Source organism: Pseudorasbora parva, chromosome 3 (assembly GCF_024679245.1).
Source record: "Pseudorasbora parva isolate DD20220531a chromosome 3, ASM2467924v1, whole genome shotgun sequence".
NCBI lineage: Eukaryota > Metazoa > Chordata > Actinopteri > Cypriniformes > Gobionidae > Pseudorasbora > Pseudorasbora parva.
This window is the reverse complement of record NC_090174.1, coordinates 5,682,609-5,826,787: the sequence shown is the minus strand read 5'-3', so window position 1 is coordinate 5,826,787 and position 144,179 is coordinate 5,682,609. Positions and strand designations below refer to the sequence as shown.

General features: G+C 37.8%; 3 protein-coding genes across 7 annotated transcripts in view; 1 reads left to right on the top strand and 2 right to left on the bottom strand.

The window, feature by feature from the left end:
- Window positions 1-14,829: 14,829 nt before the first annotated feature.
- h1m (linker histone H1M) lies at window positions 14,830-16,798 on the top strand. Its single transcript, XM_067439892.1, has 5 exons — window positions 14,830-14,988; window positions 15,077-15,357; window positions 15,450-15,567; window positions 16,286-16,332; window positions 16,434-16,798. Exons 1-5 carry the CDS (start codon window positions 14,907-14,909, stop codon window positions 16,695-16,697), a joined length of 792 nt encoding a protein of 263 aa, XP_067295993.1. The 5' UTR covers window positions 14,830-14,906; the 3' UTR covers window positions 16,698-16,798.
- Window positions 16,799-33,433: 16,635 nt separating this feature from the next.
- On the bottom strand, window positions 33,434-99,770 carry ephb4a (eph receptor B4a). 2 transcript variants are annotated; one of them, XM_067437659.1, is made up of 17 exons: window positions 98,856-99,770; window positions 64,059-64,129; window positions 62,970-63,251; window positions 60,697-61,087; window positions 53,913-54,068; window positions 52,525-52,860; window positions 51,919-52,043; window positions 48,220-48,388; window positions 47,235-47,334; window positions 42,279-42,343; window positions 42,081-42,194; window positions 40,675-40,922; window positions 40,381-40,596; window positions 39,307-39,456; window positions 37,150-37,343; window positions 35,542-35,700; window positions 33,434-34,627 (listed from the first exon to the last, which is right to left on the bottom strand). In XM_067437659.1, exons 1-17 carry the CDS (start codon window positions 98,932-98,934, stop codon window positions 34,519-34,521), a joined length of 2,964 nt encoding a protein of 987 aa, XP_067293760.1. In that variant the 5' UTR covers window positions 98,935-99,770; the 3' UTR covers window positions 33,434-34,518. The 2 variants fall into 2 exon arrangements, with proteins under 2 accessions (XP_067293760.1, XP_067293761.1); XM_067437660.1 differs by having other exon boundaries at window positions 47,235-47,331.
- Window positions 99,771-114,645: 14,875 nt separating this feature from the next.
- Window positions 114,646-144,179, bottom strand: part of LOC137070479 (disks large homolog 4) — a 255,651-nt gene continuing 226,117 nt past the window's right edge. For all 4 annotated transcript variants that reach the window (XM_067437665.1, XM_067437664.1, XM_067437662.1 and 1 more), the window contains 12 exons: window positions 143,018-143,174; window positions 141,665-141,767; window positions 139,418-139,532; window positions 136,397-136,573; window positions 133,289-133,331; window positions 129,719-129,749; window positions 129,542-129,589; window positions 126,933-127,034; window positions 125,666-125,838; window positions 124,016-124,128; window positions 123,802-123,893; window positions 114,646-121,011 (listed from right to left, as the gene is read on the bottom strand). In XM_067437665.1, coding sequence (XP_067293766.1) covers window positions 120,905-121,011; window positions 123,802-123,893; window positions 124,016-124,128; window positions 125,666-125,838; window positions 126,933-127,034; window positions 129,542-129,589; window positions 129,719-129,749; window positions 133,289-133,331; window positions 136,397-136,573; window positions 139,418-139,532; window positions 141,665-141,767; window positions 143,018-143,174 — 1,261 coding nt within the window. In that variant the 3' untranslated portion in view covers window positions 114,646-120,904. The remainder of the gene's footprint in view (window positions 121,012-123,801; window positions 123,894-124,015; window positions 124,129-125,665; window positions 125,839-126,932; window positions 127,035-129,541; window positions 129,590-129,718; window positions 129,750-133,288; window positions 133,332-136,396; window positions 136,574-139,417; window positions 139,533-141,664; window positions 141,768-143,017; window positions 143,175-144,179) is intronic.

Sequence of the window (144,179 nt, the reverse complement as noted above, 5' to 3'; positions counted from 1 at the left end):
AAATGTGATATTACATTTAAAGTTATAACATTTAAAATGTACTTCATCATTACTAATGTGTGACTGCAAACATAAATATACACATGTTATATACAGTCCCTGACAAAAGTCTTGTCGCTTGTGTACAAATTGACCTTAAGTGCCGCTGAAATATATTTCTAATCAAGATTTTTTTTACAAGAAATGGCTCATTTTAATCCCTCCAGCTTTTGTGATAATGTTTCAGTGAAAAACTAAACTTTCAAAAAGTATTCTAATATTCACAGCTTGGTAAAGCCCATTGAGTCAATTTTTGCAAAGACATAAGTGTTGTCACCTTGTCATATGAGCTTCACCTGTGACTAATAATGGATCAATTAGGTCTCAAGTGTGTATAAAAAACACGCCAGTACACTAGACCTTCACATCAACTGCAACTAGACCTCTGCAAACATGCCTAAGATTCACCCAGAGACTAAAGTTTTGATTATCAAGAGGCTGAAGACCAGATCCACTGCTGATGTGGCAGACACCTTCAATGTGTCTCAGCGTCAAGTACAGAGGATAAAAAAAAGATTTGAAGAGACTGGAGATGTTTTTGACAAAACCTTTCTGCCCAGGTCAGGCAGACCCTGCAAGACAACTGCTCGAGAGGACCGTTTGTTGGCTCGAAAATCCAAGGCCAGCCCATTTTCCACTGCAGCAGAGCTCCACGAGACCTGGTCACCTGAAGTCCCTGTGTCAACCAGAACAGTTTGTCGGATTCTGTCTCAAAATGGCCTCCATGGTTGAATCAGTGCCCAGAAGCCAGCACTTAACAAAAGACAATTGAAAAACCGTGTGGCATTTGCCAAGGCCCACAGCCTGCTAAAAGGATGGACGCAGGAAAAGTGGCAGAAGGTGGATTTTTCAGATGAATCTTCTGTTGAATTACACCACAGTCGCCGCAAATATTGCAGGAGACCTACTGGTGCCCGAATGGATCCGAGATTCACCCAGAAAACAGTGAAGTTTGGCGGCGGAAAAATCATGGTCTGGGGTTACATCCAGTATGGGGGTGTGCGAGAGATCTGCAGGGTGGAAGGCAACATCAATAGTCTAAAATACCAAGAAATCTTATCTCTTATATTCCCAACCATAAAAGAGGCCAAATTCTGCAGCAGGACGGTGCTCCATTGCATACTTCCATCTCCACATCAAAGTTCCTCAAGGCGAAGAAGATCAAGATGCTCCAGGATTGGCCAGCCCAGTCACCAGACATGAACATCATTGAGCATATGTGGGTTAGGATGAAAGAGGACGCATGGAAGACGAAACCAAAGAATATTGATGAACTCTGGGGGTATGCAAGACTGCTTTCTTAGCTATTCCTGATGACTTCATCAATAAATTGTATGTATCCTTGCCAAACCGCATGGATGCAGTCCTTCAAGCTCATGGAAGTCATACAAGATATTAAATTTGGATCACACAGCACCACAACTTAATTTGCTGACATATTTTTGTATTTGCAGTAAATTTGTTCAATTTCTGTATAGGCGACAAAACTTTTGTCTTGCCAAAATTTGACCTTTCTGTCTTGATTAAATGATAAATATTTTTTCTGTGAAAATTATTTATTTCAGTGCATTAAACATCATTTGGGAGGGTTTTAGCTTTTCATATGAGCTATTTCTAACACCAATTAATTAATTAAAAGTCAGGTTAATATCAGGTATTTCTAGAAAATAGATAAGCGACAAGACTTTTGTCAGGGACTGTGTTTACAAACTTTTATGGTAGATGTGTTTGACAGCACTAACTGAAATACTGAAAAGGTTTGATAGTAATTACATGGTTTTTTTTTTTTTTTTTTAACCATTATTATATTTTTTATTTAACCAAACGTCAGCATTAGCAGTACACTTTAACCATATAAGTGTATTAAAACCTTACATTCATTTTAAACTTACTGTAAGTATAATCTTTATATAAGTATATTATTTTTGTAATAAGTACTCTTTATAAAAGTAAAAATATATATATATTTTTCACAAGGGAGAATATAATAAATTGACTGCCCGGGTGCTAATCATCAACGTAAATCTAAAGTTTGCCATGACATAAGTTTATAGATAACTTGACATTATAGTGTTTATAGTACAATCACATGAAACTCAGAGTCATATAAACTCAGACTGCAATGTAAATTCTGAACGCTGCCCTGTGATCTTTTAATATCCGTTTATTGCAAACTATGCAAGTAATTTTGTTTTATCTGCAGACTTCACAGGAAGAATGTGTCTGGTCCACTAGCTTGTTGGCAGTAATGTACCTCTTTTAAAACAGACGTATTAGAACTCGATTTTAATATTTCATACTTAAAAAATGTGGCTTCTGCTGTATAGTCCAATGTTTATAAAAGGGAGAATAAATGGTATAGTAGGTATATAAAGGTATAAATGTTACTCTACACATAAATATCCAAGTGAAGGACAGATTGGGAGATTCGAAGTCCAGAAAGGGCTGAGGAAGAAAAGAAAGAAAGAAAGAAAGAAAGAAAGAAAGAAAGAAAGAAAGAAAGAAAGAAAGAAAGAAAGAAAGAAAGAAAGAAAGAAAGAAAGAAAGAAAGAAAGAAAGAAAGAAAGAAAGAAAGAAAGAAAGAAAGAAAGAAAGAAAGAAAGAAAGAAAGAAAGAAAGAAAGAAAGAACTCCAGTCTCATTGGACTATACGGTTTCAGTCTCCCAACAAACGGCTGAGAAAATGTTTTTACTAGCAAAGAAAAATACCTCCAACAGTAATAATGTCTGCATTAAACTCAGAAGTTATTTTTGACTGGAGCTAAACAGCAACGGTCGTTTTTCAGTGTGTGTGTGTGTGTGTGTGTGTGTGTGTGTGTTGGCCATGAACCGAATGAGCTGACATTGAGGAGTATTAAATGGCTTCATTCATTAATCTGATATTAGAGAAACACCAGTTGTTTTGTTTCCTAACCCGTGCGGTTTTGAACCAGCGGCTCACTCAGTGCTGTGAAATGTTCAAGAAAAGAGAAAGAGAACAAAATTAATTAGGAGAAACAAAACAGGCAGGAGAAGACACAAGGAGAAAAGAAACAAACGTCAAAAATTAATGAGTCGAAGGAGTAAATAGAGACTTCTGCTAAAGTTTTCCAAGACACAAGTAATCTCCGCAGATCTCAAGAATGTCTCGAGCTGTGCTCAGATTTGTTTTGATACTTTGATTCCAGTGTGAGCATTTTTCATCAAATTCTTCCAAAAGCAAATGATCTCAGCTGCCATCCATCCTGTTTAATGATATTATATATTCCATAAATGCAGGGACGTACTGGGGCTAAAAACAGCCCTGGACTTTCTCCCAAATAGGCCCAGCATCCGGCCATTCGCCCCTAGCCGTGCACAACAGACACGAGATGTATGCCACAATACTGTCAGAATATCAGACAAGGTATTCACAACAAGTAACATCTCAAAACCAATGAAGTTGTGATTATTTTAAATGTTTTTTTGCACGTAGCAGTATATAAGTGATCGTATTAGTGCCCCTTGCTCTTGGCTATTAGCCCTGTCACGATAACAAATGTTGCTGGCGATAAATTTCCCAAGAAATTATTGTGATGAAGGATAATATTGTCGTTCTGAGACCATTTTCATTTTAAATAATGATAATGGCATAATAATGCAGGTACGCCTTTTCAAAGATCAATAAACTTTCATTTCAAAAGACTATTTAAAACTGAAAATGGAAAGCATTTTAAATATCCACAATAAATGAACAAAAAAAAGCAATGGACTCTCAGTCTGTTAACAAAAAATGCATGAAAATGGATGAAAACTGCAACGGATGATTGTGATTTAGGTACATATTAGGGATGGTATGGTTCACAAAACCCACGGTTCGGTTCGTATAGGGTCACGGTCACGGTTTTCGGTTCTGTACGGTTCTTGATTTTTCTTTTAATCGTTAACACTCCAGAAATGTACATCAGCATATGATATATAGCTTAATTATCCACAATTTAGGATTATTTAAAAAATAATAATAATATAATCATGCACAAACAGAACGTGACCATCTCTGAGGAAAGCTTGGTGAGATTTCGATACAGGAGAAGACATTGGTGACATGCTTCTCATTTATTTGGCAAAGAAAGGAGATTGTGTATTGCCATCTACAGGAATTAATGTGGCTTTTTAGCACACAAAGATTGAACTGAAGAATTAACTTGCGTTTATCAAACTGGCAAATTTCAGTCTACTCAATACGTCCATAAGAGCGCAAGGGTGCGCGCGGCAAAAAATGACGGGGAGTGCACGAGACCCCATTTCACCATGCGTGCTGCTCCGCAACCGAAGAAGCACGAGTTCCAGGCGAATCTGGCCGAGCATGATGTCTCATCACACCGGCATCCAGTTTAATTGATTTATTGACTATCACAACAGGCCTATGGTCATTTAGCGTTATTCGTTATTTTTTTTCGTTTTTTTTTTTTTCGACGGCCTTTGGTTGGACAGTCGTTCTGGACTTTTCCACAATGCACAGATTGTCAATCTGTCCCTGCATTTTTACTTGGATATTTTTTCTTATGGAAGTCTGAGGAGGATCTTTGTGTTTTGAATAGTTCTAAATGCAACAGAAATTATGCAAAATGTGTAAAATGTCGACATTTTTCAGCCCCACATAAGAGTATACAATCAGCTTTCACCAATTTATGATGTGTCCTTTGCAAGCAACATTTTCTCCAAAAAATGCAACTACTGCAATTCAACAATTCTCTCTCTTAAGAAATTTAAGGAAAAGTGTCTGAGAAAATGTTAGAGCTCTCAGTTATGCAGTATGTGCAAAATGTATCATCTGCATTATAAACACAGCAAATGCTTGCACGCACACACACTCGTTCACCATCTTTGTGGGTACTCTCCATAGACATAATGATTTTATACTGAACAAACTGTATATTCTCTCCCCTTACACTAACTCTAAATCTACCCTTCACACAAAATGTTCCATATTTTTTATATATTTAAAAACATCACTTAATACGATTTATAAGCTGCTTTCCTCAGAGGAACCAAAAAAAAATTCCCCACAAGTCAAGGATTTTGGACATAGCAGTCTTTGTGAGGACATTTTGTCCTCATAACGCAGGGTTTGGACCACACGCGCACACACACAAATCCCAACGGGGATTTGGGTTTACTGATATGAGGGGCCTCAATTAGATAAACAAAGATGAAGTCATTGCAGTCAATTACTGTAATCATCTACTGTAGCGCTCCAAAGGGAACACATGAGGAGAGAGAGAGAGAGAGAGAGAGAGAGAGAGAGAGAGAGAGAGAGAGAGAGAGAGAGAGAGAGAGAGAGAGAGAGAGAGAGAGAGAGAGAGAGAGAGAGAGAGAGAGAGAGAGAGAGGCAGAAACAGAGGAAAACAGGAAGAGGGAAATCTGCAAGAACAACAACAGTCATATTTTTACAGAGCAAATTTTAGATTAAATGCTGACAGCTGTACAGTCCCATTCATAAGTTTGGGAATTTGTTTTGAAAGAAATTAATCCTTTTATTCTGCAAAGACACATTAAATTAATCAAAAGTGACAGTAAAAACATTTATAATGTTATAACAGATTCCATTTCAAATAAATACTGTTGTTTTGAACTTTCTATCCTGCTTTAAAAAAATAATCACAGTTCATGCAAGAATATTAAGCAACATTGATAATAATAATAAACGTTTCTTGAGCAGCAGATCAGCATATCAGACACTGAAGACTGGAGTAATGATGCTGACAATCAGCTTTGATCACAGGAATAAATTACATTACGATTACATTAAATTACAATATATTGACATAGAAAGTTATTTTAAAAGCGCAATATTTCCCAGTATTGCTGTTTTTACTGTATTTTTTATTTTAAAAAAAATGCAGCTTTGGTGAGCAGAAAATACTATAAAAAAACAATAAAAGATCTTACCAACCCTAAACTTTTGAAGTGTACTTCCTAAAACACTAAACTTACAACATTTTCTCTTAGGAACCATGTCGGGGAAAAACAACTCCAGCTTAAATGATAGTTCTCTCTATTTACTCACCATCCTGCCCTTCCAAACTTGTATGTGGTTGTAATTTCTTTGGAACACGAAAAAAAAAAAAAATGCAGCTTTTTCCAATACAGTGGCCATTGAACAGTGAATTCAACACATCTGTCAAAGTCAAAAAACAGCACAGAAGTGGGTCATACGAAAGGGGCTGTGCAACCGATAGCAGTTGATCCGTGATCCGTACGGACCAGAGTGGGAGTTTATCATTTGGATGTTGTTTTTGTCTTGCAAATTTACACAATAAAGTGATTTTAAAACATGAAAATTACCCCATGATTTACTGTATATGACTTTCTTCTTTTAGACAAACACATTCAGAGTTATATTAAAAAATGTCCTGGCTCTTCCAAGCTTTATAATGGCAGCCCAAAATTTAAAGCACAAAAAAGTGCATCCATCCATCATAAAAGTAAACATACTCCACAGTGACGGGTTTGTGTCAGACTGTCTTCAGTATTCAACTTACACAGCAAGTGTAACACCTCTCGCAGTTCAAAACACTTACGGCGTATGTCCCGCCAGTTACGCTTTTTTCGTATGTTGAATATGGAAGGTGGTCTGGCAAAAGTTAGATATTTTACTTTATAAGAGGATATTTTTCTTACACAGATGCATCACTTCACTTCAGAAGGGCTTTATTAACCCCCTGGAGCCATGTGGAGCACTTTTATAATAGATTCAAATTTTGGGCTCCCATTCACTGCCATTATAAAGCTTGAAAGTAGCCTGGGTGCCAGCCGAACTTAGCCCCGCCCACACATTTTTTAGGTCGGGCGGTTCGGTCTGGACTTGATCCATAGAGGAGTAATTATCTCAGAACAGAAACTGTTCGGACCAATGATGAACCCTTGGACATAGAAAACAACCCGCAGAAAAAAACGCGGACTTGGCAACACAGTGCAGTTGAGCTCTGTTGACATTTGACAATGCGTCGCTTCGTTGCTCTGATTGGTTGTAGCTCTATCCAATTGGGGTCTTTCCTGGTTCGGTTGAAACACGCCCCATAATCACAGCCCAATGGAGCAGATCAGACTCATATTCTGACTAGAGTTGAGTATGACCACGTCAGGCTAGCTTGGAAGAGCCAGGACATTTTTTTAATATAACTCTGATTGTATTCGTCTGAAACAAGAAAGTCATATACACCTATAGGATGAGTAAATCATGGGGTAATTTTCATTTGAACTATCCCTTTAAGTGGCGAAAGAGAACTCGATTTGGTACAGCTCTTTTACGGACACAAAATTGTGTCAAAATACCCATCTTAGCATCATAAACACAGTCTGTTATTTCTTAAGTGAATGTAAAGAGTTGAGAAAGAAATCGGATGTGTATCATTATTTTGGATCACGTTTTAAAGTCACAGCAGTCTATAAAAACCTTCTGCTGTCTATATCATTAATGTTAATCAAACAACAAAACACATATTTAACAAAGATTAACCATATTTAATTTATGCAGTGAACATTAACGATTACATTTCTATACCTAAAAAATACTGTTAGACATTACTTTATTTGGGGGTGGTATCCAAAATAAAAGCACAGGCAATTGAGGAAGTCATCCTCGAAGCTAACATAATGATGGCGATTTTGCCAGCCCAGAATGTGTGAATGTAAGTATCCATAAAGGAAATGATTCCTAATGTGAGTTGAATGCAGAATGAAGAGTATCAGAAGGCTCAACTGAAATGAACACACACACACACACACACACACACACACACACACACACACACACACACACACACACACACAGAGGGAAAAGCTTATAAAATCTCTAGGAGTGAACCAAGCCTCGTACATAAATAACTGCACAATGTTTATCTTGGTTTATTATTCATGAGAAAACCTGACTGAAGTGAAACCATTAACACAGTCTCACACACTCTCTCTTAAACACAAACACACACACACATACAAACTAAACAATATCTGTATCGCTGTGCTGTATGGGCGTACATGTGCATGAAGCACATTTCCACATTATACCACCACACTGAGATCTACATTTATGTATTTACAGAGAAAATAAATATTTTTATAGATAAATTATCCAACTTTGAAGTCGGCATGAAACAGAAGTTGCGATGGTCTTTTCTTCCCTTCTGTATATCTAAGTAAAAATCATTTCTCGAACAATGAGAAATGTAGGGCGGGGCTTGATATGACAATGGGGAATTAATTGGTTTGCTATTGGTGGATCTCATGTGAGTGACAGGTTGCCCCGCCCTCACGCCAGTAAACGTCATCACAGAAGAGACAAGCTACAAGAGAAAGGGGAAGATATTCTGAATAAAGATTAGGGCACATGAATTTCAAAAAATAAAATAATGACGTGCACAGATATGTCATTTATAACAAAAACTGCAATGATCCATAAAACAATTGTCAAGTTTGATTTCATGGTGACTTTAATGTGAAATTTAGAGAGCGGAAACAGTCAAAGAAAACAACATTGAAGGCCTAGTAAGGATTCGAACCCCCTTAGTGAGAGAGGGAAAGGTCAACTATGTGCCCTGATACTGATTTAAGGGTGAATGAGATTGTTAAGCGAATGAGTGTGTTGGGGGAGATAGCCTGAATCCAGTGACATATTAACATTTGGAGATGAAAGAGGGAAAGGCCCTCAGAGGGAGCTGCTGAGCGGAGAAAGAGAGAAATTCTTCCTCATTCTCCGTCTCGACCGGGGAAGAATGCAATTACTGCGGTGTAACCATGCCCACTGTGGGCCAGTGTCCTCTGGGACACACACACACACACACACACACACACACACACACACACACACAAAACAACTGATACTGAAGCATTCCAGGAATGCAGGTGTTCAAAACAGGCAGCTAAAGCATTCGCCGCTCTTTCCAAATCCTTTAGACCCTGGACCTCTCTGCTGGAAAGGCCACTACAGATGGACACCAGGATATGTTGTGTTGGGGATGTTATTGATATTGGAGGATAGCAGAGAGATGAAAGAAAATGATAAATGATCTACACTCTTATAAGTTCTACAAGGTTCTTTATTTGGCATTGATGGTTTAAAGGAGGGTCATGCCTTCTGACTTATTTACACAGTTAAAGAGCTCGATTCTCATGCTAAACATGGCCAAAATAAAAGAGTTGACTAAACAACGTCGTCACTAAAGAAATGTGTTTCTAGTGAGAGAAAGATTCCCAAATAGCCCAGCATTAAACAGTGGATGCAGTTTGTTTTTCCAGAGCTGTAACGGAGTTCTGCAAGTGTGTGTGTGTGTGTGTTCCCAGGCATGAGCCGAAACCACAGGCAGTAAGTGAAACTGCATTAAATGTGTGTGTTTTGTTTGCAAACGGTGTGTAAGTGCATCAGATGTGTGTATACTGTCATCAACACGAACATATAGTGAATCAGAAGTTATCCAGGGATAATGCCATGATGTATTGTGCGTGTGTGTGTGTGTGTGTGTGTGTGTGTGTTTGTGATTATTTAGCTCCGCCCACTGCACGCCTCCACAAGCTCGGCTGTTTTACGAAAGAATCGGTACATTGTATATGTCTTTTATAAATAAGATAAAACTAAAGACTCTATGAAGGATGTAATACTACTCTATAGGACTCAAAATTAACATGAGACTGGCAGAAGCTGTGTGTGTGTGTGTGTGTGTGTGTGTGTGTTATGCACCCTTTAACATCCATGGATCCTTTCCATTGCGCAACAGGTTCTTTATATTTTTCTTTACACTAAGAAAAAAAAGGTTTCCGACTGTAATATTTATTGAATACATTTAATATTCAGCAATATTATTGATTTGACTGCACTGACACTATTGGATGAGGACTGAACTGAGCTGGACGATGACATCATGTTTTTCTGCAGAAGGCTTTATAGATGAAATTAACTAATTTAATAATTGATGATCATTACAACGGGACTGAATCTCTGATGATGCTTTTCTTTCAGAGCTGCTGCAGCCCAAATGAACTCCGCATCATTGAGTCCTGTTATCTTATCACTGTAAAGCTGTTTTGAAACAATCTGTACTGTATAAAGCACTATATTATATCTGAGAACAGCTAAAAGTAAAAAAAATATAAAATTCTAATTAAAAAGTTTGAATACATTTTTAAATAAACTTAATCAGTATTTGGGTTGCAGATTTTGCCTAAATTAAGCTGTCGCTCCTAATTTGGCATCAAAAGTTTTATATTGATAAACTTTTTTGTTTCCAAAAAAAAAAAAAAATACATTTTATAATTGTCTTACTATAATTTTGCAGTGTTGAATGGTTGAGCTTGTAATAGACACTTAATTGTACCTTACTGTACATTTATATTTTTTTTAGCAGATGTGTTCTTTCCAAAACAACGTATAATAGCGTGCACAAATCACTATCTCGGCCAAAACAAGGACAGGCAGCTGAGTCAACACAACGTCCATTAGAAGGACGTTCATCACAGAGAAGCAGCTCAGATCAACTGCACATGCAACTTCAAAGAAGAACTTCAATCAAATTCATTTGAAATGTGTATACCTATACCAAATGTACATAAATCAAGCAACTTAGCCACTTAGAAACTGGATGTCTTAAACAAAAAATGTGCATTTTTTTAGACATCTTTTACATTGTGTTGTGTTTTAGGATCATAGAAAATGTCTGTAAAATGATTGGAAAATGTCCTGGCAGAAAACTTCCTGTATCTTTTCCTTTTTTTCATTACAATGTATTATGGAATCAAGTCATATGGATTGTAAGTTTACGCTTTAAAAGAATTATTACTTTCTGGGCAGTGAGCTGGTTTTGTGAGTTAAGATAAACCTGGTATTTATTACTCTGGAAAAAAAGACCAGGGTAAAGGAGAGGACAATTACACACACACGAACGCGCGCACACACACACACACACGCTCGTGTGTGCGTGCGTGCGTGCGTGTGTTGTGTGTGTGTGTGTGTGCGCGCGTTCGTGTGTGTGTAATTGTCCTCTCCTTTACCCTCGTCTTTTTTTCACACACACACACACACACACACACACACACACACACACACACACACACACACACACACACACACACAAACACACAAATTGTGTATTGGAGGGCCCCAATAAGCCTACAAAGGTCAAAATATCCATAACTCACTTTTTGCAATGCACACATGTGAGAAAATGGTGAGATTGTGTCCTCCCCAGGCATCACTGATCAACACCAGTCATTTATAGACTGGTCTGGATAACGCCTGGCCAAACATCAGAGCTGGAACACTTCTACAAAATGTCTTTCCCAACACAACAGACTCCCACTAGAAATGAAAACAAATTAGGGAGAAAGATATCTGTACAGTATGTGTGTGTGTGTGTTTACAGCTAAGACAAATTTGTCCCCTGAAATCAGTGAAATAATACACACAAAAAAGCTCAAATTGGGGACTTTTGCATTTTGAAAAACAATTCAGAAGTGAAATAATGTTGGTGATTTATTTATTTATTTTAAAAGCAGATTTTCTATTCGGGGCCAAATCAAGCTGTGGTTAGGCCGCTGCTCTGTGAAATCTAGTCCATAAATGACAGACCTTTGTATGTCTAACACTTAACAAAATCATAAAGGAACATTCAACACTTTATATCTTCACGCTGCCGCTTAGCCAGAGAGAGCACTTGGCATGTAGAGATATGAAAGAGCTTCAAAAACTCTTTTTCAACCAACACTTATTTCTGTGTTGCAAATATTCATATCATCACAGACGTACTGAGATAAAAGTCTATGGTTCAAAACACTGATGCCTACGGAAGGGATCCAAATAGTCAACAGAGCAAAATTACCTTTCAAAAGTAATGTAGCGCGTTAAATAATGATTTAATTGATTACATCGTTACGCCACTAGGTGGCAACAAAAGACTGTTGAAGAATGTGTTTGTCATTGAATCATTCATTCAAGAGATCCATTCAAAAACGCTGATTCATCCAGTAATGAAACGAGTGACGTATTTATGAGTGAGTCATTTAATCATTCATAAACATATTCATTTAAAAATGCTGATTCATCCAGTAATGAAACAAGTGAAGTATTTATGAGTGAGTAATTTAATCATTCATACAAGATTCGTTCGAAAATGCTGTTTAATTAAATAATGAAACTAGTCGATTATTTATGATTGTCATTGAATCATTCATTCAACAGATTCATTCAAAAACGCTGATTCATCCAGTAATGAAACGAGTGACGTATTTATGAATTATTGAATCATTCAACAGATTCATTCAAAAACGCTGATTCATCCAGTAATGAAATGAGTGATCATCTTTGTTATCATCCTTGGTGTGAACGCCCCTTAAAGGGGCAGTGTGTCAATTTTCTCACAGCGTCAGGGTGTATGGAAATAGAAAAGACTCAATCAAAGGCAACAAAAACATTACGGTACATTATGTAAGGTCTTTATACTCCATTGAAAACAAAGGTATGTATATTATATTGCATTTATGTCAAGATCATAATGTTTATGATCAAATTATGTGTCGATCTTCACAAACACACTGCACCATTTTGTGTGTTTATATATTTGAAGTTTGACTGTTCAAAACATTACTGTGGAGATGTGTGGATTGAGAGCGAGAGAGAGAGAGAGAGAGAGAGAGAGAGAGAGAGAGAGAGAGAGAGAGAGAGAGAGAGAGAGAGAGAGAGAGAGAGAGAGAGAGAGAGAGAGAGAGAGAGAGAGAGAGAGAGAGAGAGAGAGAGAGAGAGAGAGAATGGAGTGTGGTTAAGCCATGCTATGGATAACAGTAATCTCATCTCATGGGGAGTGTGACATGGCTCTCGTATAAATGGGTTAAAAAAAAAGCTACACACACATATATGCAAGCTCACAATCCCTGTGATCTGCACAACACGTGTATACACACTCAACTCAAATCACACTCATTGCACAAACACACACACAAACTGAAGGACAAACAGTCATATTGTATCCAGATGTTGGGAAAAATCCAAACCAAATGATCGCCCTTGAACGTGTGTGTGCACAAACTTATGGAAACTCACAGCTCTACATGTCCTCAGTTATGAGTTAGCATGTGTTACCACTGAACAGAAACTGAATAATAAACAGACAGACAGATCACAAGTGATCAATTTAACTTATGAGACTAAGGCCGGTATATTTCAGCTCATTATAATATTAATCAGCATTTCTCTGATTACTCCTCTATCACTAAATCCAATTCAATGTTTGTAATTGCATTAGAATGACTACATATTAAGTTATGGTTAATTTCCAAAGAAAACAAACTGTACTCTTCTTTCTTTCTTTCTTTCTTTCTTTCTTTCTTTCTTTCTTTCTTTCTTTCTTTCTTTCTTTCTTTCTTTCCATGGCATTTGGCAAAATCAATTTGTCTTTGCTGAAGTCAATTTAAAGGACCAAAACAAGGTAGTAAATCAACTTTAATAAGACGTTCTGGATGTATGGCAGCTATTTGCACAAGGGTTGGGTTTCAAAGAGAAGTTTAGGCGTTTGGTCAACTTGCGGTCAGTGATGAGGAGGTTTAAGAATTATGGTAAACTACTTTCTGACAAGAATCATTGTAAACGAAGAACAGAAAAGATGAGGTGTTACAGAAAAAAGAGAGATCAGAAGGTAGCAGTGACTTTTTTTTTCAGCAGCCTCGATCGGTTCCAGAAATATTTTCTTTTTCCATTTTCTCCAGAGATTGAAAACAATTCTTCAACAAAAGAGCCGTGAAATAAATTAGCCAGCTCCAGTGTGAATCGTAACATTACAAGCTTTATTTTTGAATCGTAACATTACAAGTAACATTTTTGAGGGAAAAAAAAGTGAAAATCTAGATGTAGGAACTTTTTAGGCTAAGTTAGGCCTATATAAAAATATATATATTTAAGGGGGGAGTGCAAAATACACGTTTCAAACAAACCATGGCTTTACCGAAATACACTTTGATAAAGTATCTAGGCTTTAGCCTAATAGCGATTTATGTTTTAGAGCTGTCCAGGACGGATTTTGCGGGAAATTGCATACATACGTCATTCACACGTGCGTGTCACGTCATATCTGCAGACAGAGAAAACTCGCTCTGGCTGTGGAGAGTGAACGTTTGTTGTCACAATGAACAAGAAAAATTGTCCATGGACCATTTAAATTGCAAAACCTACCAGTTGTAAAAACACTGAAACAGTTATTTATGTGTCCACTCGCTCTGATAAAGTCCTGTTTCCATCGTTGCCTCGAACATCATTCATCCCACAGAGGAGACCCGAAGCACAACCAAAACAACGTTCTTCCGCAAGACAAATGCCGTTTTATTTTTCAACAGCCAGAGGCAATAGTATCCTACCGCAGCACCGCAGTTTCAGAACGCCACAGAACCGGAAGTGAGGGGCGGGGCTTAAACAGTAGTTGCGCAACCATTTTCTTTAGTCAAATATAAGCTGTTTTTTTATTTTATTTTATTTTTAATGCAAAGAGCATACATAAGTGTAATTACAGGTTAGACAAACAGAATATGACACAGTGAGACAGTTTTAAGTTACCTAATATTCACATCCCAGAGAAAAATAGTCTCATTAGAATATTGAATCTGCTTCAGATAATACAAGGTATGCAAACAAAACACTTAGAAAGGAAAGATAGACATATTCACATAAGTTTTGAGCTAATTATTTCTCTGGCAACTTGGCCAATCACGTTAACTCGGCTAATTAATTGGGGACAAATGACTTGATGATGATCAGGTGACAGATGACAGCAAAGCATGCTTTCTGTGGATAAAACAGACACACAAGCTGCATGGGTTTATGTTGCAGTGATTTCTGTGGGTTTTAACTTCGTTGACTGTTCAGTTGATTTTGAAATGCCTCCCAAAAAAGCTTCTGCAGAGCCAACTGCCACAATCCCAAAGGATTCTGAGAATGAAACTACTGACAAAAAAACAGGTTTGATAGCAGTTTTGTGATGTGTCAAATTCTGGACTAACTTTATCAGGATTTGTTTTAATATGACTTGTTTAAATGTCACTTTAAGACTCTTCTGAAAGCTCAAGCAGTAAGACGACTGTACGGAAGGTTTCTCCACACCCATCCGCCATGGACATGGTGAAAGAAGCTCTAAAAGAGCTGGACTCCAGAAAGGGTGTTTCAGCTCAGGCAATCCGTGGCTACGTCAAGGAGAAGTACAAGACCGTGGATGAGAATCGGCTGAAGCTAATGGTGCGGCGAGCCCTGAACAAAGGCATCGAGACTGGTGTGTTTGTGAGACCTGCAAATTCTGGGACGACGACGACCGGTGCTCAAGGGCGCTTTCGGGTAGCTTCTGTGTTTCTTGCTCCGTTCTGGGAATCATTGTTCAGAATTTCAATATAATGAAACGCCTGAATGATCACCATGTCCTCTTTCAGATTGCTGCCAAGACCAAAGCGAAGGAGCCCAAGGTGCAGTCAAAGGAAAATGCTGATCCCAATGTACAGAAAGCATCCAAACCTAAGAAGGCCAAGACGACTAAAGCCAAGGGTGAAGGTAATGTTTAAGTAGGCTATTAAAGTTAAGCTTTTCTTTCAAGGCATGTTTACTCAAGTTAAGAATTATTCTAGTGTTAAGAGAATAGCAGCATCCACAACTGGGACACCGGTGACGTAAAGATGTTCTTGGGTTCACTTGCAAAACAAGTGGCTATATACACCAAATGAAACTGCCAACTAGATTCTTTTTGCACCAACTGAAAATCGTATTTTATTTGCGCTCATTGCTGTGTAACATGGCAACATTTTTCTTAAGTCTCTATTTGCACAATGAAACTGTCAATAGACTCTTTGCAGTAAGTGTAAATGGTGGTTAGACTAAATAGTGACGGATACTATTTGTTTAGTGTTGTGCGGTTTGCAATAAGCATGACTTATTTATTCAACGGATGCTGCCTAATTACAGCCCTCCCTGACCCTAATTGAAATGCTACTAAATGCATATTTTTTTTTTTTTTTTTTTTTTTTCCTTCTTCTGTAATCTGCCTGGCCCAATCAGCTCTCTGTTGGTGTAACTGGCCTTTGCCTTTTTGCACTTGGTGTAAATAGCATATTTTTCCTCTCAGCTGATTGGGGTAAACTAATCGATCTGTGCTGCGGTTATGTTGCTGTCACTGCTGGTTGTGCTTGAAATTAAACCAATCATTGTGGTCCATTGGCGTAGCGGGTTATGATTATCTTTTTTATTTTTAAATGCCCCCCCCCCTCCATTCAAGGAGCAAGCAAAGAAAAGAAATCCACAAAGAAAAAGGAGGCCACAGATGTGAGTTGTCTTATTTTCACTTCCTACATGCACAGATACTCAGCGCTGTGACGTCTGAATGCACATCCACCCCCTTTCCATCTTTCCTCCCTTTCTCTTAGGATGCTAAGCCGAAGACTCCTGAGCGCGACGCCACCGCCTCAAAGGTGGCCCCTGCTAAGAAGCCAAAGGTGAAGAATGCTGCAGGGGAGGGTGGAACTGAGCCCAAACCGAGCAAAGCTAAAAAAGCCACTAAAGCCTCAAAAGAGGGAGTTGAGGAGCCAGCGGTTAAGAAAGGAGGAAAGAGAACTGCAGCAAAGGTAGAAGAGGGTGACTCGGGAGAGAAAGGAGCTGCAAAAGCCCCGGGGAAACGTGGAAAGAAGTGATTTTTGCAGGACCTTTTTACTGTTTTTACTCTATGTAGGCCTGGTGACTTTTATTCAAGCACTTGTATACCAAATAAAGCTTTTTACGTATGTTCAAGAAATGTGCCTTTGGCTCTCATTGGGCAGTTTGGTGACAGTTGTTTAAGGCGCTAATGGCTGATGGGCAACTACTCAGAATTTTTTTTTTTTTTTTTTTTTTTTTTTTTTTTTTTAAAGCTTAAAATGGTATCATTGATACTGGTGTTCCAATCATGACTGGGGCATAAATAAGGCTGCATTTTCACTTTCCCAGCTGTAACTTTTTGTTTTTAAAGCTAATGTTCAGCTCATGACATTTGTGTTTAAATGTGTACAAAATTTTGCGACCCTGGGTTCAGGGCTAATACTTCGATGTTTACACTATGCACGGTTAATTAGCTTGGTTCAGTTGCTTTGTGTAAAATGTACTGAAATTACAAAAGTTATGACAAATTATACATTGCTTTAACTACCAAAATATGTTTAACAATTTAAGCTGTAAAAGAGTCAAGTTCACTCTCTGTATTTGAAGTAGATTCCATATGACATTTCAGTGTACTTATTTTGCACAATTGTGACTCATTCTGTTGTCAGACTGTACTATATTCACCATGTGACCTGCCTGCATTAGTTAAGTCCCTTGACTGCATTCACAAACTCTCCTGTGGCCTTATGGGAAAGTGAAATGCCCATTGCATGTGCACTTCAATCTCACTGGACGCAGTAAGGTCATCTGGGTACTTTTTGCCTATGTTTTATGAGTGAATTCAGTTTTTTTTTTTTTTTCTGTACTGGAAGTATTCCATTTTGGCTGGAATGTTTAAAACCATTTGCTCTAAAACAGGCAGCTGTGGTTGCCTAAAGTTTAAAAAAAAAAAAAAATCCCTTAGAAACATCCACGTTTATTCAACTAGAATTTGCAGCATTTCATTATCTGAAATGGTATTTAACACAGAAAAATTATTCATACAAGATAAATATTAGCATTTAGCGAGTAGGCCTCATATTTTTCATTTAATCTATTACTCGAAGTGTCTCATAATTTTGGGTGTGACTCACAGAACTATAATACCATAGAACCATTGCTGCTCCAGGGCTCAGACTGATCTGGATTTGGAAATCAATCTTACTTTTGTGCCAGTTTTACAAAAAAAAAAAAAACTGGATTGGATTACCATGATCCAGATACACACCTTTTCAGATGGCCAAATCCAGATTACTAGTGCTTCTAATGGGATCTCATATCACAATGCAGCTACAGAATAAAATAATACATCCCCTTTACATTTTTTAATTTCCTTTAAACAGTCGGACCCTTACAGAGCCCTTAAAGGGACATGCCGATGAAAAAAAAAAAAAGGAGATGGGATGGGAGAAACAAATATTTCAGTGTTTTTGCGAACACTGAAATATTTGAAATATAAACACAAAAGCATTAAAAAGAATCTAAAAAACAAAACAAAATCCTCACCGTCATGTCCCTTTGGGGCTCCGTAGTAGTTTCATCTGACCCACAACAAATAAATTAAACACAAATACACATGCAATAAGGGATGCAATTGTTAGAAACTACTTTTAACTGGTTCGTCTTGTACTGGGGATTATTTAATGGCACTGAAATCTCTTTTTTACTTTACTGAATAGGCTACTGAAAAGCTTAATATGAAGCCTAATAACTTCTACTAAATGATTACTTTTAAACTAATTAAGAACAAAATAAAAAAAATGATGTGGGGGTATATATCAGAGGCCAGTTGTTCAAAAGTTATCTGATCGGATTTTGCCCATCGGATCGGGTCAAATCTTGTAATTTGGTTGTTCAAAAGGAAAAAAAGGGATTATGAAATCAGATTAGATCACAAAATCCAATCGTGGTTTTGATCTGGATCAAATCATCAGTTTGTGTTTTAAAAATATGAATAAGATTGGAATACCTTTGGATGTACTGATCCCAGCAGAAGGTTGGATTTCAGGATTATTTTTTTTATAAAACTTTAAAACTGGCCAAAAAAATACAACATTTGTATAAGTAAACATTAGGCTACGTATTAAGCCATTCCGTAGTCTACAGAAAAGCAAAAAAGAAATATAAAGTAATTCCTAAACAGCTGTAAATATAAACACAATAATAATAATAAATATATTACTTTTAATTTAGTGTTTTGATCACTGTTTGTAAAATGCATTGGCATGATCATTAGAGATGAGCCAGTCAAAAGATATTTGTGAGCAATGCAAGGTTTCTCTGGTCAATACCACGCAAAACTTTTCCCCATGTTTTTTCCCTCCATGTCCCTTTAGGGACTCCGCAGGGATCAGGCTGATCCTGGAGAGCAAAACATTGGATTTCCAAATCCAGATCATTCTGATCGAGATTAAACCTTTTGAACAACCGGCCCCTGAAATCCACACATAATCCAGAATATTTTTCCTTTTTTTGATTAAAGGTATCCCGATATTACTAAAAAATTAAACAACACAGACTGACTATTCGATCCAGATCAAAAGCAAGGTTGGATTTTGTGATCTAATTCAATTTCGGAATCTTTTTTTTCTTTTGAACAACCAATTTTCAAAATTTAATCCAATTCGCTCTGACAAAATTATTTCAAATAGAAAGCAAGCAATGAGCACGCTTTATGATCACATTTTAGCACTTCTAGTTCCAATCGTGTTATTTATGAATTGTTTCATTATTTATTTGTGAATTATGGTCTAAATGTATAAATATATTTAAGTTTTTTCTAAGACATAAAATCATCAGTAATACTCCATTGTGCTGTGTCTTGAAAAAGGCAGTTTCTAACAAGTGGCTAAATGGGACCAACAGGTAATCTCATCTACTCACTAGTCGCTTTCACAGCCTCATTGTTTAGGCTATAATCGTGCTGTTGTATAGTCAAACTTTCAGAGATTTGTTTTAAATACTGAAAGTTTTGACTGAAGTGTAATGGTGGTGATGCTGCCATGTGACCGTAATGCTCTTTGTTCATAGCCTTTTATCTCTGCCATGTGTGTGTTAGTCACAGAGCTTATTTTCTGCAATAATCCAGAAGTCAATGGAAAAATCCTATTGGTTTTTAAGAAAACCAGGGTGATGCTAACTTCTGGGGTTGGTCTACAAAATACGTCATCACTGCATCTATATTTTTAATTTAGTTAGTTTGAGAACACTGATTCCCTCCATGTGTGATGTAATTGACCTATTGGTAAGCCCTGCCCCCCTTAGTTACTGTTGCTAACTCAGACAAACAAACAGAGTTGATAACTGTCCTATATGACAGCTGTCAGTGTGAAAACCTGTGTGAAAAAGATGTTTTTGGACACAGAAGGACCATTTAGGAGCATTCAAGTGGGACTTAAAGGGGTGGCTGCATGCGATTTCACTTTTTAACTTTAGTTAGTGTGTAATGTCGCTGCTTGAGTATAAACAGTATCTGCAAAGTTACAGCGCTGAAAGTTCAATGCAAACGGAGATATTGTCTTTTAACGTTATGCCAGTTTATTGCCTACAAAAACGGCCGGTTTGGACTACAACGAGCTTCTTCCTGGGTTGGTGACATCATAAACCCTCGCTAGTCTCCGCAGACTTCTGCCCGTAATGGAAAGGGGCGTGGCGTTTCCAGGACAACCTGTGCTTGGCACTTCAGCCAATAAAAATACAGGAAACTACATTTGGCCATCTAACCAATCTAAGACCATTGCGTTTTTCGGAGGGATGGGCTTCATAGAAGCAGGAAGCAAACGAGCCGTTCAAAGGACAGTGGAGACAGCGGTGTGGAATAAAGGTCAAATATAAGAAAAATGCGGCGTAAAAAAAAAAAGAAGAAGTATTAAGACATGTTATACTGCGCCCCATAAACACTACCAAGCCTAGGAAAACAAAACACGGAACCACCCCTTTAAATATGATATGGAGAGATATATAAAAGATTTTAAAATAAATATAGTGGGTAACAAGATTATTTTGGATGCGAGAGTTTACAGATCACAATGCAAGCGGGAGAAGCCTCATGACGGTCGTCCCAATCACAGATGACAACATCCATGATCAATGTAGACCTTCGTTTATGTGTATTTGACCTACACCGTACATGACGTGAGAAGTTTGTAGCATGGACTCACTAAATTGAATTGTACTGAATGAGAGAATGACAACCACAATACCTGGAATCCGAGTTACAGTTACGCATTTTACCATTTTTGTAGCATAAACACCATCAAACCGATGCGCGCTTCGGATCTTCCAATGTTTCACGATGGTGTTTGAAACTAAAGATGTCTGAGTTCTGGTCCCTGCACTGTAAAAAAAAAAAAAAATGTAGGTCTCTAATTGAAAATTTTCAAGTGACTGATCACATCTAAATTTTTCAGTTGGCCAAATTGAATTTCTGTTAATTAAATTGCACCAATTCACAGAATTTCAAATCGGCAAACTGCAAATTTGAGATATTATCAGTCACTAGAAATTTTTCAATTGGAGGCATTTGTTTTGTTTTTTACAGTGTGTGCAACTGATACTCAACTGCCATTGGCTCATCATGCGTTCGAGGGGAGGGGCACACCGATCAAAGGTCAATTGGCAGTTCGCTATTCAGGTCGCACTTTTTGATACCTACAAACTCTGGATGAAATCCTGAGGTAGTTTAGAACAAGTGTTGTGAGGTACTGAACCCGATCTAAACCAGATTTGATTAATTTGCACTCAAAAAAATGCTGACAAGATAGCAAGAGATATCAACATACATCCCTGTTGAGTTAAAACCCAAACTAGTCATGCAGAAGTCTTACGAAGGAGTTATTGAGTTTACAAAACCACACTCTAAAAAATGCTGGGTTAAAAACAACCCAAGTTGGGTTGAAAATGGACAAACCCAGAAATTGGGTTGTTTTAATGGGTCCATTCACTGGGTTCAAACAACCCATTTTCTGGGTTTGTCCATATTCAACCCAACTTGGCTTGTTTTTAACTTGTTGTAAACTCAATAACTCCTTCGTAAGACTTCTGCATGACTAGTTTGGGTTTTAACTCAACAGGGATGTATGTGGATGTCTCTATGCTATCTTTACAAGGATAAAAAGTATTTAGGCCAGCTAAAGCTGATCCCATATCAGAGTTTAAAGCCAACCCCCCCACCCAGGTTGAGGGATGGCATGCCTGTGGGCCGAGCCTGAGCAGTCAAGACATTCACATTAAGACTTGCTGATCCGCAGGAAAGACGCCCGGATCAAAGGTCGGCTCACAATGGAATTCTTCACTTTGGGACTGAGACTGTTTGTGAACGTTTGACCCCTTGAGGGAAGTTTAATAAGACTCTGAATAATACTCTGCAGTTTCCACCACGCTCGGGTCCCCGAGGGCCTGCAAAAGCCCGGGGCCGATTCATACAGCAGGGCCCCCGAAATCCCTCTGATTACCCTCTCATTAGTGTACGGCTCCCAGCCAGGTAAAAGAGTGGGATGGTGGGGAAGTAGAGGAAAAACAGACTAAATGACCACAGGTGGACAGAGGGAGGACAGGAAAACAGATTGATGAGCTGGATGTGTGGACAAGGAAGACGGATTGAGGAAGTGAAAACAAATGGAGTGATATGAAAGAGGACAAATAGACTGGGCTTTAAAGTTAAGACAGACTGATTGAAAGAATGATAGAGGTGGGCAAACACTAAACCGTACAAAGACTGAGGAAGGCATGGACAGATTGATGGAGAGAAGGAGAGATAACCTCAGGCTTAGAGTGAAGCGAGTCTGCTGTTCTTGAAATGCACTCGATTTTGAAGGGGTTGTGTGTGTGTGTGTGTGTGTGTGTGTGTGTGTGTGTGTGTGTGTGAGAGATGGGCTACTGTGAGATGTGGCAGGGCCGTAACCACCATAGACACTGAGGGGGATAAGATCCCAACAATAATCCGATGGGAACAAACTCCTCCGCCCCCCATATGATGTTCTTGATACTGCTCTGCTGCGTTAAATATGCAAAAACCTGCTTGTTGTTAGGATGACAATTTTCTAGAGTGGTCTAACAGCACTTGTCAATGTCAAACTGACTGAGATAGCCAATTAAATCAAGGAAGGCGGGGCCCACTGTTCACAGAAGCTTACGTTGAATGCCAGCATGACATTTAAAAAACTTACACTTACCTTTGAAAGGTAAGATGCAAGTAGCTAAACATTTAGTATTACACAAAAAAACCTGTGCAAAAGAAAGTAATTTTTGCTTCGGTTTTTTTTTTTTATATGTAAATTTTACATATAGAATTAAGTACAATGTACATAACTAAGGTAAGTAAAATTAGCTAAGAAAATAAGTAATTTTAACTTGGAGAGTAAGAGTCTGAGTCTGATTTTCTACTTGGAGTTGAAGTTTTTTTACAGCACTGAATTAAACCACACTTTTTGAGTGTATACTTTGCTTAGAAACAACTTAGTACATAATAAAATAGATATTATCATATAATAATTACCAAGCAACTCAACCAATACTTGGTACATAATATACAATGATAGTAACATTTAGCGGATCATTATTTGAGTATCAATGTGTCATTTTGAGTAAACAATGACCTCCAGATGTCACAAAATGGCAAGTTACTAAACCTAACAACAAAAGCATTGATAAAACTGTGAACACAGCTGGAAAACAGCAACAACAACAAAAACTAAAAAAACTAACATGTATTATTCTTTCAAAAAATATATTTGTCACAGTTTCTGGTCACCAACGTCCACTGAGAAATGTTAAAAGAGACGCCATCATTTACACTAATCCTGTAATTCATAATTGAATGTGACGAGAAAATAAATATTCTGTTTTCTTCATGTAATGAGTAAAGGCTCCTTCATACTAAGGACAATAACTATAAAGATAACGATAAAGATATAGTTCTAAAAATCATTCTAAATATTGAAGACTATCAGTTCACACCAAAATTAATGATATAAGAAGAGAGAAACTAAATAGTTGGTTTCACTTTAAAGGCCCATGCACACCAAGAATGATAACTATAAAGATAACTATATTAGCATCCACACCAGCGGACAATATCCTTCTGTTTGTTCTAAGCAGAATAATTGTCTGTCACTTTAAATATGTACTAAAGGCACATCCAGAAACTTAAAGGGTTAGTCCACCCAAAAATGAAAATTCTCTCATTTTAAGGTACACTAATGTCGTTCGACACCCGTAAGATCTCTGTTCATCTTCGGGACACAAATGAAGATATTTTTGTTGATATCCGATGGCTCAGAAAGGCCTTCATTGACACCAATGTCATTTCCTCTCTCAAAAGACACTAAAGACGTCGTTACAAAGCCCATCTCACTACAGTGGCTCTACAATCATTTTATGAAGAAAAAACTAAATAACGACTTAGTGATGGCCGATTTCAAAACACCGATTTTTAGAACTATAGAAAGTTACCAGAGTCCATTCAGCTGTAACGAGTTCAACCAATTAAAGTGACAGACAATCATGCGCTTAGAATAAACAGAACGATATCATCTGCTGGTGTGGACGCTATATAGTTATCTTTATTTGTTCTTGTTTTAAATGGGCCTTAAGAGTGAACATGTGCAAATAAAAACGTGTTTTGGTCACCCCAATTTTCAAGGCATGCTTGCGGCTTTGATTTGTGAATGAGGAACACTCCCCTTTTTTTGAAAATAGTCTTATTTTCCAAGTTAAACAGTTGAGTTTTACCGTTTTTTTAATCCATTTATTTTCCAAGTTAAACTGTTGAGTTTTACCACTTTTTTAATCCATTCATTTTCCAAGTTAAACAGTTGAGTTTTACCGTTTTTTTAATCCATTCATTTTCAAAGTTAAACAGTTGAGTTTTACCGCTTTTTTAATCCATTCATTTTCAAAGTTAAACAGTTGAGTTTTACCGCTTTTTTAATCCATTCATTTTCCAAGTTAAACAGTTGAGTTTTACCGTTTTTTTAATCCATTCATTTTCAAAGTTAAACAGTTGAGTTTTACCGCTTTTTTAATCCATTCATTTTCCAAGTTAAACAGTTGAGTTTTACCGCTTTTTTAATCTATTCAGCCGAACTCCAGGTCTGGTGGTAGCACTTTATCATAGCTTAGTAGCCTATAATTCATTGATTTGATTAGACCGTTAGCATTTTGCTCAAAAATGACAAAAGACTTTTAATATTTATCCTATCTATCCTGTAAACTTGACTCTTCGTGTACTAAGAAATTAAAAATTGTGATTTTCTATGCCGATATGGCTAGGAACTATACTCTCATTCCTGTGTAATAATCAAGGAACTTTGCTGCCGTACCATGGGTGCAGCGGCGCAATGATATTACGCAGCGCCTGAAAATAGGCTAACTTCCGTCAACATAACCAACGTGACAACCTGCTGCGTAATATCATTGCACCGCTGCACCCATGGTACGGTCTAGAAAATCATAACTTTTCATTTTCCGTCGGTCTTAGTACACGATGTAACTACAGAAGAGTCTTGTTTTAAATAGGAAAAATATCAAAAGTCTGGTTATTTTTGAACAAGATGCTAATGGTCTGATCAGATTCAATGAATTATGCTAAACTATACTAAAAGTGCTATCCCCAGATCTGGAGATCGACTGAATGGATTCAAAAACAGCTAAACTCAGCTGTTTAACTCTAGGGGAGATGGAAAATGAGCATATTTTCATATTTTAAAAAAGTGTTTCTTAAATATAGAAAATAGAATAATTTCATCTCGACTTTCTGTTTGTGAAAACGAACTAAAGATTTCACAATAAAGCACCTTCAATGGATGACTATCAGGCAAGGTCACACGGGAGAGTTTAAAAGCTGAAATTTGTAGCTTGTACTTTAATAATGTGTACCAGATAATAATGAGAGCTATTGAAGCTGTCTTTGGAGGCCCAAGCAAGCCCATTTTTAGGACAGCTAACAAGCAAGAGTACCATCTCATGCTTTTCATGGTCAAGCCTTCCTACATGTTTTTCTTTACTTTCTCATCTATAGATCTTGTCAACTAGTATGCTGAAGCAGGACTACTCTTCTATAGATTAATTTGTGACTGCACATTAGCAACATCGTGGATTTTTCTCTGTAATAAACAGCAACATTTTGCACAAATCACAAGTCGTAATTTCTGAGTTAATCAGCATTGTCACAGGTGCTGTCCACAAATATCAACTTGTATTCAACCCAGAACATTATTTTAACCCTTATAATGACCAGCAAATACCCCTAAAGCATGGAATGTTAATAATACACACACACACACACACACACACACACACACACACACACACACACAACACACACACACACAGAGTGTCTGGTTTTATATCACTCTTATCTACTTCCCTCTCAGTCAGGTCTACCCATATGCTTCACTGCACACAAGAATGAACTAGACATAAAGAGCTGAGTGTACACACACACACACACACACACACACACACACACACACACACACACACACACACACACACACACACACACACACACACACACACACACACACACACACACAAACACACACACACACTCAGCTCTCTAATAGGACAGACCTCTGTCCTTATCTTCCCCGTCATTCTATAATGGATGGCCATTCGCACAAAGGTCACATACACACACTGTCAACACTCAGGCACCAGAGACGTCCCTCTGACAAGTGTGTCACACACAGAAGTATACACTAAACGCACGCTAAAGCACAAGAGAATGACCTCTATAAAACAGACCAGTAAAACAAAGAGACTTCAAAAACAAAATTACAGCCCTTCAGTTTGTTTGTCAACGAGAATGCTTTTTCAGCCACAAAATGATGTCATTACTTTCAACTCACTATGTTTGGAGTAACTATATAAAAGGCTTAAAACGGCAAGAAGACAGATATCTGTCATTACGTAAAGAACATAGAGTTTGTTGAATTTTGCGAAAAAACAATTTTGATGTTTTAAAAAAAAAACTATAATTTAGTATGTTATATAAAAAGAATCCTACTCAATTTACAAAAGCGTGCTTGACAAAGACTATGTTCAATTTGTTGTATTTGAACAAGGAATTCATGAATGATTTCAGTTCCACTGGCTTTCAAGTTTGAGCCACATTTCTCCTCTTAGGCCCTGTTTACAGCTGTTATTAGGTTGTGTTTTGGTCAATCGGATCATAAGTGGACAACACTAAGTACAGGTTTTGAAAAAGTTTGGAGCGACCACTTCCAGAGTTAGTCGAAAAAACACATTTGACCAGGACTGCTTTCATAATGTAAACACTCATGTGGTCGAAGGCGTCCAAACAGCCACAACAGACCGCCTACTCTTCGCCAACTCACCTAATGCGGAAACATTATGGTAAGTGTACTAGCCAGACTAAACTTTTTCGGCCGAAGACCTAAGTTTGGTTTGAAGAAGAAAAACGTACCAAGCACAGTGTCGTCTCATAGACCCTGCCCTTGAAGAAATCAGATCAGAAGTGGTTGAAAGTGGACAAAAGAGATTGATTAAAACAAAAGATGTAAACAGGAATGTGACTCCCACGTCTACTTGTGATCTGATTGACCAAAACGCGTCTTAATACCGTAAACAGGACCTTAAAGGTGTAAAAAGGACCTTAAAGACGCACCAAAAGTGCATTGCCCTGTAGCAGCCATTAGTTTTATAATTATCCTTCTTCCTCTGCCATGTGAGTCTGTGGCAGCTCTTACAACCATTCATAGGAAAATGATGAAATTTGGCACAAATAATCGAGTGGACATGAATAAACCTAATGCCAACTTTAATGACTCTAGAACCAACTCTATAGCATCACCATCACTTTAAATATTTACTTTTCTTTTGGTTATAACTCTTCAACCATTTGTCCTAAAATAAAAAAAAAAACGTATGCTTTATTAGAACCATGATTTGAGTGTACATGCCAAATTTGACGAGCCACCTACAGGTCATGAAATCTGAAAAATGGCTATTTTTGATTGTAACTTGGAAAATGTTTGCCAGAAAATATATAAAATATATAAATAACCCAATTCCCCCGGTCATGCTGAATCTGCCAATTTTGCCAGAATTGGTCAATCCGTCCACCATTCAAACATCTGATGTAAATATTGATTTCTTTTAAACGCTTTGAGAAACTGGCACGACATTTGGTAGGAAATCATCAACAGTACAACATGAAGGAATCTGAGAAGCTCAATGTCAGCGCCACCTAGAGTTCCAACGATATAGGGCTTTTTATCACAACGCTTCAAAATATTGTCTCAGTGCCTGTGTAGATTATTTTGGAGAACTCCAACTATGCCATTGTCATAGATCATAAAATGAATTTGTGAATAACAAAGTGCTCCCATCTACCAGTAAAGCCATATTCGGATGGGACTCGTTTAACATGGAGAGCTGGGGTAAAGAAATGACTACCAGAGCTTCTCAGTGATTTTAGTCCTGTCCCAATGTGCCATCTCAGTAATCATTATGGACAATGTCAGAATAAATTTTACGATGACATTTACCTTCTGTAAAAAGGTCCGGAAAAATTACCTCAGCCAATGCTAACCCCGTATGTACCCGCCATAAATATGTATGTAAATATTCCATAACTTCATATTTAAAAGTAGTTTGTGACAATGAATGGAGGTTAAAAAAAAAGCACTTGTCGGAGGAATAAAACTTATGTTCGTTTAGCTTTAGCTAAGTGCCTGTTTCCAACTGAATTTAATTAGGCTAACTAATTAATAAATTGTTCGACCGGACCTACCTGTTATAGTATATAGGTTATATATAGATTATATTTGTTTGTGAGAATGATATCAAGTTAATAAGCCAACTTAATAAGCACATGACGACAGGGAGGTGACGGCAGTGCAAAAATCGAGTTATTCTCCCACTTCTGCTAGTTTTACTGAGATTTCTTATCCTGTGCGAATTGGCCATTAATATTACAGACGTCCTGAGGTAAAATTACATTACTCCATCTACCCATGTAAAACGAATCCCATCCAAATAAAGCTTAAGACTGCAAACATACCTTTATGAACCTCGTTTTCATCATCTCAGTAAACATATTGACCTTATGAACACCTTTCACACCTAACTAATAAATGACTAAAGCTGCACACACACACACACACACACACACACAAAAAAACAGCTATGCTTGCTTCATGTTTTTTCCTAGGCTACAGTATCTGAACTGAAATTGTCAATGGATTGAAATTGTCCTTTTTTAAATGTAGTTTGGCACATAAAACACACTTAATTGCTTATTGCTTTAGCATGGGAGTTGAGAACACAACCCTACAGACACGTCCTCTCGGCTGCTTGTCAAAAATGGGATGTTTTGGCTGGAGTAATGACTGAGGAAGATGATAAGTCCATATGCGGAGGAAGAGAGGAGTGTGCTGACTTCTGTCTTTTGTCCTGCAGAGGGATGCATGGTAAGAGGAGAGAGGCTGGCAGGCATTGTTTAGAGACAAAGATTGGAGTAGGGGGTGGGGTGGGACACTTGAGGAATGTGCTTTGTGTTAAAAGATAAAGGCTCCTGGATCAAACAGACAAACAACTTAGACAGACCCCTAAAACTCAGCACGGCAACATGTGATTTACTGAGGCATTCAGAGGATCTTACCACAATAAGGACAATCATAATCTCTTAACCACTCTCCCGCCCTAATAATACGGAGCCAACATTAAAACAATTTGTATTTGACAATAGTTTCTAATGTAGGCTCCTCTTTTCAGTTTCTTACAGATGAACCACTAGGACCACATAGGTTTCAAATGTTTGCTATTTAATGTTAGAAATGCTGTCAGAAGTCATACAGTCTTGTTCAAAATAATAGCAGTACAATGTGACTAACCAGAATAATCAAGGTTTTTAGTATATTTTTTATTGCTACGTGGCAAACAAGTTACCAGTAGGTTCAGTAGATTGTCAGAAAACAAATGAGACCCAGCATTCATGATATGCACGCTCTTAAGGCTGTGCAATTGGGCAATTAGTTGAAAGGGGTGTGTTCAAAAAAATAGCAGTGTCTACCTTGACTGTACAAACTCAAAACTATTTTGTACAAACATTTTTTTTCTTCTGGGATTTAGCAATCCTGTGAATCACTAAACTAATATTTAGTTGTATGACCACAGTTTTTTAAAACTGCTTGACATCTGTGTGGCATGGAGTCAACCAACTTGTGGCACCTCTCAGCTGTTATTCCACTCCATGATTCTTTAACAACATTCCACAATTCATTCACATTTCTTGGTTTTGCTTCAGAAACAGCATTTTTGATATCACCCCACAAGTTCTCAATTGGATTAAGGTCTGGAGATTGGGCTGGCCACTACATAACATTAATTTTGTTGGTTTGGAACCAAGACTTTGCCCGTTTACTAGTGTGTTTTGGGTCATTGTCTTGTTGAAACAACCATTTCAAGGGCATGTCCTCTTCAGCATAGGGCAACATGACCTCTTCAAGTATTTTAACATATGCAAACTGATCCATGATCCCTGGTATGCGATAAATAGGCCCAACACCATAGTAGGAGAAACATGCCCATATCATGATGCTTGCACCTCCATGCTTCACTGTCTTCACTGTGTACTGTGGCTTGAATTCAGAGTTTGGGGGTCGTCTCACAAACTGCCTGTGGCCCTTGGACCCAAAAAGAACAATTTTACTCTCATCAGTCCACAAAATGTTCCTCCATTTCTCTTTAGGCCAGTTGATGTGTTCTTTGGCAAATTGTAACCTCTTCTGCACATGCCTTTTTTTTAACAGAGGGACTTTGCGGGGGATTCTTGAAAATAGATTAGCTTCACACAGACGTCTTCTAACTGTCACAGTACTTACAGGTAACTCCAGACTGTCTTTGATCATCCTGGAGGTGATCATTGGCTGAGCCTTTGCCATTCTGGTTATTCTTCTATCCATTTTGATGGTTGTCTTCCGTTTTCTTCCACGTCTCTCTGGTTTTGCTCTCCATTTTAAGGCATTGGAGATCATTTTAGCTGAACAGCCTATCATTTTTTGCACCTCTTTATAGGTTTTCCCCTCTCTAATCAACTTTTTAATCAAAGTACGCTGTTCTTCTGAACAATGTCTTGAACGACCCATTTTCCTCAGCTTTCAAATGCATGTTCAACAAGTGTTGGCTTCATCCTTAAATAGGGGCCACCTGATTCACACCTGTTTCTTCACAAAATTGATGACCTCAGTGATTGAATGCCACACTGCTATTTTTTTGAACACACCCCTTTCAACTAATTCAACTAATTGCCCAATTGCACAGCCTTAAGAGCGTGCATATCATGAATGCTGGGTCTCATTTGTTTTCTGAGAATCTACTGAACCTACTGGTAACTTGTTTGCCACGTAGCAATAAAAATATATACGAAAAACCTTGATTATTCTGGTTAGTCACATTGTACTGCTATTATTTTGAACAATACTGTATTTTATTCCAAAATCAAAAACAACTTCCCAACCCCCTTCTTATTACTGTAATGCAACTCTCATAATGCAGTTTTTGTTTTAATTCTAATAAACAATATGCATTATTGATATTTATTATTGTTATAATTATTTGTTATTTATATCTGTTCTGGGCTATGTTTACACATACTGCTTGTTTGTCAATTTTAAAGAAAATTATAACTGATTGATTAGAAAAGTCTAAATATCTTGTGGGGAAAAGAATAAATAGGTTCACTAATTATTGGTGTATCTTTAGTCAGGACACAATGATTTTCATTACTCCAGTAATGAGAGTCTGAGGATAATTATCTTTGAGAACGTAGATAATCACCTATGAAATAACATTTAAAAGTAAAAGATCAAGGTGCATTACATTAGAAGTCCTGGGGGAGTCGCTTATAATCGTCTTTAAAAGATCTCAACAATTATAACTGTTCTAAATGACTTTGCGTCTTTATGCCAAATATAATTGATTATCTTTTGATTCTAGGATTGAAAGTGTACCTGGACACATTTACCAAATAACACTGCGTCCCAGATGTGTTTGCAAAAATGGGATTGATAAATGTACAAACAGACACGCAAGGACACTGCAACATGGGAAAACAATGAGAGGAGGCGAAGTCAAAGAAGGTTTAAGTCAAGGACATTTTCAAGGAGTCTTGGGAAAGAACTGGCTCTTTCTTCTGAAGGGATTGGGGACAGAAGATCCATTGGTGAAGAGACACAGATGGGGGGAGGGGAGGGGGACTCTAAGCCCCATTCCCAAATCTCACTCGCACCTCTGCCGAGTAGAGAAGGTCATTGTATCTTCAGGGAGGAATGCTTAAAACAAGAATGTCCAAGAAATCGGATCACCCCGAAACAATTATGGAAATATGCATCCAACAGGTGTGTGTGTGTGTGTGTGCAGACAGAAACACACTCAGTCACAGATAAAAGGATGAAGGAGGAACCCAGGAGAACGGGAAGAGAGCAAGAATTAAAAGGGTCATATACATTTTGCATTCATTTAGATTTTTCTTCTAGGCCGGCTTGTAATGTTTGTGAGAGATTTAAGTGCCAAAAATATATTTAGTTTGTCATGACCATTTTCCACCTTCTCTCTGAACCTCAGAATTAAACAGGCTTCCTAATTCAGGACTATATTTCTGCTGTGCCTTGACTACATGCAGTATGTAAATGAGCTCTTCACCTTGAGTTTGCTGCCAGGTCCCAAATAATGTTTGCCCCATCCTTCATTAACATCCTCTTTGCAAATCTGCACCACATAGAGAAATGTTCACAAAACAATCCAAAATGGTTTTCTCAAGTGGTTGAGATCAAACCGAAATGAACAGGGATCTCAGTCTTAAAAATAAACAGCCATACTTCCTCCTTACCCTAACAGCGCTGTCACATTTACCATTGTTAGGCAAATTTTTGCTGACGAAATCCAGTCATATCAATAGGAAATCACACGATATTTTGCTCTCGCAAACATTCCCAATGCAGATTTCGGAGCAGGCTCATGTTGTACATATTGATCAATGAAAGCTGATTGGTTTGAAAGTGACTTCTGTGTGAGCTGAGCTTACACTATTCATATTGAACCGGTTTGAAATTACATTCATGTCACTTTAGTTTCAACAAATTCTCTTTTTGGACTAGGGAGGACATTACAGTATCTAAGGCCCTGTTTCCACCTGGTATTACGATGCATTTTGGTCGATCAGAGCACAAGACGAGGCGACGTTCCCATTTTACACCTGCTGTTTTAATCAACCGTCTCTTTTGTCCACTTTCAACCACTTGTTTCTGCTCTGACAAACGCAAGACCAGCCGAACGCTGTGAGTGTGTGTTACAAATCAGGAATGGAGAGAGAACATTGTGCTTGGTGCGTTTTTCTTCTTCAAACCAAACTTGAGTCTTCAGTCGGCACATTTGAAATTCCTTCTGGCTAGTGCGCTTCCCATAATGTTTACGCATTAGGTCGGTAGGCGGAAAGTGGGCGTCTTTTGTGGCTGCTCGAACACATTTGACCACATGAGCGAGCGTTTAAACTACAAAAGCAATCCGGTCGAATGCGTTTTTGACAACCTCTGGAAGAGGTCAAAAGTGAACAAGATCAAAACCCCATTTTAGACCCAGTTTACACCCGTCATCCAAATGGGATCCAATCACCCAAAACGCATCTTAAAACCAGGTGTAAACAGAGCCTTAATGAACTCGTTTAATAAAGCGCAATTCATTTCCTTGTTATTACAATAGAAGCAAGCGAGAAAGAAGTTTTTAAAACTAGACTAAATGTATACTTTTTATTGTAACAGAAACACAGATTACACTGACAAACAAAGTGAATCTTTTTACATAAATCAAGATATATTTATACAAAAAAAGAGGCATAAGAATAAAAGTCCCTGGTTTGTTCTTGTGGATCTCCAATGTGAAGACCAAATCCTCCTACCCATAAACCCATGCGTGGTACGAAAGGGTGGCTTTTCAATCATGTGGTTAGTTGATGATGAACACCAGCTTCAAGTTGGTGAGTCAAACCAGCACAACATTCCCGTAATAAACAAAACAGTATGGCACACGTTCAAAGGTTGTTTCGAGCCTTTCAGACACTCATAAAACAACAGACAGGCTTTATTTGGTCTCTTTTTAGTGCCAGTCAAGTGTTGCAGATCTCTACGTTTGTGTGTGTGTGTGTGTGTGTGTGTGTGTGTAAGAACGTATGTTTCGCATATTTTGGTCACCAATGGAACCTCTGCCTCGTGTCGTTCTCCTCTGAAAAAAGTGCTAAGACTTTTGTGCTAATTTTTCTTATTGCTGCTCACATACACACACAGAGTGCATCATTTAATAAAAAATACCATTTTCTTAGCACTTTAGCCACATAGTGTGTATCTGCGTATGTGACCGTTTGCGCACAACACGTCCTTAAAATGAAGGATGAAGAAATCTTGTGTCCACATTCATGTCATTTGCCTCGTCTTATCCTCCTTCAGTCTTTTCAGTATGAAAGTCTCCTTTAGAAAAATACTCTGCAAAAATGAAATAGTCTTTGCATTATGATGTCAGAGCAAGTCTTTCCTTTTGGATTACATCATGTAGCTCCCCGAAATGGTGAGGTAACATCCTGTATGAGACCCGTTTGATATCACAAATGAAGCTTTGTGATATTAGTGGTATTACAGTGACCGTTCCGACTGGTCCCCTTTAGGTAGTCTTTCTTGGAAGCAAGTAAGCAATCTTGATCCTTAAGTGACCCAATAAAAAGGCGTAGAAATGTTCCTGATTGTGAGTGGGTAGGTTACATGAAGGTTCTCCGGCAATCTCGACAAGCGTTTTTTTGTGTGTGTGTGAGTGTGTAAGGTTCACTCAGTAGAGCACATTTCCTGGAGTTTTGTTTTGAATCCCAAGAGCCTCAATGCTGGACAGAATCTTCTTCTGATGACCAGCCAGAGTTATCCCCAAACGCAGCAGATCCCTGAGAGAAAGAGAAATAAAAAACACAATTAGACTTTAGTTTTTAAAATAACAGCATTAACACAGAAAATATTATCGCCTGGTTTCACGGACAAAGCTTAAGACTAAAATGCATGTTTGAGCTGTTTTAACTGAAAGCAACTTGCATTTAAAAATATATGAAAATATGTCAGAGCCATCGTTTTGTCTCAAGACACACACCAGTAGTTTTTTTTTCTTTTTTCTAAGGCATGTTTATAAATCATCTTTAATGTCCTTATCTTATCTTAAATTGTAATTTAGTTTTACAATATTACTGCTTTTACTGTATTTTAATCAAATGCAGCCTCGATAAGCACATTGTACCGACTTTAAACTTTTGAACAATGTAATATAATAATATAATAATAGATTGTACGGAATTCAAACTTTTTAACAATATTATATAAAATAATAATTAATATAATATAATATAATATAATATAATATAATATAATATAATATAATTAGTATAATATGATATAAAAGATTGTACTGACTTCAAACTTTTAAACAGTATAATAATATAATATAATATAATATAATATAATTAATATAATATAATATAAAAGATTGTACTGACTTCAAACTTTTGAACAGTAATATAATATAATATAATATAATATAATATAATATAATATAATATAAAAACATTGTACCAATTTCAAACTTTTGAACAAAGTAATATAATATAATTGATATACTGTACTATAATAATTAGTCCTTTTTATGTAATTTCTTTGTTTCTATTTAATAACATTTATTATGTATTTGTTACCATTTATTTGATTGTGAATTCACTTATTTACTCTTTGTTTTATTCTAAGTTTTTATTCGTCCTTGTAATTCAGTTTTATTCTGCCTGGATTTCCGCATGATGTTGTTATCTGTACTCACTCTGTGTTGATGTGGACCAGTAGCTGCATGGACGTGTAACCGGCCTGTAGAAAACTCTCCTCGTAACGCTCCATCTTAATGGCCCTGAGCCAGTCACCCACTGTCCCACAGGATGAGGGCGTCAGAGGGGACCGCTGGTCCAACAGAGGGTGAGAGGGTCTGAGGAGGACGAGAGGCAGGTGTTAAAATGCACGTAATTGCCCATATTAAGACGACGTCTCCAGTCAGCCTGCAGCAACACAAATCAAGAAAGGCTGCCAAAGAGAGGAAGAATCTAACAGCTTTCCCTTGAGGGGAGGGGGAGGGGAGAGACCAAAATGTGATGGACAGATCTGCGCTCATACCGAGTCTTGATTGACAGACTGACAGGCCAACATGCCGAGAGGGGAGGGGCAAGACTAACATACAAGATGCCATACTGTGTGGATGAGAGCCAAGCTAATGAAATGATGGACGGAATGAGATGTGACTGAAGCTAAAACAGAAATGGCTATGTTCTTGATTGACAAGCATTGTTGGGGTAAATCCATTACTGTAATCACATTACTTCTCCTGTGACCACGTAATGTTTCAACTATTTTTCAGTAATCCTGTTACCGCACCACTTTAACTCTTTCCCGCCAGCGTATTTAAAAAAAAAAAAAGAGTTGCCAGCCACCGCCAGCATTTTTGACCAGTTTGATAAAATCTTTATGGCCCAGAGGATATTTTGTTGTGTGATTATCTGAATATGCAATATATTAAAAGAAAGAACAGACACTCTGCTTTAAAAAACAAACAAAAAAACTACATTTTAAAAAACAAACAAAAAAACTACATTTTATTCTAATACATGGAATAGAAAGCTTTCTTTTTGATCAACACATGAACACCATGTGGGTACGTTTCATCAAAAAGCAACATTTTGAGCAAAATCGCATTTTTGTCAAAGACTGCATCCAGAACAATGATCAAAACCCAGATGGAGTCGATCGAGTCCATCAACACTCCCCAAAGCTTCACAGTCCTATAGCACCAAAAATGATTCAGACACCAGATATCATTTTCTACTAGCGGGTGAAGGACACTATAGTTCATTTATGTAAGTGAGGATAGCAAAATAAAGTAAACTGTGACATATTATACCCAAAATTTCTTCATACAGTGACTACCAGTAAAATGTATACAAAATTTAGTGCCAAAATGATTCACACTTTGACCCCGATCATGTTTTGCTTCAGGGTTTTTTCTTTAATGGCTAACGCGACCTTTGACACCGCAGACTGAACAAAATGAAGCGTTTCTTGGTCATTGGTTGACCTAAATTGGTATTATCAGATTGTGTACTTAAACTGAACAGCTGATTGGTTGATTGTAATCCATTACACACCTTTCTATCAAAGTGATCTGATATTATGAAGATATATTTGTTCTGACATATTTTAAGATTTCTTGTCATATTTTATAACCATGACTATAGCGAATACACTGTGATAATGTGAGAATGTGGAAGGTGTCTGAATCAATTTTGGTTTGACTGTAGTGTTTAATGTTGAGGATCACGTTATTTTACATAAGCATCTGCTTACGCACGCTGCGATATGGAACTGTAATGGAGGTGAACCTTACCCTGCCCCCTCTTGGGCGGTGATTTTAAGCGAGGCAGGGTTGCGAATTAGCTTGTCGAGAGCTGAGACGATGTTGGCAAAGCGTGGCCGTGCCGTCCGCTCCTTCTGCCAGCAATCCAACATCAGCTGGTGCAGGTATGTGGGACAGTCGGGGGGAGGCGGCAGCCGGTAATCCTGCTCGATGGCATTGATCACCTGATTGGGGGAGACAGATTGTGTTAATGAGGGGAGGATGAAAGTCAGGAAGTGAATTGAAAATGCTGTAGGGTTGTAAGGATGCATTAGTGAAAATATGAACACTTTAGTTTAGGGTATAATTCTCACTAGTTGCTTTTTTAATGCATATTACTAGGACATTGGCTGTTTATTAGCACATTAATGCCTCATTCTGACCATAATCATAATAATAATAATACATTTTATTTGTAATGCACTTTATAATAAACAAAATCTCAATGTGCTTAAAACTGCTCAGACCATATTCTACATCCCTTAATCCACCCAATACCTAAACTTAACAACTGCCTTACTAACTATTAATAAATGGTAATTAGGAGTTCATTGATTCAAAAGTCATAGTTAATAGGGAGAATGTATGTATAAATGTAAACAAGTTCAATATTAGCACTTTTAAGATATTATTTTAAGTTTCAGATTAGGCTGATATTGGAATCATCTTTTGCAATGTACACTACCATTCACATGTTTGGGGTCAGTAAGATATGCTTACCAAGGCTGCATTTAGTCAATCAAAAATACAGTAAAAAGTGTACAATATTGAAATAGTAATACAATTTAAAATAACAGTTTTCTATGTTTTAAAATGTAATTTATTCCAGTGATCAAATTTTCAGCATCATTACTCCGGTCTTCAGTGTCACATGATCCTTCAGAAATTATTCTGAAATTATTGCTGCTCAAGAAACATTTCTGATTATTATCAATGTTGAAAACCGTTGCTTCTGTGATACATTTTTTTAGGGTTCTTTATTGAACAAAAAAGTTCAAAAGAACAGGATTTATTGGAAATATAAAACCTTTGTAACATTATTTTTAATAGTCTTTACTGTCACTTTTGATCAATTTAGAGCAGTGTTTCCCAACCACAATCCTGGAGGCACACCAACACGGCACATTTTGCATCTCCTTTGCTGCCATACCCATTTCAGGTATTTGAGTCTCCACTAATAATGTGATCATTTGAATCAGGTGTGTTTGATTAGGGACACATGCAAAATGTGCAGTGTTGGTGTGCCTCCAGGATCCTGGTTGGGAAACACTGGTTTAGAGGATCCTTGTTAAAGGGATAGTTTACCCAAAAATAAAAATGTTTCATTATTTACTTACCCTCATGTTGTTTTAAACCTGTATGAGGTTCGAAATAAAGTGTAACCGAGTTTCTTTGTTCTGCTGAACACAAAAGAAGATATTTGGAAGAATGTTTGTAACCAAGCAGATAGAGCAACCATTCACTGCCGTAGTATTTTCTCCCTACTATGGTGGTCAATGGTTGATCTATCTGCTTGGTTACAAACATTCTTCCAAATGTCTTCTTTTGTGTTCAGCAGAACAAAGAAACTCAGTTACACTTTATTTCGATAGTCCACTTTAAACATTCTACTAACTACAAGTAACTACATGTCAACTAACTCTCATTAGAGTATTAGTTGACTGTCAGTAGACCTGTAGGTTATGGTTAGGTTTTAGAGTTCAGGTTAGTAGAATGAGTTGAATTGTAGTTGTCAAGTTACTTATAGTCAGTAGAATGTCTGTTGGAGGACCAACAAAATAAAGTTTTAGTAAATATTAACCATGACAGTTAGTTGACATGTAGTTGCAAAGTTACTTATAGTTAGTAGAATGTCTAAAGTGAACTATCAAAATAAAGTTTTACAGAAAATACATACAAATTTCATTTTTGGGTGAACTATCCCTTTAAATAAAAGTACTGGTATTAATTTCTTTCATACATTTTTATTTTATTTTTGAACAGTAGTGTAACAAAGCAATATCTGCAAACATTCTGACTATTGGCATTACAAAAATAATTTTCATCCCTTGCTATTGGATACTCTTCTATATCAATGCATCTGCTTCAATCCAAAGTAAAATGTTAAAAAAAGTAATCATGTTAACCAATTAAAATTCAAACACTTACATCCTGGTTGCTCATGTCCCAGTATGGTCGCTCTCCAAACGACATCACTTCCCACATGACAATTCCGTAACTCCATACATCTGATGCGGAGGTGAATTTACGGAATGCGATCGCCTCGGGTGCCGTCCAACGGATTGGAATTTTACCACCCTGAAACAAGCACGATCAGTTATGGTTATGATGCACATGTTGCTAGTAATGATTGGCTGCATTTTCTTACCTAAAAATAGCAGAGGTGGACAGTAACTAAGTAGATTTACTTGAGTACTGTACTTAAGTACACTTTTTGAGTATCTGTACTTTACTGGAGTATTATTTTTTCTGGAAACTTATGACTTTTATTGACTTTTTTTTCATACTTTTTACTCCACTTCATTTCTATCAAGATCCTCAAAGTTGAAAGTCGTTTCTGTAGCAGTTTTGAAATGTGGATGATTTTTTTCTTCTTTAAGGTGTTTGGGTTTTTGCAGAAAGCCGTTCAGGAATCACTATTGTAGGGTCACGTGAAGTTCAGTGATTTCACAGCATTTTTTTAACACTGATCAGTTTATAGCAAAATAGAAGAAGATGGATGTCAAAATGCTCATTTTGTCGAGTATTCACATTAACAAAGTTGATTATGTCTTAAGTGAAGGTAAACAGTTGGGAGAATATCAGATGTGTATCAGTGTATTGGATCCGTGCATTCGGCCTTAAAGTGACAGCAGCTTCATAAAGAGCTTTGTAACTTTTATACAAGTATTTAAATGAGTTTAAGTTAGTCCGTCGTATGCTTGTATGTCAGATGGAGCACCACTGACTGGCTTAAACCATGATGGCATAATGTGCATTTATACAACAATAATAAAATAATGCGTTGACATAAAAAAGGAAATTACTTTTGATACTTAAGTACCTTTAAAAATAAATAATTCTGTACTTTTACTCAAGTAAAAATCTGTTTTTACAACTTTCACTTGTAACGGAGTACTATTTGACCAGTAGTACTTTTACTCAAGTAATGAAGTTGTGTACTTTGTCCACCTCTGAAAAATAGAGTCCGTGTGAAAAAGTTGCCTAAGCATTTGCTCTTACCAGTGAGCTGGTGTATGTAGGATCAGACGAATTCTCTTGCAGGAATCTCGACAGACCGAAGTCGGACACCTTGCAAACCAGGTTACTGTTGACGAGAATGTTCCGTGCGGCGAGATCCCGGTGTACGTAACTCATTTCGGAGAGATATTTCATTCCCGATGCGATGCCGCGCAGCATACCGACTAACTGTATTGGAGTAAACTGGCCATCATTGAGCTGGAGAGAAAGAAAGATCGATGTGAGAGAGTCCTTGTGTATATACGTCACGTTTAGGTAAAAGTTGCGCATACTTACTCTCAGGAAGGAGTCCAGAGCTCCGTTCTCCATGAACTCTGTGAGGATCATGACGGGACAGCTTGCTGTTATTATGCCTTCCAGGTGGATAATGTTGGGGTGCTGGAACTGGCCCATGATAGAGGCCTCAGAGAGGAAGTCCCGCCTTTGCTTGTCTGTGTATCCACCCTTAAGGGTCTTAATGGCAACATAGTTTTCCTTCTTCCCAGGAATCCTCAGCCGTCCCCGACAGACTTCACCAAATTCACCTGAAATGGCAAAACAAAGCATCCAATTGATAATTTTTTAGCTGTACTGAGATTTTTTTTTTTCATGAAATCTTTTAGGTGTATGTTAAAGTCCCCCAGTAGTAAATAATAACTGTATCCCTTAAAACACATCATTGATCACAAAAATCACATATTTAAAAGTTTTTTCTCCAGTGAAAAATGTAACTCGACACCCTTGCTTCATTTAGTAAATGCGGAGACATGAATATGCAAATGAGCCCCGCCTCCACTCACTTACACAAGCTTATCTACAAGTCCATTTATCAGACTGGTATTTCGTGCTTTATGTATTGCTCTCTTACAACGTCGGACACATAACAGCAATTAATATGATTAGCATTTTGCTTGAATGCTATATTTTCAAACAGCTAATAATGTGTTGCTAATGTTACACAAACCATGTTCTCGTTTGCCCTCTCAGTCTGCCAACTAAAATCCTTACAAATGCTTTGAACAACTTAATACATCAGTGGAGAAAAGCATATAATTCATCATAACATTTTGATATACATCATATACATAATTCACACACTATATTGCAAAATAAACGCAGTTTTTTACATCAACAGAAAAATATAGCAGGATAACCTGGCTTCTCTTGAGACTCTCCTGCTTCAGATAGTTAATGATATGCTAAATCCCCGCCCACACGCTGACGTGATTGGTCACAAGGTAGTATGTGCCGTAAGAAACACATGCGATTTCAAAATGTCTTTTTTCACTGGAGTTTTAAGGAGAAAATACTCAGCAATGGCATTGTCATTAATTTGGACATGGTTTGTCTTAAAGCATTGTAAAGTGGTGGTTGCATGCGATTTCACTTTTTAACTTTTTTTAGTGTGTAAAGTTGCTGCTTGAGCACCTGCAAAGTTACAGCGCTGAAAGTTCAATGCAAATGGAGATATTGTCTTAAAGTTATGGCAGTTTATTGCACATGATTTGTCTTAAAGCATATTAAAAACACCTCATAGACTTGATTTTTCATCACAGGGTGACTATACGCCTATACGGTGAAAAATTATCTATACGCCTTTGTTATGTCTCACAAATGACTGAAACTGAATACATGACTCCACCGTCTGAAAAAATAAATTATGTGTCCAAAAGAAATAAATGTTGTGAGGGCGGAGGACTTACCTGCCCCAATAACCTCTTCGATTTTGACGAATGAGACATCAATCTCTTTAGCAAACTCTCTCACGGCCTCATTAGGGTCCTCGTAAGTGAATGGATCAATGTAAACTTTCACTCCTTGGAGAGAGAAAAAATCTCAGTTACTCCATTAATCAAACTTAACCAGAATGCATCATTATAATAAGGTGTTGCAGTGCTCACCATGACCCATGAGATATTGGCCATTTTTGTCACTCAGTTCTGGATCTTTGAAATGATTTTGCTTCCTGTGAACACACAAGGCATAGTGGATGTGAATAAATAAAAGACCTCGCTAGAATAATCATAACATTCACACAAATGTAGGTCTTCTTTCAATGCTAAACACTATGAGAATAGTGTAATAAACACAAACAACAAAACTTGCTTGAGGTTTTTAGACATTAATACCCAGCACAACTGTAATGACATTTTCAAGGATTGTGGAAAATCCCATGGCAGCGTGACGCTTCAAGCTATTAGTCATTTCACAGCTGAGCAAGTTAAAGTTTGACTTAAAGTGTTTAGCTTTTCAGTTCAATCCGTCTTTCTCCACATCCCAAGTCACCTGACGCTGCTGGTTTGGTGCTGGTTTAGCTTCTCTTGGCCACTTAGAAAGGTCTTTTTTAGGGATGATTCGGGTTTGGCCGAATATTGGGCTTTTTGACTGGGTTCGGTTTCTGCCGAACCTTAGAATTTTTTTCCACCGAACCGAACCCTAGGCTTGCACTACACGATACTGGTCGAACATGATGCCGCGGTTGATTATGGCAACGTGTTTACTAGGTGGACCGTTCGAATGCAGTAGGCTGTGAGAAAGTGAAAATGGAACTTGTGAACAGAAAATGTGTTGTTTGGCAGTTCCTTTAGTCACAAGAAGGCAATTCAAGTCGAGCTATATGTTCAATTTGCAATGCCGATTTGTCTCGCGGTGGCAAGAACCCTAAACAATAGCCACTGGATGTCCGGTTCGCAAACAAATCGTTCTTTTTAAACGGTTCTTTTTAGTGATCTGGTCGAACCAGTTCACCAAATCGGACTGAATCGTTCTAAACGTTTTGTGTCTCAAATCAGCGCTGATCCCACAAGTTACTATAGTTACTCACTTTCTGACATGAGTGACAGTCCCTCAGACTAGAAATAAACTAATTTTTTGAAGTATATGTTGTAACTCCAACAGTTCACTGAACTGAGACATGTTTTGCTGTGAGAACCGATGAGCTGAGATACTGCATGCGTGTTAGCGTCGTCTTGAACCGAACTGTTTCTCTCGAAGTGGGATGGCTGCTGTTTCTCTCGGAGTGGGACGGCTGCTGTTTCTCTCGGAGTGGGACGGCTGCTGTTTCTCTCGGAAAACTGATGCTGATAATATGTTATGTCATGTTATGCATGTTATGTCAATGTAAGTTTATTTAATCTGTGTAAAACATCAGTGTTTGCACGACAGTGGCTGTATTGAGTGCTTTTGCAAAACATGAATTAAAAAACGTATCCAAGATGATGATAATGACAATAATAATTATTACTATACTAAGTTTTGATTACAAATACTTTATATGAATGTGTTTGAATGTATTTTCATTCACCGGTATGATAGAAATGACGTCATTACGTAAGGACGTAAAAGAACCGGCGATCCATTTTTTTTTAACCGGTTCATTGAAACGAACTGTCCGAAAGAACCGAACTTCCCATCCGAGAGAATAAGAGTTGTGCATGAAGGAATCTCGGCACAGTCATCCTGGCATAATGTTGCCTTTTAAAAATTAAAATTAAATTAAAAATATGCTGCTGTGGACGTTGTTTATGTCATTAATGTGTTTACTGTGATAATGGACTGAGGATGGGAGTTGGATTCGGTATTCGGTTTTGGATTCGGCAGAATCTTAACCAGTGGATTCGGGATTCGGCCGAAACTCAAAAATCTGGATTCGGTGCATCCCTAGTCTTTTTGGCTGCTTGACCACAGAAGTCTTGCTGGTTAAACTAGCATCCGAAAGATATGCCTGTCTCTTCAGCAAAGTTGGGTCATTTTAAATAGCTAACATTGAGTATGAATTCTTGTGCAATCTTTCAATGCAACAAAGAAGTGCGTATCTAGGAAAAGATGTTGTACGGTCACTGTCTGAGATGGCATTTTGCTTCATGCCTTTACACATACAGGTTTAAGCGGGAACAGGCAAGCCCAATATACTGCTTTTGGGTCTCACGTACTGTATTTATTCAATTGCTGCCAAAAGTACGTTATTGGTACTTTATTGTCTAGCTCACGGCTTCCCAAACAGGGTTCATGAGTTCATGAAAAGCTCATAATTCATAAAATGGAATGTAACATTAAAATAGATGGTTACACTTTATTTTAAGGTGTCATTGTTACAGTGTAATTATACATCTGAGGACGGAATAATATTACTATATTAACTATTATTACTAGAGCAACTACATGCACTGTGTAACGATGACAATGTAAAATAAAGTGTTACTAAACTGATAAATATAGGGCTGCATGAATAAATAACAATAAATCAGTAATTGTGTTATAAATCTGCAATTTAATCAAGCAAATCTGAACATTTTGAGGGTTTGAATTTTTGCGAGTGAAGACTTTAAGACACACATTTTAGGACTTGTAGTGTAAAATAAAAGTATTGTTTATAATCATCACACATTTTTTGCTTGTTTTTCATCACAAAATATTTTACAAATATACTTTAAAACAGTAATATATTTCTGTCTTCATTTTTATAAAGTTAAAACTACTACTTATAATCAAATCATTTATTTAAATACAAACATTTTACTTGCATGTCATGTGACTATTAACCATCGGTAAATTATTAAAATATTAACTTAAAATCTCCAAAATGTAAAAGCTGACCAAAACGTTTTTTAGGAACCCTGTCCCAGCTGGACCGTCACAGGCACATTGTCAACATGGAGACTGCTCCAAATGTACCTTCTATTGGACAAATTGTAAGACTGGAAAACTAAATGAAAAAATGCTAATTAGTTGAGTTGAGGGAAATGTTGATCAAACACATATTTCATTCAATACTAAAACGCATCACCCAATAAGTGTGCGTGCCATGTATTTTATGCTCGTGTGTCGTTAGCGTAGCAATGTGCTAATGTCAGAATGTATCAATGAGTCAACTGCAATATAAAAATACTTGTTTGTGCTTGTTGTGTTTCATGTTTTTGTTATTCGTTTTCTGTTGTCATATTACTCGGAGCAAAGAATGAACTGAATGCACACTAAATCCCTCTCTCCGCCCCATTCTTCCGCTTCCTGTGTCTTTGTCTCTTACCCCAGGCTCCTTATTCAGTTTCATAGTGTATTATATTCTAACGCAGTTTTAAATTACTCAGGTCGTTCTCCTTGTTATTCTAGTTATTTTCTTCACACTCTTTTTCCCCATTTGTCCTTCTCATTCATTCTCTGTGTTTTGCACTTGTCAAAACTGCATTCAGAGAAGCTCATTGGTTTGCGACTAACAGGGGAATGAATGGAGACTTTGCTTAAAAGTTACCCTTCAAAGTAAAGTACAACTGCACAAGATTAAAAAATTGAGTTTGTTTTTTTACCCTCAAGTCTGTATTCTTAAGTTCAGAGTCTAATTAATTCATGACCAAAAGATCTGAGCTATAACTCCATTTTATAGCTCTATTAGGAGAAACATCTGAAACAAAAGTTAATACCTAGATAAAAAAACATAACTGAGAACTTCATAGCTTGGACATTTTTCCACATCCATCTTTCTCCCTGATTTCCCAGGACTAAAATAGCCACGTTTGTCCCACCCAGTGGCTGATGGCAGGTCTGGACCGGAGGCTGTGTGTGTGTGTGTGTGTGTGTGTGTGTGTGTGTGTGTGTGTGTGTGTGTGTGTGTGTGTGTGTGAGAGAGATTAACTTTAGGGACTCTCCATTTAACTGGGTGTGAAAATTTGTGTATGTACTGTGTGCAAACAATACGTGTAAACCTCCAAACACGCACACTCCTGTAATCTTAACTGTTCATACGTGGGCATATATACAGCCCATTTATCAGCAATATCTGCATTTGCATGTACACTGGAGTGTATGTTCATTGTGTAAATACACTTACGCTTAAATAAGTGTGTGTGTGTGTTACCCCAGGGTCACGACTATTGTTCTGCTCATTTGGCCTGTGGAGACTGGGGTGGGACAACTGTATCCTGTCTCCACTTCCTCTCTCTCTCTCTCTCTCTCTCTCTCTCTCTCTGCATTATTTTAGTATTATTTATATACTATTATAGTATTTATTGATATTTTAATTGGTTAATTGTTTATTTTCTTTTGCATTTTATATTTAATTTTATTATATTTCTATTTAGATTTTAAAATTATTTTATTTTTATAAATGTCTACGTTTTTTTTTAAAGTTTAAGTATTTCATAAAATGATTATATTTAATTATTTATTTTAGTTATTATAGTATCATTGATTTACTTTTTTTTTGTTCATATATTGAATTAGCTTTTATTTTGTATATATTTTCAGTATTCTTTTTTGTTTAAATTTTGATTTAGCTTTCCTTTATTTTTATTTCAATTTTAATTTTAATTTTATCAATCGTAGTACCATGGCAGCATTTCTAATTTAATTAATCATTTAAGTTTTTCAACCTAATATTTATATTTTATTTTAATTTCATTTTTTTATTTTTTTTCATTTTTTTTTATTTTAATAGTTTTAGTGCAAAACTTTTGTGCACGAACAGGTTTCCATCTTTATTCATTACCCAATAAAACTAGTCCTAAACATATACTATAGCTTGAACCAGATGACATTGCTGACATTGTTTAAACCAACAAAAAAAAACTATTAACAGTTAACCTACAAAGAGCTTGCTCACTTAAAATTTACTTACAGTTGCCTTTTATTATGTGTTATATAATGTATTAAACAGTGCTGAGATTTCTACAGTTGTACTGATTGCTGATTGGAAGCATTATTAAAAATAGCCCATTTATTTAATAAGCAAGCATGCAAGGGACAGGGAATGTGTGAATGACGGCTGTTCGAACTGTGTGGAAGTCTCGAGAGCTTTCTGCGGGCACGCACGGCCAATTATAACAATCTCACACTCGTTTTTGCTTGTTGGTCTCTTGTTTTACCTTATACAGTAGATTGCGGCAGCGATGACGATGATGAGCAGCAGCATGCCCATGGCTATGAGGATCCCAGTAACAAGCAGCGGAGACGAGGAATCATCTTCTGGGGAAACACAGAGAGGCAGACAGCCAAAGTGAGAGAGAGGGGGATTAAAAACGGCAAAAGGTGTGATACAATCTAAAAAAAAAAATAAAAAAAAAAAGACTTCGAGCCACACAAGGAGAGAAAAAAAAAATCTATAAATGCCTTCTCAAGCAAAACTCTAGGGCACAAAAAGTCGGGCACTAATATTAACTCTTTCCCTGCCAAACATGGAATTTTCCGTTATTTGTGAGAAAATGCTTCAAGGCCAAATACGTAATTTTCCAGGTTTCCGTGTTTTTACTGTTAGGCGATAGGGGGGCGCTATTAACATCTTCTGAATGAGTACTGAATCTCCTGATCAAAACACACGCGAGGAAGATGCAGTAAAACAAGCGATCGCATGTAATCATATGCATATGTAAAATAACGTGATCATCATCATCATTAAAATCCATATGAATCAAAACTGCCTAATGTTACTGAATGAAATATGGACCCAGGACGAGCTACATGACTGTGAAAGCTTTAGGAGTGTTGATGGATTCGATCTACTCCATCTGTGTTTGATCCTCGCTCTGAATCTGATCTGGATTCAGTCTTTCACAAAAATGTGATTTTTTTCAGCTTTTTGTTCAAAATGTTTTTTATTTTTATTAAACGTACCCATATTCAAGTGTTGTTAAAAAAGGAATGCATGAAGAAAGAATAAAAGGCTTTATATATATATAAGGATCAGCTCTTTCTTTTGATATATTGCATGTTCAGATATTCATTAAACTAAATATTTTATGGGCTATGAAACTTTTGTAAAAATTGTCAAAAACCCAGGCGGTGGCTGGCAACTTTAAAAAAGAAAAAGAAAAAACGCTGGCAAGGAAAGAGTTAAGCTAGACCTTTTCTTACCGTCAGGCAGGGTTCGAAACACGGTAGCTTGACTGAAGCTGCCATAGCCGGCCAAAGTGCGGGCGCGGACCTGAACCTCGTACTGCGTCGCCCGCCGCAAGTCGCTCAGCACCACCTCATTGACATTGCTCTCCATATAGTGACAGGAGTTCTCCTCAAAGCCACGCTCCTTTCAAAAGAACACACACCAATATCTTCCATTTAGTTGATCCTTCATGTACCATTTCTGAGCTGTTTGAATAAATTAATTGTTAATTAGTCTGGCAGGTTTGTAGTGTAAACAGTGAGCAGCTGCGCCACAGAGAGCGATCAATAAAACACAAGCGGTGAGAAAAATGGAGCAAGTGGGGAGGATGGAGAAAGAGAAATAGGGGAGAGGTCATATAAATAGACTGTCTGAGGAGAGCAGAGGAATACAAAACAATGCTGAATTATGAGAGAATTCACATTTCCCTGAGTAAACGCAGCGTGCGCTTATTTACTGTAACTAATGTGAAATATCTGAACAGCAGAACATGTAAGCTTTAGTGTATTACGGAAATAATATTCTTCAAAAGAAGATGCTCAGGTGCAATTACTGAATGTAATGTTTTCAGACACTTAAATGCATGTTAACTGCAAATTAATGACCATGTATTACATTTAAAATTGTATTACATTACATTAGTGCTTTTTGAACCAATTAGGTAGTGCATTTTTATATGTAATTTCATAATTATTCTATTGTCTTGAATGTATGAATATATACTGACAAGCATTTAACTCAAATATTCTTTAGTCACTGAATTGGCTTAAGAGAGCAATATGTTCATCCATGCTAAAACATGCTAATCATGCAAGCAAGAAGCTAATTTGTGCTTAAATGTTAAAACATTTTAGCAACATGTTAATTAATGCTAGCAATGTGTGCTAAAAACATACTGGCAACATGCTCATTAATGTTAGCAATGCGTGTTAAAACGTTAGCAAAATGTTAAATCATTCAAACAACATCCTAATTCGTTATCATCCAAACATCCTATCAAGATGCCAAAACATTCAAACAGCATGTTAAATCATGATTACAACATGTTAAAACATGCTAGCAACATGCTAATTCATGTTAGCAAATGTTAAATAATGCTATCAGCTTGCTAAAACATGATAACAACATGCTAATTTGTTAAATCATGCAAGCAAAATGCTGATGTTAATACACGTTAACATCATGTTAATTCATGCTAGCAACACGTAAACATGCTAGCAACTTACTAAATCTATTTTTCTGATAGACGTTATTGCCTTCAAAACATATAAACTTTAAACTACTTCAAACGTAAAACTTCAAGCTTTTAAAACTTTCTGGCTTTCTCAAGCCAACTTCAATGTTTATCATCAAACATAACTAATCTAGTTTTTTTTTTATTGAAACATGTATTTAAATATATTTGTAATTACACATTTGTCATTATAAAGTACTGTTAAAATACTTTTAAAATTATAATCAGGCATTTTTTACATGTGCTTTAGTATGTAAAAAAAGTGTACTTCTTTAAAGCATGACAAAAGATAATTGCAACAATCATTAAAAAAGATTTAAAATGCTTTAAGTGTACTTAAGTGTGTTGATAAGCAGTCATGAAAGTTTACTCTCTTTAAGTACACTCAAGTGGCCTTTTATTTAATTTATATCATTTAACTGCAAGTAAAATAAGATTTGAAGTGGACTACAAGAGCACATTTTTAAATACAATCAAGTGCACTTCTTTTTTTTAAGGGGCGTTGTTTAGTATAGAACAGTGCAGTTTTCTATAGTGTATTATAGTATTTTCTGGTTTTAAAGGGTTCTAGTTCTAGTTTTTATAGCATTCATATAATCAAGGGTCGAAGGTCTAAGAGTATTTGTCGATCATAGACCAGTAGAGAGTTGACATTTCCAATAATAATTAACAAAATAACGTAAATACAAATAGTGTGCAGAGACACACGCCAGGCCATTGACACTGGTGCCATGTTCTGAGGGTTGACTTTTTGTACTACAGGTCCTTCTCAAATAATTAGCATATGTGATAAAAGTTCATTATTTTCCATAATGTAATGATAAAAATTAAACTTTCAAATATTTTAGATTCATTGCACACCAACTGAAATATTTCAGGTCTTTTATTGTTTTAATACTGATGATTTTGGCATACAGCTCATGAAAACCCAAAACTGCTATCTCAAAAAATTAGCATATCATGAAAAGGTTCTCTAAAAGAGCTATTAACCTAATCATCTGAATCAACTAATTAACTCTAAACACCTGCAAAAGATTCCTGAGGCTTTTAAAAACTCCCAGCCTGGTTCATTACTCAAAACCGTAATCATGGGTAAGACTGCCGACCTGACTGCTGTCCAGAAGGCCATCATTGACACCCTCAAGAGAGAAGGTAAGACACAGAAAGAAATTTCTGAACGAATAGGCTGTTCCCAGAGTGCTGTATCAAGGCACCTCAGTGGGAAGTCTGTGGGAAGGAAAAAGTGCGGCAAAAAACGCTGCACAACGAGAAGAGGTGACCGGACCCTGAGGAAGATTGTGGAGAAGGACCGACTCCAGACCTTGGGGGACCTGCGGAAGCAGTGGACTGAGTCTGGAGTAGAAACAATCTAGAGCCGCCGTGCACAGGTGTGTGCAGGAAATGGGCTACAGGTGCCGCATTCCCCAGGTCAAGACACTTTTGGGCTACAGAGAAGCAGCACTGGACTGTTTCTCAGTGGTCCAAAGTACTTTTTTCGGATGAAAGCAAATTTTGCATGTAATTCGGAAATCAAGGTGCCAGAGTCTGGAGGAAGACTGGGGAGAAGGAAATGCCAAAATGCCTGAAGTCCAGTTTCAAGTACCCACAGTCAGTGATGGCTAGACCATGTGCCATGTCAGCTGCTGGTGTTGGTCCACTGTGTTTTATCAAGGGCAGGGTCAATGCAGCTAGCTATCAGGAGATTTTGGAGCACTTCTTGCTTCCATCTGCTGAAAAGCTTTATGGAGATGAAGATTTGGTTTTTCAGCACGAGCTGGCACCTGCTCACAGTGCCAAAACCACTGGTAAATGGTTTACTGACCATGGCATTACTGTGCTCAATTGGCCTGCCAACTCTCCTGACCTGAACCCCATAGAGAATCTGTGGGATATTGTGAAGAGAAAGTTGAGAGACGTAAGACCCAACACTCTGGATGAGCTTAAGGCCGCTATCGAAGCATCCTGGGCCTCCATAACACCTCAGCAGCGCCACAGGCTGATCGCCTCCATGCCACGCCGCATTGAAGCAGTCATTTCTGCAAAAGGATTCCCCACCAAGTATTGAGTGCATAACTGAACATAATTATTTGATGGTTGACTTTTTTGTATTAAAAACACTTTTCTTTTATTGGTCGGATGAAATATGCTAATTTTTTGAAATGGGAATTTTGGGTTTTCATGAGCTGTATGCCAAAATCATCAGTATTAAAACAATAAAAGACCTGAAATATTTCAGTTGGTGTGCAATGAATCTAAAATATATGAAAGTTTAATTTTTATCATTACATTATGGAAAATAATGAACTTTTATCACATATGCTAATTTTTTGAGAAGGACCTGTATATTACTGTTGTATTTATTTTTATTTATTGTTTTATTTATCAACAGTGTTGTGTTTAAGGTGCTTTATAAATGAAGGTGGATTGGATTGGAGTTTACCTTCTCACAGTAGCGTAGCTGGTACTGTAGGATCCTGTAGTGCGATTGGGTCGGCGTGTTCCAGTGCAGGGTCAGGCTGGATTCTGTGGCTGTGTTCTTCCTCAAACCCGACACCAGTACAGGAACTGCTCACACACACACACACACGTCTGGTTCACTATCTTTGTGGGGACTCTCCATAGATGTAATGGTTTTTATACTGTACAAACTGTACATTCTATCCCCCTACACTGCCCCTACCCATCACACACACACACACACACACACACACACACACACACAGACACACACACACACACACACACACACACACACACACACACACACACACACACACACACACACACACACACAAAACCTACCCATCACAGGAAACATTCTGCATTTTTACTTTCTAAAAAAACTCATCCTGTATGATTTATAAAGGATTTGAAAGAATTTCATATTTCACCCTCTTCTTGTAATACCTGTGTCATACCCATGCCATTATACACATTTATGTCCTCATATTAAAAAAAAACATGCCCACACACACACACGAGCACTGAAAACATTCACTGATATCGAGCTTCATTTACATGCAGCTGCAGTGTCCCTGTGTCTCACCGTTTGGGCTGGTGGTGATGTTGATGGTCTCCCCCGCGGGCCCCTGCAGACTCAGAGGAGAGACCCCGTTGAGGGCCATCACGGTAAAGCTGTAGGTGGTGTGAGGGCGGAGTCCCCAAATGCTCACGCGGCGACCCTGGATCCCAGTCTGGGAGGGCCGATAATTCACACCGTCCCCGCACGGCGCACAGGGGCTCTTGGGGGTCAGGCACATTTGACACTCCACGCTATAGGTGAGGTCCGAGCGGCCCCCGCTGTCTAATGGTTCGCTCCATTCCAGCGTGAGAGACGTGTCATTGACCTGAGGGACAGGACTGCGAGGGGACGAGGGCGGACCTGAACAAGACAACAAATACATGGTGCTTGAAATACAGCTACAGCTCATACTAGGGATGCCACAATTCTCAATATAACATTGAACCGTTCGGTACGGCATTCACGGTTCAATACACGCTTGTGAATTGTGTTTTTTCCCCCGCTTTTGTATTTAATTAATTATTTCTATTTCTCTCCGTTTGAAATATTTCTGTGTTTATTTCGGCTCTTTTTGAGTGTTCCTGTGAGTCTACGCGCTAATACGAGCTAATTTCCAATGAAATGCACTAAAGTTAGGGAGTGTTTAGCCACGCTTGAAATGCTGTTGTCAGATAGTTATACTCACGGGACACAATAGTTATTCAAAATTATGAAAATTATGATTGAGAAATGAACAAATAAACGTACCTCAAAAGCCTGATGGATCATGTTTGATACTGACATTATAACATGATTTTTCTAATAAATGTTGTATGGATAATCACGTAAATCTAAGCTGCTTCAGTACAGGAAGTGCTTATCTTGAAATATCACTAACAATATATAAATTTATTCTTACTGTTACTTTATAAAAATCAGTAAAGTTTTACAGCAGACATTCAAACCACAATCTGAAGGTGGACGTTTGTACAATTATACTAAAAGGCCTTTTACTTGCTGAAAAAGTGTGAACTATCAATCAGACGGCTGAAGGCATGAAGCAGATTGTGTGCAACAGGTTTTTCCAGCAGTTATGATCATGTTGATAATGAAAGGCCTCAGAAAGTTGCACATCAAATTTTATACAATTGGATTCATAGGGTATTTATAGGGATAGTTCACCCACTCAATTGTCAACATTTACTCGCCCTCAAGTTGTTCCAAACCTGTATGAGTTTCTTTCTTCTGCTGAACACAAAGGAAGATATTTTGAAGAATGACAGTAACCAGACAGTTGATGGTCCCCCATTGACTTCTATAGTATTTTTTTCTTCTTTTGTCTTCAATGGAAGAAAGAAACTCATACAGGTTTGGAACAATTTATGGGTGAGTCATTTTGGGATGTCAGGAGCCATGAAAAGAGGTGGACTCACGTGTGCAGGGTGTATCTGGACTGTCGGTGGGAGCGCGGTGGAAACCGGGGCGACACACACACGAAGCAGAGCCCGTCTCTCCTGTGTGACTGGAGTCAGGACATGCAGAACACGGACCAGAACCAGAACCCATCTTAAAATGACCCACAGGACAGGCTGGACACAGACAGAGACACATTTTTATCATCAGCAACTGTTAGCCTTTATCATCAATCAATCAATCAATCAACTTTATTTATATCGCACTTTTACAATAACGATTGTTTTAAAGCAGCTTCACAGTGTTAAACAGGACAATATTGCAACAAAATCTGATTTGGCTGTACAGTCGTTCTGGAGAAAGCAGTGATGTTATCAGCTTATTTTGATTTATCATATAGCGACAATGTTGGCAGATCAGTATTATAGTTTATATAATTAAATAAGACCTAATTAATTAATTTTCTTTGTATATTTAGTTGAATAACTTGGATCATAATTTTAGGGTCCCCAACTGAGCAAGCCAAGCCAAAGGCGACAGGGTAACAATGTATCCTTTACAATAGTATCCTTTACAGTATAACAATGTACACACACATACACACATCAAAACATCACATTTGGATTGCTTTAGTTTGAAGACTTGAGTATGGTAACCCACATACACTAATGTTTTTCTAATGGTTTTAAGTCTATTCTGCTCACCAAGACTGCATTTATTTGATCAAAAACACAGTAAAAACTGTAATATTGTGATATATTATTACAATTTGAAAGCACAGTTTTCTATGTGAATATATTGTAAAATGTATTTATTCCAGTGATGACACAAACTAATTTTCAGCATCATTACTCCAGTCTTTAGTGTCACATGATCCTTCAGAAATCACTCTGATATGATGATTTGCTGCTCAAGAAACATTTCTGATTGTTGGAAACTTTTTTTGTGTGTGTGTGAAAACCCCCTCCGGATTCTTTGATAAAGAGAAATGTCAAAAATACAGCATTTATTTGAAATATAAATATTTTGTAGCATTACAAATGTCTTTACTGTGACTTTTGAGCAATTGAATGCCTTCTTTTTTAAAATAAGCATTCATTTCTATCCTACTGGCGCCAAACTTTTAAACAGTAGTGATATTTGGATTTTAGTTGGTGAGCTTAACCCATTCATTTTCACATGGCTATGTTGGCTTGCTTACAAAACCAGCATACACCAAACACTTTTCAGTAAAGCAGAGAGAAAAAACAGCATGTTTTGAGAGAATAAGCAGTGTATCATTATTAAACATACTTTCCCAGCTCTCAAGAACTTGCTGTCTTAAGCACAAACCTCATTTGTCCTTATGTGTCAACATTGAACAATCATTTAGACAACATTTCAAAGAAGTGCCGGTGTGTATTTCAGTTGACGCTGGCTTAATTAAGGATTTAAACCGTTTCTTCTGAACCTCTGTGTGGCGAAGTCTGCTGTATGTATGATATGGAAAATGAGCATGTTCTTCTACGTGTTTAGCTACTCAATCACTTGATTTATAGCTGCCTGCCTGACACAGCAGATAAAACCCACACACATTCAGCTTGCACAAGAAACTTGAGTCTTTTTCTCCAACGTGACGTGCTCACATCACTACACATACACACAGACACACAAATGTATAAATGAGCAGTGTGGAATCTCATGAGACAGGAAAAGACAGGCTTACAGGCCAGTTTCATTTCATAATCAGTTCTCCACAACCCCTGTATTGATGGAAACACATCTGGATTTGATTAACATCGGTTTCACTCAGACCAAAACATATGGTCTGAATTATCCTCCTCGTTAAAGCAGCTTTACACTGGTGTGTGTGTGTGTGTGCGTGTGTGTGTGTGTCATTTGAAACATTTCCATAATGAATGTCTCTGAATTCACTGGCTGAAGGATAAAGATCTTTCTAACTTCAGCTCTCTGGTTTTACAGACATGAAGATGCCATTACCGACAACCATATCAGTGTACAAGAGATGGATAGATAAAATGTTTTTATTAATTATGAATCTATAACATTTTTAAACTAAATGGTTTAACCTACAAAGAAACAAAAACTGAGTAAAATAACTGAGTAATCAAAACATAAGTATACACGACTTTTTTAAAATGTAGCATTTATTTGATTAAAAAAATACAGTAAGAACAGGAAAACTGTGAAATACTATTTTCTATGTGAATATATTTTAATAAATGTAATTTATTCCGGTGATCAAAGCTTCAGTGTCACATGGTCCTTCAGAAATCATTCCAATATGATGATTTGATGCTCAAGAAACATTTCTGATTATTATCAATGACTAATAGGAAGTTCAAAAATTGAGCTTTTAAGTCTTTTGTAACATTAAAAATTTCTTAAATGTGTCTTTTTATCCATTTAAAGTGTTCTTGCTGAAAAAAACACTAATATCTCTTGCTCTTTCTAACTGACCTCAAACATTTGAACAGTGGTGTTTATGACCCGAATACTTTTGACCTGCCATAATTTGTGTTTCATAGACAGACACACACTGTGATTTGAATCCCTTCTAAATTGAACATGTCTGTTTTTCTCGCACAACCTCAGGGAAAAAAAAAATCACTGAGCAAATTACTTATGTGTTTTTTTTCATACCAGAGGGTCCTTTGAGAAAACTAATCTTGTCCAGATAGGAATCTCAGTGATTGCGGTGTGTTATTGTAACTCTTCTCCTCATTTATTTAAACCCTCGTTGGACAATATAACTAAAGCTAATTTTCTTGTTAAACTGCCTGGGGAGCCATTTTTGCCAACTTTCTGAGTTAGTGATACTGCTAGTGCTGCTGGCATTTCATCCGACATACAGAGACAATTACATTAACACAGCGAGTCTGATCTCAGAAACTGAACCAGCAGCTTCAGGTATGATCATAATCTTAATGCAATCCTTCCCTTAATTATAGACATAATGATATAATTATAGAATTAATTAATTGGGTTAGTGATGCAGACAACCAGAGCACATGATCTTCTGAAACGACAGACACTCCCATATTAATAACCACAACTATATAAAATCTGAACATCAAAGCATCAAAGTTTTAGAAAATGAACACGGTCCAAATAGAGCTTTAGAAAAGGTCTTGTGTTAAATATAAAGTCTTATATTATTCCATTGTCAACCTAAAGTAATTGTGAAAAAAAATGAACAAGCAAATAGTGACATTTTTTCAGTGTAATTAAGCAAATAAGTACTGAGTAATATTAATAAACTAAATGTACTTACTAAAGGGTGATGACCAGGGTTAGTTACTTGTAATTATGCACAATTTACTGTTAAGTGCATGCAACTACGTCAACTTATAATAAAGTGTTACCTAAAAACTGTGCTAATGGCCCGAAACCAATACGCTCACCAATGTTGGTCATTGTAACATGGCTTTCTTTGAAGCATCTTTGAGTAACATGTACACTCCTGTTCAAAAAGTGTGGGGTCAGTTATATTATATTATTAATATATAATTCATACTATTCAGCAAGGATGCATTAAATTGATCAAAAGTGACAAAGAGATTTATAAAGTTACAAAATATTTCTATTTCACATAAATGCTGTTCTTTTGAACTTTCTATTCATCAAAAAATTCGGTTTCCACTAAAATATTAACTGTTTTCAACATTGATAATGAGAAATGTTCACGTTCAAAGGATCATGTGACCCCGATAGACTGGAGTAATGATGCTGAAAATTCAGCTTTGATCACAGGAATAAATGACATCTTACAATATATTCACATAGAAAACAGTTATTTTAAATTGTAAAAATACTTCACAATATTCTGGTGTATGCCATGCCATCACACAGTAAAGAGATTGTACATGTGTGCATCTGAACGCGGCTAATTAGAGTCATTAGTACCATTAACCCCACCCACCCACACATACACACCCACACACATCTTTTCTGCTCTTTCAGCCCTTCACCTGTGACCCCGTGACCACACACTCTCCATTCGGCCTTTCACCTGCCCGATAGACTTCAGCATTCTCTTTTTCTATCTCTCTCTTTTTCCCTCTACCCATACCTAATTGGTCATGTCATTAGAGCGCCTTTGTACTGGACACAACCCTGCCCGCAGGCGCCACTATTATGGCTTTGCGCTGCCTTTGTGTGTATGGGTGTGTGAAAGAAAGGGATGAACAGCAGATGTAGTGTTTGAGTGGCTGAATGCTGAGTAAGTCATTGAGTGTGTGTGTGTGTGTGTGTGTGAACTCCAGGGGTTCACGCCCACAGAAAGCACAGCTGCAGTATTTAACAGACAAGCACGGCCTTTAACACTCAGCAGCCTCTCTCTCCACCCAGCCCAAGGAACATCATTAAAGAGCTGAAGTCATATTTGAAAACGGGGAGGATTTGAACTGAGCCACTCCACGGAGAGGCGGCGATTACTTGAATTAAAGTAGATCAGTCATGTTCTTAAAGGAATTTTCCAGGCTAAATCCTGTTCCCGGTCAACTTGAGCTAAACCTACATGCATGCAACATATGCTGTCGATACCACAGAAAATCATTGCTGAAATGTGTAAAAATGAAGGAAAATGGAGTTTGCAAAATGCAGTCTATTTCTAGAAATGTGAAGTGTGTAGTTTTGTTCCTGCACTTAATAAAAACCGTTTGTTTTATGAGCGGCATATGAGTCCTGTTAGTGTTTAATGCTATAATATGCAATATTTATGTTATGATTCTGCAACGAAAAATGACAATGAAATAATTAATGTATGTGCTTCACGATTGCCTACTAGGCTTCCATTGTTAATGCATTCATTTTAATGTTTTTATTTTCACCAATTGATGCATATTTAAAAGCATATATACACTATCAGGAAAAAAAGGTACAAAAGCTATCACTGGGGTGGTGCACTTTTGTTCCTTTTAGATACTAATATATACCTTTAAGGTTTCAGTACGCACCCTTTAAGTTCAAATGTGAAAAGGTACCACCCCAGTGACAGCTTTTGTACTTTTTGTCTGAGAGTGTGTATATATATATATATATATATATATATATATATATATATATATATATATATATATATATATATATATAAATTGATCAAAAGTGACAGGAAGGACATTTATCATGCAAAAAAATATATATTTCAAATAAATACTGTTCTTTCTAGTCATCAAAGAATACAAAAAAATGCACCACAGTTTGCACAAGAATATGAAGCAAAACAACTGTTTTCATAATTTATAATTATCATAAATTTTTCTTGAGCAGAAAATCATCATATCTGAATGATTTCTGAAGGATTATGTGACACTGAAGACTGGAGTATTGGTGTAATTCAGCTTTGTGTCACAGGAATAAATTAGATTTTAAAATACATTCAAATAGAAACCAGCTGTTTTTGATAATATCTCAGTTTTGATTGTTTTTTGATCAATTAAATGCAGCCTTGGTGTGCAGGTGTTCTTTTAAAAACATCTTTTGAATGTAGTTTATGTCTCATCTATGTTGCTGTGGTCTTGTTCTTTCTTCAATAGATGGCCGTCATAGGTGCAATCACACTGCAAGACGGTGACCCAAATTTCTGGACACATTGGAGACTAAAATTGGTCAGAAAGACAATAATCTTCCATTTGTGAGCATGAAACATTAAGCGATCAAAGACTGGTCATTTTGCCCTACGATGAAAGAAATCTTTTGCAATTTCCCCATGAAACGTGTACAGTCGCTTTTGGATAAAAGTGTCTGTCATATGCAGAAATGTAAATGTACCCAGGATGCACAGCACTGTAATGAAATAGCGAATGAAAATGTGTCCAGCCGTAGGACACTGATGAAATTCACAGTAATCCTCTTCTGATCTCTCCACTTCCTGCCTCTTTTCTCTAGTTTAAAGGCAAGACCTTGATCTCACCTCACTCAGTCACCGTTTTCTCTCCTTCTCAGTGTCACAGTCTTTGTCTAATTCAGTCCCATCTGTCCTTTCCCCTCTCTCTCTCTCTAGCCATTGTCAATATAAACTTCCCCAACACTTATTCTTAACCCTACAGTGTGTTGGTGTGTTCAAAATATTCTGTACACAACATTTCATACATTTTTGATAGTATATAGATTAAACCAGGGCTTGACTTTAACTTTTCTGCTCACCAGCAACTGTCTAGTGATTTTCCAAAGTTACAAGCTACTCTTTTTTTTTCTCTAGCCATAATTTTGACACCGATACCATGTCAGCAGGTATATTAGGCTGCTGTCTCTTTAAGACCTGACGCACAGATCCATTATACTATTACACATGCATTTTCTTTCTCAACTGTTAACTGCAGAGACCAGCATTTTGACATTATTTTGTGTGTATTTCTGTTTAAGTGCAACGAAAAACAACTACATTTAGTACTGAGAGGCAGGTTTATGTGTGTGCACTTTGGGTTAGAGCACAAAATCTGTGGGAATGAGTAAAATACTGTGCAATATGTGCAATCCCATGCTGAAATCCAAGCCCTGTAACAGCAACAATATTTATCCGGAGCAAATGAAGCGCTTCAGATATTTCAGTATCGATATGTTGCCAACCCACCGCATTTTGCGTGTTAGCGGTGTTAACGTCAAGCCCTGGATGGGAGTATATGTTCAGATATGGATACTGCTTTCTGTTGCGTACTGTGCACATTACATATAGTTTACAAGCTGCATTTTTTAGTGTAGTTTCATTTAAAAAAACATGCTATATTTTGTCCAACAGCCTATCGTCTTCACATAGAGCTCAAATTAGCTTCAAAGAAATCTGTTGTATTCGCTCTCACTCACCTCTACACTCCAGATCTCCAAGGCTGGCCTCAAAGCCCGGCAGGCAAGTGCAGGTGGTGGTGGGCTGGTCCACCCACTGTCCATCTTCTCCACAGAACATCTTGGGCGGTCTGGGATTTGGGCCAGCCTGCGCTGCGTTGGCCACACACTGGCCAACTGCCTCCTGCACCAGCGAACGCGGGACTGTCTCCGGGAAGACGGATAGTGAGCGCGTGAGGGCTGGACACTTCTTAAAGAAGACGCGCACGGATAGAAGGGCCATGCAGGCTCCCTGGGCCTGGAACGCCAAGTAGAATCCACGCTTGGTCAATGGGCCCAAACGCAGCGTTTTGACATTAAACTTCTTCTCTCCACCTTTACGGAGCAGGAAGTCTGCAGCCACCGTGTCGACCTAATGAAAACGGAGATACGGCAAAGACTGGTGAGATCCATAGAAGAGAAATATCACGAATATTACATAGACTCGTTAGAGGAACTGTATGTAAGAGATGTATTTCAATGAATCATAAAATGGCCCTGATGTGTCACTAGACAATAAGAAATCATGTTAATTAATACTTATATCACTGACAACAGTAGTCCGGCCAGGATATTGTCATTTAAAAGTTGTTGTTGCAGCTCAACTGATGTTGATGTTGTCATGTTGTGTTTTGGCCTGAAGCTCCGCCCTCCACCTATCCACCAATCACGAAGTCAGTAGTGTTTGGGCATCCGGGTTGCCAGATCTGCTCTAGTTACCACAGCTGCAGCTACAAACGTTCCTGCTGATCCTGCAGCCAATCTGGCAACCTCGAGTCAGGGGGAGGGGGAGAGGGGATACACCGCTCTACATTCAAGTGAGTGCAGTACCAGTTTTGGCCACCATCTTACATACACTTCCTTTAAATCATTAAGGGCATAGTTTACCCAAAAATGTTAATTATGTCATAAATTCCACATACATTTGTACTAAACCACTCAATTCATATGGATTCGTTTTACGATCTGTTTATGAAGTTTTTAAAGTGTCAAAGTGGTAGTTGTGTAGCTGTCAATGCAGGGACAGAAAGCTCTTAGATTTCACGAAAAAAAGATCTTCATTTGTGTTTAGAAAATGAAGAAAAGTCTTACAGGTTTGGAGTGACATGAGGGTGAGTAATTAATGACAGAAATGTCCTTTTTGGGTGAACTATCCCTTTAAGAGTCTGTCATTAATTCAACTCTCATTACTTTGCACTTGAGAACCATTGCTCATTGCATCTCGCATATGCATCTTGCGATGCATTCGAAGCACATGACCTTCATTGGTCTAACTTTTAAAGAGTTCAACAATACTTCAAACTGTACAGAGATTTGCCAAGATAGATACCTAAGTCTCTGTGTTCTCAGTTTGAACTTAAACATGTCTCATCAGTCGCCCAAACCTAAACAAGTGCACTTAAATGTATTGAATGTGCACTTGTAGTGTACTTTAAATCTTAACAGTACATACATTTTTTAAATATGCTTGCAGATAATATTTTTTAAATAAAGGCCACTCAAGTGTACTTAAAGTACACTTTCATCACTGTTTCTTAACACACTTAAGGACACAAAAAAGTGCAATTTGTAATGTCAAAATGAAAAGTTTCACTTTAAAAGGAAATTTTAAATCATTATAATAATATTTTGTCATGCTTTAAAGAAGAACACTTATTTTAATGAGTGGACTAACATACTAAAGCACAAGTAAAGTACCTGATTACAATTTTAACTGTAGTGTTTTATTAAATATTTAATTTAAAGTTTATATATTTTAAATGTACTAAATTGCAACTTCACATAATGTCACTTAAATAGATGACAAAAGTGTATTTTAGATTACTATAAATGCTTATCAGTATATATTTCTGTACACTTTTGCCATATTTAAGACAATAAAAGTTATTGTATTATAGACAATAAATATAAAAGACAATAGAAGCTATTATAAAATTACATACTATGTACTAATTAATAGGGTCAAAAAGTTATTTAATTGCTTTTAATATAAATTTAACCTAGAAATTTTTTTCATCTGATTGCAACTAACACACAATTAAGTAAACATTACATTCAGTTCATATATATTCTTTCAAAGTATATAATATCTGTAATAAGCACTTTTATAAAATATGCTTAAGTGTACTTTTTCAGAAGTCTAAAATTGATGTGAAATCTAACTTCCTTTCAGTCACGTTAATAATCCCTTGTCTATTTATGCAGTTTTACATTTGCAGTTGAGTGTGTGTGTGTGATTGTCTGCATTCGAGCACCTTGGTATAGGGGTTCTCCATCCATGCGGGTTGGTTTGCCGTTGCGTCATCCGTGTCACTCTGGTAGTAGTAAAGGTTAAAGGTCTCTTTGCAGGAGCGGTGATGTGTGCTCCGCGATGAACATTCGATCATGGTGAAAAGCAGCTCCACGTACACCTGCGACGCCCCTCGCCGCTCGATGAGCTTGCTCCGCAGCCAATGACTGTTTGCCCCGTCGGCCTGGCAGATCTGATAGGTCCTCACGCTGTTGTTTTCCTCATCTAGGCCACTGATCTCCTCCCACTGTGCACATACAAGGGACAGTGGAGATCAGTTGCAATCATTAACAGATTGCACTGAGCATTTGCTCTACACCCTTAAAAATTATGCCGGGAAGAACCAAAAATGGGTTTTCACAGTGATGCGATAGAAAGATGGATTTTTGGTTCCCCAAACAATTGTTTTGTGAAAGTCCAAGTGAACCAGAAAGAGCAAGTGAGTTTTCTTCAGTGCTGTGACGTATTTCCAGGTGAAACTAAATATTAAAAATTGGGCACACTCTAAAAAATGCTGGATTAAAAACAACCCAAGTTGGGTTGGAAATGGACAAACCCAGAAATTGGGTTGTTTGAACCGTAGTAAATGGACCCATTCACACAACCCAATTTCTGGGTTGGTCCGTTTTCAACCCAACTTGGGTGCAGGGTTTTACTTCAGCGATCATAGAAGACTAGCGGTTAGAGAGGAGTGGTCCAGACCGGAAGATACTTTTCAGATTTTGATTAACGATTACCACAACAAATTATTTTTTTCTTTGTATTACCTTGCATGGCTTAATTATTTACCCTAAGACCTTTAATATGTGCTAAAGTAAATAAGGTCAATTTTGATTTCAAGAGGACTTTAATTTTTCTAACCATTGTATAGTCTAAAGAACCTTTTTGCACTACAAAGAACCTTATGTGCAATAGAAAGGATAATATTCTAATGTTCATAATTCATTATATTCTTTGGATATTAAAGGTTCTTTATAGAAACATACACCCTGCCAAAGAACCATTTAAAAACCTTTATTTTTAAGAGTGTACATGCTGGATCTGCAGGTCTCACCTCAGGCTTAGCTCGAGAGTATGTCGTCCACTTCAGATCTGATGTCTCGGTCTTTGTATTCATCAGGACCTCTGTCAAACACACAACACAGGGAGAGGGGTTAGGTCAAAACAATGATACATAAATGAGTCCACAATCTTTAATATCTCCTAGGGGTGCACGATATTTAGCCCACCATATCGGTATCACCCAAAATGTGTTCATTTTATTGTAATCATTTTATTTTAGCCTATATATTAAAGGAACTGTATGTAAGTAATGTATTCAAAGCCCGAATGAATCATATGAATGAATCATAAATGGCCCTGATATGTCACTAGACATTAGGAAATCTTGTTAATTTCAAATGCTTATATCGCTGACAACAGTAGTCCGGCCAGGATATTGTCATTTAAAAGTTGTTGTTGTTGCAGCCCTCAACTGATGTTGATGTTGACATGTGTTACCGCCTGAAGCTCCGCCCTCCACCGATCGACCAATCACAAAGTCAGTAGTGTTTGGGCATCCTGGTTGCCAGATCTGCTCTAGTTACCACAGTTGCAGATCAACCCTGCAGTCTCCCTCTCAGATACTGAAGCTTTCGCGCCTTGATCGCCCCCCCGGTGGCCAGTCTCAGTATAGCCGCCCCTCTGTGTTTTCTAATGGACGCGAGACAAACTAAACAATAAATTTACACCTCAAATATTTTTTCCCCAAAGTTAGTTTATGTCATTGCTGCAGTCATCATCACGAGGATTTAATTTCAAGTGTTCGTTTTTAAAATAAGTTTAGTTTTAATTAGTTTTATAATGCTATAAAAACGGGGGGTGTGACGTCATGATTGACAGCTGAGATCGACGTCTTCTCTGAGTGAAGTTGTCACTGAGGCACTAACAGATTTTTTTCGGGATTTTTGGGAGCAGATTGGAGCTTTAGCTTTAATTTCTACATGTCCATAACTGTTTTTTTTTTTGTGTGTGAGTATGAGTGTGGGCGGGCTTTTGATATCGTGACTGTAATTCCTGCTCTACTTCCTGCTCTCTACTGTGCAGACTCGGCCCCAAGATGTCAGCGCAGTGCAGGCCGCCAGAAAGCTTCAACTCAGGCAAGCGGAAACGAATGATGGCGAGTCGTCCATATTTTTTTACGGTCTATGCTGCAGATCTACAAACGTTCCTGCTGATCCTGCAGCCTATCTGGCAACCTCGAGTCAGGGGGAGGGGGAGGGGGATACACCGCTCTACAGTCATTTAAAAGTGATTGGTGTACCAGTTTTGGCCACAATCTTACAAACACTCCCTTTAAAACCGATAAATAATGGATTATTCCCTTCAGCTGAGACACTTCAGTTGCGGACGGTTCATAAGGATGGTTTTGAATTGCTTGAAATATGATTGGAAAGGAAAAAATAGTATCTCAGTATAGTTTTTCGTTTACCGGCCTTTAAATATACAGAATTATCAGTATTGGGCAAAACGTTCATATCGGTGCATTTCTAATTATTTATGGAGACTTGTTTCCACCACATAATAAAACAATTAAAAGGGTAATTGCGACTATTTATCTCACAATTACGATTTTAAAACACAACTGAGAGATATAAAGTCAGAATTGTGAGATATAAACTCAAAATTGGGAGATAAAAAGTCACAATTATCTTTTAAAATGTTTTATTCTGTGGCAGAAACAAGCTTACATAAAGATCTTTCCTTGAAAAAGGGTGTTCAATGTGCACTCTTTATCAGTAAATAGAGAGAAATAAAGACTTTCGGAGGACTCAACAATTTGTCAAAGTGCACAGAGATTCGCTCAAATATTTCTCGGCGAAGTTTCCCAAGCCCAAATGATGTGCTGCTGCCATCATATTCATGTTATACTCTCATGTTACTCTCTCTCTGTACTTTACTACTGCTGTAATAAAGAAGTGCACTTAATTGTATTGAATGTGCACTTTCATTGTACTTCAAATCTTTATTAAAGGCCACTTAAGTGTGTACTTAACGAGAGTACACTTTCATGATGGTTAAGTAAGTCTTTTTAAAAAGTACATTTGAAATCATTGTTTTAATGCTCTTTTATAGCGCTTTTAAAAGAAGTACACGTCTTTTGATGTGTTGACTGACATACTAAAGCATATGTAAAGTCCTGTTACATGCAGTCCTCATGATGCTTTTTAACTAGTGTGCCTTAACCAGCAAGACTTCCTTAGTCAGCCAGCTTTAGCATTTGTTTTCGCATAACTATACTAGCCCACAAGCAAAAACAGCAGAAAACATCATAACCCATTGGAATTCATGCAGATCTACAATGTTTTGTTTTTTTTCAGCACGGTATGACAGAGCCACTTTTGAGCAATAACATTTTTCCTCCGAGCACAAACAGGGCAAGGGAAGTTCCCTGAGGTTTGATGGTTTGGTTATCGAATCATGGCCAACAGAAGCTTTAGCAAAAACAACAAGAAACTATGGGTGATTTTCTCTTCCATAGCTCCAGGGAAAACCAACGGACATGGGAACAAGGGCACAGTCTAATTTTACACTCGCACACATATACAGGGACAATACCAAATCACTATATAGCATTTCAACTCAGCTGTGAATGGTGGTCATTTAATTACCAGTGAACATCCTTCCTATCCATCTCTCTCTCTCTCTCTCTCTCTCTCTCTCTCTCTCTCTCTCTCTCTCTCTCTCTCTCTCTCGATTGCGTTTTTGCTTGAACTGGCTGTTGGTCATTACTTATTGATGGTGGTGATGGGTTTTAATCAGGCATTCATTCAGTCACCCCCTCCAGGCTTCCGCGCACGAATCTGGCCCCAGGGTTCTTGCTACAGGAGCTGGTCATGTGACCACCCGAAGCCACCACACGGTTCAAACCGGCTCCAATCACAAAGATCCTTTGATCTAAAAATACTTGCACAGAATACATTTCTCCCTCTCTCTTCTAATGTTATTTGTTCAAACTCCTTTCTTATTCGTGTCTCTAAGGGGGAAACACCTTTATTGCTCTTTTTTTTTTTTTTTGCATGTGCTTTTCCCACGAGTGCTGGAGTTTAGCATACAGAGATGGAATCAATGCGTCTCTGTCTGTGTGTATCTGGGTCGAGACTTGTCTTGGGGACTGGAAGCTTTCTGTTGGTTTAGACCTCAGAAGAGCATCAATGACAAGAAGAAAATGATGACGTTTAAGCCCAGATGGCCTCAGGGAGACGTTTTCAGAATGGATATTACATACTGTGAAGTTTATACTTAAAGGAAGTGTTGGTAAGATTGTGACCAAAACTGGTATAGCAATCACTTTCAAATGACTGTAGAGCGGTGTCTCCCCCTCCCTCTCTCCCCTGACTGGAGGATGCCAAAAACACTACTGACTCTGTGATTGGTCGATAGGTGGAGGGCGGAGCTTCAGGCCAAAAAACAACATGTCAACATATACAACTTTTAAATGAAAATATCCTGGCCAGACTACAGATGTCAGTTATATAAGCATTTGAAATGAACATGATTTCTTAATGACAAATCAGTGCCATTTTATGATGAATTGAAATACATTTCTTACATAAAGTTCCTTTAATGATATTACGATATTGTATGTAAAACTCAACAGTAAAAATCATCTTAAACTTTAGTATGCTACACTATCATTACAAGACTTCACTATGTTGAATGTTTAATTCAGGTATTTTTCACATTGTGCTGTACATCAGAGTGGGTACGTGGTTATATCGGTTGTTGAGTGGATGGAGGCATCTGAACGCATTCGATTCTAAGAAAGGGGCGGGGATTAAGAGGACTAAATGATTGGAGAAGTCCGGCACAGTCACCAGTAAGAATGAAGATCAAGTTATGACATTTTAATTAAAAAATTACAAGATCAAAAAATACATTTAAAAATATGTATGTGTAACCCCTTCTGTTCGGACTGGGACTCGAACCCGGGTCCGCCGGCATGAGAGTCGGACGCTCTTACAAGGAGGCTAAAGGCTGTCAGTCGCTAGAGCGTCTCTTGAGGTCGGAGGAGTGAGGTTTACTAGCACGGCCTCTGTTACATATGTATGAATCATTCACAATTTCAATGAGATGCAGATGCATTCTGAAAATAGATTAATTTAAATATTTAAAGGGTTATTTCACCCAAAAAGGAAAATTCTCTCATTAATTCCTCACCCTAATGTAGTTCGACACCCATGAGACCTCCGTTCATCTTCAGAACACAAATGAAGATATTAGTGTTGAAATCCGATGGCTCAGAAAGGCCTTCATTGACACCAATGTCATTTCCTCTCTCAAGACCCATAAAGGCACTTAAGACGTCGATACAACGTCCATCTCACTGCAATGACTCTACAATCATTTTATGAAGCGACGATGAATAATATTTGTGTGCACAAAAAAAATTAAATAACGACTTATGTAGTGATGGGCTGATTAATAGTGATGTGTATCAATTCATGATTCAGATCGCCAATGTCATGTGATTTCAGCAGTTTGACACGTGATCTGAATCATGAATCGATTCACTGATTCACAACCGTACTAAACTTTGTTTTGAAATCGGCCCATTACTATATAAGTCGTCATTTAGTTGTTTTTTTGCACGCAAAAACTATTCTCGTCTTCGTAAAATGATTGTAGAGCCGCTGTAGTGAGATGGGCTTCGTAACGACGTTTTTAGAGCCTTTATGGGTCTTGAGAGAGGAAATGACATTGGTGTCAATGGAGGCCTTTCTAAGCCATCGGATATCAACAAAAATATCTTCAATTGTGTCTGAAGTCTTGAGTTTAAATCCGAGTTTATATCACAATGAAAATATGAGTAAAGTGTGTTGCATTGTGGGACACAGTACTTAACGCAGTGTGCTCTGGTCAAAATTAATAACTAAGGGTGTGTCCACACTTGTAGTTCGGTTCTCTTTGTTCGTTTAGCGCTCAAAATTGGTATTTGAACTCTGAACCTAAAAATACCAAACCTAAAGGCAGGGATATGTTTACAACCATTGGTCGCTTTTTTATGTATATTTCGTGACAGAACTTAACGAACATCCAAAACAATGCGTGTTGTATGTGCTTAAAATTTTGAAGAGCTTATGAAGTTGTAAGCGTTCAAAACAGCGGCAGGAATCCCTCCGTCACACACAAACAAATGAAGATCTGCTGTGAGGAGACGCGGTTCTGACGCCTGTATCGAACTGTGATGGGTAACAGCTGAGAAACAACAGGTGTGCTAAAGCATTCTGTGCTTTTGAGTGTCACGTCCTGTTTTTGTTTCATTTACATGTCTTTGGTCCGTGTTGCATTTATATTTCATTCAAACTGCACCAGAATTTGTTTGCGAGCAGATCGAGACCCATATTTTTGCTTGTTTGGTGCATACCAGGGTTCGGATGGCAGCGTTTACACTTACACAAATACTGCGCATAGCTGACATACTGCATATGAGTAGTGTAGTGGTACGCCACTCCAAACACCCGACGTGCCTCTATCTGTATGTATCTGGGTCGGAACTTGTCTCGGGGACTGTAAACTTCCTGCTGTTGGTATTCAGCCTTAGAATCGCATCAATATTAAAAATCAAAATCTGTTATTTAAGCCTGTATGGCCTCCGGGAGAACACCGGCATGTGCTTTCTCTCTCTCAGTAACACCTACACACACTCCTCCCTAACGCTATCCATCTTCCAGACATTTCTCCCTCTCTCTTTCATTATTTTCCCCATCACTTTGGCTTTTCCTGCTTTCAAATTTCACATTCCTTTCTTGCCATCCATCCGTTTTCATTTCTCTTCTCAATAACTCTATATGTCTCCGTCACACTCTTTATCTCTCCGCTCTTCCCTCTATCATCCTCCCGCCCGTCTCTCTCCCTCTGATGTCGAGAGGCTGTGGACGGCTGATAACCACCGTCCAGCTCTAAGAATCAAAGCGAGCGACGCCCGGGAGGCCGGAGGGGAGGATGAAAGAGGGATGAGGAGGAGAAGAGTGCCGGGCGAGGTAGGACACAGGGCGGGAGCTTTTGGAGAAGAGGGCAAAAAAGAGGTGGAGAGAGAAAGAGAGGGATGAGACAGGACGGATATCTGACGGTGATTTCCCACTGTGATTTTGCTCTGAGTTCAGAGAGAAAACAAATTACAGACTCATCATAATTAAAATGCATACACACACACACACACACACACACAAGTTGCGTTTTCATGTTTTATGGGGACTTTCCATAGACACAGTAATTGTTATACTGTAATAATAGTATATTCTGTCCCTAACCATAAACCTACCCATCACAGAAAACTTTAATTTTCACAAAAAATTATTCGAAAAAATGTATCTCATGAAACCTGTCCACAACATGCCCAGGTCAGATTTCAACCCACTAATCAAAAGATAATCTTAAAGGTGCACTATGCAGCTTTCGTCCACTGGAGGGCGCCTATTCAAAACAAATCGTAGTTTGATGATGCAAAGTGTGAGCGCAGCATCTTGGGACATGTGGTCTTCTCATCACAGCCGGTGGAAAATAGGACTCGGGCAGAAATCACGTTCATGGATGCGGTTATTAACGTTACTGTAGTCTAAAGCAGAGCAGGACCGAGTGTTATGGAGCTGAGCACGGCTGCTGGAGCGATTGTTAAACAAATACCCGCCTCGCGAACACCGGGACTTTTATTATGACGGGACGGGACACATTCGCCGGGCGCCTGCACTGATCCGCTCATCCGGTTATGATTTTGAGGTAATGCAGCTCTGTTTATCATATTAGATACATTTAAGTGTGTTTAAAACAAAGTTATGACGTTACTCCGTGCGTTCACTTGTTCACACTGCTAAGAGTAAAGCGCTCCTGCCAAATAAAAGCCGAAACCGAGGGTAGCGCAGATATGACGCGATTGACAGCCGACTCCCTCAAATGCAATGCTGAATTTACAAATAGTTAGAAACTTCTGGGATATTGTAGGTACTCAACTGAACAAAATATATAACACTGGCCTAGTGGTTTTTGGATATTTTACTGCAAAAATACTACATAGTGCACCTTTAATGGTCCTAAAGAATAGGCTTAATTTCCTTAAAGAGCCCCTACTATTATTTTTGGATATTTTCTGTAATATAGCTGTTTGTGAATCTAAATGATCTGTTCGTATCACTGTGTCAAGTGTGAGGAAGATACGGAGCGGAAATTCAGATGTGGTAATGGGTGATTGGTTTCTAACATGTGCTATAAGCAGTGGACCAATCACAACATGCTGGACCATCTGACCAATCAGAACAGAGTAGACCAATCACAACATGCTGGACCATCTGACCAATCAGAGCAGAGTAGACCAATCACAACATGCTGGACCATCTGACCAATCAGAGCAGAGTAGACCAATCACAACATGCTGGACCATCTGACCAATCAGAGCAGAGTAGATCAATAACAACAGACTGGACCATCTGACCAATCAGAGCAGAGTAGATCAATAACAACAGACTGGACCATCTGACCAATCAGAGCAGAGTAGACCAATCACAACATGCTGGACCATCTGACCAATCAGAGCAGAGTAGATCAATAACAACAGACTGGACCATCTGACCAATCAGAGCAGAGTAGACCAATCACAACATACTGGACCATCTGACCAATCAGAGCAGAGTAGATCAATAACAACACACTGGGCCATCTGACCAATCAGAGCAGAGTAGATCAATAACAACACACTGGGCCATCTGACCAATCAGAGCAGAGTAGACCAATCACAACAGAGAGAAACTGAATCCTTTAAAGGTGCCCTAGAATGAAAAAAATTTAATTAACCTTGCCATGGTGAAATAATAAGAGTTCAGTACATGGACATCACATACTGTGAGTCTCAAACACCATTGCCTCCTACTTCATATGTAAATCTCATGAATCCAAACACAAGGGGGCTTCTCAACATAAACCCAACCGTGATGTAAGCGCTGGGGATCATTTATATGCACGCCCCCAACATTTGCATCTGTCCAAACATGTGTATTGTCAGGCAGAAATGGAGCGAATCATCAAAACAAGCTGCTCGCATGGACACACTTCATGTTCCAGGCGGTTCAGGAGACTCTTCTACCCTTCCCACAGATAAAAAATGTCAACAGTCATGGTTGAGGTTTATAATCCGATACCACAACAATTTAATTCAAGATCGTTCGTTTGTTCGGCCCATTTCAAGCAAGCTTCGCTCAGCGTTTTAAACTGAAGAAAGGGGAAACTATATTCCTGCAAGCAGTAAGTAGCGATTTATCCACTTATTGACTGTTTAAACAATTTCGGATTAAATTGAACGTTTCTTAGAGAGACCGCATTGTCTAGATGACGCAAGATGCTAGTACAGTAACAATAGGAAACACCAAGTACCAAACAAAACTAAATAGTGTGTCTAATGACAAAGGGTATTATTATTTTGTATTACAAAATACAACCGTAGATACTTTGCTTAGATCGTACACTCGATCCTTCTAGCAAACGTCACCTTTTCCACCATATAAGTTAAAACGATAAGGCTATTCATTTTGCAAAAATATAAGTTATATATTTATATTTTTGAGAACTGAAGTATGGTGTTTCCTATGATGTTTTTGCCTATTTGTATTTCAGATTAGGCTCCATCACAGCCACTGCGTTACCTTAGCCTACATTGTGACTAACGTTATATAAACATGCAATATCGCTGACGAAAAAAGACAAGTCTAAAATATAGACTGAACGACACTTTAAGCAGAACATCTCAAATGGAGATTGATAAATGCAGCTTATTTTTTTATTGGTGTTTTCAGAACATCCGCACGTGCGAGAGAGAGAGAGCGTGCATATGGTTGCCAGATTGGACATGTTTGGACATGTAAAAACCGGAGTGTATACGGGTTTCTTTTCACAGAAAAGCTCTGTTTTGGGGATTTAATTACTGAAATCTGGCAACCGCACGAACGCGAGCTCTTTCTCGTTCGAGGATGATCTGAAAAGACCAAATAAACAAGTAAGCTGCATTTATCGATCTCCATTTGAGATGTTCTGCTAAAAGTGTAATTTAGTCGGTCTGTGTTCTGTCAGGACGGTCAGGACTCACGAGCCGCTTCGCTGAACTGCTGTGAGCTGCTGAAATAAACCAATCAGAGCAGAGCTCAACATTAATATTCATAACCCTTCCAAATAAGGCAAAAACAGAGCATTACATCATAGGGACAATTTATAGGGTTGTAAATGGACCTGTAAAACTGTATCTGGACATTTTTTTCCCTTAAATAAGCCACATACCCTCTATGTAGATATTGTTTCAAATCATTCTAGGGCACCTTTAATGAACCGTTTCAGACACTGTGGGAATAGAGGGTTTTTTGATTTTTTTGACCTTGGACGCTTGTAAACCTGTTGTAGGAGATCTTCAAAATAAGATTAGGAGCCTTAAAATAGCATAATAGGGGCACTTTCTTGGTGGCGTGAAATATGACCTGGACATTCATCCATGAAGTTAGTGTGTATGAACACCAGGTTAATGAGGATGATGGTGTGTGTGATGTGATAGATTATGGTCTGTTTCACCTGTGTGTAATTACAGTGGTCTACATCCTGCTGTCTACTCCATCATTACTTATAATGGGGCAGGAAAAGTGTATGCGTGTGTTTCTCCTTATGGCTCGCCTCAAAAAAATAGGTTAGACACATCGAGACTCCAAAGTTGACACGAGGATTATCATTCACCTGACACACACACACACACACACACACACACACACACACACACACATACATACACCTGCACATCTGTCAGTGAGTCTTTGGCCTGATATCATCAGCACCGGCTGCTGTTCTGATGGATTAAGCTCCCGGCGGGCAATTTCTGTCCGAGCTTGTTTTTTTGACCCGTTTAATGCAGTGGTCCCGTTTAGACACACCGACACCGTACCGCGTGGCTCTTACACTCAATCCCACCTTAAAGTGCTTTAGTGAAAAACCTGCAGCAAATTCACTTTTACATCTCAATTGTGTCTCCTAGAAAGCAATGAGATTAAAACGGAAAGCTAATGGTGAATTCAAATCAATTTATGAGGTAACAGACACCAATAATCTCACATCTTATCATGCTGGACTTTCAGAGACTTTAAATGTCTCAAACTACACTCAAAAGTGTTCATATGAAGTATCAAGCAGCACATCAAGTACCTGAGCTATTTTATTCAGCAAGCCAACAACTGCCTACTAATGAATTTAAAGAGAAAGATCTGAGAAACTCAATGATCTCTCCTGAGCTCTGAAAGAGCAGCATCTGAGCAATACATTGGTCTATCTGCTCACAAAGGCTGCATTTATTTATCAAAAATACAGTAAAAAAAAACGGTAATATTGTGAAATATTAACACATGTTTTCTATGAATGTTATTTATTCCTGTGATCAAATCTGAAATGTCAGCTTTCATTACTCCAGTCTTCAGTGTCCTTCAGAAATCATAATAAAATGCTCAAGAAATATTTCAGATTTTTATCAACAGTTGTGCTATTTATTATTTTTCTGTGAAAATAAATATTTTGTAACATTATAAATGTCTTTACTGTCAATTTCGATACATTAAAATGCCTTAATGTTGAATAGAAGTATTAATTTATTTCAAATACACAGAAAAAACCTTTGGAACAGAAGTGTGTGTTTGCATAATCTGATATCTCCCGAGCATGTTTAGACGTGTGTATGTGTGACTTGTTTGTTTCTCACCTCTGCACTTTAGTATGAGTGTTTGTCTGCTTCACGGTTCTGTCTAGTTTATGACTGTTTTATGTATGAGTGTGTGTCTAGAAAACATATGGAAAACTATTGCTCAGAGGTTGCTTTTAACCGCTCATGAGACTTAATGGAGCTCTCAAATTTTTTAATTTGAGTAGAAGTATGAGACATAAAGGAAGAGCCCATTAAATCCTGGGAGATCTTGATGAGAAATTTCTCCACAATTTAAAATCTCCAGACCTTGGTATTTTGTAAGATCCATCATTATCGAGATAAACTTTTACTGGGATATTTTTTCCTAACACCTGAGCAAAAGCCTCCATTTGCTCTCTATCTTAGAAAAAAATTTACTTTTTTTTTTCCTTACAGGAATTTTTGATTGTAAAACACAGCATGGTGTGTGACCTTGAACTGGATATCATGCCTTGAGTGTTTCCTGTCTGCACTCCAAACCTCTTTAATTATAGACACATCCTCGCTTTCTCTCTCAAGGTAAATGACAGAAGACCAGCACCGGGCTACAATTAGTCTTTCACATTAATTAAGGAAGAGAGACAGTGCCAATTACTGAAAGAGAGAGAGGGGAGAAAGTGAAAGGAGGGGGAAGGATGTAAAATGGAAAGAGAGTGAAAAAAAGAGGCCAAGGAGAAAGAGTGTCAGAGGGGAGATGAAAGGGAAAACAGGGATTAGGAAGAGATGGATGGAGATGAACAGATAGTGAAGAGAGATGAGCATTTAATATGAGTACTGTAGCGTGACAGCACGTTTGCGTGTCTAATCGTTTATTACTGAAGCACACCTGGACTGCAGATGCGCAAAATACACCTTTGCAAAATCGCTGTCTGAACGATTAGTCGTGATAAAGTCGACAGGAGATCAAAATGGATCGTGCTTACTTTCTCAGTAAACATTCCTCCTCTTATTGTGAACAAATCATCAGTTCACGTTATTCCAAAGAAATCAGTAGTTTGTCCATGTAATCTTTCATCAAGTGCGATAACTTATTCAGCCTCTCAAATGACTTTGCTCTCCGGCTAACATAATCAAACCCTTTTATTTTTCAATCGCTCCAACCACAAGGCTCCTTTCATTTGTAGCATGTTTCACATTTCAATGATTAATCAAATCAAGGCCTGCCATACAGTTTTGCACATAATGTCAGATAACACGTATACCTTTGTGAAAAAGATGAACATTTTAGCATACTTTTTTTTAAATCGCATTCCAGAAAAAAAAAAATACTGTTCAGTTTCTCGCACAAACCGATCATTTCATGTCTTATGACATCAGTGTGTCGTCACGAGCCGCAGGGTTTAATATGGATTACGTATGTTTTTTTTACCCTCACACACCCTTAAAAATAAAGGTGCCAGGAAGAACCAAAAATGGGTTTTCACAGTGATGCCATAGAAGAACCATTTTTGATTCCCCAAAGAACCGTTTTGTGAAAGTTTTTTTAAAGAACCATTTTTTTTCTAACCATTTTACGGTCTCAAGAACCTTTTTGCACTACAAAGAACCTTTTGTTCATTAAAGGTAAGGTTTTTTAGATATTAAAGGTCCTTCATAGACCCCACATACCCTGCTAAAGAACCATTGAAGAACCTTTATTTTTAAGAGTTAACATACGGCTGGCACAGTGCAACGGTTGAAACGGGTTAAAGATCTTCATTTAAGTTCTACTGAAGAAACAAAGACACTTACATGTTGGATGCCCTGGGGGTAAGCAGATAAACTTTCACTTTTGGATGAACTATCATTTTAAAGAAAACTTTTTATTTGACAATTACAGAGTGCACTTTTAAAGGTGTACTTAAGTATGTTAAGATAATATATAGAATATAAAACCTGTTACAGAGGTTTAGCATGCTAAAAATCAATATAATTAATAAATCATCTATTCTAGTTGACTTCACTAATCAATTATCCATGTATTGTACACAACGTTGACCATGAGATTATTAGCTTCTACACCCCTAAGAAATATTTAATATTTTAATTGGCTACTGAGCTATTGAAAAGCAACCTGTGAGCATTCGAAAAAAACCTTCCCAAAACATGCAACCGTTCACTATATAAGGAGATAAGCCGACCGTGAAACATCTGCAACTGCAAAGACAAATCTTCTCTTTGCAAACAAGGCTTTGTCTCCGAGAGAGACCACCATGAGAAATGATCTGCCTCTGTGTTACTATAGCGTTGTTGGACAGGGACATGTGAAGGAAAAGAAAAGGAAAGAGGACCGCTCCTAAGTCCACGCTAAACAAATGAACAATACTTCTCTCGTCTCAACTTGTTTACATACTTCATTTGGGCTGACGCATCTTTGCATGTGGATTCGTTCCCTAGCAGTCAGCCTATGAGCTAACACACACACTAGACAGTGTTTGCACTTGTATTGCTGTTGGGAGAAAATGAAAGAGAGAGAGAGAGAGAGAGAGAGAGAGAGAGAGAGAGAGAGAGAGAGAGAGAGAGAGAGAGAGAGAGAGAGAGAGAGAGAGAGAGAGAAATACAGAAATTGTTTGCCTTTTGACACAGAAAACTGTAAAGCCTGAAACATACTCTGTGTATGCGAATGCAAATGTTTGCCAACTGCACTGAAAGCGTATGTCGCCATTGTTCATATTTAACTTGTATTGTTGCGTTACTGTGGCAGTGGCAAACTTCCGTACTTAAGGGGCAATCGAGCCCTGCAGTGATGACCTATTTCTTAGGCCGACCAGGAAGTTAGGATCACCCTGTTCCCTCGAGAAAACCCAACAGGATTTTTCCTTTGGCTTTTGGAATAAAGCAGAAAATAAGCTCTGTGACAAATAAAAGTTTAGAATTCTTACACATTTCGTCCATCATGATAATCTTCACAAATAAACACAACTTTTATGAATTTTAAAGCCTAAATACAATCTCCAGAAGTTAAAAGCTAAACTTAGACTATAGGCGAACTACACTACGGTCACATGACTTCAACGTCACCACCATTAGGATTATAAGACAAGTTTTTCAAGACAAGTAAAAGCTTTAAAAAAGCACAAGTGGTATTACTGATGTATTTCATGTTGTAGAATAAAACGTGAAAATATCTTGACATTATATTGACCACAGACCTTATTTTAGGCTTTAAGGAACCGGTAGTGCTAAACTCTGGTTTTGCCTTACACCTCATCCCCGCAGCACTATATATACTAGTTTGCTTTAAATGTGTGTATGATAATAATATGACCTGAAAGAGAAAACTGACTGTTGAAGAAGAATCTCTGCGCTTGCGTGTGTGTTGCGTGTACTTTCATATAAGATATTCATTCAAAAGAATGAGGCTTCTTGGGTAAATTTTATTGGGTAGCTAGGACTGTTTGAGTTCACAGACCTAAATAAAGCATGTTAAATATTTTTCTTTTCCAAAACAGCAATCGTGTCCAAAAACTTGACATTAACTTGTTTGCTTACCCAGTCACTGTAGCTAGTGGTTTTCTTAAGTTACTAACCACTCAGCATTTTCACTGGCCACAATTATAACTGCGGGACCATGGGGGAAAACTGTCATATATATATATTTTTATATTCTTTCATAATTTGACAGCAGGTCACTGTAAGACCTGACGCACGGATCCATTACACTTGTGTTTTCTTTCTCAATTGTTTATGTTCACTAAAAACATAATTGAATATGTTTAAGTGAATTCTCGCCAAGGCAGGAATTTTAACATTATTTTGTGTGGATTTGACTGTTTAAGTGCAATAAGCAGCGAAAAATAACTAAATTTACCACTGAGAGGCAGTTTTGTGTGTGTGGGCGCACTTTGAATTTGAGCACAAAATCTGCTATAAATAGTAAAATTATGAGCAAAATGTGCAATCCTAAGCCAAAACTCAAGCCCTTTAACACCAACAATATTCATCTGGAGCAAATGAAGCAAGTGAGTGAGAGGAGAGATAAGAGAGAGAAAGAAAGAAAGAGCATCTAGTAGTGTATCTATTTGTTTTAGATATTTCGATATCGATATGTACCGCAAAAAATCTATACTTTTGACAAAATATTTTTAGATATATTATACAATTCAACCAAGCAAAAGTGGCTAGTAGGAGTTACTGTGTTGAAATCCACATGCATCTGGTAAGTTAATTTCAAGCCCTGATCAAACTACTCTATTATTGTAGCATCTATTCGCTGTGCACAGCATCTGTTGGTGTACAGTATCTGTATAAGCATCTACGTTCACTTAAAGGGGTACTTCAGCACTGGAAAGATAAATCTGTATTTAAACTGGGTCATTAATGTAATAGAAATGTGAAATTGTTTTTGAATTTGGTGCCTTCTAGACTGAGAAAAATGTGTGGGATGAAATGGAGTGGTATGAAAGACTAAAATTCCCAGAATGCTTCGCTGCCCTATGAGGCCATTCCCAAAGCCACCGCTACTGGATTACCGTGACTGAGTTGGAGACGCTCTACGATTAAATCCTGAACGTGTTTGTTCAATATAATGAGTAAGTCGCCGCGTGAGTCTCACAGCACAACGCTGCAGGAGTCAGATTCCATTTAACATCATGAATGAGCTGATGAGCTCTCTTTTCAATATACTCCAGGGTTTCTACTGATTCAAAGCCATATGCTAATCGCTGAAGTAACCCTTTAAATGTGCTTATATATACTACTAAAGCGGCACGGCACTGAGCTTGACCTTGACCACATTTCCTGTGTGACAAACAAACCAGAAGCAACACTGAATGCTAACACCTATTTCTTGATTTGGTCATTAATAAGCTGTTCAACAAAGTTTTTTGCACACAAAATTTGATAAAATAGCAAAATCTATTCAAATACACACCAGGCAGAATATACTGCAAAGTATGCTGTAAGATAATAATTCATTCTCAGCATAGCCAAGGACTTCCTTTGCAATCTGTTGAACTCTTGAGCTCTATTGATGTGCAGGCCATCAGCTACCATCACAGCTTTTATTATCATTACATCCCCATATGGCTGCTCACACGGTACATTATGAACACACACACACAGACACACACACACTGACCCTTAATCATATCCACTCCAACACACACACACACACACACACACACACACACACACACACACACACACACACACACACACACACACACACACACACACACACTCATTGAGTAAGTGTCAGTGGGAGCCAGAAACCGTGCTGGTTTGATCAGTGTGTGAATAGAGAAAGCAGACTGTTCCTGTCTGTTGCACACACACACGCACGCACACACACACACACTGGCCTGGCATAACCCCAGCAGATATCTGATATATAATACACTCTCTGCATGACTCTCCTCTTTCAATCTTTTGTTTCCTCCATCTCCTTTCTTTCCTGATCCCTAAATTTCTTCCCCAGCTTTCACTGAAGATCACAGAGTGGGAGCATGAAGACAACATGTGGGCTTACACAGAACAAATCTATAATCTCACGCTCATAAAAACATATTACGCAATATGACTTCATATTCGCCTCTTCAAGTCATGTGTATGTGTTTATTTAGCTATTCTTTGGGGACAAATTTGTACCATGAAGTGATCTAAATATGACAAAGCCTCCCCCTTTGGGGACGGTCTCCTAATTTGTAAAAACAATGCTTTTGTTTTAATTAAATGAAAATGGGATATACTTAGGGTGTAAATTATTTTGAAGAATTTATAATTAACTTCATATAAAACATTTCTGACATGCCCTCATTCCGCTAAACAAACGTGTATATGGGTCAGTGTTAGCTCTTCTGAACTATATAAAGTAACTATATATTTTCCCCTTTATGGGACCTTTTGAGTCATACGTATTAAGAAATATAAATTACTTTAGCCTACATAAAAACCATTGTTAGACCAACAATGATTATATATACACTATTTTGCCAAAGTTTTGGGACGTCTGCCAGTACATGCACATGAACTTTAATGACATCCCATTCTTAATCCGTAGGGTTTAATATGGAGTTGGCCCACCCTTTGCAGCTATAACAGCATTAACTCTTCTGGGAAGGCGTTTCACAAGAGTGTTATTATGATAATTTCTGACCATTCTTCTAGAATTGCATTTGTGAGTTCAGGCCCTGATGTTGGACGGGAAGGCCTGAAGCTCTCAGTCTCCGCTCTAATTCATCCCAAAGGTGTTCTATCGGGTTGAGGTCGGCCAGTCAAGTTCCTCCACACCAAACTCGCTAATCCATGTATTTATGGACAGACGCTTTGAGCACTGGAGCGCAGTCATGTTGGAACAGAAAGCGGCCATCACAAAAGAGTTGGGAGCATGAAATTGTTGAAAATTTCTTGGTATGTTGAAGTATTAAGAGTTCCTTTCACTGGAACTAAGGGGCCACACCCAACTCCTGAAAAATAACCCCACACCATAACCCCCCTCCACCAAACTTTACACGTGGCACAATGCAGTCAGGCAAGTCCCGTTCTCCTGGCAACCACCAAACCCAGAATCCTCCATCAGATTCCCAGACAGAGAATTGTGATTGGTCACTCCAGAGAACACGTCTCCACTGCTCTAGAGTCCAGTGGCGGCTGCTTTACTCCACTGCATCTCACGCTTTGCATTGCACTTGGTGATGTAAGGCTTGGATAATCTGCTCGGCCATTGGAAACCCATTCCATGAAGCTCTCTACACACACTGTTCTTGAGCTAATCTGAAAGCCACATGAAGTAAGGAGGTCTGTAGCTTTTGACTCTGCAGAAAGTTGGTGACTTCTGCACACTGTGTACCTCAGCATACGCTTACCCGGCTCTGTAATTTTATGTGGCTTACCACTTCATGGCTTAGTTGCTGTTGTTCCCAATTGCTTCCACTTTGTTATAATCCCACTAACAGTTGAGCGTGGAATATTTAGTAGTGAGGAAATTTCACGAATGGACTTATTGCACAGGTGGCAACCTATCACGGTACCGCGCTTGAGTTCACTGAGCTCCTGAGAGCGACCCATTCTTTCACAAATGATTATAGAATTGTCTGCATCCATGTCACACATGGACAATTTTTAAGACAGTAGAGTTGAGAGAACCTAAAAACACGAATGTATCTTGTTTTACATGGTGTGTATTTAAAGTAAACACGTCGTCCAAGCATCACCCAGACACCACAGCTCATACCGGACTCTGTGTATGGAAACACAAGCCTCCATGTTTTTGTCAATGCCCACACTTCATCTGCTCCACACAAACACACACACACACACACACACACACACACACACACACACACACACACACACACACACACACACACACACACACACACACCTGACCTGCTTTAAGAGCACCCAGAGACCTTAGTGCAGATCTTTTAGTAACGTGTCTCATCTCTGCTTTTCATTATCTATCTAAACAAAGGGTCTTCATGATTAAATTATGCCTGCAGTTTATCTGTGAATGCATTAATCAGTGTTATTAATTCACAAGGGCCCATGTTCATGGTGTTTAATGTGATTTACCAAAATAGGATGTGTACAACATTTACATCAACCAATCAGATTTTTACATTATGTTTAAGGTCAGATTTAAGGCAAGACAAAACATGTGAATAGGTTTTTTTTTTTTTAAATATAAATCACAATACATTAACACCTTTCTTTGTTTTACAAGCTTTCTGAAATGTTGTTTAAATTAGCAAATTATCAATTTCTAATTAACTCTTTCCCCCACCACTGAGAGAATTTTCCGGCTGTCCGTGTTTTCAGTGTTATAGGGTAGGGGGTGCTATTACACATCTTCTAGAACAAAGTCTCAGGATCAAAACACAGGTGAAGAAGAAGCAGAAAAAAGAAATACAAGCATTGCTAATGCACGTAGTAATCTTTGACCAAAAAAAAGTAACAATTTTCTCAGTGTTTTGTTTACATATTTCTTCTTTTTTTTATGAAACTTACACACATTCAAGTCAAGTGAAAAATGCATGTGGAAAAAAAGCATGAAGCTAAATTAATTTGTTTGTTTGTTTGTTTAATAGCAGAGACTCTGTTCTTTCGTTTGATTTATTGCATGTTCAGATATACATACAAAAAATATTCTGGGGACATTTTTGTGAATTTTCTTTAAAATGCTGGCGGCATTATTTTTTTTAATAAAACTGTACTGTGTGAATTGTAAAGTGCTGCTGAAGTGGAGATTTCTGGATCAGTGCAGGAGAAAAAAAACTCACTTTGAGATAATGGGCTTTAAATATTTTTATTGTAATTGAATCCTTAGATGCAAATAGATATAGTGCAATAAAAACACACTTAAATGTGTATTTTAGATGTTTTCTTTCCACTAGTCTAATATAAGACAAGTTACGGAAGCAAATTGGCACAAAATTGACCAGTGCCTGAAAAAAACAATAGCTTTGCCTGTAGCGTCTTGCCTTGATTAGCATTCTTATCAGGCCATCCTTAAAAATATTTTGGTTTGCAGTAACAGTAAAATTTTTTAAAAAAAGGGTCGGTAGGTAGGTCTATATTTTTTTTTCCAAATTTTAATATTAAAAAAAAAGTACATTTTTGGTGATGGTGATTACGTAGGTATGAATTTAAACAAATTGGCATATCGTGACATCACTGACTGGGTCTTCAAGCCGTGCCTTCGGGCGTGTAGGCTAATTGCAGGCTATATAGACCACAAACAAATTGAAATATTTGTCAAAAACATGTTTATTGCATAAATTTCAGGTGCATTCTTTAAGAAAAGGGTCCAACCACCAGCTAGCTGTCATTGACTCAAAGCTGTCAACCCTCCCTTTTTTTCCGGGTTTCTCACGTATTTTAGCTCTTTTCCCGCTGTCTTCCCGTTTTAGTATTTTCCCCTTAATATGTTTCTTATTTTTACGCTCGATTGTGTTAAATCTGAACACGCAACTATCTGTGTCTCTGAAGTGGCTTGCACTTCTTGCCAGACCAACGCATCTGGTGATATAGACTAGTGCATTTGAATATTAAAAAGCAAAAAGTTGTTTTTATGAATTCAATTAATTAAGTAGCTATAACCAGCTATTCAATCAAGAGCAGTGAGTGAGTCCTTATCTTTTGTTTGACAGACAGCAGTAAAGGCTACTGCCCCTTTAAGACCTAATACAGAGATATGCTCGTCTTTCTCAACTGTATAAAGTTCTCTTAAGCCATATAACTTACAGACTGTCTGATGGATACTCATCAAGAACGACATGTTGACATACTTTTTGTGTGAGTTTATCCGTTCAAACACAAGACTTGAAAGAACTCAATATTTGCGCGCTGTGAGACGTGCGCGCGCTGCGCACAGAGACAGATCTTCTCTCACTGCAGAGGGTTCTCATTCGCGTCTTCTGGCGAATATACTGAGTGATGATGGCGAAAATGACTGGTCATACCGCAGCACTCGCATGCATTGAACACAGTTTACAAAGATAGACCGTTTTGCCCACGTTTTCTTTTATTATCGCTGTTGTAGTGCACGTGTATCCATCGACAGAACCATGCATAAAGCATTATTTTTCAAGTTACAACCAGTGCCGCCGCTCCCACCACGCGCTGGGGTCGAGCAGAACACACGCTACCCATAGCAACCAATTTTTTACGGTCTATGATAGCAACGCGTTATGACAACGACATTTCAGACTGACAGAGACAAGATAAACGGCTTTTCCGCCATTTGTTACTGTTTTGTACACGTTGTTATATTAATTATAATTCAAAATCTGTTTTATTCGCCACAATATAGTAATGATAAATGTTGAGAGGGGCACTTTTGATTCATTTTCAAAAAGGGAAGGGGCTCAAAGCCCTCCCCTCTGCAGTGCACTTGCCTGGTGTGTGTAACGTGTCCATGGTCCTGACTCCTGTCACACAATGCGGCGAAATCTCCGACAGGACTTTAACAGTCTAACGTTTCAGTGAATGAGAGTATGAGCCGAACCGAAACGAACGCACGTGCAGGCCATAGAGTGACATCCGTTAACCATAGTGTAAACATAGATGACGTCACGGGTTTTTCTATAAACGAAAGAACGTAGCCTTCGTTTGTATGTAGGCCCAGGCAATTTATACATTTATAATACTGACTAAAATATAATTCATATTATTTTATTACTGTTGTATTAGTTGTTTGAAAAGTAAAAAAAAAGAAATTGGTCGGTCTTAAAGCCAATTTACAACCGGCAAGTCGGTCGGACTAAAAGGGAAAAAAAATAAAAAATTGAGTCGGCCCTAAATTGACAGGGTCGGTCGGGTTACGGCAAACAAGAATATTTTTAAGGATGGCCTCATACACAATTCACAAAACACATCCAGTAAGGATGCATCAGGAAGGAAATGGGGGGGGGGTCGCACAGGTATACAGGATGGAGAGAGAAGAGAAGGAGAGTGCAGAAGCAGGAGGCACGTGCTGTGAACTGCAGAGAAGACGAATGGCTTTGAATGTGCAGTCACCAACGGGGGGCGAGTGGGGGAGTGCAAGCTCAGGAGAAGACCAGAAGGAGGCTCATTTTTTAGGGATAACCGAGATCCCACACTGGGCACTAATGGGACAACTAACACGTTTCAGACAAGAAAGCCTATGCTGTGTGGAAAGTATAATGTGATATATGACAAGATTAGTGGCAAGGTTTATTTTCCTTACTTAAAAATACATTATGAAACTTCCTCCAAAGCATTAATGGTTTGCAGATTTGTTGATGTACATGACGCAATTCTTAGAGAAAATTGCTCAACAAGAAATGTGTTCATCCCATGGGCAACTAAGAGATAGAGTTTGAAAAATGTCAAGAACTCTTTACAGCGCTTGCATTAGGAAATGTTTAACAGATACTAAACAAAATACTGGTGCAGCAAGGTAAATGTGTCTTATAGTAAATATGCAGATTATAAACCTGTGGATAAACACTGCCCGGCCAAAATAAAAATAAAAATAAATGTTGTTTTGATTTAAAGAGGCAAATGCTTAAAGGTGCACTATGCAACTTTCCGTCCACTAGAGGGCGTTTATTCAAAACAAATGCTTTTTTTTCATGACGCCAAGTGTGAGTGCAGTATCTTGGGACATGTGGTCTTCACCTCACAGCCGGTGGAAAATAGGACTCGGGCAGAAATCATGTTGATGGACGCGGTTATTAACGTTACTGTAGTGTAAAGCAGAGCAGGACCGAGTGTTGTGGAGCTGAGCACGGCCGCTGGAGCGATTGTTACACAAACACACAGCTCGCAAAACACCGGGACTTTTACTACGACGGGACACATCCGCTTTTTTCCGGTCATTATTAGGTAATGCAGCTCTGTTTATCATATTAGACACATTTAAGTGCACCTCTTGATGGAAATAAATTTAGTGATGTTATTTCCATCAAGAGATCCCCCAATTTTAGGTCCAGATCAATGCAAGAGTCCAGCATTCTGTAAAGTCACCTCCAGCATAGTACAAAAACTTTCAATGAATTTAAGACCCAAAGGAGCCAATTCATATGTGAAAATTATTCTTCATTCTTTCACAGTTTGAGCCTGATAAATCTGGACATTGTCGTCCTGGAATATGGCCATGGTGTGCCTTCCTAACATGGTTGTTTAAGAAATGAAAAGCTACACACTCCATTAGTTAGGGTTAGAAGAACTGTTACCAAACATACAACATGCTAGAAACACAATACTCACTGCAATAAAGCATTTGCCAAGTTATATCCAAAATCCCAGGAGGGGCTGGGCAGTGTACATAGGATTTTCATAATCAAAACTTCTTTTTTAGTTTGAGTTTGATGTAAGATAAGTGGTTGGCAATTAAGCTAAATGCTAGGTTTTGTTTTTGGAGAGAACTAATTCCGAGTACTGATGTCTTTGAATGAGCACACAAACTCATTTTGGTGTCATATTAAGTCACACAAGCCAAGCGTTTGGAGCAGGTATATTACAGAAGCAGCTGCCTGAGCTGCTCAATTAACAGTACCAGAACCAACAGTTCATTTCTATGAAGTGTCTGACAGACTGAAAATGAAAGGGAAGGGATTATTTTCAGGCGCTCCTAAAGGTGAAAAAGACAAACAGTGCAGCATTTAACTCTCTGGCAAAGGGAACATGTGGTTTCAGGAACAACATTAATATCAAACAATCAGTTTCAACTCTAGCCATACCAAAAAACCTTGCAACTGTAAATCTCAACCCAAAATTCCTGATTGAGAATGTTCCTGGACTGACAATGATGCTATGATATACTGACCACATGGTGTTAAAGAGTACATTTTCTATCATCAATTACTCACTCTTGTGTTGTCCCATTCTAAACCCATAAGACTTTCCCAGCGAGCAATAGTTCCCATCATTTCACCTTCTCAGTTAACACACCCGATATAGTCCGGATATGAGTAACTCACTTCTAGCCACAATAACCTTGAATTTGGTTACGTCGCAATAACTTCTGAGATGTATGATATTCCATCATGTAAGCAAAGTCATCAGTGATTACAAGGTGTTTCATTTCTTTGACATGTTCATGTTCCAGACTCTGTTTGGCTGGCCTAGACATCAGGGCTGTGTTTGAACGGCTATTAAACATCTTTTAAATGCAAAATTGCTTGGTTCAACTTTCATTCATCTTCAAAATGTATATAGACTACATTTAAGCTCTATGTATGCGTCTTGATCAATGGATTACGCTTGGATTAAACTGCTCGATATATTTGGATTTCTTTTCCAATCTCTTTATGAACTTCAAAGTTTTGGTGGAATGGACTTTCAGTGGAGGGGCAGAAATCTTTCAGGTTTCATTAAAAGGTCTTCATTTACGTTTCAAAGATGACAAAATTCTTATAGTTTTGGAATGACATCAGGGTGAGTAAATGATTACACAATATACTGAGACTTTTTGAGTGAACTGCTTTTAAGTCTGGCACAAGCTGATTTGGGTTTACAACTAGACCTGACATGTTGACTAGAGGCAGAAATAATCCGCGTCAGAACCTTCAACGTCAACAAATATTATTTTTCACTACAAATATCGTACATAAAACAAGAGTTTGCCAGTGAGGTAAGAAAAACTTAATTCAAGATGCTCTGAAAGGAAATTTGATTATGTGCCATAATTCTGCTACTCGGCTAAAGTTATCTTGCTTCGAGATATTTAGTCCTTCTCACTGTAAACAAGACTGGGAAAAATGTTTAAGGACATGCAGTATGTGATGGTTGCCAAGAATCCAATAAAGTGCCTCTAATCGGCTCTAAAGGATGGTTTAAATCAATCCTGGACAACTGTTGGAAGAGTGAGGCAAGTTATAATTGGTTGGATTACATGAGCATGATCCTGCCAAACACTTCTTTGTGACTCTATATGAAATGTGTCACCACATAAATGCTTGTCCACTTACAGAAATGATCCACTACATCCACCACAGTTCCTCAATCACCTGATCGGTTCTCTTCCTTCTGCACTGATTGTGAAGGGTCAAAGGTCTTCTCTCATGCTAAATGGTGATTCTCAACCGCTTGTAGAGGCGTGTAGGAGGGAATAATGGCGACAGAGAGAAAAGGGATAAAAAGAGAGACTCTTATGCTGTCAGCCCCTCATCCATCAGGGCTGTATTGACACTGATGCACTGGCTGAAAAAAGAGAGAGAGAGAGAGAGAGAGAGAGAGAGAGAGAGAGAGAGAGAGAGAGAGAGAGAGAGAGAGAGAGAGAGAGAGAGAGAGAGAGAGAGAGAGAGAGAGAGAGAGAGAGAGAGAGAGAGAGAGAGCGACAGAGAGCGACAGAGTGAGAGAGAGATCCCCAATCCAAACAAGAGCTGCTTGAGCGCTGTTATCATCCTATCAATCTGCACAGTGTTTGGATCAACAACCGGGGCAATGCCAACCACACACTCAAACAACCAAAAAACACACATGAAAGAATGAAAGTTGAAAAAGGATTCCTTCCACATGATATCCGCCATGCATACACACACACACACAGGAAGCTCTCTGGGTTTGAGACAAACATACTGTTGAAACTCTGTAGAGAGTAAAGGTGCGGGATTGATGATTAGAGATGAGACGCAGAGCTGCAGTTTAAATCTTCAAGCGGCTAATCACAGGATTAACAACCAAAGAGAGAGAGAGGAGCGGGGGAGAGAGGAGAGCGCTGCTTTAAATGCAAATCCCTGTCTTATAAAAATCAGTTCCATTTAATAGGATTTCTGGGGAGGGATGTGCATTTCTGCAGCGGGAGAGAAGTAGAGGAAACTTCACCATGGCCAAAAAGAACCACAAAAAGAGAATTTTTTTGCATCATTACACTTAAAAAAAAATTGATTGGCATGAAAACAATTTTCACTCATAAATTGCTCAAATGAAGCAGAACGTAACACATTGAATTAAACATGAAAGTAGAAAGTAGAAAATAAATAAAAAGCACTCAAAAAATCTTAAAGTTTTATATACTACTTTGAAAAATCTTCTTTCTAAAATGCGTTTGACTGTATCTGCTGGCCATGCGTTGTTTGCAACACACACAAATGCCTCTTAAAGGCATACTTCACCCGAAAATAAAATCATAATTTACTCATCTTCAAGTTGTTGCAAACCTGTATGAGATTCTTTCTTCTGTTGAACACAAAAGACGATATTTTGAAGAGTGTTGGTAACCAGTGGCCTGTTGCACAAAGCTGGTTTCAGTTGTTACCCAGGTAAGTTCTAGATTAGTTTGCGCAAACTATGGCTAATCGGGCTCAAGAAGGTGGATTGGTTTTTATCAGTGTTCATCATGGTAACTTACACTAAACGACTAACCTGCTCTGGAGCCGCTTTTCCAAATTAAAGCAGTTTATAATGAAAAAAAAACTTTTGAAATAAAATTGTGCATCTTTTGGTGCTAATTATTTATTACATTTATATTGTATGAATTATAATCACTTTGAATTCATATATGTTCATATAAATAATATATTAATTGACAAGTAGCCAAATAGTAATATAAATATAATACATACATTCATAATTATTTTTTAACAACATGTATTCATTTGAGCTCTTTGTGACCCTATAATTTTCAGGCATATTTCTTTGATTCACATCATGCATTTTTATAGTCAGATATTCTTCCAGCACCTTCTCAAACTCTCGCCGTAGCAGCAGTGTTAATTCCTGCCTTGTAAACACATTTCATTTCAAAACGATCTCTCAATCTTCAGAAGAGAAGTGAATCAAACGGACGCTGTGATTGGCTGTTTGCTGCATGTGTCACACTTTCAGGAGCACGCGCTTCAGAGTTAATCGCAAAGTCTGGATTAAACCTGAGTTGACAGCGAAAGTTTATACCGAGCTTTGAGAAACGATTGAACTTGATCTAAACCAGGTTGGATTTATCTGGATTTGTCAACTCTAAACCTACTATGAAACTCAGAGTTTGTTCAGCTAGCTTCATGCAACAGGCCTCTGAAAGTTGACTTCTATAATAAGAAAAAAACAGATTACAAACATTCTTCAATATATTTTGTGTCCAAACATTCTTCAATATATTTTGTGTCCAACAGAAGAAAGAAACTAATGACGGTTTGGAATTCCTTGAGCATAAGTAAATCCCTAAATGTTAATTTCTTGGGTGAATTATCCCTTTAACATGGATGTTGCTGCATTTATTACATAGTTGACCTGCTAATTGTAAAACTGAAGCAAAATCACATGATTGGACCGCTGAAATTAGATGAAAAAAGGAAATCAACTGTTGCTTCTAGTGTGTCCATGCGATGATAATGTAGCAATGCTTGACAAGTTCACTGAATGCCACTTCACATGCAAAAAAAAGGACAGTAGGCTATACACTACATAGTACACTAGCATTCCATTCCAAACATAGCAAATCCATGAGACTGAATGCATGTGCGTATAACAGAGAGAGAAGACGCAGATGAAATGACTAAGACAGTGAGAAATAAGTGGCATAAGGTGAAATGGATAAGCTCTTTTTGCTCCAGGGTAACAGAAGACGGAAGACAGAAGAGTTCCTGAGCTCTGACCTCACATGAAAGCCATTGTTACCTCGCACTCTTTTTAGCTGATATTTCCTCACAAAGGGAATTAGAGATCAGTGCAGTGATCCTCACAGATCTGGCATTAGTTTAATCTCACGCAGGGGTTTGAGTTACTACAGAATCAAATCCAATCTCCCCCCTGCTGCTTCTGTTACTGACTTCACCATATTAGTCTTTACAAGCGCCAAAGCAACCCCCTTCCCAACCTCAGCGAATTATTGGGCACAGTTAGCGAGTCGGACACATTAATTTTAGCAAAAATCTGGTATGAAACAAGGGCCTAAAGTAACACTTGCATTGAGATGAAAGATATTTGGAATATTGTTTGTAACCAAGCAGATCTCTGCCCCCATATACTAGTACTATGGTACTCAATGGGGGCTGAGATCTTCTCGACTTGTACAGCAGAGCAAAGAAATACAGGTTTGGAACTACTTGAGGGCGAGTAAATGACAAGTTTCAATTTTGGGTATAACTTTAAATAAAAATAAGGGGGGGGGGTAAAAGTTGATAAGTAAAATAAAAAAAACTACGAAGTTTTGGCCAATGGAAACCAACATTTCCATTCAAATAACTAAAACTAATTGTACAGCGAAAAAGGCCTGACAGGCGCTATACCACAAAAAGGAAGGGGAAAGTTTCCATTGTTAGCCCCTACATTTAATTAAGTAGGCTAATGCAAAATACTGCTTCATGGACAGCACATTAAAGTAGTCCCAAATAACATAAACAGATCTCTTGCCCCAGACAGCGTCTCCGTTCCGGATTTGAAAGCTTTGCTTACTTGAGAGCAGTATTTCTGACACTCGTCAGCTAATTAGGCCTACCGACAGAAATGCGTCAATAACTCATTAATTGATGTTAGAGGAGCATCACCTGCGCGTGTCTGTCACACAGGTCAGTTAATTGATTTCGGCATGTGGGGAGCAGGTGTGTGCACACCGCCATGTAATGCGGAACTAATCCGAATCGTCCGTCTGCCATCGATTAAGCAGCCTGCGGCAAACTGATACACTTACAACAGGTATCGATGCAGTCACCTTTACCACATCTCCTTAAATCCACCACAATTTTCCATTGCAGGCGCTAAAACCTCCATGAACAGCCATTCATCATTCTATTGATCAAATGCTACGTATTGAGGTTACTGGATGGAATGTCCCCTGACAATACAGGACTCAAATTTCTATCGACCCAAGACGTCCATATATCGCCCATCCTCTTTGTAATTTAGCATTTGCGTGTGTTATTTGAGCTGCACTCCGTTTGATCCACCCAACGGCAATTTCCAGAGTGGAAAGAAGACAAAAGGAACGGCTTAAGAATGAAATCAATGTTATTGAGTGCAGTCTATAGTGATTACAGGAGTATAGTAATTATATTGATTATTAAAGAGCACTTAAATGGGTAGATGTGAAAGCAGGGGTGTAGAGACCATGTGAGCTTCTACGTTGTCTCCACATTCGCTCTTTCTAAGAGATAATTATTACTTTTAAAGTGACACCCGAACCAACCCGTTTGAGAGTCCCTTTGTAAAAAAGGATTCGTTTAAAGGGGAAAAAAACATACCATCTAGATTCAATTGTTCCACGCCAACAACAAATAAAGGCGTTAATAACTCAATCTCCCAGTAACAAAATAATGAACCAGACCATAAATTTAGTATTAGTGCTAACTATGCATCGCATAGTCTACATTCATGAATGCTTCCCAGCAAACACAGAACGTTCCCCTAACGTTAGTTTTTGGTTCCCATTTGGTTATTTTTTTGGGAACCAAATACTAACGTTAGGGGAACGTTCTTTTTAGGTTTTATTTTTAACAACCATAAAATAACGTTCCCAGAACGTTGCAGGGTGGTTACTTTTAAATAACCAAGAAATAACTATTAGAGAACGTTACCTAATGGTTATTTTTAGGTTATTATTTTGCAACCATAAAACAACGTTCCTAGAACGTTGGAGGGTGGTTATTTTTTTAATAACCAAGAAATAACTTAAAGAGAACGTTCTCTAATGGTTATTTTTAGGTTATTATTTTACAACCATAAAATAACGTTCCCAGAACGTTGCAGGGTGGTTACTTTTAAATAACCAAGAAATAACTATTAGAGAACGTTACGTAATGGTTATTTTTAGGTTATTATTTTGCAACCATAAAATAACGTTCCCAGAACGTTGCAGGGTGGTTACTTTTTAAATAACCAAGAAATAACTATTAGAGAACGTTACCTAATGGTTATTTTTAGGTTATTATTTTGCAACCATAAAACAACGTTCCTAGAACGTTGGAGGGTGGTTATTTTTTTTAATAACCAAGAAATAACTATTAGAGAACATTACCTAATGGTTAATTTTAGGTTATTATTTTGCAACCATAAAACAACGTTCCTAGAATTGAAGGTTATTTTTTGAATAAACTAACAACTTATAGATCATTATCATTTGAGACATTTTAAGCATGGATGAGTGAGCACTCAGAAGAACATATAAAACATAGAATTAACTAGAGGTGGATAACCATGCCATTGAGGACTCCAGTGGATATATAAGCCCTTCCATTTGAGTACTAGAAGAAGAAGAAGAAGAAGAAGAAGAAGAAGAAGAAGAAGAAGAAGAAACTTGAGTAATTCATAAAGTCAGGAAAGCACCTGGACAAAGCATTAAGTGGACAAAGTTCATTGAGATTACAAATTCTCCACAAACTCAAAGTGTGATGGCTACGAAGTTCACACCAAGAATGAACAATTCCTTCATTCCGGGTAAGAAAATGTGTTGCCATCTAAAAAGATGAATTGAATGACTCTCCAGTGCTACAGTATGGTCCAGATGTGTACTCCAGGTTCTCCAGTACACATCTCACTAGTAAAGAAGATGGGGAGATGGGTAAGACGTTTATAATCTCATATAGTGAATGTTTTTTTTTTTTTTTCATGAACAGTGTTTAAGGTAATATAGAAGATAAAGAAAACAAGATAATCTATCAAGAAAAATAACTCCAACAGGTCCATTTTCACAATTTTTAATGACGAACGAAACGAAATAATCTTCACAGAAGCTTTAAAAAAAAAGCAGAACATAAAAAATCTATACACATTTAATTGAAAAAGTTATATATATATATATATATATATATATATATATATATATATATATATATATATATATATATATATATATATACAGTACAGGCCAAAAGTTTGGACACATTACTATTTGTAATAATAATAATTAATAATAATATTTTTTTACATTTATATAGTGCTTTTCTAGGCACTCAAAGCGCTTACATCTCGTAATGTTTTTGAAAGTTTCTTCTGCTCATCAAGCCTGCATTTATTTGATCAAAAATACAGGAAAAAAATGTAATATTGTGATATATTATTACAATTTAAAATAATTGTGTGGCAAGCAGCGAGGCGAGTGATAATGAATGCCAGCTGCGCGACACCGGTCTCGTCTCACCACGGCGGAGGGACGAGCGAAGACAGTGGAAGACGAGAGAGGACTTTATGTTGAGTTTTGTTATGCGTGTGCGGGCTGCCCGCGTTACTTTCGTTTTGTTTATTTATTTGATTAAAAGTTGTTGAACGTTCGCCGGTTCCCGATCCTTCCCATTCCCTTTACGAACTTCATTACAAATTGGTTTTCAATTTATTATACTTTTAATGATCATTTATTTCTGTGATGCAAAGCTAAATTTTCAGGATCATTCCTCCAGTCTTCAGTGTCACATGATGGACATAATATTTTTTCATAACCTGTGATACTTTTTTTTTTTTTTATAATACTTTGATGAATAAAAAAAAAGAAGAAGAAAAAAAGAAACAAATGTTTTAAAAATAGAAATATGTTGTAATAACAATATACACTACTGGTCAGTAATTTGGGGTCAGTCTTTTTTTTCAACAATCCTGAAAATTCAGCTTTGCATCACAGAAATAAATTATAATTTAAAGTAGCCTATAATAAATTGAAAACCAAAATTTTTAATTGTAATATATCACATTACTACAATGTTTTCTGTATTTTTGATCAAATAAATGCAGGCTTGATGAGCAGAAGAAAATTGTTTCAAAAACATTACAAATAGTAATGTGTCCAAAACTTTTGGCCTGTACTGTATATATAGCCTACAAACGAAGTTTGTTAAAATTATTTATGGAATCACAGATTTTTTGTAATAATGCAATTATTAGTAATATAAAGGAATGTATCGTTATATAAATGTACATTCAATTCTTAAAAAAATATAATATATAAACTTTAATACTTCTTTCACAAATTATTACTCGCGTGCCAAGCCCGTGAAACCATGGCAGCGGGCATAAGACCATCGCGTGCGCAGCCCGACTCACTTCTGATTGGACACTGACTGGACATCGCTGTCATATTTACGAATAGGCTACATATCTATCCCCAGCACCGCCAGTTTTTCTGAGGTAAAGTGATTTTTTTTTCTTAACGGTTTTATTTCAATTAAATTATTGAAACCATATGCCCAACGAAACACAAATACATATAATTATAGACAGGATAATAATCAATTTGGAGAGGAAGTTCGTTATTCTCAGGATAATGACCGCTTACACAAGAACTCAATCAATTGTCATAAAATTGACGAACAGTGTTTTCCAGTAGATTTACCATATTTACTTTCTCACATAATCTGGGTTTCCGTCTCTTTTTTGTGCTATAACCACTCGTCCGCACTGTCAAAAGTCGTTAGGCTATAAGTGGCCGTTAAATCCGTTATATCTGTGTGACGTCGATCGTGCGTGCTTTCAATCACTCATTATGCTCCTTCGTTTTTTACGATTATATCTCTCATGTAAACATAACTTTACAATAAATTATTTAAACGATTATCATCAATAAATATAATCTTCACTTTGTTTGTAATTGAAAGCCTTGTTTATACTTTCGCCAGGCTCCGCTGGGCGAGCCTCCCCTGACTGCGTGAGCTCCTTCCCAAATGGACGAGGCTCTGTCATAGATTTAGCTATGAGCGCGCGAACTGTCAGAAAAGACTCGCCATCCGTCATTTTATAATAAAATAATAATAATAATAATACCAATAATAATAAACGTCAATAATAAAAATGTATCTGTAACTTAAATGCTTGTGGTCTCATCAAATGCATTGTTTTGTGCATTTGTCGGTGCATTTTTAACTTGTACAGACATTTGCAATATCTAACTTACATTCTGTCATGTTTCTTATATATATGTTAAATTTCCTTAAAAGGTAATGTTTGCAGTCTTTTGATGTTTTCTTCTTTTTCTCTCTCTTGCTTGTGTATCAACAACTGCTAAATCCACCCAAAAGTCTCTTTAAGGAGCCCAGACACTGTCTTTGGCTTTGTAAGTATGAATTTTTACTATCAAACACCTCACCAGTATCTGGGTTTAGATTAACTAAAGATGCCGATAGTTATAGCCATCTGTTTTAATATATTTATCTTTCAAGACATAATATGAAGATATATTTACTTTATGATTTTAATGATTACGTTTAGATAAATGCATCAACAGTTAGTGAATTAATGCTTTAATGCTGGATTATTAAAATGGGTTTAAATGCAAGCACTTATATTGCTTATTAGGTAGGGTCGGTATCATCACGACTGAAAATGACACCGATTTAATATGACAGTTCCAAAAAAAAATTAATTACCATTAGGTCCCTTTCATATTAGACACAATTTTCTTTTTAATATAAAAAATAATCAAGACAAGCAATTTTTTTTACTCAGAAGTGAATGATAGACTAGCACGTGTCGTGAACAGGCTTAATTACATTTTTTCTTTTTGCAACATTCACTTATTTTTGTAAATAATAAAATAACTTATTAAAAAACTTATTTTGTAATAACTTGTAATAATTTTGTAAGTGAGAAACTCGTTCATGCTTTCATCACCAGTAGAGTGGACTATTGTAACGGCCTTCTCACCGGCCTTCCCATAAAGACCAGACAGCTGCAGCTCATACAGAACGCTGCTGCCAGGATTCTGAGCAGAACCAGAAAATATGACCATATCACACCAGTCCTCAGGTCTTTACACTGGCTTCCAGTTACATCTAGGATCGATTTTAAAGTACTATTACTTGTTTATAAATCACTCAATGAGCTAGGACCTCAATACATCGCAGATATACTGATTAAATACAAACCCAACAGATCACTCAGATCAGCAGGATCAAGTCAGTTAGAAATACCAAGAGTTCACTCAAAGCAAGGAGAGTCTGCCTTTAGCTATTATGCCAGCCGTAGCTGAACCAGCTTCCTGAACAGATCAGATGAGCTCCAACAGTAGCCACATTCAAATCCAGACTCAAAACACATCTGTTCAGCTGTGCGTTTACTGAATGAGCTCTGAGCACTGTACGTCCGACTGATTGCACCATTTTTTTTTAAATTCTTTTAACTGCTTTAGTTTACCTGTTTTTTTCTTTGGTTATCATCATTCTATTATTTGTAATTCTCTTTACATGGTATTCTTTTTCTTATGCATTTGTTATCCCTATTTTAATTCCTTTCTATTTAAAGCACTTTAAATTGCCATTGTGTATGAAATGTGCTATATAAATAAACTGGCCTTGCCTTAATAGTGTGTATAATAATTTTAACTATTATGAGTACCTGACATTTCTTTTTAAATCAGCATTTTTATCAGGCTATAGGTTCCCTCCTATAGGTTCAGTTATTTCACTTTAAAGGCAATAACTGATCGCTATTACTTAACCTAAACATTGCAGCCTGATAAAGTGCTTTCCTTTTTCATTGATTTTCTCATCTCTTATTGAGATTTTTTTTTTTGCTTTTTAAGGCAGATAAACGAGAATATAATTTTTTACATTTCTTAGTTATAATATGACTATTCTTTGTTATATTTACAGATGACTGTGGTGAAGATGCGGCTTTCGAGTGCAGAAATGCATAATTTAAATCAACGTTTGCTAAAAGTGTTTGAAAGTGGTAAAATAAGTTTATTGTAATATATATTTCTTTGAATCTATTAAATATTTTTAATGTGCACAATATACAACTAATAGTTATTGTTAAAAGTAGTGTTAAATGAAAATGTGTTTGTTTGTTGTTAATGTTCTTGTTAATGTTTTGTTTAATAATAATGTTCTTGGACCTTTGCTCATGATTTTAATGTTCTATCAACAATTAAACAATGAATCAACAAAAACATGGATTGTAGGCTGATTATTTATATAGATTTGCTGTTTTATTTTACAAAAAAAAAACTAAAATAATGAATTGAGGTTAAGGGGACCTTAATCTTTGAGGTTAAAGGTTAAGAAAACCTTCCTGGCTAACCAAAAACAAACCATAAAAAAGAACGTTAGAGAAACGTTAATATAACGTTCTGGGAACATTAGAAAAAAGTTAGAATAACGTTAGAATAACGTTAGCATAACGTTAGAATAACGTCAGAAAAATGGTAATATAACGTTCTTGGAACGTTAGAATAACGTTCTGGGAACGTTAGAATAACGTTAAAATAACGTTAGAATAACGTTAAAATAACGTTAGCATAACGTTAAAATAACGTTAGAATAACGTTAGCATAACGTTAGAATAACGTCATAAAAATGTTAATATAACGTTCTGGGAACGTTAGAATAACGTTCTGGGAACGTTAAGAAAACTTTCCTAGAAAACCAAAAACAAACCATAAAAACTAACGTTCTGGGAACCAAAAACTAACGTTCTGAGAACGTTCTGGGAACCAAAAACTAACGTTCTGGGAACGTTCTGGGAACCAAAAATTGTTAGCTGGGTTCTCACTGAGCGTTTAACAATGTGGGCTATTGAGGTAAAGTGTCCAAGACGTTTTAGAGACGTATTGAGGATGAACAAACAATTAAAAAAAAAAAAAAAACATGTAATCTTCCAGATGAAACCACACATCGACTAGACGTCTAGTGTTCGATCAGGGATGGCCAGACAATATTAGGCTGCCTGTACAGTGAATAACATAAAATTGCTCTTGCGTTATATGGCTACAGATCATTACCATCCAAAAACACCTTTATATGGAACAATCCGTCTTAATCTTTAAGGAGCCAACAGGTAGTTGCGTTTAATAAAACGATTGAGTTAGCCTACCTTCCTCCGCAACTGATTTGAGCAGGAACTCCAGCAGGATAATCCAGAGCACGGCCACATTCCTGGAGAAGAGCTCCATCGTGGAATCACGAGTGTTTTAGTGGTTAATGTTTAAAGATGGGCAAACAGTGTGAAAGTTCAAGAATCGTCAGCTGGGTCTTGTACCCATCAGGAATGAACAATCGCACGGTGGGAGTCGTCACAGATCAGAGAAAAGCCAGTGGGGAAAAAACTTTTAACTTCAGACTAAAACTGTTGAATTATATGGAGAACTGCATCAGTAAAGTTGGTTATAGAAATTCTAATTTAAAGTGAAAATTAGTTCAATCACTTTTAACTTTCTAAGCTAATAGAATGGCAAAATAATTTTAAAGACCACGAAACCGAACATAATCTCCCAAACGACCTCTTTATCTACACGCAAACATGAGCTCTAGTTTTGCCAAAACATATGGAGTAACAACATGCCGTGCGTGGAGCCCCTTTGTGAGGGGTGTAGGTCGACTTGTCCTAATTTTCCCCTCTGAAATGGGATGGCTTTTTAAAATCCACCTAATAAAACAAATCCGATAGGCCAGTGTGAAAATAAATGTTTGTATTCGTCTGGGGTTTAAATCACATCGACGTCCTAGCTCGTCCAATGTTTCCGTCAGTGAATCCACCACGACCTTTTGTATCTTTAAAAACACGAATATCCTGCGAAATAAAAGCGATTCGTGAAAGCAACCATATGCCAACTCAACGAGCGAACATCATGCTGCTTATCCGATGGTGAATGCAGGGAAATCGCGCAGTAGTTCGTCAAAATAATAGCGTTCGAGATGAGGGAAAAATCTCGGCAAATCCAAGAAGTTGGTACGAGGTGTTCAGTCTTCAGCCGCTCGCAGCAGATGTGAGGTGGTCAATGCGACTGGAGGAGCAGTCTCCTCCTCTCAAAGCACCTCCTACACGCACCCCTCCACTAGGACAATTCACCATGCCGGTCACAAAAGCCAATCTTTAGGACGAGAAATAGATGTTTACGATAATATTTTTTCTGTCTTCTTTGGCAAGTTAGTTAGGTCGTTGTTTTTAGGGTGTGTAATGTTGCACATTAGTTCCTCTCGAAGTTATGCTCTCTGTAATTACTTCCGAACTGTTTAGACCACATTTTAAATTGCCTTGGAATCAATAGTGTTAGTGTTTTTTTAAGGAATGTTTAATGTTGAAATCAATTTCTTCCTTGCTTTTTTCTAATCATAGCTGTTTTGTACCATGATGTTGTGTGAAGTAGGCTAGTCTACTTACCGGGTTCCCCTGCATGGACAACCTAGAAATATCAGGGAAATGTAAAACATTGTGCTGTCATTGTCCAAGGCTGGAAATTATGGAATATCTCTACAAACATTATTTTCTATATAAAAATAAGGAAAGTCCAGTCTATTCCAAGTCCCGTGGAGAAAATAGCATTGTACAGCAAATAATAATTCAGTAATAATAAGTATATCAGACTATTACTATCTGATATTATAACTGTAACGCATGAAAAACAACAGTACTTTAGGTAAAGTATACAGTAGTAGCATCCAGAACTTGACATTAATACCCGCCAATTTTATATACAAATTTAATTTGTTGTAGTTTTTAAAAGGTATCTGAAATAATAAACTCTGCAACGTAGTGTTGTCAAACATATAGATTTTTCAAGACATATTGATACAGAAATATCTGAAATGGTTCCAATACACATTTTCTGCGGATATGCGATACCAGCTGCGCTTTCTCGCTCTTTCATCTTTCCACAACCCGTCTCCCCTCACTCACTCGCTTTTTTGTTTGCTCCAGATGAATATTGTTGGTATTACGGGGCTTGAATTTCGGCAAATTTTACTCAAACACACAGTCATGCACATAAAGCCGACTCTACTAAATTGAGTTATATTTCGCTGCTTATTGCACTTAAACAGTCAAATACCCATGTCAAATGCCAGTCTTTGTGAGTATTCAACACAGTCAGTTGTGTTTTAGGTGAACCTAAACAGTTGAGAAAGAAAACGCATGTGTAACAGTGTAATGGATCCGTGCATCAGGTCTTAAAGTGAAAGTGGCCTCATAACCGTGCTGGCATATTATGAAATAATATATATTTTTAAATCTATAAAAAATTTGGATGTTGATTTGATTTCTCAGCCTGCTTCGCATAGGACTGGATAAGGAGAATAAATGTTGAAATATAGTGTTCATTTATTTGTTTTTAGTGAAGAGAAAGATGTGTCAGTGTTTAATGTTTATTATTAAAGTTTTTAGAGTATATGCACAAAGGCAAACATTGATATCTTACTTGTTCATTAAATATAGGCTACATGTAAAATAATCAGATTGTGTTTATGCTACAAATGATAAAGTTCCACCATCTCGGTGCTTGTTGGTTGAAAGTAAATTCATTTAAAGTTGTTATAACTTTTTTTTTGAGCCAACACAATGTCAAAATTGTGGCCAGTGAAAATGGCACTTTGGAAAACCACTAGCCACAGTGGCTGCGTGGTGAGCGAAAAAGTTACTGCCAAGCCCTGGTCTTAACTCTTATCAGCACTTAGATCAGCTCGTCTGCTGAAAACCCAGACCACAGCATAACATCTTCAAATAAGCTGTCACAACCTTTTTTCATTCAAAAGTAAGGATGAAACCACGCATAGTGAGCTTTCCCTCTTTAATTCCGATGCTAATGCATCTCTGGAGCCCTCTTCATCACACCTATGTGGATTGGCGTGTTATTTGGCTCAAGGATTGCACATTGACTCTGGTTCTTGTCATGCTAATTCAAGCACTTGTCTTCTCGCTGTAAATCATTAGCTGCTGCAGGAAGGACATAAAGGAAACGTGTGAGACTCAAAACGCTTGCAGAGAGAAAGTGTGAGGACCTTTGAGAGAAGAGCTACTGGAAAAGGAAGCGAAATCATGCCGTGACACGTTTTATTTGATGTTTAACTCGTTTTAAATGCAGATGAGGGCAATATTAAGAATGAGAAACTTGAGTTACCTCATGTAATGTGCATGAGGTTCTTCTTTTGAGGTAATGCCCTCCTTCAAAAACTATTTTAAATTATCGCTTTGGTGAGAATATGGGTCAAAACCAGTATAGATGATGTGAATCCAGACCTAATAGATGCATTCACAAAACTTGGTCAACATGGAAACAAAATATATGTGTACATATGATACTTTTCTAATTCATTGGTGCGTTATTCCATTCTGTCTTCATAATCTTTAATGAAAATGACTTTCCATCTCTGGCTGACGTCATCATCATGCAGCATATCCAAACTTGTTTTAACCGCTTCCTCCATTCACTTTATCTGGTGTGACCATCACAACTAGTTAATGCAAAAATTACAGGGGAGGAGGACAGAAATTGTTGTGACTGAGACATTTCCAAAATTTGAGGTTTGCTAGAGCTCTGCCCTTAAAGTCAACATGGAATCAAAATGGATCCGGTTTCATTTTTGTGTTTTATTTTATTATGCTTGATTCATAAGTACGTAAGCAGATCGTATGATTGGGATCGCATAATTCATATGAATTGGCCAGCGATTTTTCCATGAGATTGTGTTGGGAACATCATACTCTGTCTTTGAATTGGCTTCTCATGACGGCTGACATTCCCTCAAACCATTGAGTATGTTACGCCATCTAGCAACTTTGTTTCACATTGACTTTAATATCAATGCACTGATCATAAAGATCAAAGCAGTATCAGTCTGAAGTCTGTGGTCAGCTCTTGAGTGAATTCTCAATGGAAGTTTCTCTGTCTCTCTGGAGTGTGTGGTGGACTCCAGTAAGTGTGAAAAGCAGGATAATGACTAATGTGTGTGAGGAGAAACCCAGTGTGAAGACTTGGGAGTCGCAAGGAGAGAGGTGCGAGAGGAAAGCGTGAATGGACTAGTTCAACTGCAGTGTGTGTGAGGCGAGGGACGAGAAGGAAACCTGCATTGTTATAGTTTTCTTTATGGATTTCAGGGGTGACATATTCTGTGATTGCATAAATGTACGAAATTTTCACATGCATGTAATAGCACTCTACAGACACTCAACTACAGTTCAATGACCAGTTATACCTGTTAGTGCAGATCACACCCCAAAACTTCAAGTTCTGCTCGCAGCTACTGTTTCCTCTGGGATGCGGCTACAGTTTCATCTCATATGACGACACTGCCTTACACTAACAGAGGATGTATTTCTCATTCTCATCTCATAAAGTCTGGTTCACATTGCACCTTTTTCTAATCAAGAACGGCCCACATGGACAGGAAGACGAGCCTTTTTAAACGACAACTGCAGTTTGCTGGTTTTGTGGAATGTTTAGAGGAAGGGAAATATGAAATTGGAGATGATCATGGAATATACACCTATCGTGTATCAAACTAAACTATTTCTCCTATATGCTTAATGGCACACACATTTACAAACTCTAGCAGGTATACTTAACTAAAACGTGTTTCACTGATAAAAAAAGTTAAACAAATCCCAGAGAGAAACTAAATTACAAGCCAATCAGATCAATGCTTGCCATTTAAAAAAGTGCTTGCATTTTATGAGCAATTACCTTCAGATCTAATGAAACTACCCTCACTCTGACTTTAGGCTAAATAAGAGATTGAGCACAGGTTTTGAATATTGTTTTATCTTTTTGTTTTTGTTTTCCTTTTTTTTGCTCACTATGATAAACACCATACTGAAGTATTTGCTAACAGTATGATGACTTTTTTTCTAAATGTAGAAACTGCATTTTTAAAGGATAATTCACCAAAAGTAAACCATTGCTTCATCCCAATTAACCTCACTACTCCCTAAAAGTATGCACTCTTTTTCTGACGAAAACAAAAATACATTTTTGAGTGTGTAGTATAGGCAAGCTTTGGGACATATCCTTCGTCATAACTGCCTCTTTAATTGACAGCTGTCGCTTACAGGCATCCTGTCACCGTTAAACTGCTCTTTCAATCAGTGTCACAGTTAAAATCCTCCACATTTAATTTAATTTAATTTCCTACCGAGTTTACTAGAGAAATGTAGCACGTTGATCTGCCAATCGTGGGTCGTTCTTGCGGAGAGTCTCCTCATATGTTTGCAATTTGAATATAATGATGCATTTAAAAGTTAATGACCAAACATATTCTTGTAACTGGATAACACTGAATATTTTCGTCAGATTAGATGTTGATTATTAATCTCTCAAACCCCTTTATCTCTCTCTAGTTAATCTTCGGATCCGCACATCAGCCATCATTTTAGTTTGTAGTTCTAATTGAATCCTCGTCCAACTCGCAATGGGTTGTGGGCAATATCAGCGGTTAGTGTGTGCACGGATCTGCACTTCGGATTATAACCAGAAGAAGTAGACCATCCGGGTATCTTTGGAATACTCATTTTAACATACTACAATTTGAGGGACACTAATTCTATTTTTGAACACTATTTAGGATGGATAGGGTGCGAATGCAACAATTGTCATCGTTTTACACTCATGGCCACTTTATTAGGTACATATTTATTAGGTCAAACTGCTCATAATGCAAATCACATGCAGCAACACATTGACGCAGTCAAGACGACCTGCTGAAGTTCAAACTGAGCGTCAGATTGGGGAAGAAAGGTGATTTAAGTGACTTTGAACATGGCGTGGTTGTTGCTGGTCTGTGGATTTCAGTAGATGAGCAGTTTCTGGGATTTTCACACACAACCGTCTCTAGGGTTTATAGAGAATGGTCCGAAGAAGAGAAAATAGTGGCAGTTCTGTGGGTGAAAGTGTCTTGTTGATGTCAGAGGTCAGAGGGGAATGGCCAGACTGGTTCTGCTGATATAAAGGCAACAGTAACTCAAATAAGCACTTAATACAACTGAGGTCCTCAGAAGAGCATCTCAACATGTGAGCTACAGCAGCAGAAGACACATCGGTGCCACTCCTGTCAGCTGAGAACAGCAAACTGAGGCTACAATTCACAAGCGCTCACCAAAACTGGAAAATATAAGATTGGAAAACGTTGCTTGATCTGATGAGTCTGGATTTCTGCAGTGCTTTTCAGATGGTCGGGTCAGAATTTGGCGTAAACAGCATGAAAGCATGGATCCGTTCAGGCTGCTGGTGCTGTAATGGTGTGTGAGAGATTTTCTTGGCACACTTTGGGGCTCTTGGTACCCAATGAGCTTCATTTAAACGCCAAAGCTGACTGGAGTATTGTTGCTGACCATCCATCCCTTTATAAACATCTTCTGATGGATACTTCCAGCAGGATAACGCACCGTCACAAAGCTCAGATCATCTCAAACTGGTTTCTCGTACACAGAGGTGGACAAAGTACACAACTTCATTACTTGAGTAAAAGTACTACTGGTCAAATATTACTCTGTTACAAGTGAAAGTTTTAAAAACTAATTTTTACTTGAGTAAAAGTACAGAAGTATTTGTTTTCAGAAGTACTTTTGTATCAAAAGTAAATTTCCTTTTTATGTCAACACATTATTTTATTATTATTGTATAAATGCACATCATGCCATCATGGTTTAAGCCAGTCGGTGGTGCTCCATCTGACAGGCTAGCATACGACTAACTTAAACTCATTTAAATACTTGTATAAAAGTTACAAAGCTCTTTATGAAGCTGCTGTCACTTTAAGGCCGAATGCACGGATCCAATACACTTATACACATCTGATATTCTCCCAACTGTTTACCTTCACTTAAGACATAATCAACTTTGTTAATGTGAATACTCGACAAAATGAGCATTTTGACATCCATCTTCTTCCATTTTGTTATAAACTGATCAGTGTTCAAAAAATGCTGTGAAATCATTGAACGTCACGTGACCCTACAAGAGTGATTCCTGAACGGCTTTCTGCAAAAACCCAAACACCTTAAAGAAGAACAAAATCATCCACTGACTTTCAAAGCTACAGAAACAACTTTCAACTTTGAGGACCTTGATAGAAATGTAGTGGAGTAAAAAGTATGATATTTTTCATTCAAATGTAGTGAAGTTAAAGTATAAAATAATACTCCAGTAAAGTACAGATACTCAAAAAGTGTACTTAAGTACAGTACTCAAGTAAATGTACTTAGTTACTGTCCACCTCTGCTCGTACATGACGGTGAGTTCACTAAACTCAAACGGCCTCCACAGTCTCCAGATCTCAGTCTGATAGAGCGGCTTCGGGATGTGCTGGAACGGGAGATTCACATCATGTTATTCTGAATTCAGCCTTTGCATGTTTTGGCTTCAAAGAAGGAACAATCTGTGCATGTCTCAGAGAAAATCAAATCAAATTTGAGGAGCGGAACAAGAATGTCTAAATCACATGAAAGTGACTCGAATTGAATTGGTTTCTCACAATACATAAAAGGTGATCGAACTTTTGCTCTGCTTTCTAAAGTCTTAGGATAGCTCGCCCCCACATTTACTGTTCTCTAAAAACACGAAATCTCAATCTCATGTGCATTTGCGTAAATGTAAATCTGCATGTCAAGATGCATTGTGGCAGGTTTGACGGCAGTGACGTTAGACGTGGCATATTGGAACATTTGCAGCAATCCCTGTAAGAAGCAGACCATGAGCCATTGTTACTGCGCCCGTGATTACTCCAGGGTAATCGCCTCAATAATTAGTGAACTCAGTCGCTTAATTATTTTATCCAAAGTCTCTGAGCATTCTCTTAGGATCGCTAGTATTTGGGGAAAACACTGGATCAGCAAGACTACAACCCACAGGGAACACTAAAAATGTACTTACATAATTTGCAGTTAAAGCATTGAGATTGAAATAGATATCACATTTTAGATTTAAAATTAAAGTGTGATCAGTTATTTCTGCATTTATTTAAAATGGACGGCTGGCACACATTAAAGGTGTAGATGGTCACTTGTGCCTGAGGGAGAACCTAACGTGTGATTGGTGCACCAGTAATAGTCCTCAGGAATATTATGTAAATGTTTCTGTCCATTTGAGTATGCAGATTTACTGCAGCAAGCTCGCCACATATACTTTTCCTTAGTGGCCTTTAAACATCTGCATACACAGGCGTGCCTGTCTGCGTGAAACATACACACGGGCTTACACCCAACCAGACCCATTTTAATCAGGGACGTTGGAATGGAGACGACACATGAAAATGCTCTGTTGCCATGGTTACCAGCCAGGAAGGAGAGGTGTAGTGAGGGGAATATTCTGTGTGTGTGTGTGTGTGTGTGTGTCTGTGTGGGACAAACACACACATGCATACATCCACATTGTCAAAACCCGTGCTTTAACCTGATCTGGTGACAGGTATCAGTATCACCTGTTTGATGGCATACCGGTGAAAAAAACAGTCTGAGTGCGTTTCTTTCTCTCCCGGCAGGATTACCCAGAACACACTGCTGCGCTAGACTGACCCCATTCTGAAGAGCAGAAAGAACAACCTGAAACCGGAGAAATATTAAGTTGGTCCTCAAAGGGAGAAAGAAAGAACGGAATAGTTAAATTACATATTTCAACATTGGCAAAAAAATTGGATATTTCATCCCTAAGAACTTTTTTTTTAATCTGCGAAGAATCAAATATCCAACCCAAGAACGATATTAAATGCTTCTTGATTAAATATAGCGGTTCTTGAACTGCAAAGAACCATTGAAAAATCTTTGTTTTTTTACAAGCCCAATTGTAACACCGTCTAGATAAAGGGCAATGGAGCAGCTCCTTCCCACACACACACATACAGACACACACACGTTTACCACCGTCCACCCCCTGCTGTTCACACTGCATGACCTATTTCCTGTTTCAAACAATGGGCAGATGACCCAATCAGATGGCACTGGAAACTGTGTTTGTGAGAATGTGTGTGTGGGAAGGTTCCCCTCGACCTCAAAGACAATTAGGAATTACTTACAAACTAGAGCTGGGTGATGCCACGCATTTGTTTCCAATATCATAATGCCACCTTTGCCACACACACACACACACACACACACACACACACACACACACACACACACACACACACACACACACACACACACACACACACACACACACACACACACACACACACACACACACACACACACACACACACACACACACACACACACACACACACACGTAGTTGTGTTTTTGTGAATTGTGGGGACTCAGGTTTATATTACATTGTTGGGACATTTGGTCCCCACAATATAATATAAACAAGTACACACACACACACACACACACGCATATTAAAGCATAAGTGTTTGCGTCTATGTGAATTATTTAAATCATATTTTCAACATGTGTAGCCTATATTCAGATTCCTTAGGATCCACATTCATTTGTTAATTGTAAAAAAACAAGCATGTAAGATGTCTGAACATGGTTCAATAATGGCTATGTAACAAACAAGATTGATATTAATAATTATATATATTGTATATTTTATGTGTATTTAAAAAAAAAATTATTAGTACTATTACATAAATCTAATTCTTATTTGTTTATATTTATTTAACAGACTGACAATTACTCAAAAATGTAGGTTTATTCGTTTATGTAAAAACTGTGTAAACCCAAATGGATGAATATTTAAATGCAATTTAAATACATATAGGCCTTAAATACTTTTAAAGTGTTCTTCTTTAATTCATCCCCTGCCATAGGATTTTCTTTTTAAGTTGATAGTCATGACCAGATAATTTTTGAATAATTTTCACAAAACTTTCATGGCCTTATGAATATCTGAACATGCAAATCAAAAGAAAGAACAGAGCCTCTGCTTTACAACAAAAACGCTTTATTCTAGCATCATGCATTTTTTTAATCAACACTTGAATGTGGGTTTCATAAAAAAAGCAATGAGAAAATTGTGTTTTTTCCCCAAAGACAACGAGCATAAGCAATGCTTTTACTGCGTTTTTCTTCTTCTTCGCCTGTGTTTTGAACCGGAGAGTCCGTATTCTTTCAGATGTGTATTAGCGCAGTGAAAACGCAGAAGACCTGTCAGTGGCGGAGAAAGAGTTTATAATTAAAGATACACTAACTCTGGACCCTCTAGCGGTTGAATATAAAACTGCATATGAAGAACATAGTTTTGGTTGCGCTTCGGCTCTGCTCTGATTGTTGTGGCTCAAGGCTCTGGTGGAAACGCGGATGGGCCTTCATGATGTTATCAGAGCAGATGGACACACGTACAGTTTCTTGTTTCTACACCACTGAATTTTGTCGTTTTGAATGATCCATGGTCAATTGTTCTCGTTTGTTTTAAAAACTTCCAATCAGCTTGACGGTTCACACTACCTCAGCCAGACTGTGGATATGACGTGGCACACACGGGTGAATGATGTATTAGTGCAATTTCCCACAAAATCTGTCCGGACAGCACTAAAATATAAATCATTATTATACGCTTATCAGAGTGTGTTTGTGTAAAGAAATGGTTTGGAACACTTTTTTTGCACTCTCATTAATAACAGCTTCTTCACATCATGTGTTGTTTTAATGTTATTTTAATAATAGGTGTTCCTCGACCACAAAACCAGTCCTAAGAGTCAATCGTGAAATTGAGATTTATACCTCATCTGAAAGCTGAATAAATAAGTTTTCCATTGGTTTGTTAGGATAGGAAAATATTTACATTAAAAAAAAAATCTAAATTTTAAAAAATCTCCTTTAAAGTTGTCCAAATGAGGTCTTTAGCAATGCAAAAAGACCTCATTTGCTTATACTACTACTAATATATTTATATATATATATATGTGGTAAGACGTTTACTAAATATCTTAATGGAACATGATCTTTACTTAAAGGGTTAGTTCACCCAAAAATGAAATTGCTGTCATTAATGACTCACCCCAATGTCGTTTCACACCCGTAAGATCGCCGTTCATCTTCAGAACACAGTTTAAGATATTTTAGATTTAGTCTGAGGGCTTTCTGTCCTTTGAATGTAAGTGTATGCACACTTCAATGTCCACGTACAGAAGGTAATGAAAACATCATCAGAGTAGTCCATATGAGACATCAGTGGGTTAATTAGAATCTCTTGAAGCATCGAAAATACATTTTGGTCCAAAAATAACAAAAACTATTACTTTATTCAGCATTGTCTTCTCTTCCTTGTTCCTCAAATAAAGAATCAAATGGTCATGAATCAGTGTATTGATTCATGATTCGGATCGCGTGTCAAACTGCTGAAATCACGTGGCATTGGTGATCCCATATTTAATGAGCTTAAGCTCCCCTGTCAGTTCAGTGACATGAGAGAGGAGAGAATGAAGGAGAATCATTCAATCGTTCGGCAACCAGAATGATTATCTCAATCACAGGGCTCATAAACGTCTTCATCAAACAAACACAATGTTTATTTCTCATTGACCCGCCACTGATTGGACTATTATTTTTATTTTACACATAGCCCGCACGTTTGGAAGATATAAGCGCAAACCGCACGCACACATACACGTTCTGCGCGCGCCGCCCTTCAGATGTCAACTTGAGAGAGACTGAGATAATAGCAGAACAAGAACGGAATATAATGAGATTCATCGGCCTGTCGGGCTTTGCGATCCCTGGCCCATACATGTCTGAGTCCAGCGTACTAAAGCTCTGTTGGACACGTACACATAAACAAACGATCTATAACAATGCAGTGCTATTACATATAAAAACATGTTTTACTCATGTGTGTTACACCATTCCTCCTGCATGTCGAATCCAAATCCAGCATCGACTGGAGATTTGTTAACAAACAATCCCGCAGTGAACTGAAGTGAACTGAACATGTCTTTCCCACGTGAGCTGGAACTTAATTAAAAATAAAGTTCAACCACTCATTCCTAATATCAGGATCCGAAGGAAGCTTATGCAGCGACTGTGTTCTTCCACAACCAGGAATAGCGCAGTGTCTTGTCTTTGTCATGTTTGGTTGGATTAAAACGATCCCTGGTGCGATTGCTCGTTTAGTGCGGTTCATTTGAACATATGTGAACGCTGCCATCTGAACCCTGGTGCGCACCAAACAAGCGGACCGAGACCGACGAACGAAACGAACTCTGGTGCGGTTCATGAACGCGACACGGACCAAAGACATGTAAACGAAACAAAAACCGGACGTAATGTCACAAGATGCGACGCATAGTCAGCTGATTTGACGACGCGGAAAGATCGGTGTATCCAAAATGAATAATGTACGTTAGAGGGCAAACGTGGAGCAACGAGGAAGTGCCTCATCAATATTTGGTCCGACGAGCATGTTTCGAAAATGCTAGAAGAAACGCACAAAAAGCACACCTGGTTCTTCTCATTAGAGGACCTGTTGCCCATTAGTCGGTACAGACGACAGAACGGCCGTCTCTTTTCTGCACAACGGAGGAAATCCTGCTGCTGTTTTGAATGTTTTGAACATTTTTATGAGCTCTTCATGAGTTCTCAGCGGGTAAAAATTATGCCATATATACACGCATAAAATGATCACGTTTAATCCAGCACACAGCGTTGTTTTGAATGTTCGCTAAACAGCTCCTACGTCATATAAGCCGACCAATCAGGTTGTGAGCGTCTCCCTGTGCCTTTGGTTTGGTAACTTTAGGTTCGCTGTTAAAAATGCCCGTGTGAACAATAAGCGGACCAGGACTATTATGTTTTGTTTTTGTTTTTTGGTCCGGACCAAACAAACCAAACTAACCGAACTACAAGTGTGAACGCACCCTTAATCTTCGAGTCGGTGGGCGGGGCTACTGAACTACACGTGCTCATTATTCTGTAGAGGCGGGGTTTCATCGCGCACTGACGTCAGTATGAAGCACAGGACCGTTTGCTGAGCCTGGTGTCTATAAAAGCTTTTCTTTGACTAACAAGGAATTTTCAGCTCTGAAACTTAGAAGATATTCTTATATTACCATGACCTTTTATGTATCAAAAGCTCAAGGGAAAGTTGATTCCTCAATTCATCACCCCTTTAAACTGTGTTCTGAAGATGAACGGAGGTCTTACTGGTGTGGCACGACATTGGAGTGAGTCATTAATGAAAGAAATGTCATTTTTAGGTGAACTAACCCTTTAAAGGCCTAATGATTTTTGGCATAAAAGAAAAATCAATAATTTGATTCAAAATCAATAAATCACTACAATGTATTGTTGGCTATTGCCACAAATATACCCGTGTGACTTAGGACTGGTTTTGTTGTCCAGGGTCACATATGATTTAATAATACTAAATATAATTTAAATAACAATAATGAACTTAAAAAAACTGTAGAAACCACTTTTTTTGTTTGCAAAGCCAATTATTACCTGTTTTTATGTATTTATCTATTTATTTAAGCAACTGCACAATTTTCTTCAGTTTATAAAAATCATTTACTCACACTCATTTTTTTTCCAAACCCATATGTTTTTCTTCTGTAACATAATGAGATTAGGAAGAATAACAGCCTCGTTCACATTCATTGTATGGAAAAAAGATGCTAAAGGGAATCAGACTGAGGCTTCAGTTTATAACCGTCTGCCCAGCGTGATCTGTGCTCCATTTAAGATAGAAAAGGAATGCAGGTTTGGAACAACATGAAGGAGAAATAAATGACAAGAATATTCATTTTTGAGTGAACTTCCCCTTTTGCATTATTAGATTTCATGCATTGGTCTAAGATCAATACCCACTCAGTTTTCATGCTTATCTCTGCACAACTTTCTTAGAAAACACCATTTCACACTCCTCACTCTTTATGTTTCTCCTTGACCCCCTTTTCCAGTCTTTCTCCTTTTTATTCTCCAGTCATCTCTCTCTCTCTCTCTCTCTCTCTCTCTCTCTCTCTCTCTCTCTCTCTCTCTCTCTCTCTCGCTCTCTCTCTCTCTCTCATTCACATTTAGTCTGAGGCATGACTGAATGCTTTCTGACAGCCATTGCTGATAAATAAAGCAATTGACAGTCTGAATGCTTCCCTCAGGTGAGACTCAACACACACACACACACACACACACACACACACACACACGCACACACACACACACACACACACACACACACACACACACACACACACACACAATCGTCCTTCACACTTTTACTGTAATTTCACCGTTTGATTTAATCTATGTAGGCTACAGCTGCAATCATGCACACACGTTTGCTTGATTTGAGTTGTGCAGTAGATGATATCCATATACCATAAAACATAGTTTGTGTGTGTTTCACAGTTAATCACGGTTGCCTGTAGCCTAGTTTGACCGCGCTGATGGGTTGAAAGCCACATTTTGGCCAATAATTCATCCGACGTGCCCTGAAGGTTAACAGAAGCCATGAAAAACACTCACACAGGTTACTGTATATCAGGGCGGTAAGGAAGCATCTTTGTTGTTTGACTTCCTCACAGGAAGAGGGTGCAACTCCCGCAGTTGATGGAGATACACATACAAGTTGAACATTGCTGAGCAAGGTGAATATAGCACAGAATATACATGTTTTTTAATTTTCTTTTTTTGTTCAGGCCTTTGTTAAGAGTCAATGAAAAAAGTAAGAAATAATAAATACATATTAAATATCAGGTTTTTCTCCCATAAATTGTCCTGGTAAGTACCGTGCTCAGTTGTAGATAAGCGGCTCGACAGCTCACCCTGCTGGCTGTGACGCAGTGACGTTATGATGCATGGCTTATGTTCAGAGTGCCATACTAACAAACTAGTCTTACTATTGCTCTTAATATTGTACACACACACACACACACACACACACACACACACACACACACACACACACACACACACACACACACACACACACACACACACACACACACACACACACATATAATAAATTATCTGTGCACATTTTTAAATGCATAACTTCCCCTCCTAGCAACGACATCTAAAAACAAGCCCCGCCTTACATTTGTTCTTGTTCGTGAAGCTGTCATGGCAAATGTCATCCCACGAAATCGGGTCTCCCCAAGCTGCCAGTTAATGATTATGCATAGTTCACTATATAATGTTTACAAAAACACATTAGTGCATAATAAAACCAATTAAACGTTATTCTTACACTTGACCGTTAATTAATGAATAATAATAATAATAGTCCTTTAAGTGATTAAGTGTGAATAGGCATAACATGATTTTGAGGGAATTGTAATCAGGCGCTAAGGGCACCTATTAAAAGCAATCTGAACCAATGGGATCGCTTGGAGTAACTACACAATTTCACTCAGATATACTTCCCAATAAAAACAAAACAACAACAACAAAAACCTACCGTTTCATGCCAAATATGTTCAAATATTTCAACATAAATTTGGATTAAAAAAAAGCAAAAAAATATATATATTTGATTGACATTCACAATTAAACATGCTGGAGGGCTATTTATTAAAAAAAAAAAGTGCATACTGCTAAAAAGCATGTGTGTGTATATAACGACAGCTTTATTTCCATCCACTCCATAGCAATAAAAAACTTCTACAGGACACTTGTTAACATAATTAGTTTTATTATTTTCGTAGCTAATTTACAACAAGCATCTCACTGAAATGAAACATCTTTTATAATTCAATACTTTCATTGGTAAATCTCTCTTTTAAGATAAATCATTTAAATATACTTTTGCATCAGATGGCATTGTTGTATTTTCATAATATTCTTTTTTAAAATAAAAGCAATATGTTCAATCTGTTCAGGATAATTAGAATATGGCAAATACAAATCAATAAAATACATTTGATTCTTTCAAATAAATTAATAAATTCAACTCATAATTCATTATAGTAAGAGTGAATTCATATATTTCTCTTGGTAATACATTGTGTTGTGTGTGTGTGTTGTGTGTCTGTGTGTGTTTTGTGCAGCTCATTCAGACAGCAATATACGTTCTCATTTTTTATAAGTTATGTGGCTAATAATATGATTTGGGAAATTTATGTACGGGCTAAGTTTAGAAAAGTATCAGTATGTGGTATGTATAATGCGTGCAAATGTTTTTAAAAATATTTTTTGAAATTTCACAGTAAAGTTGAATTTAACTTCCAGGTTTCACATTTGATTGTGTGCAGCTCCACTTTGGAAAGCACAGCAAAAGCGTCTCAGTCTTCACACAAAACCCCCATGTAAACAAAGCAGTAAACAATGAAATAAACCATCATATAAAATCTATAAATAAAAATACCGGCAAGAAAGAAACTGTCACTGCACTCCAAACACACTTAAATATCGAAATTCAAACGCAAAAAAGGTCAAAAGAAAACAAGTGAAAGTAAACAAGCCTCCAGATTGCTCTGTTTTCTATCGTTCATCATGTCTGATCAAATCTTTCCTTTAATAAGTGCAAATGTGTGTCACTTTATCTTATCACCGACAAAAACGTTTCCATGAATCACGATGGTAAAGTTCATGGCATTGGTTTAATGAAATCCCATGCAAACCACTGGACTGTGTTCTGGACGCTCGCGGTTCTCGTCCTAACTTTAGACCTTGAATATGATGCCCTCTGAGCTCAAAGCACCGTATCGATTTTTACCGCATCGCTGTCACGGCACAAAAGGGTAAAAAAGACAATTTATCATTCTGCCATTCTCATGTCGGCCAGGGTGGAAGTGGGCGCTTTGTCAGCCCTCTCAGAATTATGGGTAAAACTGTTCACAAATGAGCGAGAAGGGCAATTAGTTGGAGGCAGGCTTTAGTCTGTTAAATTTGGCCAACTAAGCTGATTATTCCCTGGCATTACAGCATTAATTTATCTCATCAAACATAATGAACCCATGATCGTATTCCAATAAAACCCTGGCATCATTAAGACCCGCTCCTCTTCACAACATAATCGACCCACCAATTAACTGGTGCGATGACGTCCACTGACCGGCCATTGAGATGCATCAAAGTAGCCTCGTTGGTTCGATTACGAGAGTTAATTATAATCTGATACAGCATTAAAAAGATTGAACAATACACCATTTTCCTGATAGTGTGTGTGTGTGTGTGTACAGAGAGTTTATGGATGGGCTGATGAATGGCCATTAAGGCTACGTTCACATTGCAGCTGATTGGGGCAAACGTAAAAAATGAGCCAATCACCTGAGCCATAAACATCATGTGACTGAAGTCACAGAAAAATCACATCTTGTCGATGATGCTGACTTTCCAGCCCGATGTCATGAGAACAACTGTTTTACAAGGTGGCGATTTCGTATGAATTCAGATAATGTTTCCCCGCCATTGATGGAATTTTCCGGCTTTCCGTGTTTTCTCTGTTATATGGTAGAGGGGGCGATATTCCACATTTTCTGAAAGAGTACTGAATCTCCTGATCAAAACACATGATAACAAGCCATGTCATATGTAAGGATGTAAAATAACGCGATCATAAACATGAAACGGCATATAAAAACTGCCTTATGTTACTGAATGAAATGTCACCCAGGTCGAGCTATGACTGTGAAGCTTTGGGGTGTTGATGGACTCAAACTAATCTGTGTTTTGATCATTGCTCTGAATCATGAAATTGCTTTGTTTATGAAAATTGCCCACATTCAAGTGTTGATCAAAAAATGCATGTGGCTAGAATAAAAGCAGAGTGTCTTTTGATATATTGCATGTTAGATATTCATAGAACATAATATTATGGGGACAGTGACATTTTTGTAAAAATTATCAAAAATGTAGGCAGTGGCTGGCAACTTAAAAAAAAAAAAAAAACACTGGCGAGGAAAGAGTTAAAAATAAGCGTAAAGGTCCACCCCTAAACCCAACAATCAGTGCGGCATCACGTGGGCAGATTGTTTGAAAATGGGATCATGCGAATTAGCCAAGCGGCAACCTCCCGCGATCTCTCTTGAAGCCAATACGGAAGTAATGTAAACTGCAATTCCTCGACTGGCCACTAGAGGCAGGCTCCAGAAGGAGCAGAATCTCATTGAGCCCCATGTTAAAATTCTCAACTTTACAGCAGAAAAAAACATGTTTACAGCCTGGTACAAATTGTGGTTTTGGCCTATACGGCTAATTTTGCCCTTTATGACAACTGTGAGGGGGGTACGTTATAGAAAGCCTTAAAGTTCTGCATAATTAAGGGCGTGGTTACAGGTGGATAGCCATTTATCTGCCGTCTATAGTCATTGCGTCACCTAAGCTCCGCCCACATCCGCCTTTTTGCCAAGGGGGTAATCTAGCACTCGGAAAGCGTTCTACCCATAGGGGCGGCCACTGCTAACCAAGCCATCACCTGCTGTTAGCATCCCATTGACTCCCATTCATTCACTTTGACAGTGAATAACGTTACATCCATTTGTCCATTGTTTATTTCTAAAGAAACACGACAATGCATAAAAGGCTCCATTACCTTGTATCTTACACTATCGCCCCGTAGAAGCCGTTTTTGTAAAAATAGGCTAACGATTGCGTCATAACCAACGCGACTCTGTCGCACAGTAGAGAAATTACCGTATAGACAGGAGGAGACGCTCAGAAGCAATCTTTAACTGTATATGAGACATTCGGGGGGACGTGGAGACATAAAGTCTGATAAAGTCAAGGGGGAAGAATGGGGAGAAGCCGATAGTGAGCCAAAAGCAGCGGGACAAAACATTTAAACAACGTGATTCAGATTTACTTTCCACAACTACTAGAAGACCTACAGCTGTCAGACAGGAGGCTCACGTCACATCTACGTCCTCAAGCTCAGTCTGAGCTTGTGCAGTTCGCTCTGCCATCAGGAAGTGAGTGCCTCTGATTGGCCTCACTTTCCGCCGTTGAAGTCAATGGGGACGCTCTGTCCATTTCTTTTACCGTCTATGCTTTTTGCCCATTTTCTGTTATCCGGGAGTGACACGCGATGCCTTGCTCACAAGATGGCAACACCCAGCTCGCCCCTACTTTAAGCTTCAGAACGGCTTATCAGAATCCTATGGGTGATGTCACGGACACTACGTCCATATTTTTTTACAGTCTGTGGAATTAGCCAACAATTCACCAAAAAATAAAATATATTTGAGATTGTGATGATTTTCTGATGACAGTACATGCAGTCCCAAAGCTAAGGACTATTCAGCTAACAAAATATGATAGAATGTTTAAAATGTACATATATATGTTTAAGTTATATTTCATCAAAATAAGCTACTGCTTTGGATTGGCTTTTAAAGGAGAAGGATGCTCAGAAAATAGTGTAATTACAGCACCTACCAGTGTGGACCATGTTTACCAGCCAAACCTTGACCTCCTGGTGTGTGTATAATCAGGTTAGTTTACAACAATTTAACCCCTTAACTGTCATTTTCATATCACATATTTTAGTAATCCTCATAAATTAGGTATCATTCGAACTATGCAAACTCAAAGTTAATAGGACATTGCATTACCATGGAAATGCTACTTTAAATTATTTAAGCAGACTCCTCCCATAGTGGGTGGTGTCAGGTTTCATATTTCAAAATGTATATAATTTATTAATCAAAATCTTTTCTAATCTTTAAAAAACTCACATCGTCAGAAAGGTCCAAGTCTCAAGCTTGCATATTTTGTGATGGAATTAACATCACATATTTGTGCATATTGCATATTTTGTGATGGACAGAAATGTATTCATTTGTTACAGGAGAAATGCATTTTTTTTTAAAAATTCAATGGAATGTGGTTGACGCCTGATGGCTATTTTTGGTACAGCACCTAAACAAATTCTCAAAGGAACTTTGATTTTTTTGTGACACCTTTGATTTTTTGTGACACTATTTTAATGATCTGAGCACATGATTTGGTCCGAATCCACTTTTGCTACTTTAACGACTGAAAAAGCGGTCAACGTATGGTCTAAAAGGGTTGTCCCTAATGTCTTAATGAGTCATGGGTGTGTTTTGGGCGTAACGTGCAATAAACCAACCAGAGTCTCATCTCCCATTCCCTTTAAAAGTCAGTTGTGCTCGCGCCATGGCGGAATTTGCGAGCGGAAAGACTGACCGCTCCAGTTAGCGAGAAAATGGATCTGCTCATCCAATGACGCCTGCTTGCTATTCATTACAGCAAACAAGTAGACAATAATAATCTTTGACATTTGAATCTTTAAATTGTTCATATTTAAAAATGTTTATGTGCTGCTGCGTGTCTCTGTGTGTGTAATAAGCGCGTTGTGCACCCGCGTATAGACGCATATTACCAACATGTTCTTTAAATAACAGAAAAAATTTACTTAAGCTATTGACTTTAGACCAGTTTTTTGTTGGTCAATGGTGCAGTCGTTTTAAGTTCTCAAAATAGCAACGCACCAACAATGCTCCTGAACACACCTGGTTTCAGACCATGGGCGAACAGATGGGCACGAGTGCATGTGCTTTTTAAATAACCTGGTGCTGGACGTGAAATGAGAACTGCGCCTGGCTGAAAGTATCAAAAAACACTTTGCGGTGCACCTGGCGTATGATAGAGCCCATCAACTTCACAAAACTTTTTATAGTAATTTTAGGGTAAAAATTACTTTTTGAAGTGCTTTCATTTCAGCAATAATCTGCTGACTGTATTCTTCAAAACAAGACCAAACTACAACCATTTGAGTTTGGACAGCGCATTTTCACGTCTATTCTTAAAAAGGGGTGTGACAGTTAAGGGGTTAACTTGACATTTGTCATAAAACGCTTGATTGACCTTTGCTGTGAAAAAGACAGAGGACAGCCACTGGCTACATAAACAAAAACGATATTATATGATTTAAAAAATGCATAAAAATGTCAAGGTATTCATCAGGTTTCAGGAGCGGTGACCGGTGTCTGATTTGGGCCAGATTTAAAAGGTCAACCTCACACACAAAAAGCGGATTTGAGGAAAAAGGCAGAACTCGTCCTGTGGTGTGAACGTAGCCTTTCAGCACAAGTGCGATCTAAACCAAACCGAAATCCAACAGGCATGTAAAAATGACGCCGTTTGATAATTGGACGATGACTTCAAGATCCAAGAATGGCTAAAATTCGTTACATTATGAGAAGATTAAGGAAGAGCCCGATATTGCACATTAAAGAGCAGCCTGGAGTCTTTGTGTTTGAGAGCTGTGGCGCTCGGGGAAATAATCCGACCGAGCAAATGAATTTCAGCTCAGAGGAAAACATCAAACAGGCTATTGCAAGAAGATCCAGATAGAAGGCGGCAAATGTTACAAAATCCATGTTAGCAATGCATGTGTCTAAATGTGCATGTTTACATGTAAGCGCAAGAAAACCAAAGAAAACAGACTCCGGAATATCAAGCATGTGGCTTTCTATGATGTGCAGAATGAGAGTCACGGTCTGCGTCGCTCCTTTTTTTCTTCTTCTCCATTCAATGTGATGATGAACTAGCTGCAAACGATTTAAGGGGAACATTCGAAGGGCTGAGGCCCACTCTGAGCTTCCTGGATCTCAGGAAGCACACAACAAGCACTTCAAATTCGTAAAAGGAATTAAACGCCCTTGATGCTGATAACTGTGGGTGAAGAACGTCAGTCTCTGAGTAGTTGTAATATCTTTGATATTGAAGATTTCAGCGCATTATTGATACTGATAAATATACTTTCATAATTCAGTTCGATTCACCTTTAGTATTGTAAAACGAGCTCCTTTAATCAGGAACAGCTCTTGAAAGTCTCATTCCAGTAAAAGCCAAGGCGGTCGCTCATCTCTCTCCGCTTCCTGTCGTGTTGGGAGAGAGCGAGAGGGAATCTGACAATATACAAAATTTCTTTGTAGCATCCCAGTTCGTGACAGAGTAAAAACGGCTCACCGGTCCTGTGTTAGAGGACGTAATTCAGAGAGAAAGCCAGAAAGAAACCGAGAAGGACTGAGAGAAAGACAGAGAAAGGAAGTTAAAAGCAGAAACAGGAAGTTACAAAGCTAGGGAAAGGAGGAAAAGAGAGGCAGATGTGGTGTGGGCAGCTCCTGTGCTGTTCCACTCCATCATTTCCTGGTGTCTCTGTGACTTCTCCCTGCCTTTCACTCTTCCCATCTCTCCCTCTCTCTCTCTGTCTCTGTCTGTTTCTCATGAACTCTACGAGTCGGAGCTCCGCGGTCCAGGGCAGGCAGGCCGAATGGTGACTGGGCGAGGTGGTTTGGCTCTGGATGGACTCTCACAGACGCTCCCTGGTGGGAATCCAGATATAAGGCCCTGACTGCTCCTCGATCACAGTTTTCACCTTGTGATAAACCTCCTCGAAGCTGTCGCCCTCCACGATCGCTGCGATGCAGACAGAACAATGCATCAGTTAAAGGACAACTCCGGTGTGAAATGACCCTAGGGGTAATTAACACGGTTACAGAGTACATCGTTCTCTGGGATGCGTTTTCCTGAAAATCGAATGTAGAGTTTTATCTTTAAAAACAGATTAGCTTATAGCGCTTGTCTATGGGGCATAGGGTAAGTGAAATAAAATCGCTAGGTAATACCACTAACAAGGCTCAAAATAGCCTCACACTAACACGGTAGCATGATGAGGGTCCCTACATGCAAACCGAAGCATTGAGAACTTTGTAAGAGTACAAACAGTTTAATAAGAAGATACTTTATAAAGACAGTGCATTACGCGTATACAGACAGCAGCCATCTTGGAAAACAGTCTCGACGAGTCAAGCCACGAACGCTGCGCTAAGTGAGCTGGTCGATAGGAATTAAGTTTGTGATATCTAATTACATGGATTTTTTTTTTTTAAATGTATTTATTTTCTCTGCTGCGTTCAGTGCTTTCTTCTGGAAACAACGGACCATATGAGATACCAAGTCACATTTCATCACTTAGCACAGCGTTCGTGGCTCGACGAGTCGAGACTGTTTTCCAAGATGGCTGCTGTCTGTATACGTGTCTTTATAAAGTATCTTCTTATTAAACTGTACTCTTACAAAGTTCTCAATGCTTCGGTTTGCATGTAGGGACCCTCATTATGCTACCGTGTTAGTGTGAGGCTATTTTGAGCCTTGTTAGTGGTATTAACTAGCGATTTAATTTCACTACTCTGTGCCCCATAGACGAGCGCTATAAGCTAATTTGTTTTTAAAGATAAAACTCTTTACTTTCGATTTTCAGGAAAACGCATCCCAGAGAATGATCTACTCGGTAACCATGTGTTAATTACCCCTAGGTACATTTTTCAACAGAGTTGTCCTTTAAGCAGTTTGTTACGTTTACATTGATGTTTCCATGTCCTTTATTATGTAATTGGTCATAGCCATGTTTCATGTTTCAGGTCATGTGATTCCAGGTTCCCCTCATGTGTTCATGCCATGTGGTTTCTTAGTTCATGTTCTGATTGGTTGATAGTCTTGTCAGGTCACTATCAGTTCTTTCTTCTCATTGGTTCATTGTTTTGCTTACTTTCAGGTGTGTATTATTTCATTAGTCCTTGTGTAAATATAGCCCTCAAGTTTACATTGTGCCTTGTCTAGCTTTGTTGTTGTAACCTGCTGTCGGTCAAGTCAGATGAGGTCAAGTTAAGTCACCTCGAGGTCAAGTCAGTTAAGGTCAGGTGAGGTCAAGTCAAGTCAGGTGAGGTCAAGTCAGTTGAGATCAGGTGAGGTCAAGTCATGTCAAATCAGGTTAGGTCAAGTCAGTTGTGGTCAGGTCATGTCAAATCATGTGAGGTCAAGTCAGGTGAAGTCAAGTCAGGTGAGGTCAAAACATGTCAAATCAGGTGAGGTCTCAATCGCAGCTTTAATTGGCTAAGGTCCTCCCAGAGGCCGTCTGAATGACATGTAACAACCAATCACAGATCATTTTGTTCTGCGTCCTGTTTAGAGGTGTGGAAATGTAAAGTCGATGTCCCTGTAATAAGCATCTATGAATTATTCATTCAAGAGCGTTGTCTAAGTTATGGGTCCTGCACACTGTGCGATTTTTCAAAATCCTTTGCGAATGTCCCTTGTCAGACTGTACGAACATGATCGCCATGTCACACTAAGATCTCAGTTGACATTAATGTCAGACTGCACGATAGTGAAGACGCGCTAAAAACGGACGCGTGCAAGAAAACTCACCCAGAGTTTTATATCATCAATGAATGAGGCGTTTGTTGATGGTGAGCTGCATTACACGCGGGGCTGAAATGCTGGCTACAAAGAAATCTTTAGCACTCGTTTTGGTCATAGTTTGTCTTGAAAAATGGAGATATTTGACTGTCGTCGTAGGAGAAGTCATACTGCAGGATTGTGTGCCAAATCTTCTGACACTGGCAGAATTTCGTCTGAGGTAAAATTTGATCGCAGCGCTCATTAATCGGCTGCCGGTGAACATGTCAAACTAACGACCAAAGACGTCAGATTTTAGCCTAGGATCAGAGGAATCTTTTAGGATTTGCTAAATTTGTCTCAGACGGCCAAATCGTGGCCAAAATCGCACAGTGTGCACCCGGCTTTAACTTGCAACACAGAGTCGCCAAAAAAATTCCAGCGTTTAGTTAGTAAGTGCACAGTTGTAAACACAATGGCATTCTTCTTCCACAGGGGAGTTTGGCCTCAGGGTGTCTGAGGCTGAGACTAGGTCAAGTCCGGTCAGTTGAGGTCAAGTCAAGTCAAGTTTATGGTCATGTTATGTTTATCAAAGTTTAGTTTTTCACCGTTTTGTTTTGATTTTTATGGATTATCTTCAATATGCTGGACTTTCGCATTTGCCTTCAGTCGAAAATTGCTACAGCTAAACCACCAAACAATGAACCAATGAGTAGAAAGAACTGATAGTCACCTGACAAGACAATAAACCAATAAACCACAAACTAAGCAACCACATGGCAGGAACATATGAGGCGAACAGGAAATCACATGACCTAAAACAGGAAACATGGCTATGACCAACAAAATAAAAGGCAAACAGATATATATTCAATGAGCCTCATTATTAAAACACAATGAAAACTCCTTTCTGTGTAAATCGTGTGTAAAAACATACATTCATACAAGTAAATCTGGCCTTTAGTGTGGCCTAGTAATTAGTAAATGTGTTTTCTTCCAGGACACTAAAGGGCGTTGCATGAAACTCACCAGAGAAGCACTCCAGGAAATCTTGCTCCAGTTTAATAGCGCGGTCCATACCTTTCCTGGCTTGTTCCTCAGTTAAACGTGTGTTGATCTCTCTGGATAATACAGCACAGACCCCATCAGTTGTCAGTTTCAGCTAAATTTACAGCTAAACATACATAGGCTCAATTTTGAGATGATTGACAAAGTATTTGTGTAGTTGTTTTCAGTTACGTACAGGACGTTCTCCAGTGATTTGGGCCGTACGAAGATGGCGATTGGGTGAAGCTGTGCAGCCTGTAGCCTACGAACTGCATTTGCGGACACATCCAGAATACAGTGCTTTCCCTGCTGCTCACAAACACACAACATACACACACATATTAAGATTTGCAAAAATTATACACAAGTTTGTTTTGTCCAGGGCTTGACATTAACACCCCCCAAATGCGTGTGTATTTCAGCAGTGGAGTGTCACTCAGTCACTCCTACTAACCACTTCGGCAGGTTGAATTTTATATTTATATAATATATGCATTGTTCAGTTCGATTCTTTTAAAAAGGCGTCTGGAATAATAAACTAAGTGCAAATGTCAAAAATATAGATTTTTCGATATCGATACTGAAATATCTGAAACGCTTCTAATACCGTATTTTCCGGACTATAAGTCGCTCCGGAGTATAAGTCGCATCAGTCAAAAAATGCGTCATTAAGAGGAAAAAAACACAAGTCGCACTGGACTATAAGTCGCATTAGGGCAGAAGCAGATCGGGAGCCGCACACACACACTCTGCAAAACTGAGGAGAAGAAAGAAAGTTTGAAGTGAGTGAGAAACTTGAGGGACTGGCGAAAAGCAGAGGTTACTTTAACTGTAATGAAGAAAACAAAGAAAGCTAATGTTGGACTGTAAGCAAGATGGCCAGAGCTGAAGGAACGAGTCCACAGATGCTTGAACTCTCTGCTGGGAGAGGCTCAGCCGCACGAGATGAACGCTGTGTGAATCGTTCTCGGCTGCATATTTTACTACATGCAATTTGTAATTTGCAGAATAAGATTTTCTTTATGGGGGCATTTTGTTTGAGTTCAGTCTTTCTGAGTTTTTTTCTGTTTTCAGTTGTTTTTTTCTGGGGTAGGCTACAGGAGCAGCATAGAGCGCCCTCTCGCGGTTATATGTTTATTCTTGTCAGTCAGTATGAATTAAATTTGATATATAAGTCACACCTGACTATAAGTCGCAGGACCAGCCAAACTATGAAAAAAAGTGCGACTTATAGTCCGGAAAATACGGACTCATTTTCCTCAAAATAGACACAATACCAGCTGCTCTTTCTCTCTCTGTTTGTCCGACAGACAAACCCGCCTCCCTTTACTCACTTGTGTCATTTGCGGCGAATGAATATCGTTTGCTTTACAGGGCTTGAATTCTAGCGTGGGATTGCGTGTATTACACACAATTTTACTCATTCCTGCAGATTTTGTGCTCAAACATCCAGATTGCACCACATAAAGCCGCCTCTCTGTACTAAATTTTTTTTTTTTTTGCTGCTTATTGCGCTTAAACAGTCAAATACACACAAAATAATGTCAAAATGCTGGTCTTGGCGAGTATTCACATAAACATAACAATTTATGTTTTAAGTGAACGTAAACAGTTGAGAAAGAAGATGTATAACGGATCCTTGCATCAGGTCTTAAAGTGACAGCAGCCTAATATACCTGCTGCCAAATGATTAGATATTGTTATATTTCTATATGGCAGTTTTTCTCCATGATATTGATGTCAAAAGTGAGTGCTGAGTGGCTAGTAACTTTAGAAAACCATTAGCTACAGTGACAGAACAAAAGTTAATGTGAAGCCCTGGTTTTGCCCAAAACTCAGATCTGACCTGTTCTGCCACCTCTCGGACGCTCTGAACGCTGGTTCCGTACAGGTGGCTGTTGTACTGGCCCGCCTCAATGAAACGATGGTTCTGAATGTCTTTCTCCATCTGTTCCCGCGATGACACAAAATGGTAGTCCCGCCCATCCACCTCATACTCCCGCTTCGGTCGTGTCGTATCTGAGAAAGAGTGATGACAATCTCATAAGTATGAATAAAAATGGCTGTTTACTAGCCTGACGTGGTCATACTCAATTCTAGTCAGAATATGAGTCTGCTACTGCTCCATTGGGCTGTAATTATGGGGCGTGTTTCAACCGAACCAGGAAAGACCCCAATTGGATAGACCTACAACCAATCAGAGCAACGGAGCTACGCATAACATTAGTTGTCAAATGTCAACAGAACTCAACTGCACTGTGTTGCCAAGTCTGCGGTTTTCCCGCGGGTTGTTTTCCATGTGAGCGAAGGCTTGCAAATGAGCGAAGGCTTGTGGTCCCATCACAGAGAGGCATGAAATCTCTCGCCAAGACTTTTTCTTTCATTGTTCCTGGTTGGTAGAACAATCTTCCGTCCTCCATACGCATGACAGAATCACTCGCTTCATTCAAAAGACAGGTAAAAACTAATCTCTTCCATGAGCACTTAATCTTACATAAAAAAAAAAAAAGTCCTCTATTTCTCTTTTCTGGTTTTTGCTACTCTGAGCAGTATACAAATCTTGGTATTTGGGGCACTTTTTGCATTTTTTTTGCCTCTTCTTGACGGATTGCTTCCTGTACTCCTGAGTTCGTAAAAGAAAGTAAGTCGCTTTGGATAAAAGCGTCTGCTAAATGCATAAATGTAAATGTATGATGTCATTGATAGGCGATGCACAGACACAGGTCATGTCCCCTATTTCTCTGGATTTAAACATTCTAGGAAACATTTGGGATGATGTAAGTACACAAGTCAACAAGATCCAGATTTTTTGGATATTTTAATCTAAAAATCTTACATATAGTGCCTTTAAATTGATCAAGTTACAGAAGATATTCATCAAAGAATCCTGAAAACTGTATCATGGTTTCCACAAAAATGTGAGTGTTTTTGATAATAATAATAATAATAATAATATTAATAATAAATGCTTGTTGAGCACCAAATCATCATATTAGAATTACTTTTTAAGACGGAAATTGTCTTATCCAAATCAGACTATTCTTGAGAATGCTCTTGGCACTTTTGTGAGCTACATGCATCTGAGCGTGACAGCAGAGTTGAGGAATACTTACGAGGGACGCAAGAGCCAAACTTGTCAGGGAACTCCGACAGCAGGTCGTCATTCACTCTGTCCTTCACCGGGCCAAGAATAATGATCGGCCTCGCGTAGTGCACTAAACAGGATGAGAGATGAGACAGAGACTCTACGAATACATACACTAGTAGACAAAGCAAAAATGGAAGTGAGGAGAAAGAACAATGACATAAGCTAAAAAACTCAGTTCCCAACCTTAGTGACCCTAGTGTGCTCCTCATACAAAAACTGTAGGCAGCAAAATGAAGCTTAGAAAATACTTAATTTTGCAAAACATCCATAGAAGTGCAGCACAGGCCCATCAATTTTACATCAGTTTCAAATCACAATTAAGTAAGCTTTTCAGGAGGGTCACCCTCGGTTAAAATCGCGGGGGAATTGTCACCACCTTTCTCCTCTTTAGCAATGGCCCTGATAGTTGACAGTTAGATAAGCCTGACAAGTTTTTAAAAAATATATTATTTTTCAGTACTGAAAAGCAAGTGTAAAGAGTACCTGAAAACCAGGGCTTAAAGGGATAGTTCATCCAAGAACCAATGAGGTTCTTTCTCGTGTTACGCATCACATTTGTGCTTCGGCAAAAGGTTTGTTCTTGTTTGTCAAGCAGGATCAGTTGAGCTTCTGTTTATGTTCACTAATCAGTGTTTATAAGTGAATAAAAGCCTAACTTCAATCTGTTTATCATATAAAGCGATCGAGTTTCGTCAGAAAATGTTGACTAAACCGCTCAATTCATATGGATTAGTTTTACAATCTCTTTATGAACTTTTGATGCGTCAAAGTGGTAGTTGCGTATCTGTCAATGAAGGGACGGAAAGCTCAGATTTCATCAAACAGATCTTCATTTATGTTCTGGGTTTTACGGGTTTGGAATGACACGAGGGTGTGTCATTTTTCGATTAACTAACCCTTTAAGTAAAAGTGGAGATACCTTACAGTGAAAATTACTCTATTACAAGTTACAAGTCACCAATTCTAATGACTTGAGCAAAAGTCTTAGAGTATCTGATTTTAACAGTTCTTAAAGGGATTGTTCACCCAAAAATGAAAATTTTAATTTTAAATTTTGGGTGAACTATCCCTTTAAGTATTGTTCTGAATATAGGCTCAAAGAAGCACTATCCCTGAACAAGACATGCCAATGAATGACAAGAAATGTTCTAAAATCGACACAAACAGCCTCTTAAATGTCTACGGACTCAAAAAATGAAAAGTCTCAGTTGGCTTATAATTTTTTGAGGGCTCCAGCTTGTCATCTCGTAATTATGGTAATAGGCCTTAGTAAGGGGTAGACCCATATTTAATTTTTGATATGACTGAAAACGAGACGAGAGGGATACAGTGTGTTTAATGGATTGCACTGGGGGAAAAAATATTATTTGTATTTTTGTCTTGTTTCTAGTCAAAATATATAAAAATTCTTACATTAGGAAATATTTACTAGACAAGTAAAATTGTCTTATTTTGGGAAAAAAATATTTAAGAGAGTTTTTGCTTAAAATAAGCAAAATAATCTGACAATGGGGTAAAATAAATAATCTTGTTTTCTGTTTGAATTACGGTTATTTTGCTTACCCCATTGGCAGATTATTTAGCCTATTTTAAGCAAAAACTCTCTTAAGTTTGAGTTATTTTTCCCCAAAACAAGACAATTACTTTAGCTTGTCTAGTAAATATTTCTTGTTTTAAGAATTTCTAGATGTATGGACTAGAAACAAGACAAAAATACTAGGTAAGAAAAGCAGTATGTATAGTGCTGCAGTGTGTACTGTGGTTTAACAGCCTACTGATTGTTCAGAGTATGAAACGTCTTTCTGAAAAAACTATTTTAGTACACAAAAACAATTTAAAATATTGTGGAAACTAGGACCTTTATACAGTGCATGCCATTATAAAGACTGTACTTCTTTCCCTCACAGCCTCATTTTCATCTGTGTTATATTGGATATGACGTCTAACCTGACTAAAGTCTATTACGACATGGTGTGAACGCAGCACGTCCTCATCTAGTATATGAAACACCTGCAATTCACAACTACCTTCTAAAGCACTCACATTCGTTGTTTACAAGTTTTGTAAGAGCAAAACGCACAAGATATAGTACCTTTAATGTCCTGTCGATGGCGATATCGCTTCTTTTGTTGCAGAAATTGCTGCAGAAAAAGTTTGGTGCCATGCAAAATGTAATGAGTAATTGCATTACTCATTACAAATGTACTGGAGTACATAATCAAAAATGTAGTCAAGTAGAGACTAAAAGTTGCTGATACTCAAAGTACAGAGTAGCCAAAAAAGATACTTAAGTACAGTAACTAATCACATCTACTCAAATACTTGACACCACTGCTGAAAAGTATCTATGACAAGATCTAGAAATATCTGATCACATCAATAATATTCAGCGTTAGTCCAGTGCACTTTACAAGGGGAGTGCTATTTGTGTGGTTGCTGTCTATACATGTAGTTTGAGTCACATACAGTATGAAGTTTGTATGTAATTTAGATTTAATGCTGCCTGCGTAGACTGTATCTCACTGGGGTTTGTATCAGAGCCAACGTATAAATGTCTCAGTTGAGTTAGCCAACCTTCCACTTGTGCAACTGTCTCGTAACTCCGTACAGCCTCTTCCCTTCCTGAGAGAAAACAAATACACATACATTAGTTTCTGTTTGCAATACATTCAACAGCAAAACATGAACCTCTATATCTGTATTCTGGGCTGTACTGTGCTGTCTATGAGGGAAAAGAAGGTTGTAACTCACCCTGTGATCCTGTACTGTCTCGACTTCGGTCCTGTCAAAAGGCAAATAAAAAGCACAATGCTTATCAAATTGTATTAGACTGTTTCCTACACCAGTTTAGATGTAAACATTCAGTTATTGCATAATTTGTCCTGGCATAATCATATTAATGAGATGAGCACTCAAGAAGAACTACAATTTAGCATACTTTTAAAAAGTGTACTTTTTTACGGAAACAATATACTTAAGTGTGAACTGAATGTAATGTTTTCAGACATGTAGGGCCTTATTTTAAAGATCTGAGCGCATGGTCTGAGGCATACAGCGCAAGTGCACTTAGGGCATGTCCGAAATCCTACTTTAACATCGGAAAAAAAGGTCTAAAAGGGTTGTACCTAATCTCTTAATGAGTCATGGGTGTGTTTTGGGCGTAACGTGCAATAACCCAATCAGTCTTATCTCCCATTCCCTTTAAAAGCCAGTTGTGTTCGGGCCATGGCGGATTCACTATTTACATGGCTGAATTTGTGAATGGAAAGACTGAACGCTTCCCCAGAGAGGAGTCTTTTTATCTTTAATATTTAAAAATGTTTGTGTGCTGCTGCGCATCTCTGTGTGTAATAATCCGAGTGTATGCGCGTTGTGAACTGCCTATAGGCTCATGTTACTAACGCACCTTTTAAAATAAAATAAAAATACTGCACTATAGAGTGCCGAAGTCATGACGTCACTTTGTAGGCCAAAACGTGGAAGTGAGTTAGCATTTTAGCACTTCTGGTTCCCTCGCTCCAAAGACTATGGGTTTTTGCTAAATCGCCTGAAATAAGGTCTGTGGTTAACAAAGCCTCTAAATATTTTCACGTTTTGATCTATGACATAAAACACACTAGTTCTAACCTGCTTGTGATTTTTTTTTAAACTTTATTGTGTCTTAAAAACGGTGGTTGCTAACAAGTTGCTAAAAGGGACTACATCCTTTGGCCGGGACTTTAGACGTCATCGTGACAAACAGGAGATCTCACCAGTCCGCGTTTCATTCACTTTTGAATTCTGTAAGTAAATGTTTAATAAAAATAAAAACTAGCCCGCGTTTCAGCCTCACGTTCTTAGAAGTTTACCTTTCAGTTAATATACATAAAGTTATATATTTAGTCCTTTCAAGTTGTAGTGTTTCTAAATATTGTTGTACACAGAAATATGTGCTAGGTAACCGATTACCAGTTCTCCATTTCTGTGGAGAGACTGTAGTGTTTTGTTTTGTCCCGAGATGTTCTAACATGTATTAACGTTACATGTCTAGATTTATAGTGGTTCTCTCCTCGATTATGATCAATCATCTAAGGAAAATTACATACGATTGTAAATTGATACGGCTAAGTTATAGCTTACGTCGTTAGTGCTTCTGAGGTGGTAAAAACATGTTTTTTTTTCTGGGGAATTAGCAAACATAATACAGGGAAAGATAATCTTTAAAGTCTATTTGGGGCACGATGATGAGTCATAATAGCCTAATCTTAAGCACAAAGAAAATAATATTAAGGTTTATATAAACGAATGGGCAATATTTCTCATGAAGAAGTGGATAAGTGTTCATACAGAGCGCAGATCATAATGAGCAAACGTGTTTTTAAATAAAGTTTGAGGAAGCTTGAAGATGACGTAGATCTGCGACTGTGTGCTGTAGTCCGTTTATAGCTTACCGTTAGCATTTTATATCTGACGGCTTTATTTAGGCTTCAAACGGTATACATTTTGGATTCACTTGTAAAGATTATCTTGATAGACAAAACGTGTAAGGGTCATAACTCTTTGTTGAACACAGATCTTATTTTTTGTGATTGTCCAAAAGTCTATGGGGAAAATGCATAGGCTTTTGATCGCGGGAACCCATGCGCCGCTAACTTCCGGGTTGGCCTACAAAGTGACGTCATGACTTCGGCACTCTATTGTCTTTAGAGCAGGTTTGTTGGTCAGTGGTGCAGTCGTTTTCAGTTCCTCAAAATAGCAACAGGCCAACAATGCTCCTGAACACACCTGGTTTTCTGAACATTAGTCCATGGGTGAACAGATAGACGCGAGTGCATTTTTTATTCAAACAACGTGGCACTGAACGTGAAAATAAGATCTGAGTCGGGCTGAAACTAGCAAAAAACTCTTGCATGGTGTCACATTGTGCCGGATGTATGATAGGGCCCATAATTGCATTAGATGAAATGTATTTTAGTTTTTTCCAATTATTTTTTGTGTGTGTATTCGTGGTTCAAATGTGACAAAAGTACTATGGCCTGGACCACTCCGATGAACACTCAATTTTTAAAAACAAGTTTCGGTTCGAAATGACACAAGGGAAGGATGAGGGTTTTTTACTGCAATTAGTTGAACTTTAGAGGACTTTTTTGACCCACTTGATTGCATCTTTATATGTCATTTCGTAATTTATGTTGTCTTATGAAATATACTTAATGTGTACTGTCGAATGGCAAGCATTTTTAAATGAAAACATAAAATACTTTAATGTAATTCTTTTCCTATTTAAACTTTGATGTCATGTATTTAATCTGTTTGTAATTACACATTTGTAGTGATATAGTTGCAGTTTAGTAAATTTTAAATGTGTAAACTTTAAATGTAATACTGATTAACAAACTACAGTAAAAAATATAATCTACTTTTAAAGAACTAATATAAAGTACTTTATATGTGCTTTATGTTAGTCAACACAACACAATAAGTGCACTTCTTTGAAAGCATGACAACAGATTATTAAAACAGTGTTTGAAAACGTACTTTAAAATAAAACTTAATTTGACATTATTACAAAGTAACATGAAAGTTTACTCTCTTTATGTAACCTTGTAAGTGGTCTTTTATTTCATTAATATACAATCTGCAAGCACAGTGTTCTAAAAAATATGATTTTAAGGTTTGCATTACAAGTGCACAATGAATGCAATTAAGCACACTACTTTTTCAAAGCTAACCCTGCGACAAGTGGGGGAAAAATGTCCAAAGGCTTTTGTGTGCGTCTGGGAAACCTAGATTGACATAAACCAGGAACAGTAACTTGAGAATGTGAACTTTTCCCTGTCAATTTTTTTTGTTGGCAAATGTCATTTTAGGAACTCTATATGTGAATAGCACCACAATGCCATAATTGCAAGTGGGAAACTTTTTTTTTTTTTCCATGTTAAAATACACAGCTAAAACATCAATGTCATGCTTAATGTACACCATTTGCTGTCCCTTGTGTTTGCATTAGCATCTTCCAGAAAGAAAGGTAAGCTTAAAATATGCACCCACAGAAGGGAAGAGCAGTCTGCATGTGCTGAAGTGTGTGCAGTGATCTGTATCTACAGGCAGCACAAGCTCTCAATGCCCAGGAGTTTCAATGCTTTCATAAAACTACTCCTTGATAGACTCCCATGGGCTGCAAACATACACCACTGCTAGCCTAAACCTATCACAACTGATTATAGAGAAGCAAAACAAATCTCATAGGAGAGGAGCCAAATGTTTTTGGAGTAATTTAAAGAAAAATGGGTGGATGGGATGAACTGCAAACAGCTGGTTGTGTTTTAGCATGGAGCTTACCCTTTCTTTTGACTTCAACCGCGACCACTCTTTCCTCTCAACCCTGAAAGAGAGATTGGTTGAATGAATGACACAAGATAAATAAATAAAAGCAGGAAAATTAACACTGAGGGGGGAATTCACGAAGACAGAATAGTGCCCATCTGATGCTGTTGTTTATTCCCACATGCAAATGCATTTATGCAAATAGATGCACACAAATCACTATCTTGTAGGTTTTTGAGAATGCAGGACTACCACAATCTGCACTCTAAAAAATGAAACAACCCAAGTTGGGTTGAAAATGGACAAACCCGGAAATTGGGTTGTTTGAATGGGTCCATGGGTTCAAACCACCCAATTTCTGATTTTGTCCATTTTAAACGCAACTTGGGTTGTCTTTAACCGAGCATTTTTTTTTTAGAGTGTGGCGAACTTTACCGAGACCGAACAGCTGATATTTGGGAAAAACAGCACTCTTGCTTGTGTAATACTGCTTAACTATAATAAAAAAGCAAAGATTTTTGCCACAATATCCTTCATTTTGAGGACATTCAAACTGCATTCTGGGCTCTCTCAAGGCGTGTTTCTGTTTGTTTTTTGCAGCGTGAGTGACATTCTTGATAATGCCAGGTGAACACAATGTTAAAAGAACAATTTAACAGCTGAAATAGCACATGAATAAATGGCTGTTTAGTGAATTTGTCCAAAACGAGATTAAAGCCATAAAACATTAATGTGAGAATGGTATGATTAAAATCTTTTATTTCTGTCACGACAATGTAAAGCTGGTAAACTTGCTTACTTCCGCTTGATTCGCATAAGAAATTTTTACAAACAAACAGGGCCGGATTTATGCATAAGCATTCTGTTCAAACTAGTGTTCATTTCTTTAACGAAAATGTGACAAAAAATGTTCGTTGACAACCTTTTTTTTCATGACTAAGACGAGACAAAGATGAGATGACACGACACCAACGCCATTAAATGATAACTGTGACTATATGTGACCCTGGACCACGAAACCAGTCATAAAGGTACATTTGAAATGTATACATCATCTGAATGCCAAATAAATAAGCTTTCCGTTGATGTATGTTCTGTTAGGATATATTTGGCCGAGATATAACTATTTAAAAATCTGGAATCTGAGGGTGCAAAAAAATCTAAATAATCTAAATCTCCTGTAAAGTTGTCCAAATGAAGTCCTTAGCAATGCATATTGCCACTAATAAAACGTTTTTGATATATTTACGGTGTGAAAATTACAAAATGTCTTCATGGAGCATGATCTTTACTTATAGCCTAATGATTTTTGGCATAAAAGAAAATTAGATCATTTTGACCCACACAATGTGTGGCTATTGCCACAAATATACCCGTTAGACTTATGACTGCTTTTGTTTGTCCAGGGTCACAAATCAACAATATGGTTGACGGGGAAAAAAGGAGACTAAAATGTAGTTAAAAAATAAAAACTTGACCAAAATCGCTGGTTGTTTTTTTTGTCGGGAAGGTGAGGAGCATTCACGCGTTCATGCTTGCGGTTGCCAGATTTAAGTCATTTAAATCCCCCAATCAGAGCTTTTCTGTTCCATTTACATTTTATGCATTTGGCAGACGCTTTTAATTACACTAATTACAATCCCCCTGGGGCAACATGGAGTAAAGTGCCTTGCTCAATGAAGGACACACTGGCGTTGGCGACCGCTGGGATCGAAACAAGCAACCTTCTGCGGATCAGTTCAGTGGTTTAACCCACTGGACCAACATCTCCTATGTTAAAAGAACACATATTCTGTTATCTGCTGTGGGGATGAACAACTAAGCTGCATTTCAACTATCTCCATTTGAGATTTTCTGATTTCTGTCATTCAGTCGGTCTGTGTTCTGTTACGACTCACTTGTGCTGTTTGTGCGATTAAATCTGCCATCAAACCTTTTTAGTGATGAACTGTAATAAATCCAAGCATGGCTCTTTCAACTTTACGATTGTGTTTGCTGAATAACTGCACTACGCAACCTCTGTGTAACAATACAAAGTCTTTTTTGCTGTTGTTTTAATAGAAAAACATTAAAGTAACGTGGAATTTTACTGTTTTAAGTTTCTTATTTTACCAGTAGGCCTTTATGATAAATAGCCTAGAATAAATCATCAAACTAGATGAGGTAAAATAAACCATGCGTATGGGTTGACACTTGATTTGAGCTTATCGGTGACGGTGCAACAATTCTGATGAAGTGTAAAAATAATCAAATGACAACAGGCCTTGTGATTATAATTTTGAGCAAAATAATTGGGATTTTCAATGCAACATGACTAATAGACTAAACCGAAAAAGGACAAGGTTGACTAGATATGATAAAAACTAAAAAGCACATTTGACACAGGACTAAGACTAAAAATATAAAAAATTGCTGACAAAATGAACACTAGCTCACACAACCAAAGGGGATCAATTACAAGAAAAACTATATTTTTTAATTATTGTTATTATTTTATTGTAATGCAAAAAATCTACTAAATCTTCTCAAATTAATACCATTTCAAATATCATTGCTCTTGGGCAGAAATATCACATGTCCATATTTCCTAATTTTAACTTATATTATTTTATTTTTTTATCATTAAATTATATTATACATTTTTTAATCATTACTGTTGGTCACTCTTTGTCATATTGTCTATGCCACAATATGAGGTAAATCCAGGCCTGATTACATATATTCTTATTTCATGAATTTCATGAATTATCTAACTAATATATAAAGAATAACTAAATGTATCATGGTTTCCACAAAAATATGAAGCAGCACAACTGTTTTCATTATTGATAATAATCAGAAATGTTTCTTGAGCATCAACTCTTCTAATCGTATTAGAGTGATTTCTGAAGGATCATGTGTCACTGAAGACTGGCATAATGATGCTTTAATCACAGGAATAAATATAGAGACTATCCCAGAGCTTTCTTTTAAATGGACTATTTTGGGTTTGGGTTGTGTGTGTATAAATGCATCTAGAGCACGTCCTTGTAACAGTGAAAAGCTCTCTTTAAGCCGTTTGAATATTATTTTGTTCAAGGACAACAGGGGAGATAGCACAAGAGAAAGCAGCGACACACACACCTCCTCTTGCTGGGGATGAAGCCGACCTCCTCCTCATCCCCCTGTGGGCTGACTCTGCAGGCCTGCCACCACTCCTCATCTCCACAGTCCAAAACATGCAGCACATCTCCAAACTTAAAGCCCACGGCCTGACTCAGGAAACCACAGTCTGCTGTCTTATCATAGTCAAACAGAGCCCTGCCAAGAGAGAGAGAGAGAGAGAGAGAGAGAGAGAGAGAGAGAGAGAGAGAGAGAGAGAGAGAGAGAGAGAGAGAGAGAGAGAGAGAGAGAGAGAGAGAGAGAGAGAGAGAGAGAGAGAGAGAGAGAGAACATAAGTCATGGGGAAAAGAGGGGATAACGGAGGACAATTAGAGACAGACGAGTTGAAAAGGAGCAACATCAAAGGAAATCATGGAATTGGGTTGAAATTAAGCAATGCAGACTTTATTTTCATAGTTATACATTGGGTATGTTCAGAATTGAATACTAGCCTTCTGATTTCTTTCTGCATACTGAGCATCGTAGTGAAAAATAAATATACCAAAATGCATTTAAACAAAATGTATTTTATGCTAAGTATGTATACAAATACATTTACATATTTATGCATATCATTTTACTTTTGGTATGCTAAATTGGAAGAACTAATTTTGCATTTAATGCACTTTAGTTATCCTGAAATAGTGATATTAACCACATTTTAAGATTAAAATTAATAAATGTGCAATTAAGAAGTACTAAAAAAGGTTAAGTTATAATATTTATATCAGTAAGCCTCAAGTGACATGTCAGTAAATATGGTAATAGATTTAGTAGTATACCAATAATGAAATGAATATATTTTACATAATACATTTTGTTTTTGTTTTTTCTTCCTTTTTTAGAATGCTACACTGTTCTCACATGAGCAAATCAAATAGTTAAAAGGAACACATAAATATTGAGAAAGAGATTAAAATCGCAGTATATATATATAGTATCCAGTTCATTTATCACACTGGAGATGAAAGGTGAAGTTGAGTGCAGTGGCTTATGGGATATAATTACACAGAGTGCTCAGCTTGTTTACTGGGCATTTTGTCAAATGTAAGTTCATCTGGTAATGTGAAAAACAAGCACGCTTAATTATATTCAATGTGCATTTGTAGTGTTATTCAAATCTTGAAAGAGAGCACACTTTCATGATGACTTTCTTAACACGTTTGAAAAGTGCACCTTGTAATAATGTCAAATTAAAAGTTTCACTTTAACGTACATTTTAAATCATTATGTTTTAATAATCTTTTGGGGTGCTTTAAAGAAGTAATCTTATTTTGGCATCAATAACCTCCTAACTTAAGCTTATTAATACTTAGTAATGTAGTTGTTAAAGGGGGGGTGAAACACTCAGTTTCAGTCAATCTCATGTCAATCTTGAGTACCTATAGAGTAGTATTGCATCCTTCATATCTCCGAAAAGTCTTTAGTTTTATCATATTTATAAAAGAAATATAGACTGTACCGAGTCTTTCCGTAAAAAAATGAGCGCCTGGAGGCGTATCGAGTGGGCGGAGCTAAAGAATGACGAGCGCGCAAAGCGGTGACGTCCTCAAGCGTGGAGAGAGCCATGGCTATCTCAGCTAATACAGATATGATCCAGAATCATTCGGAGGCTGAAATAAATTGAACAGAAGAAACAGCAACATCAGGACGTCCGTCTCTGTGGTATGTACTGTATTTAGTGGCCTGTCAACATTTGTGTGTCTCTACTTGCAGTTTATGAGGACATGATTCGGTTTATGGACTATTGTATGCGACTAAACCTTAGAGGTAGCAAGCAAAACGGTTTTGCACGTCAGACTAGTGTAACGTTATACAACAGAGAACAGCAATGGAGTAACCGCGCATTTGAATGACGAAGCACGCGATCGTGTCGTTTACTGATGTTTACTCACGCGACGATAGCAGACATTTGAAGCAGTTTTACTCACCGGCTGCTTCCAAAGCAGGACCGAACCTTTATCGCTGGGACCGCTCCGTCAAAACACACTTCTTTGGTATGATTTGGTGAAGTCCTGTGACAGCAGTGGCGTGTAAATCCACTTTGAGACGCAAATGAAATGATGTTGTGAAGCTTTCCCGTCATTTCTGCGTTCAAATCGGTTAAATGCAGCGCTGCCTTCCCGGAATGCTGTGCTGAAGTGTTGAAGTCGCTCGACGTCACCCATAGGAATAAAGTGGAGCGCGGCGCGCAACATAAGTGTTCACGGACGACTGGATCTGCACCTGAGAGAGTGTTTACGGCCGTGCATTTCCTCTCTCTCCCTCTAGTCACGCGTGCGCGCACCCTACCGGGAGAAGAGCCCGTACGGCCCATACAAGGACCTTCCGATCTATTAACGTCAAGTAGACCCATACTCGAAAAAAAACTCTACGAAACTTGTGAGAAACCGGAAGGAGTATTTTTGACACAGAAATACTCCATCAAATGTCCAACATTAGTTTTTGAAACTTTGTCTATGTTTAGGATGGGAATCCAAGTCTTTAACAGTGTAAAAAGCTCAGTATGCATGAAACAGCATTTCACCCCCCCCCTTTAAGTTTAGGTGTTGGGTAGGATTAAGGGATGTAGAATATGGTTACGCAGAATAAGGCATTAATATGTGCTTTGTGCTAATAAACAGCCATTATCATAGTAATATGCATGATAATAAGCAAATAGTTAACACTAGTTAACGTGTTACCACGTTTTACGTTACTACTTTGATTTGTAAATAACATGTAATTAAATGATGGAAAACATTACTTTAAGTTTAAGTTTGCACTCACATATATTTTTTAAGTATTTTATTTCCATAATAAATACACTTTTTTTCACAAGGGCATACATTTAAAAAATGAGCATAGTGTACTGCTGAGGAGTACAGTGGAAAGAGGACAGGACATGATGCAGAGAAGAGGACGGTAATGGATTTGGAAATATTGTAAGCCAGATTTGTACATGTGACTCGTACATTAGTGTGTGCATAATTTGGAGTTGTGGTGTGTGTGTTGTATGGTTACCTGATATAAAATCCTCGTTTGGGGTTACTCCGTAATGTAGTTGTTCCAGAGCCCATACTGCTGTTCATCAACTGTTCTCTGAGGTCATGGATTTTAGCTTCAAATCGACTGTACTCTGCACAAACAAACACAACTGTTACACAACACTACCAGACTTTTGGATGGTAGTCAGTGGCGGCTCCATGTTATCAATTTGGCTGAACATCTTCATTTATCAGCTCTTTGAAATCAATACCGGTGGGTTTACTAAAACCTGCCAACTGACAGTGCCACCTACTGGCCGGAGCAGGTAATGAGGGCGTTAAAACCGAGCTGAGCTAAAAGAATGAACATATTTGTGCTTTAAAAAAAAAGGACAAAATGGAAAAGAGTTTAAAGAGTTCATGTGTGAACTCTTTTTTTTCTTCATTTTCATCTCCACTAGACCATGTTTATAAGATGAGTGAATCTTCAATATCTTTCGATAATAATCTAAGGCCTAAACCACTAAAGTTGCTACTCACCAATAGCAGATTACATTTGAAAATGCTGTTTTTACACTATAGTGTGGACTGAAAATGGAGGTATCTGAAAGTGAAGACGCATGTTTAGTCATGTGACGCATTTTATGGATAGATATTCATTATTATACTGGTATTGTGCCGGTTAAGTGCTATTCACTTATTTCACACTGTTGCTAAAATATGTTCTTTTCATACTCTTCATATCACATTCCTGCAAGGATGACAGAAAATTTACTCACATTTGCTGTCCTGTGGCAAAACGACAGCAGGTGCGTTTTAAACCAAACTAAATAACGGTGAGCGCGAGCGACCTGGACGCATCAATGAATGCTGAGATATTTTGCTAAAAAACTATCCTACCAGAAGAATAGCATGATGTATGTTACATCTGTAACATCTCACTGAGCTTTTATAAGGGTTTACGCACGCACAGTAAGGTGAATTTAGCTTTTCCAGCGCTTTAGTGTGGATGAGAAACTTTTGAAAAACGCTTGAGGATGGAAAACATATTGAAATGAAAAGACTGTTTTCAAATGCATCCAGATTAATGTAGACAAAGCCTAAGTTTAAGTTATGGGGACAAACTAGTTTTGGTCCCTATATGGAAAACAGCTTATAAATCATATGTTTTGTTTGTTTGTTTTCTGTGATGGGTAGGTTTAGGGTTAGGGGAAGAACAAACAGTTTGTACAGTATAAAATCTATTATGTCTTTGGAAAGTCCCCATAAAACATTAAAGACCAATGTGTGTGTGTATGTTCCTTGTTTGGCAATACTTGTGAGGACACAATAGTCCTCACTTATATAGTAAATATGAAAATGACTCACTAGTGAGGACATTGGACTGGTCCTCACTAGTTAAAAAGGCTTATAAATAGGCCAAAACAAGTTTTTATTTAAATCTGTTGTTTTGCACATGTTTCTGTGATGGGTAGGTTTAGGGATAGGGGTTGGGTTAGGGGATAGAACATATCATTAACCTGATATAAAATCAATGGAAGTCTATGTAATGTCCTCACTAATATAGTGAAACGAACCTGTGTGTGTGTGTGTGTGTGTGTGTGTGTGTGTGTGTGTGTGTGTGTGTGTGTGTGCTTGTTTTTGTGACATATCAGGACAAAAATGTGTATAATAACATGTGTATGACACAGGTATTACAGAAAATGGTGACATATCAGGACATTACCCCATGTCCCCACTTTTCAAAATGCTTATAAATCATACAGGAGGAGTTTTTTTGAAAAAGTAAAAATGCAGAATGTTTCCTGTGATGGGTAGGTTTAGGGATAGGGGCAGTGTAAGGGGATAGACAATACGGTTTGTACAGTATAAAACCCATTACGCCTGTGTGTGTGTGTGTGTGTGTGTGTGAGCCTGTTTATGTGGTTTATGAGGACACAAATTTGTATAACAACATGGGTATTACACTGGTATTACTCTATAAATGTGGTTTATGAGGACATATCAAATGTCCTCATAATTCAAATGGCCTTAAAAACATACTAAATTATGTTTTTTTGAGAAAGTAAAAATGCAGAATGTTTCCTGTGATGGGTAGGTTTAGGGGCAGGGGCAGTGTAGGGGGATAGAAAATACGGTTTGTACAGTATAAAAACCATTACGCCTATGGAAAGTCCCTGTAAACCACATAGACCAACATGTGTGTGTGTGTGTGTGTGTGTGTGTGTGTGTGTGTGTGTGTGTGTGTGTGTGTGTGTGTGTGTGTGTGTGTGTGTGTTCTGACCTTCTGGTCTGTACTGAGCGATGATGGTTACAGTCTGTCCTGCATTCTTCAAGGCAGCTGCTGCTTGTTCATGTGTGGCTACCCGGAGATCCACTCCATTCACCTGAGAAACACATCATATCATTATAATCCCACATCTCACACATTACTACAGCCTCCAGCATCTCGTTTCTCTTGTTTTGGTGGGTTTAGATGTCAGCATTCACATGAACCGCACTAACAGAGCAATCACACCAGGTCTGTTTTAATCCAACCATACCAAGTGTGAACACACCCTAAGAAAGCAAATGCAATATTAACAAGAACTTTGGCTGTGAATATTAGGATCATACAAAATTTCATTTTAATATACTTTCATTTTCAGATCCCTGTTTGCTGGCATATACTAAACCAAACAGCTTTTTAATGGCAAAATAATAATGACAAACAATAATAACAAAACAATTACAATATGGGAGTCTAAACATAACTATTCCATAAATACACACAGTTTGGGTCGGTAAGATATTAATAAGTCTCTTCTGCTCAGCAAGGCTGCATTTAAAACAAAAAACTAAAATAAAGTAAAAATGCTAATATTGTGAAAATATTAAAAATATTAAATTACCATTTAAAGTAACTGTTTTCAATTAGAAAATATTTTAAATTGTAATTTATTTCCGTCTTTTAAATGGTATATTAATATTACGATGATCAGCATATACGTTATTTTAAGGTGATGTAGTTATATTGTACTTATTCAAATAAGTTCTGAGTAATAATAATTAAATACATGTACTTACTATAGAGTTACGGTTAGGGTTATGTTCAGAGTTAGTTGTAAGTATGCATAATTTACTGTTATTACTATAGTACACATAGTATTGCATAAAATATCACCTTAAAAACACCATGAAGTGTTACCCAGCATAATAATAAATATACAACATTGATGTGTACATGTTTCTGTGTTGTTGTTGTTTTTTTGCAAAGAGCATTTGTTACACTGTCCACATCAGGTGTTATATGTATGATACATGAGCAAATATGAAATGCAGTCTCCATTAAAAAATACAAAATGTACGTACAGTTTATCATTAAACATATTGATCTTCCATTATGGCTAGCATTAACTGGCACATCATATTAGTTTCCATACTGTACTTCTAGATTCAGACATGCGATTTGACTGATTATGTTGTTGATACATGAGTACGTGTGTGTGTGTGTGTGTGTGTGTGTGTGTGTGTGTGTGTGTGTGTGTGTGTGTGTGTGTGTGTGTGTGTGTGTGTGTGTGTGTGTGTGTGTGTGTGTGTGTGTGTGTGTGTGTGTGTGTGTGTGTGTGTGTGTGTGTGTGTGTTTGCATGTTCTCACACTCAAGATTTGATCTCCCTTGCGCAGTTCTCCGCTCAGGTCCGCAGGGCCTCCTGCCAGGATGAAAGAGATGAATATTCCCTCACCATCCTCCCCTCCAACGATATTAAAGCCCAAACCCGTCGATCCTCGATGGATCACAACACGCCTCGGGTCCCTAAGACACAGAACAAGGGCAAGGAAAGAACAGAAGGTAAAGATACATTACAAAGGAACTCCAGGATAATAGTAATAATCGTTGCCGTAACATTCACATATGATTTACCTTGAAACAGTATTACAGTGCTATCAGCCAGATACGGTAAGTGATGCATTTATGCGAGCAAGCTAACATTTATTTATATAAATATTTAGTTTTAAACTATTGTTGTTTTAGATAAACAGCTGGTTTAGTCAAGTCTAGTGCTTTCACAATGTTTCAAAGTATCGGAAAGTCAAAGTCTGTAATGTCTCAAAGTGCCCTTATTATGCTTTTTCAGATATTATTTTTTAAGGAGTGTGTGTAATACAGCTGCTTGTGAATGTAAAATATCTACAAAGTTTAAAAGATCAAAGTGCAGATAAATGGAGTTATTAAGAAATAATTAATGTGAAACGAGTCGTCAGTAATTGAGGTCTCAGTTCCTGCATGAACCTACGCAGGTTTGTAACACATTTGCATAATGCCAGCCTATGGTCTTCCTTGGCTGCCTGTGAACATCATCTACTTTGACCCTATAAAGCCCTATTCGGATGGTCAATGTTTCTCATGTGGACGTCCGTAAAAATGTTGGGTCCCTTCTGGATCCACATGCTGTGAACGTTGGACCAATCACAAAACACTAGGCCATCTGACCAATCAGAGCAGAGCAGGCTCTCAGAAAGACAGGGTTTATAGAAACTGAATCCTGTGCGAAAAGAGCTGACACTCTGAGAAAAATAAAGTAGTGTTTTATTAGGAACCTTTAAAGTGGCATAATACTATAGTGGGATTATTTATGTCATCAACATAAATATCAATATAATTAACATTTGAGATTTAGCTCTATTTAAATATATTATTTTCCAAAAAATATGCAGATACATTTCTGCCACTTTGACATCTGGGTAAAACTGGCTAAAAATATTCCCTAAAAACGTAACTGAATATGGAATCGTGAGTGTAACCGGTTGGTGAAAAGGC

Excerpts from the sequence above, each read along its gene's own strand:
- h1m (XM_067439892.1), top strand. The coding sequence starts at position 14,907 with ATGCCTCCCAAAAAAGCTTCTGCAGAGCCAACTGCCACAATCCCAAAG. Across the intron at positions 14,989-15,076 it reads AACTACTGACAAAAAAACAG|ACTCTTCTGAAAGCTCAAGC; the intron begins GTTTGATAGCAG and ends TGTCACTTTAAG. Across the intron at positions 16,333-16,433 it reads AGAAAAAGGAGGCCACAGAT|GATGCTAAGCCGAAGACTCC; the intron begins GTGAGTTGTCTT and ends CCTTTCTCTTAG.
- ephb4a (XM_067437659.1), bottom strand. The coding sequence starts at position 98,934 with ATGGAGCTCTTCTCCAGGAATGTGGCCGTGCTCTGGATTATCCTGCTG. Across the intron at positions 54,069-60,696 it reads TGGAGATCTGGAGTGTAGAG|CCTGTCCTGTGGGTCATTTT; the intron begins GTGAGTGAGAGC and ends GTCTGTGTCCAG. Across the intron at positions 52,044-52,524 it reads CATCACCACCAGCCCAAACG|TTCCTGTACTGGTGTCGGGT; the intron begins GTGAGACACAGG and ends GTGTGTGAGCAG.